Source organism: Molothrus ater, chromosome 9, assembly GCF_012460135.2.
Source record: "Molothrus ater isolate BHLD 08-10-18 breed brown headed cowbird chromosome 9, BPBGC_Mater_1.1, whole genome shotgun sequence".
Taxonomy (NCBI): domain Eukaryota; kingdom Metazoa; phylum Chordata; class Aves; order Passeriformes; family Icteridae; genus Molothrus; species Molothrus ater.
Window position 1 is genome coordinate 23,432,046 of NC_050486.2, and position 144,179 is coordinate 23,576,224.

The 144,179-nt window shown below is 43.9% G+C and overlaps 3 protein-coding genes across 3 annotated transcripts in view; 1 reads left to right on the forward strand and 2 right to left on the reverse strand.

Annotated features, from left to right (window-relative positions):
• Positions 1–14,912: 14,912 nt before the first annotated feature.
• On the forward strand, positions 14,913–36,579 carry SLC5A9 (solute carrier family 5 member 9). Its single transcript, XM_036387861.1, has 14 exons — positions 14,913–15,059; positions 15,740–15,811; positions 17,566–17,670; positions 19,970–20,134; positions 22,664–22,769; positions 23,346–23,426; positions 24,176–24,381; positions 25,203–25,338; positions 26,193–26,300; positions 26,471–26,621; positions 27,667–27,835; positions 28,356–28,571; positions 34,536–34,677; positions 36,371–36,579. The coding sequence occupies exons 1-14, from the start codon at positions 14,928–14,930 to the stop codon at positions 36,577–36,579; spliced, it is 1,998 nt and encodes a 665-aa protein (XP_036243754.1). The 5' UTR covers positions 14,913–14,927.
• Positions 36,580–40,574: 3,995 nt separating this feature from the next.
• SPATA6 (spermatogenesis associated 6) lies at positions 40,575–81,954 on the reverse strand. The gene is made up of 13 exons (XM_036388082.2): positions 81,868–81,954; positions 77,149–77,286; positions 75,762–75,810; positions 74,979–75,020; positions 73,509–73,633; positions 69,238–69,318; positions 67,173–67,451; positions 65,486–65,573; positions 64,253–64,293; positions 63,036–63,208; positions 53,836–53,935; positions 50,228–50,295; positions 40,575–46,478 (listed from the first exon to the last, which is right to left on the reverse strand). Exons 1-13 carry the CDS (start codon positions 81,913–81,915, stop codon positions 46,298–46,300), a joined length of 1,413 nt encoding a protein of 470 aa, XP_036243975.1. The 5' UTR covers positions 81,916–81,954; the 3' UTR covers positions 40,575–46,297.
• Positions 81,955–105,833: 23,879 nt separating this feature from the next.
• LOC118689748 (BEN domain-containing protein 5) overlaps positions 105,834–144,179 on the reverse strand; it is an 884,006-nt gene continuing 845,660 nt past the window's right edge. The window contains exons 12-13 of the mRNA XM_036388182.1: positions 117,409–117,505; positions 105,834–105,997 (exon numbers count right to left, since the gene is read on the reverse strand). Coding sequence (XP_036244075.1) covers positions 105,874–105,997; positions 117,409–117,505 — 221 coding nt within the window. The 3' untranslated portion in view covers positions 105,834–105,873. The remainder of the gene's footprint in view (positions 105,998–117,408; positions 117,506–144,179) is intronic.

Consider the following 144,179-nt stretch of genomic DNA (forward strand, 5'->3'; position numbering starts at 1 on the left):
TTCAGTGCCAGTGTGACATTTATTTTAACTTTGGCTGTTGACAAAGCACCCCGCATCCTGCATTTCCCTTCTGGCAATCACATGTCTATTCCAACTCACATGTTACTGCTCTGTCAGGGATTTTATTTTACTTGTCCTCTGCTTATTGCCATCCACTTCTCCAACCCTCCCTTTTCATCTGTCCATCACATTTGGCAGCAAGAAAAATGGATCTACTTTGCAATACCAATTTCAGTGCCACTTGCCAGTCCAAATAAGAGTTGTGTATCTAACACACCATACAGGGGCTCAGTTTCTGGATTTTGTCACAAGAGCTGTATTTTCTCAGCAGCTTATTAACAGCGTGTGTTTGGGGTGAAAATTAAGCAAATGGAAAAAGGATGTCACAGCAAGGAGCTGTGTTGCAACACTTAGGTTATTATATTGCATTAAGTTAAACAAAGACTGTTTAGCCATGTTATGACTATGATTCTCATTCATTCCAGTCCCTCAAGAAAATGTATTTGAAAAGAGGCAACTTTGCTCAGTCAATTTCCCCTTGGTCAAAATGCTCCCAGGTGCCACTCCTGTGAATTTGACAGGGAAAAAAAAATGTTAACAGAGTAGAGCTTGGGAAGGGGGGAAGGGGGAGATTGCCATAACTCTGCTGATGCCAAGAATAAGAAGAATAATGGGAACCGCTGCAGATCGGAAACTTTCTTTCGGTCATTTATCAAGCCCGTATTATTTTCTCATCTTTCACTGTCTTTGGAGCACATGTGTCAGGTGAACAAAAAAAGTTACAAGAAATCTTGAATTGCACTCTGCTTTCCCAGAAAAATGTGCTGACCATCCAGCGTGTGCCTGAGGTCAACCATGAAGCTTTTAAACAGCCTCTGGATCCATAAATAGCCCTTGGATAAGGCTAACAGCCAGCTGAGGAGGCTTTGAATTTCTCATTCGAGCAAGGAGCCACAAAGGATTGCTCAGCACCATCCCTTTGACTGTCTCTTTCCCACATCTGGCCAATGACTTTGTTGCCTAAATGGGAGTTGAGCAATTCTGGAAATTGGACTCTAAGTAGAAAACATTCCCACTTCTGCTTCATCACTCGTGTTCATAGGGAAATAAAGCACCGTGATGCTTTTACCATATGTGGATTTGAGAACAATTTCTAAATTCCCCATGCCTGAGCCATAGCTTGCTGAACAATTCCCAACAAGTACTATTCCTGATAAGGGTAGAAATGATGCAGGTGGCTTTGATAAGTTGAACTTCTTGAGTGACCTGATTTAAAGACAGCTATTCTACCTTGCCAAGCCCAGCCACTTGGTGAGCTTTAGCCTGAAAACTGTCTCTGCTCAGATGAAAGAGACAACTGTGTCTGCCAGGCTGGTCTCACTGACCTCCCTAGAGAAATCAGTCCCCTCATGTGTTGCAACAACAGGTGCTGTGTCCTTTCTCCCTGTAGGATGTCCCACTTTAAGTCCTGCTTCCAAGTCTTTGCATACAGATCACAGCCTGCAACTCTCTTTTCCTTCCCTGAACTGGACATAAAGCTGTTAGAACACAATTTCCACATTCCTGACAGGGGATGCTGCCTTCAATCTGACCATCTTCTATTGCTCTGACAAGCACATCTGGTTCCATGCTGCCCTTCATTCCCTACCCAGCCTGTGTCCATCTTCTCCTGTTCATTCTCAGACTCCCTTTGCCCATAAAGCAGACAGCATCATGCGACCTGTTAGCAACCAGGCAGGGGAGGAGCTGTGTCTTGGCTCCTAAAACACACCCTGCTCGTGACCTCCTGCTGAAAATTGCACATCTGATCACAAAGCTGCTGCTATTTCAGATTCCATCCACCCTTCCATCCGTCTCTCCTGTGTCAGCTGGATCCAGGGGCAGGTTTTGAGTGGCATCCAGCAGAGAACAATCACCCAGCTTCAGGGTATGAAAAAATGGGCAACACTAAACAATACGTGTTGTTGAGCTGTGAAACTACTTGCCACAGGAAACTGTGGGTACAAAGGGATTTAGAATTAGTTAGGTAAATTCCTGGAAGCAAAATTCACCAGGGGCTATTAAATACAAAGGCACTATGTCTGGCACAGGAAATCCCAGCACCACAAATCACTGGCCCTGAGCCACGATCTGCATGCCCTGATATTGTGCATGAAGAACCTACTGCAGCTGACTGCCATGCACAGGGTACTGGGATGGATGAGCCTCTGGCCCTGAGCAGCTCAGCCTGTGTTTCTCTACAAATAGATGAACTGGGACTGAATATCACATTTGGCACTAATGTTTCTGCATTCACCCAGCAGCATTTCTATCACCAGCACTCTCCAAGTGGCTTCTGCCACGACATCTGGACATCACATAGCACCTGAAGCACATTAAGCTTTTTCAGCAGGTAATAAACCCCTGGACAGTGTAGGGCAGGCGAGCCCTGGTCTCTAAATACCCATCACGGACATTGCTTTCTCCAGCAATTGCCAGAGCCTGCTTTAGATTAAACTGCTTCAGACCAGCAACTGCAGAAGGGCAAGGCTGGAAAAGGAAGTCTCTCTTGTTTTGTTTGGGCTCTTATTTTACTGCTGATTGGTTGTTTTGGGGTTGTTTGGTTTTTGACAAATAATTTAAAGGACAAATACAAGGCTAGACAGCTGAATGCATCAAAAAAGGTCAGCCAGTTTCTCAGGCTACTGTCTTTTTCCAGCTGTTCCATCTGAGAAAAAGAATCAGGCGGGGCTGGATCTCCCTGGTTGCTTTCCACAATGTAAAGCTGACTTCTTTGACAGAAAGCAAGGGGCTGGGGAGGTTAGAGGGTGCTGGGGTGGTGATGCCACACAAGACACCAGCAAGACCCCATTCCCAGCATCCCATAGCCAGGACCACTGTCCATCAGCTCTCCTGCCCTGGGTCTGGGAATGATACAAACCTGGAGCCTTCCTTCAAAACTTCACAAACTCCACATATTACAGAGATGTCTGGGGCACAGCAATGGGAAACTCCTCGTGAGACAGAGGCTGTGTCAGTCTGTCCCCTGCAGCCCTCTCTCTGGAGCTGCCATGCATGGCTTGCCCAGTGTCACCAGTGTGTCACCAGGTACAAAGGAACAAATGTGCCACTTCAGCTGGGACTCCCTGAGATTCCCCTGGGAATTCTTCCCCTTTTGTCTTGTCCTCTGGAAGTGGGGCAGCCTAGCCTGGAAAGGGCTGCATCAAGGAAATTGATATAGGAAAAAGAAGAGGAAGGAAGGAAGGAAGGAAGGAAGGAAGGAAGGAAGGAAGGAAGGAAGGAAGGAAGGAAGGAAGGAAGGAAGGAAGGAAGGAAGGAAGGAAGGAAGGAAGGAAGGAAGGAAGGAAGGAAGGAAGGAAGGAAGGAAGGAAGGAAGGAAGGAAGGAAGGAAGGAAGGAAGGAAGGAAGGAAGGAAGGAAGGAAGGAAGGAAGGAAGGAAGGAAGGAAGGAAGGAAGGAAGGAAGGAAGGAAGGAAGGAAGGAAGGAAGGAAGGAAGGAAGGAAGGAAGGAAGGAAGGAAGGAAGGAAGGAAGGAAGGAAGGAAGGAAGAAGGAAGAAGAAAGAAAGAAAGAAAGAAAGAAAGAAAGAAAGAAAGAAAGAAAGAAAGAAAGAAAGAAAGAAAGAAAGAAAGAAAGAAAGAAAGAAAGAAAGAAAGAAAGAAAGAAAGAAAGAAAAGGAAAGAAGAAAAGAAAAAAAAAGAAAAAGAAGGAGAAAAAAGCAAGCATGCATTTCTGATGACAGCTGCACAAACATGCCTTATTCTGGCAGATCTCTCAATTAAAATCGAGCCACCCTAATTTAAGGGGAAAATAAACACAGGCCTTATGTTATGTGCTTTGCTTTCAAAAGGAATCAGCCTGAGGAGAGGCAGCAGGGCCCTGGGCTGGGCATGGCTGGCTGTGAGGGGGAGGCAGGTCCTGCTGGCCCAGCTGCTGCCCCAGTTCAGGGCTCTGGGCAGGGGAGCCCCCACCCTGCAGAGGTTCTGGGGTGAGGGGACGGGGCTGTCCCAGGTGGGTCTGGGGCAGACACTTCAGTGCAGTGACCCCAGCTCCTTTTCAACTTAGTCCATATCAGCCAGAGGCCACAAGGGACAGACTGGACAGTCTGCCCTGACACTGTCCCTTAGGGTGAAGAATTAGGAAGTTCAAAGCACAACAATGTATTCTCATGTTTTTCTTCTCCCACACTTCTGAGTAAAAACGAGGCCACTTCCCTTGCACACAGCTATTCTAACACGACTGGAGAGCAGCATGAGGGGCTGCTTTGTGAGCAGGCAGGCTGAGTGCCCCTCACAGGGAATCCACACAGTCCCTGCCCTGCTCTGCTCTGCTGCAGTGCTCCTGCATTCTCCAGGACGGGAAAGATGAGCCCTCCCATAGCTGCATGATGCCTACATCCCTACCTGGGAATAGCAAAACTTGCTCAAAAACCTGTCTGTCCTTCTGAAGGACAGACAGGTTTTTGAGCAAGTTTTGCTATTTTTTTTCCTGCTGCCTTTTTTCCTCTTCTCACTGTATTCATGACGAAATAAAGAATCACCTTCCACCGTTGAATAAGAAATATCAATTTCTGGAATCAAATGAGTCAGCACACAGGGTTTCCACTGTGTCTCCCATGTTTTTTCTCCTAAATTTAATTATGGAATCCTGTCTGTGTGTGTAGACACTCTCTGTGCCACATAACAACCAGATAACACAGTAGAGGTAAAACTCTACAATGAATTCTGGGGCTCTTGTAGACCTCTCCCAGCCTGGTACAGCCTCAGCCTGCACAGGGGATCTGCTACTGGGTTGGGATGGAAGAAACAAAAAAAAACCCCACAGGGATGCAAATTTCCAAGGGTCTGGGGAATTGTTAAAGGGTCACTTGCCCAGGCTGGACATCAAAACTCCTCATTTGCTGCACAGAAAGAATTTGCCAGAATTTTCAGAGGAAAATTTTCAAAGAAAGAATTTAAAGAGTGTAACAACAGGAAAAAAACTGGAAACTCTTCAGCATAAGCTCTCATGGATTTGGGTCTGGATTACAGAAGTTCAAGAGATCAAAGCAGTAGCAACCAGAAGGGGCAAACCAGAGACAGCATGCAGATAAAAGAAGAGATGAAAGCCAAAGAAAGCTTGGACAGGAGGCTGACATTGGTAAATGAGGAACTGGAGCTGGATTAAATGGGTAGTGCTTGATGTCTTGTCTAGCCCCTTTTTTGGCTCCATTGGCTTCTGTAGAACTGAAGCAGTGGGGGCTGGGGGGTGCAGGGAATGGGAAAAAAATGCTATTTTCATTTTCTGTCCTTGCCAAGAAAAGCTTCTGTGTGTGAATAATCTCTGTGCTGCCTGTGGAAGGAATCTGTGCAAGGAGCTGGACAGCAAGGATCCTCCTGGGGGTGAAAGCTGCTCAGGGGCTCAGTGGACCCCAAATTGAGCATTGGCTGCCCAGAAGTCCCTGGTGGGACACACCTTTGTCCTACACATTTGACCAGGGAGGCAGAGGATGCACAGTGCTTCTTACACCTCAGGATCAGATATGGATCTGGCCCTTAGACAGCAAGGAACTTTTTTAAGCTGGGGGGGTTATCTTTAGCTTTTAAATGTATTTTAATACACAGCATTCCTGCTGTCTGGGCTGGAGGGGTGACCCAGCTGCATTAGCAGTGCCCATCTTGGCCTCTTCAGGAAGAAGCAATTATTCAATCAGAGCTTGAGGGACTGGGTGGATTCTCTCATGTTTGCAGCCCCTCAAAGCCAGCTCCTCTTGGTGAGAGGTGGGGATGATTCCTCTTTACAGGTGCTTTCTGTGACACAGCTCACCCGGGCTGTCAGCTGGAAGGAGAACAGAGAACATCTCAGAAGGTGTGGAGCTGGGGTTCTGCCATGGCACAGTGAGTGAATCCTGTTGCAGGACTGACTGCGGTGGAGGGAGGGACATTTATGAGTAGTGGGACTGAAAAGGAAAGAAGCAAGAACTGATAATAGGATAATGCTCATTTCTGGGGAGCTGCTGCAGTGATAGGCTGTGGGTGAGGCTTTGCTGTGGAGGGAGAACAGGGATTGCTCCTGTCCTCTGAGTTACTCTGCCTAAAATGCATTTGAGGGCTGGCTGGGACCTGCATGAGAGAGTTTGTGGTGGGATTGGGTTAGAAAATGACATCTAAATGATTCTGTGGCTTGAGAGGTTGAGCCTGGGGTGAAGGGAGGAGAGATGTGGCCTGTGAATTTGTAGATTTTTTTTTTTTTAATTCTGTTTCCAGGGTCTGGAAGGATCAGCACCGTGTCTTTTCCCACCCTCTCCTCCGTGTCCTTGCTGGGGCTCCTTGTGCATCCCCCAGCTCGGGGTGAAAAGCGGGGAGGGCCCATCCCTGCTGGGCGGTGAGTCCGTGTCTGTGCCAAGCTCACCCGGGACTTGTGGGCAGCGCTTGCAGGAGCAGAGAACTCCCGAATTTCCCTCCGTGATCTCCAGCTGCCATCTGCTGGTAACTGGAGCCCCCGCATCCCTGCCGGGCACATCCCGGGCTGCCCAGCGCCGGGAGCATCCCTGGGGAGCGGCTCAGGGGATGGCAGAGGGCTGGGCTGAAGCGATCCAGGGTATGCGGGAATCAATCCCCTCCTAGCGGAGCACTGAAGGACAAGCGGGGTTTAAGTGCTGCAGTAATTGATGATTTATTGGAGATGAATTTTTCTCTCTGGACGGATATTAAACCTGCCTTGGGGAGGCGGGGAAGAGGTGGGAAACAATCTGTTGAAATGTGTTTCTGCTGCTTTCTGCTCACTTAGGCACAGAAAAGCAGGTTAGCAAAAAGTGAAAGTGGGTACTGAGAGACTAGTGGGGTTTGGGAGGTGTTTTGGTGTGTTTGGTTCTAATTGAATTATGCAACTTCAGAACTGTTCTGCTGCATATTTCCGAATAAAAATACGAGTCAGGTTTCAGGTCTGTCACAAGAATACTGGCTGGGCACATGGCCCAGGCAGCACCAGGCCCTGTGACACCATTCCTGCCTTCCCTGCGTGTAGGAATCTTGTAGGTGAGAGAATAAAAGCCACAGACACTGCCAGGAGTGATCTCAGTAATTGGTTTCCCTGGATTAGGAAGGGGGATTTCCTGGGGTGATCACAGAGAGGAGGCTGCAGGGATCTATTGGTCCTTGTGAGCATCACAACCCAGTGGGTGCCTTGGTTAATGCTGACTACATCTGGTAGAGAACTGATAGTTTTAAATATATGAAGTCTTTACAAGGTTTATGAAAATAAATTATGGATCGAAAGAGAAAGATTCTATCCATCCCACCACAAAGGAAAAATTAAAGTGCGAGCTTAAGCCTCCTTAGCCAGGAGAAAATCCACAGCAGCAGTGCCCTCTGACCATCAGAGTGGGTCTGTGACACCAGAGCCTCCTACACTATGATGGACAGCCAAAAAAAAAGCTGTTTTCATTGGTTTAATTATTGGTTTAATTGCTCACTGAAGACCTTGTTTCTTGGGGCCCTCTTGGAAAGCCACCCTTGGAGCTGCAGCTTGGAATGCTGCACATCTCAGAGCAGAGGCTTTGCCAGGAGAGGGGGGGGGTGTAAGAGTGGAGAGGACCCTCAGCTGAGCACCAGCATTGGCAATTCCCCTGTGGAACTGGTGAGATTTATTGTTTTCCCTGAAGTCCCAGTTTGTGCAGTAAACTTCCCAAATTTCATGCATATATGAGACTTGCTGCTAGAGCTCATTATGGTGGAGAACAGTATAAAAATGCACCCTCTGGGAACAGAAAACAGAAAAACAAAAAACCTCTACTGCTGGGAAAAAAAAAAAAGTCCCCCTCATATCTAAGCCAATCATTCAATTTTGGCCCCCATCTCAAGAATTTTTAAGGCTTGGAGTTGGCAGTAACAAAACTTCACTGATGTTTTGGCCAAGAACAAGGGCATTATTTCCTGTGCCCTGGCCAATGTCCCAAACTGTATGATTCCTCTTCCACATACTCAAAATCCTCCCTGGAAACTGAGGTCTGCAGGGGGGAATCTTTATCACATTTTGTCCTCAGCTTCTCTAGGGCATCACGAAGCATCAGCATCCTCCCACGCTAAGTCTCATCACACTGTGCAAGTTGATGGCAGTAGTTTATCAAGTCTGATGTATTCCTCAGGATATGAGCTGCTCAACTGTGGTGTAGGAATAATGTAAGTCATTGTTGTTGTTATTATTATTATTATCATGGTGAAGATTAGCATTGGGGATGTTGCTGGAGAATGTCAGAGTCTTTCTGTCTCTTAACTATTATTTTCCTTTTGGTAGTGCAGCTAGGTTTGAAGCAGGACCAAAGAGGCCTTTTATTTTTATTTTAGTTTTGTTTTAAGAAATCTCAGCCCTGGAGGGAGCTGTCATTTTGGGATGCTGATTACTTGTGCAAGTTGACAGGGAGCAAGGCGGCTCTGTCTGTAGTGATCCCAAGTCCCTTCTCCTAATCAAGCCAGCACTGCAGGCTCTGTGTGGAGGATGTGTAACCCTATCTCACTGCCTGACAACTCCTTCAGCTCCAGAATTTGTTTCCTCAGTCCCCACAAACTGCAGCAAGCCATTAAGTTGGATTGTACTACTTTTTCCTTCCTCCTCCTTCTCCCCCCTTTCCTCCTCCTTCGTCGTCTCAGCAACCATTTTGTCTCAGCCTTCCTTTCTGGTTCTTTTCCTTAGGGATAGTAACTCTAAAGACTGTACTCACTTCCTAGATATCCTTGACCCTCAGAGCTTTTTGACTTCTATTTTATCAACTAGTCGAAGGAAATTCAGCATCAATTCAAAAATGCTCCTTTCTATTAAAAAAAAAAAAAAAGTATCTTATCCGGCCAGTTTTCTTTGAAATGTGATTCAGCCAGAAATGGATCAACAGACTTTGTAGAAAAGTTCAGCTCTTGCTGAAGCTTAAAAGGGGATCTTGCATCTATAGGGTTTGGCTCAAAGACATGGATTTCCTTCCCAGTTCTGTGAGTCCGTAACACAGTGACTGCAGGGAAATGGCAGTGAAATATGGTTGTCTTTTGTTGAGCTTGGATGTGAGAAGAAATTAGATGTGTTGATGGGCTCCTCACTGGGGCAAGAGGAGCTGCTGCCCCTGATGCTCAAGGCTGCCTCCAAGGGAGCATCAGCAGCTGGATGGTGCTGGCAGAAGGGCCCTCCCTGGGGCCCTGGTGCAGACACCAAGTGAGGGAGCTCTGTTTGAAGGAGGGAAAGAAGGAGCACAGAACATCATGGAGGAAACCTTGTAAATTTAATAAAAGCTCTGCAGAGCTCTGGGATGAGGCCCCAGCTGTGAAGAAACCATTCCTTCATTGCTTCTGTTGGACTTATTTCTAGACAAGAGGGTTTGTACCAGACTTCACCTCCCTGTGAGACCAATCCCCCAAATATTGACTACCCTGTCATAAGGGAGAATGCCTTTATCCTGCCTCCTAACATTAAATAGAAGAATCTGATTCTACTTTGCCATTTTTCTCCTAACATGGAGGAGAAGGATTTTTTAAATAGTCACCAAGCAGAGATGGATCAAGCTGCTGATACCTGTCTGAATTCACAGTTCCAAAACAGATATTCACATCTGTGGTTTTGCCATGGGGCATTTTCTTTTGAAAGAGGCCACAAAGTGAAAATTTAAATGCCTCAGATTGCTTTTTAGTTGTGTTTAGGGAGTGCTTTTTGGGAGAGCACAGATCAGAAATCATTTAGCAAGGACAGTTTTCTTCCCCGCTGTGTGATCTGTACAAGGATTGTGTGAGGTCATAGTGGGAAACAGAGAGAGCCATTCTACTCCCTGCTGCACAGGAGCTCACCAGGTGATCATGCACCACCTCCAGTTCTACAGCATGGTAAGTGGTAAAACTTGGACTAAGTTCCTTGTGATTCTCAGACAATGGATTTCAGGAGAACATCCAAGGAACCTGGTTGCGCCTGTAGTACCAAACGTGCTCCTGCAGGAGCTGTGAAAGGATTACCTTGCCTGCTTTGCTGTGGAGCATTACTGTCCCAGCCACCATGAGCTGCTCCCCCATGGCTGTTCTCATCTTCAGAGGGATCCAGAGAGGATCAAATGAAGTGAAGAAGCTTTTACTGCAGCTCCTCCATCCCTTCTGCCTGTTGATCCCTTATTACTGAGCCTGCATCTTGCTGGTGGTACCAATGGTCACAGCTCACACCTCCTTTGCCATGGAGCATCACCATGAATGTGCAAATTCACTGCATGGATTGTAGGGCTGATGTGGCTTTCACTTCCTTGGTGTTTCTCATCACTTCATTTGTACTCCAAACCTGAGACATCTTTCCAGGAAAGCAATACCCAGAGTCCTAATACAAACTACAAATACATCTCTTCATGTCTTAAATTTATTTTAAAATGCTCTCATAAAAAGATTTGTTTCCAGGGGTTTTACCCAGACTTCTGCACGGAGTTGGCAAAGACATTATGTAACAGCTAAATCTTCATTAGTTATATCTGTTTGCTTTGTGCCTTCATGACAATGATGAAAGCTGTAAATAAGTATATTGTCCCATCTTAACAAGGAGAGTGTATCCATCAATAAGGACACTTACTCTGCTGAGATCTTTGCAAGGCTGTAGAGGGGAGTAAATTAAAGGGAGAACAACATCCTTCATCTAAAGTGTCCTTGTTCTGTCACTTAATGTTTTACCCTTGCTAATATTTTTCAAAGTCTGGCTGTTAGTCAAAAAAGTCACTCAGTAAATGTGACATATTTTTTCCAGCCTAAGTCTGTTTGGTCCTAGAATGATTCTTCTAGGCAGCTGTGGCTGGAAGGGTGACCTGAAACTCCTTCTGTGTCTTCTCACCTTAATTTCCCCACAGTCACAGAAATTTCCCAGTGGGATGTGTGGGGATGGAAGGGGCAATCAGAGGACATTGTTCAGCTGAGCAGGGAGGTGCAAACCCTTGTTTGGGGCAGCAAATGAGTTGTCTGGCTAAAAACAGTCAGGATGAGACTCCACTCTTAGTAGTCCACCACATCCTGGACTGGCTGGTTGGTAACACCATGCTTAGCCCAAGGTGTCTCCTCTCACTAAATTCATTTAAGTGCAGCAAAAGCTGTGTGGTAACTTGAAACTGTGCTGTGTGTCACGGCTGTCCTTGGCCCACAGGCAGATGCCAGGGTTATGGGCCCACAGTGATCTCTGGGAGAGAGTGAGCAGGGGGTAGGAGGTGGTCAGTGCCACTTGCTGGGAGAGATCCACGCTCCCAGCTCCCTGCCAAGGGAGCCCAGACATGGGAAGCACATCCCATGTGAGCCCAGCTGCATTGCATGGCTGGAAGGGAGTGTGTGAACACACAGCCTGCACAGGGAGCTCTGCCATCCCCGGGAATGGAGAGGAGCAGTTTCCAGCACACTGAGCTGATGTGGCAGGGCTCAGAGCAGCCTGACAAGGAGCTGAGGCTCCCACTGAATCCTTCCCTGGCTCTTCTGCATGGCATTTTATCCCTGCCTCGGCACAGGGGTCCCTGACTCAGCCCGGTGAAACAAACAAACAAACAAAATTAGTGTATTCAAGGAGTCTTGAAGTGATGGACTGCCTCCAGGTTTATGGGACAGTCCCGGAGTGAAAATCAGAGTGCGGCCTGCAGAGGGAAGAAAAGAGCTGCGGTAGCACCGCTGCGCTTCCCGGGGGTCGGCTCTGCTTCCCGCTGCTCCTCCGGAGCAGGATCCGAGCTGAATAGCTGCCTTTAAACATTAAATGCATTCAAAGCCCATTCATATCACACCAAAATTAAACTGCTGGATTTCATTCAAGAGTCGTTCCCCCGAGAAAGAGCTGAGAAGAAAATAATGGTGAGCTGAATGCCTCACCCATTCAGCACACAGGAAAATCCCCCAGGAGGAAAGGTAAGGAGTGAGGCTGGGCTGTCACCTCACCTCGTTGCATCGGTATCTGTGTATAAACCAATTTCTCAATCCATTTAGAAATTCACTAATTGTCATTGGAACTATTTGCAGATGACTGTGAAGTGGCTTGGTAATGAAGAGGAAGTCCATTTATTCATTAACATTTGTGAAAATAATTGCCTGTCACTCCACCAACCATCCTTTGCCCCAGAAACACTTGATCTTCAGCACCTTTTTATTTTTTTCTGAGCTGCACTCTTTGAAACGCCACTTACAATTTCCAGTCCCTGAAGGGCTCATTCCCAGCCTCTGTGACAGGAGTGAGGGTGAACACCCCACAAGGGGACACTAAACATCCTGTCAGCTCTGCTGCAAGGAGAGGAGAGTGTATTAACTGTGCTGCAGGGTCTGCTGCTGCTGAAAGTGTGGGTTTTTCAGGGCTGCTGCAGCTCTGGAGCCTGCCCCACACCTCTGCTGGGCACCACAGCAGGGCTGGGAGAAGCCGTGGATGCTGGGCTTGGTGACAATGGGGCTGTCTCTGGCAAGGAGGGAGACAAGGTGGCCCCGTGTGAGCTTTAGGGATGTCTTCTGCCCCCTGTTTGATAGCCCTGCTCTCAGCCTTCACCAAGACAACAAAAACACTGCATAAAGCCAGGCTTGCACCAGGAGGTGAGTCCTGGAGAGGGGAGGAATGGTTTTTGGAAGGTACAGGAGTGATGTCTCAGAAAGGGAGGAATGGGGAAAGGATGAAAATCTGTATTCTTCAGCTCTCTGAGGAATTGCCCCATGAATGCAGCCAACACCTCTGCCAGGTGATCCTGCCATGGATGGCACACTGTGGGGAAGGCTTTGTCCCCTGTGCTCACTGGCTCGCCCCTCTCCGTCATGCCCAGCACTTCCACCAACGCGGTAACAGAAACCAACTCATTCCTTCACTTTGGGCAAGCAAAATTCAGCATTGCCTGTGTGGCCAGGAGGCTCTGAGCCCTCTGCCAGCTGGGGAGGGTGGGTTTGCTGCAGCAGGTGACCTGCACACTTGAGGTCCCTGGAGAGAAGTGGGAGACAGAGTTTGCCACCCTCAGAATCAGCAGAGATCTGCCAGATCACACATGCTGGGCTTTTGCTGCTGACACATCTTTCACTCCAAGGCCGCTTGTTTGTCAGCTGTGATGAATTTTTATTGTCTCCTGAGCATGTGAGCTCCCACATCTGTGCCCAGGGCAAGGAGCACTGCATCTCCTGGGCATGCAGGGCCCCCAGTGCTGACACAGCAGTGCATGGGGCAGGAGATAAGCACTGCCCTGCTGCTGGGACCCTGCACTGTGCACCTGCCTCTTGCCCAGGGCTGCTGCAGCAAAGGAGCCACACAACAGCAGGATGTGTCATTGCCTTGGCTGTGGGCAGGGACAGTGGTCACATCCCTAGTTAGGAGAACTCCTCTGCAGCTTGTCCTGGGAGTGGGGAGCAGAGCAGCTCCTGCCTGAACAGGATGGAGCAGCGAGGAAAGCATTGCCACAAATGCACTCAAGGTGTTGTCCATGCTTGAGGTGCAGCTGCTGCAATCCTGCCCAGCAACTGGGCTGGCCACTGCAGCTTGGGATGGTCCAGGCTGTGTAATAACACCTGGCAACATCCTGCTGCCATAAGCCTGTGTCATTCCAGTGTGTCCAATGGACTCATGGTAGCTCATGGCTGTTGGGAATGGCTTATTGGATGTATTTGCTGGCCTGGGGTGAAAACTTTCAAGTGTTTCCAAGTGTTGGTTGCTGCAGATACAGCAGTGTGGCAAGGTGGGGTGAAGGGCTAGGTCAGGCAGATACTTGGAGTTTGGGCTTCCCATGTGGAGGAGCATTCCTGGTTTGGGAAGACTGGAGGCACTGTTTGCTTCTTGGGCAGGTATTTAATGCATGCTAGGATTAGGCAAGTGTCTTTTGCTTTCAGGTGCTGAGGTGTTAAAGGGAGAAGTGTGTGGGTGAGTGTCAATCAGCTCTGTGCAGGGAGAGCTGCCTGTTTATACCAGGGGATTTAGGCTTCCAGATATTTAATTTCTGGTAACTGTACTTCAGCTTGTTGAAACATTTCAATTTGGAAAAGCCTCTTGTGGATAATGAGCCTACAGGGAGGCACTGCTCCCAGGGAGCCTCAGACTGGGGAGCGGGGGTGGATGTGGGCTTCATGTTAGCTGTGCAATTAATGAGCAAGTTGGTAGCCAGCATTTGCAAGAAAAATCTGGGAGAGAGGGGAATAAAACAAAGTGAGAGAGAGAGGTTTTGATGCCTCCCTTGAAACCATGATCAAGCACAGCTCACCTAAGTTTAAAATGTCCCATGTGATATGTCATGGGGTGAGGGACCACAGAGGGTGGGGGGATGTAGGAGATGGTTCTGCTTTGAAGTCTGGGGTCTGCCTGGAGAAGACTCTGGAAGGCTCTGCCAGCCCCAGGAGGAACCTTTAATGATCCTCCCAAAGCTGTCCCTGCAAAGGAGGGGAGGTTTGGTGTGACCCCCTCCCTGTGCCCACTGGAGGAGAGGTTTGGTGTGACCCCCTCCCCTGTTTCAGGGGGCTCGTGCTGGAGGGTGCCCACCTTGTCTGCAAACCAGGATGAGAAATGTCCCTGCTGGGGACCTGGGTGCACATTTTGATATGTCACAGGGTCCAGCCCTCTCCTCCTTCCTGCCCATGTCCTGGGACACAAGGGTCCTACTGGGGCTGGCAGAGCCATTCCAGAGCTGGCTGAGGGGCACAAGCCTTGTCCAGGCAGACCTCAAAGCAGAACCATTTCCTACATCCCAGTGGGTGTCACCAATGGGTAAATGGGCAGGAGAAAGGACCAGTGGTAAATGGACAGGAGGGGGAATGGGAGGAATCCTCACACCACAGAGCTGTGTGGTGGCCCTCTCTGATGATTCATGGAGACCAAGCTCCTGCTGAAAAATGTCACAGTCTGCCTGGCCTCTGCTCCCCACTCACACATTCTTGACCCTGTTAATTATTACAAGGGAAACGATGAAGGCCAACGTGCATTTCAGTCCATCGTGAGGGATCAAACCATCAGTTTGCTCAGAGCCATGAGCCAGCAGAGCACAGCCACCACAGAGCTGCCTGGGCTGCCAGGGGACAAGGCAGCAGCAGCCTTTGCAGTGGCAGACATCATCGTGGTGGTTCTGTACTTCGTCTTTATCCTTGCTGTGGGGATATGGGTGAGTCCCTGAGGGGCCTGGTTTGGGTCTGCCAGAGCCAGAGAGGCTTTGATGATCCCTGCACTCCTCCTGGGTACAAAGGGGTTAGCCTGCAAATGGCATCCTCTGCACAAATTATCCCAGTGCCTATGGAGCAAATTTGGGGGTGACAGGAATCCTTCTGTGAGCCTTCACTTCCACCCCAGCCGGGGACAACTGTGGGATCACTCCCTGGAGGTTGTTCTGGGAATGATGCTCGGCTCAGAGCAGTCTCACATCTGGGTGTGGACAGGCAGGAGGCAAAAGAAAAGCCAAGGTTATGCTGGAGAAGACTAAAATGGGACCTTAAAAACTTTGGAAAGATTGTTGCTAATGATTTGTTCGTGTTGTTTGGCAAAGGCCTCTGTCACAGACACCTACTGTGTTCTGCTTGGCTGAACTGTTTTTTCTCTCCCAGTTGATACATTCAGGGAGAAGTCGTTAAACAGGTTCAGGCAGCTTCTTTCCACAGCACGACTGTCAGAAGCCTGCACAAAAAGGGGCAGAAGCAGTGTGTGAAGCCTGGCATACCCAACAGATCCATAAAACTATTTTGGAGCTGGTGCTGAGGCCAGACACTGAGGATTCTCCAGGCTTGGTCTGACTCAAGGAGGGCGAATGGAGAAAAACATTTTTTCCTGTTCTTTTTCCTGTGCTTCCAGTCATCAGTACGAGCGAGCCGGGGCACTGTTGGAGGATATTTCCTGGCTGGAAGATCCATGTCTTGGTGGCCTGTGAGTGAAATGCTTCCCTCTGTTTCTCATGGTTTGAAAGCAATTCCAGGTGTGAGAGCAGGTCTGGTGAGGAGACCCAGCCTTTACATGTTCTGACTGTAGTGTTGAGATGAAGGGCACAGATGAAGGATCCATAAGGAATCATCCCACTCATCTTTGCCAGTGGGCTGCAGCATGGAGCTGCCAGGCCAAAAAGGTAGCTCAGCACCTTCAGGGTTTTCCAAATCTCAGTCTCTCTGCTTAAAGTCAGCAATAAAAATGTTCCCACTGATGAAAGTTGGGGAATGCTGGCTGCCTACCTGGGCTGGAAACTTCTTGGCTTGAACTCTCCACTGATGTTCCCAAGTCAAAAGAGCATTAGGTAATCTAGGAATGTGTTATCCAGTAAAGAGCATTTAAGCACTAAATCAAAAATAATCTCTAATCCCAGGACTTTGAGCCCTTGCTATTTAGAGCAGAGTTGAGTTTATTGACTAACAATGTACAGGATATAAACTTCAAACCACTGAAGTATAAATCTTCACTCTGAAGGAAAAAATAATCTATTGAAGGAGACTTTTCTTGGGAGTGAAAGGTACATATAAAGATAATTTAGAGTTGGAAAGAAATAAAAATGCCACAGGAATAAAGATTCTTCTCAGCCAATGCCAGACTCTAGAACCATATATCTCTTCAGTGAGTCGTGAGTAACGGAATGCACTTCTCAACCAAAACAGGTTTTTCTTTTTTTCCTTTGGCTGTGCATTGCCCATAAATTCACTAGGCTAGATTTTCAGCCTCTTCCACCAGAGACACATACACCTCTCTAAAATCTGTCATTTCATAAAAGTTCTTTAAACTTCTGCCTCAGCCAAGTGACATTTAATGCAAAAGCTTAGCTTGATGGTTTTCTCTAATTAGGAGGGGGAAAATTAAAAGATACTAAAGTTGAATATTTTTTCCTCAATCTTGTTCTTCTAAACAAGATATCTGGGTTTTTTTTTTTCTATTTAAAAAATCTCCCAAACAAATCCCAAAACATTGTCACTGCTTTTGGCTCCAACTACAGGTGGCTGAAGAGGGTGTTTGGTACATGTCTCTTCTGAACTCTTTTAGGTTCCTTTTAGGTTCAGCTACCTCTAATGCTGTTCACTTCTCAGATTTGTCTGTCAGAGCTGATTCCACCTCTGCAGCTCTTCTGCAGGCTCAGCTCCTCGTGGCCTTCACCTTGAGTACATGACTGGCTTATCTGTATTTTATTATTGTTTTTATCAGAGTGACAGGTTTCAGCTGTGCATTACAAGGCCTCAGCTAAGACCTGATATTGAATTGCAAGACATGTGGAGGCAGAGCGAGGGTCAGCAAGGTCAGAGATGGCACCTTGCTGGCTGCCAAACAAGGGAATGGAGAAATCCACCACATTTCATGGACACTGAGAAATCTGTGGTGTCACCAGGCTCCCCTCCCTCTGCTATGCCCCTGTAACAGGTGTTCTTCTCAGAACCACTGGCAAAGTGAGCCCTGAGTCTGAGATTAAGCTTTGCACTGGAGTGGGGGCAGTGGAAGGGAGCAGGGATGTGCTTTACCATATCAAAATGTAGGTGAGGAGAGGAGAGCTGAAGGAAAACCCAACTCTGCGTCAGCACCCATCTGCCTAACCACAAGGAGACGAGACCCTGGGGAAAGAGACTCTATGGGGGGAGGAAATGCTTGGGTTGATAGAGAAGTCCCTCCAGGTGGGTGTCTCAGTTCCATCCCTGTGCCCTGTGTTCCAGATTGGAGCCTCCCTGATGTCGACCGACGTGGGCAGCGGTTCCTTCATCGGCCTGGCGGGCACGGCGGCAGCCGGGGGCATCGCCGTCGGGGGCTTTGAGTGGAATGTGAGTGCCAGCTCTGCTGCCAACAGCGATGTCACTGTTTACACAGGGACTGGGGGTTTCCCTCCAAAATCAGGTGTTTAACGGTACCAGCAGCAACAAGTGCTCAACTCTCAGGAGAGAAGCCGGCAGACATTCCGACAGCCTCGGAAACGTGAGATCTTTATTTTAGTTTAAGTGGAATTCACTGGGATTATTAGCTCTTTGGCCTTCCCAGTGGTGCACAGCCTTATTTTTAAGCTTTATTCTGCACTTGTGAAGATTAAAATAAAAGGTAATGGATGCTGGAAAGGTACTTGGATAATCACAGGATTCTGGGTGCAAGGAGCTGGGAAAAAAAAAAAGCAAAAAGATGCAGCATGTGCTCCTGTATTCACTGTAAATCCATGAAAATCAGCAACACTCTCTTCACCTGGCAGCTGCCAAAAGGTGGCACCTCTGGGGTGAACATCTGGGTGTGAAGGCAGGACTCATTGTGCCCTGTTGAAGTGGCCTGGAAAATTGCCACTGACAGCACACACAAGAGCATGAAAACCAGGCCCTTGGTGTGTGGTGCTAATGAAATTTCTCAGCTGATGAGGAGTGAGATTAGTGCCAGCCTCACAAGAAGCATCACTCATCTAACTGAATGTCTTGCCTACCTCAGCAGAGAGTGTTAGTAGTGCCAAGCACAGGCAGGGCTCATCAAAAGCTCTCTCCTGCGGTATGTATTCACTGCAATGTTTTTTTCTAGACCTTTTAAGTCACCTTTAAATCCTTTGTGAAGAAAACAGAGACTGTTCAGCCTGGTGCACGTAGGACATAATATTGTTGTTCTCAAAGGAAATTTATTCAAGTCACTTTAGAAGCTCATGAAGACAAGATTGTGTTTCAGGGCAAATCTAACTTCATGAGTTCAGATTGATTTATTTCAGATTGGAAAGAGAACTTACATATGCCATTACTGTCTCCCTGTGCCATGGGACATCATTCAGCTGGAAGGATCATAGGAGCATCTTTCACCACAGCCAGTCTCTGACACTGCAGGAGCCATGGCTGCTCTCAATCAGTCACAATCTCTGCTCACAGGGATCAGGTTTTTTTCTGAAAATTAAATAACTGATCAAAATAAATGTAAGGATGAAAGATAATGGCTGGAGACCACCAGGAGGTGGGGTTTGATGATCCCATGGCTTTCATGTACCTTCAAGTTCTCCTGTTTGGGCTTTTGCTGGGAATTAGAGAAGAAATACATGAGGAATGCCTTTACACTTTCCAAAAGACTCTTCACCTGTGACAAAGCAACTAAAGTGCCTCTTTATCTACCAGTGACAGAAGCACATCTGCACCAGCCTGCAAGGAGAACATCCCAGCAGAATCTTGCTGTTGCTTATTTTTATGCTCCGCAGGGACAGTCTGCTGCCTCAGCCTCATCACTTGCTAATCGAGCAACAAACAGATGCTCCCATCCTGCTCTGAATCACTTAACTCTTCACTGCCACAGCATCAGTGGTTTTAAAGGCCACCAAATACACCATCATCTTTCAGAGAACCAGAGCAACAGAATACACCACCTTGCTAAAAAGACCAGGGGATGGAAGACGAAGGGGACACCCATGACAGAGAGAAATGCAGGCCTTAGGAGGAGATCTTCAAAAGCATTTGGCTGAATTGTAATAATTCCTCCAGCTGCTGGCTCATCTTCTGAGCAGGGAGAAAAACTCAGTCTGCTTCTCAAATGTGGTATTTTTGGGGTTCCCCACCATGGGGAGGAAAGATGAATCTGACTCCATGTTCTTAGAAGGCTAATTTATTATTTTTTAATATATTATTTTATAATTTAAATATATAAATTATAATAATTATTTTATAATTTATTATTTTATGATATTATATTATATTAAAGAATACTATACTAAAGAATAGAGAAAGGATACAGACAGAAGGCTAGAAGATAATAATGAAAAACTCGTGACTCTCTCCTCAGAGTCCAACACAGCTTGACAGTGATTGGTCATTAGGTTAAGACAATTCACATGAAACCAATGTGGTTGGTAAACAATGTCCAAACCACGTTCCAAAGCAGCAAATCATAGGAGAAACAATCAGATAATGATTGTTTTCATTTTTCTCTGAGGCTTCTCAGCTTTCCAGGAGAAGAAATCCTGGTGAAGGGATTTTTCAGAAAATATGACAGTGACACTCAAATACATCACATGGCACTGTACCTTTCTGCTTTCTTAGGATGGCTACTGCCAGAACAGGGGGAAGAGCTGTTCCCATGTGTTGAGTCCTGTGCCTTTATTCTCTGTCTCCTTAACAGGCCATCTGGCCACTGCTGGCTCTGGGCTGGATCTTCACGCCAGTTTACATCGCAGCAGGAGTTGTCACCCTGCCCGAGTACCTGAAGAAGAGGTTTGGAGGGCAGAGGCTGCAAATCTACACGTCTGTGGTGTCCCTGATTCTCTACATATTCACCAGGATATCGGTATGTGTCCATTGGAACACCCCCCTCTTGTCTAGGGCGGGGAGAGCACATCCGGGTGCAAGGCAGGGCTGCTCAAAGGACCAGCTCCACTCCCAGGAGCAGCTGCAGTGTGTTAGTGTGCTGCCCTTGCCTCTGTATTGATCATGGAGACCTTTCCTAAGAGAGAGACAGAGCCCTCATTAAACAGCAATGCACAGTGAGAACTTTACAGGGATGTGCAACTAATTGCTAAACAGTGTAAGTACCGTGGGCTGTCTGCCTGCTTTTCCTCTTCTATCACATCAAACCTTAGGCATCAGAGATAGAGGAAGGGCTGCATTACCCCGTGTGAAAATCTGGCTGGCTGCATCTTGTAGAGATGAAATTCTCTTAAACTATCATAAACCTGCTGTTGTTCTTGTAGTTGAGATTTCAGCATTAGGTATTTTATGGTTGTTCCTCTCTCTTTCTCACTTGTGTTGCACAAAAAGGGTAGAGTGAAAAGGGAGGTAGGTTCTGGCTTAAGACAAAATGCAGCATCTTTTCTGAATTGCTTGTAGCATTGTACCCTGCTGGTAACCAAATCCCAGTGTACTGGGTATATTGGGTATTTCCCCCTTTTAAATGCCATTCACAAAGAAACAGAAATTGTGCTCAGATATTTACTAAGAACTACCTGTGCCCTTGGAGGGAGAGGAGTGTATTTGAGAGTCCATTACAGGGACTGAAGATGTCAGTCCTTTGTCTCCAGCTGATTATCCCAAGGTCAGTACAAGCCAGCTTTCACTAGACCCTTCTGAAAAATTCAGATGTCAAATTGCCTTGGGAGACACTGACTGGAGATAAAACACTCATGTGGCTTCAAGGTCCTTCTCCCAGGCTCATTATGCCTCAGCTCCTGGGAGGGGCATTGAAAGGAGCTCCAGGCTGGGAGTGTGGGATAGATTTCCCCCTCTGATGGGCAGCTCTTGGTCATGTCACCCACTGCTGTCAGCACTGCCTCCAGCTTTGCTCTGTGGGACCAGAGCACAGCCCTGGGTGACAGAGTGAGTGAGGCCTTGCAAAAAGGCACTTAAAGCCTCTTTACCTGTGAGGGATAAATAGCAGCTCTCTCCTGCAGCAGCCCAGAGTGAGCACAGCCACGCAGACAAGGTATGAAACAGAGCTGTCTTTCAGAGTGACCTTCAGCAGAGCAGCATTTGCCAGTGCTTTTCAGAGCAGGACCCTGGCCCCCATCAGTGCTGTTTCATCCCACTGGTTTCTCCTCTGCGCAGCCAATTCACGCGTGGCTGATGGATGTGGCTGGGGCACTTTATGGCCGTGACAGGTGCTTTCTATTAAGCACAGCTATTGTTTGTGGAGAGCTCATTTAGCGGCTGGCTGGACAGCAGGCACTTGGTTACAAGAAGGATTTTTCTCCCTGTGCTTTCTGCCCAAACGTAGGTCAACAACCAGGGCACTGCAGAGTCTTCTTGGCTTGCAAAGAAAACAGAGATCTCAATAAACAGTATTGTCAGAGGGCTGATCCTGCACGGCTACAGAGGTGGTGGTGTTTCCTGTGGGAAGCCAAACCCCAGAAGGGGAAAGGATTCCTGTGGAGTGCTGGCTGTGCCTGTCACGTCTCAGGCCCACAGAGGTCAGGGCTCTTTGCTTTTAGGGTGCTCATTTCAGATACAGCAAATGGAATTCTTGCCCCATCCCTTCTGCCTCCCTTGGCAAGGGTCTTCACCTGTATCTCACCCCATACCAGACTCACAGGTGTCCTTCTACCTTACCTTCCCAACATAAACATCTCCCATATCACCTTCTGCAATTTGGAATGATGTTATCTGTGTAATTCCAGGTTTCACCCGGTTTCTGGTGTCACTCTGCCAGAAGGTCCAAACAAAACACAGTGGATGGGACTTTCTGTATTTCTAGTGAGGTCCTCAGCAGGTATAACCTGTTTTTCTGGAGTCACTCTAATGTGCTGAACTGCATGAACAGAAAAACCACCTGTTGACCTTCTCAGATAAACCAATCATGGTGCAAGACATCAGTGACTCTTTAGGAGTCTTTCAAGAGGGAGTGTCTCTGGACCGTGAGGCCACTCTAGAGGCAGCCCTGGGAAGAAAAGGTCTCCGCTATCTCCCCCTCCTTGCCTCCTGTGTCTGCCTGTGGACACACGGGCTCTGCTATCCAGGGATGTGTTCTCAGTCACCAAAAGAAGTGACAGCTTACACCAGTCCTTCTCAGTGCCAGCCAGGATTCTATGCCTCAAGATGATCTTTCTTTTGATTTCTTTTTAGTCCCTTGGCGTAGCACCTTCATTTTCACCCTGCTGCTCTCCCAAATCCTGAAAACTCTGACCTGGAGGAAAGTTTTTCCTTACAGCAAAACAAGGTTCAGAGCCAAGAGTCCCAACAGCTCTTCTCCTCCCCTTCCAGTTCACCTTGGTGGTGTCCTCCCCTGTCAGTGCTTCCAGCCGCAGAGGGCTGCAGGCTGCTTTATTAGATTTCCCTTGCACGAAGCACTGCTAACGCCAGACTGCCCTTGGTTTTTTTATTCCAGACAGACATTTTTGCTGGAGCATTGTTCATCCAAACTGCTTTGGGCTGGAACCTCTACTTGTCCACTGTGGTCCTGCTAGCAGTGACTGCTGTCTACACCATAGCTGGTAAATAGCTGGTTTTGAAGGACACATCATAAACTGGAACTTAGGATATAAGTTTCCCATTTCCTACAGAGGGGAAAGAGTGTTCAGGTTCTGGTCTGAGGAAGACATTGCCCCAGTTGCTGGTAGTACCTGCCTTGTTACTCTCAGCTGTTGGAGATCTTTGACTCTTCCCCTCTTGGTCCATGGGAAAGAGGTACAGGGGAAGCATCACTGTTTTTAGAGGATTTTCTAACACTGCACAAGGCTCTGGGCTCCCTCTGTGCAGGAAGTTACCACTGCCCATATTTGCTATTTTGTTCCCTTTCTGCAAAGTTAGCAACTTTAGCTGTTAAGATGCTGAGCTGCCTCTGAGTTCTCCCATGAACATGGAAAACCTTCCACACTGTTCCTCACGGGAGGGTTTGTGACAGCTGTGGGCTCCAGAGGAGCAGCTCAGCACCAGCTTCTCCCAGTGGGTCTGTCCTGAAATGCCAGGGCTGGGGCTAAAGAAAGCTTTTATTCCAGGTGAGGTGCCTGTTTCCCTGTGTCACCTGTGCATGGTGACACACTGACTGCTGTCTCTGCTTCTCCTGGCAGGGGGTTTGACTGCTGTGATTTACACAGACGTGCTGCAGACCCTGATCATGGTGCTGGGAGCTTTGGTCCTCATGTTCATAGGTAAGGGGAACCTGCAGTGGCACTTTAGTGCTCCCAAGGCCACTAGACCTTAGCAGGTGCCTTGCCCTTTCATGTGTGGTGCAGAAATGAGTTTGATCTGCTCATGGAAGTGGTGCCAGCACAAGTCTCATTCTCCAAGCCATCATACTGTCTTCATCCTTGCTAACTGTATGGAGGTGAGGCTCTGGATATCTTCACCTCACTGGAGTTGCCAAAGAACTTTGGAACATCACATTCTCAGAGCCAAATTTAGCTCTCATTAAGCCCATATTAATTCAGAGTAGCCCTGCTGATTTCCACTGTTGACTTTGGGAGTTCATATGGGTGCAACTGAGAGTTATAAAAAAAAAAAAACAGCAACAAGGAAATGACCACCATCAGTCTTTGTTTTAAGCCTTCTTGGCAAACAGAAAGATCTAAACTAGGTATATCTTTTTTTCATGTTATACTTTCCTGCTCTAGCTTTTGGAGGGTGTATAAGTAAAAACTAGATGCTGATGACATTGCAGGGATTAGGATCATGGAGGCTTTCCTGCATTGATCCTCTTCCAGAATGTATTGTTTAAACCACAAGGACTCTGGGCAAAATCCAGCTGACTTCTGTAGAAACTTTGAATGCAAAAAGCAAAGGTGGAATGAAAAGTAAAGGAGATAAGAGGAAGATAAAAGAAAAGTAATCACGAGACTCAGATTAGATAATAACTTTGCATGATGCAACAGCCCTTAAATCACTGGCATTTTCTTTACAGGATTTGAAAAAGTTGGCTGGTATGAAGGACTTAAGGAGAAATACAGCACAGCAATACCAAAGATCACAGTCCCAAACACAGACTGTCACCTCCCACGTGCAGATGCCTTTCATTTGTTCAGGGATCCCATCACAGGAGACCTTCCCTGGCCTGGCCTTGTATTTGGTCTCACAGTGGTGGCTCTTTGGTGCTGGTGCACTGACCAGGTAAATAAGACCTTTCCCTCAGCAGACAAACCACCACAGTGTTATTTTTAGTCCACTCCTCAGTCTGTGGATCTGTAAGCTGAAAAATCACTGTGCCTCAGTGTGCAGGAGCTGCTACTTTTTTTACTGGTCTAGACCAGAATGTCTCACTCCTTCCACCTTCTCAGCAAGCTGCTAATTTTATGCACTTCTTAGTGCAGTGAGAACAGGTTGTTTTCATCCATCTTTATCCCACTGTGGGCTGGTGAGTACTGGGAGTCTTCATGCAGTTATCATGACGAGGATATAAAAATGTGAATCTGGAGCTGGCTGTGCCGTGACCTTGAGTGGACCTCCAGACAATATTCCTTCATTCATATTCCCAGATGTCTCATGTCCCTTATTCCTTTTCAAGCTACAAACAAGGAAAGCTGAGTGTGTTTCTCGAGACACTGTGCTTCTGTACTTTCAGATGGGACAATTATGAAACCCCACCACTGAGCTTTTTACCAAAACACCCATAGTCTGCTTCATCCTGTGTCTCGTGCTGCCACACAGCTGCTGTCTCCAGCCCTCAAGGTGGCTTCATTTCAGTCAAGGGTGAAATTATTCCTGTAAAGGAAATTTCCACGCTGCCCTCTCCTGTAGCCTGTGGACTGAGCTCTGAGTGGTGGCAGCAGGCTGCAGTCAGTGAGGTGGGAAAGTTGTCCTTGGCATGCAAAACACCCTGGGATCCTGTGGGCTGAAAGTCATCCCTGAGAAGGAGAGACAGAGGGAATGGATCCTGCTCTCTCTGCTGTGCTGCTCTTTCATTCTCTGCTCCCTTTCTGCACTGTTTGCAGGTGATGGTCCAGAGGTCTCTCTCTGCCAAGAACCTCTCCCATGCCAAAGGTGGATCAGTGTTTGCAGGATATCTGAAACTCTTCCCTGTGTTTTTCCTTGTCATGCCAGGAATGATCAGCAGAGCTCTTTTCCCAGGTAAGCCTTCCCATCTTCCTTGACACGGGGCTCCATCCTGCTGTGACCACTAATCCCACACAGGTCTGCCAGCACTTGTGCAACTCAGAAATTGCTGTCCTGCAGGCATGTTCATAGAGGTTCCTGTTGCACCATGGTGTTCCCAAGCCCTCCCTCCATCTCCAGTTCTCCCACAGTGGCAGAAATCCCCAGGAGTAGACATAAGGGACATACTTTGCCATTGGGGGCATATAACTCCATGCTGTGGACACTGCATTCATCTATCTGGAGGGAGTCAGTGAAATTAAACTCATGGAGCACTGAGGTTGTCCTTCAGATCCTATGGATTACATCCATTCAGTATCTTGGAGAGTTTTAGCAACCTCCCACACAAACTCATTTAGGTCCTGGTGGATTAGGCTAAACGAGCCTCCCTTATATCCCAAGGAGCTCTCACTGCTGGTTTCTCCAGAGCCTTCCTCTTTCCAGGAAGAATAACTTGGTTAGAAGGACCACTCCCAGAGGAAAGAGCTTATTTCCCAGATTTCCTAAACAGCAGTAAGTGAGCCTCCAGCATCCCTGGGAATCCAGCTGACAGGTTCATGGAAACAGTCCAGTTCCCACAAGTGAAAAATCATCAAGGATTACAGTTATGCAACACCCAGGAGAGATTCAGCTGTATCCTGAACAGAATTTCAAAATGTCATCTCAAAGTTTCACCTCTATTATATGATATAAAGTATTTTCCAGCTCCACTCATTGTAGCTGTATTCCACCTCTGAATTTATATGAAACTGCACAAGGCATCAGGGTTTGTTCCCTTGATGTGCAGTGGGGTTTGCACTGACTCCCTGTTGTTTCCCTGTGTTCCCCAGATGAAGTGGCCTGTGTGGACCCAGAGGTCTGCAAAAGGATCTGTGGAGCTGCTGTGGGTTGTTCCAACATTGCCTACCCCAAACTGGTCATTGAACTCATGCCTGATGGTGAGGAACACCCTCGTGGGGCAGGGCTTGGGCCAGGCTCTGCACGGGGTGGGGGGATCAGGCTGTCCTTACCCATCTGAAGGATGTGGAAATCTTACCAGAGAGCAGGACGGAAAAAACAGTGCTTGGAGGCCCAGCCCTGATTCCCCTTCTGTGTTTGTCTCCTGCAGGGCTTCGGGGTTTGATGATTGCAGTGATGATGGCAGCCCTGATGAGCTCCCTCACCTCTGTTTTCAACAGCAGTAGCACCCTCTTCGTGCTGGACATCTGGCAGCGGGTCCGCAGGCAGGCCTCTGAGCAGGAGCTGATGATTGTGGGCAGGTCCTTGCATTTATTTATGTCTCGTTCCTCTCACCATCTCTTCTGATAGCAGCTTTTGCATCCTCCAGGCTGGGCTCACAGAGAAAAATCTGGTGCCTGCAATACAGAGCAGGAGGACAGCCTGGGAAAGAGTGTTGTGTTTTCCAGCTTCATCTTGGATAGGCCTGGTCAAGGAGAAACTCTGAGTGTTCCACTGAGCTAAGCAGATAATTGCCTCTCTTCTCTCTAAACTTATTATAAAAACTGCTTTAAACGTAACTTTTAGAAAAGCCAAAAGTGCTCTTGAGTCATTGTCACCAGAGGTCTATAAAAATGTTGTTTTGCATCAGACAGGAGTGATATGTTGCAATTCCTTTTTTTTTTTTTTCTTTTTTCTTCAGGGTAAAGTGCAGAGCTGAGTCTCCCAGCTTTCTGTCTCTGTGATAAGTTGTAGGGTCCTTTGCAGATGAGTTTTGGTGCTGTGTTCTATCAGGGGCATATAAAGTTCTCCTCCAGACAGGGGAATTTAGGCTGCATTCAGTGTGGAAGTTTTGCTCTCCAGTCATGAGCATTAAGGTCTAAACTTTGCTGAGCCATAGCTGAAGGCTGCAGGCAAACTCACACTTCACCATGGCAGAGTGGGCAGAGGATGAGTCCCCTCTTGCTCAGCACTATGGGCAAACCTCTGTGGCACACAGTGCAAAGGCAGAGGAAGGTTTCAATATTCACCCGAGACCCCAAACACAATTTTAATAAGTAGCAAACGAGTTGGAATTTGGCAAAGGCAAGAGACTAAGCACATTACCTGCTTGGAAAGCTGGCAGAAAGATTGCTTCCACAAGCTACCAGCTCCCTCTTCCTGTCATGTCCAAGAGCAAGGTCATTGAAGACCATGTCACACCAGGCTCACATTGGGAGAACAACTTTCTCTTTTCCTGTGTACACAAGGAAAGATTCTTGATAGAGATCTGTGGATTTTTTCTTAGAAAATTCCAAGAACAACTGGGAGCGTGTTTTGCTGCAAATCTACCTACAGAGTTAATACAATTTTATCCTTCTCTTTCAGAGTCTTCACCCTCATCCTTGTGGTTGTCAGCATTCTCTGGATCCCAATGGTTCAGTCGGCCAACAGTGGGAAGCTCTTTGACTACATTCAGTCCATAGGCAGCTATCTGAGCCCACCAATTGCAGCCCTCTTTATCCTGGCAATCTTCTGCAAGAGGGTTAATGAGCCTGTAAGTGAAGTGCCAACAACCAATTGATACATGTGTTTAATTTGATAAAATAAAGAGGTATCTCTTCCCTCAGTGCTTAGCCTGTGAGACTGGTTAAACTCAGTTAGTCCAGCTCAAGAGTGACAATCAGGCAGCCTTTCCTGGCATGCATTAGTGATCTTAGCCCAGGCTCCAGTGGGTGTGGGTTTGCTTCTAAGAAGTCACTGCAAGTGGGACTTTTTGGCAGTCCCATTTGAAAGCATGAAAGGGAAGTTGTTCTGCCATTTAGGGATGATGTGTCAAAGGCTCATTGGAGGAGTGTTGTTAGGAGGAGATTCTTGCATTGTTTGTGCTCTGTGTGCTCCATGCTCAAGGACAACGAGAGAAAATGAGGGTTTTTACCTGAAAAAATTCTCCTTTGATGCACCTCAGTGTGGATTTCCATCAGGCATAAAAAGTCTGGGGAAAGAGGGAGAGGGGAGGGAAATCCACAACCAGAGGAAACTTGCAGTGACCTTTTCTCTGCGTTGCCTTTTCTCAGGGTGCTTTCTGGGGCCTCATGGCCGGCTTTGTTGTTGGTGTGGTTCGGATGATCCTGGATTTTATTTACAGTGCCCCGTCCTGTGGGGAGGAGGACAGGAGGCCAGCTGTGCTGAAGGACGTGCACTACCTCTACTTTGCCCTCATCCTCTTTGTCCTCACTTCCATTGCCATCCTCCTGGTCAGCCTCTGCACCCCACCCATCCCTGAAGAAAAGGTGAGTGACTGCAGCCATGCCCTTTCCCCAGAGCCCCCGTTTGGATACCCAAATTCCCCGGGATCTGCCCTTCCCTGCTCCTGCATGGCCAGGAAATGGTGTGTAATGCATGTGCTGCCAAGAAGCCCTTGCTGCTCAGCTCTCCCTGTCCCCCAGATCACAGAGTGTTAATGCTGCTGAGCATGAGTGCTTCAAATTGAGTGTGAGTTCCCATGCTGTGCCCAGAGCTGGGCAGACACCGCAGCCCATCATAACTGCTAGAGGAAGAAAAGAAGAAGGGGAAGGAGATGAAATCACATTACAGAGCACTGCTGAGGAGGAATTAAATATATCTAATTGTAGCATCTAGCCTGCTTCAGCAGAGCCAGCATCAATCTTGCAGGCAAACAAGATTAATATCTTTTGCAACATGGGCATTTAGGAAAATAACATTTTGTCCCAATGTGATCTCAATTAAATTTAATAACTTTGAGGGAAGCACAACTTTCTTTTACTTAGCACATTAAAATGGTGCAGAGTTGGGAGGTTTTATATAATAAAACCTTCAAGCAACTCTTCCCAGTCCCAAGTTTTAAAGCAGCTGCCAATATAACAAAACTACCACCTACCTCTCAGCAAAGGTTACTGGATAGATTAAAAAGACCTATTTTTTCCTGCCTAACTGCATGAGAGAGAAAATGCTGTGATGGCATCAATCTGCTGCTTCCTCATAACTTGTAAAGCATTAACCAGCTCCATGGATGTTTGATGGAATGTTATAGGTGTCAAAGAGACCCTGCTCCTGAAGATTACATGAAAGCAGGTGCTCAGATAGGGGAGGGGAGGGGGGAGAGAGGCTGGCTTTGTGTCTGCTTGGAGATAAACTCTCAGCTTTTATTAGCTATCAGAGGATCCACATGGGAGAGAGAAATACTGGCAAGGAGGCACCATTAGTTCTGCTGCTTACGTTGTTCATGACTGCTCAGGGGTGGCCAGATGGTTGCCAGCAATTAATTACTGTGGTTTAATGAGTTCCCACTTATCATCTGACCTGTGATAGCTAAACATGTGCAGAGCTCCCTGCCCACAGCAACAGCAAGATAAGATGCATTAACACAGCACTGGTGAACAGTGAGCATCAAACCAGCAGTTCAGGAGATGGAGAAACTGGCCCCAGCACCTCCAGGCTTTTTAGTCCGACCTCAGAGGGAGGAAAACATTTCAAGCATCTTCCAGGAGGGGCTTTTCAGCATGGACCCCACTATAAAAGAATTAGAGAAAGAGAGGTTCCAATCTTAGATTCCCCAGGGGAGATTTTCAGTGGTATTTCTACTGAAACGTGTGAGTTTATAGGTGCTGGATGTAAGTGACCTTATTTAACACATCCTTCAAAGAGCCAGGGGTATGGTCAGGGAGGGCAGGATTCTGTCTGATGCAGCTGTGTGCAGTTATCCCAGAGGAACAAAGGGTGGGAGGTGGCCAGGGAGGGAGGAGAGCTTGCTGAAGGGCAGCACTGGCCAGGAGCTAACATCAGCTGGGCTTTTTGGGCTAAATGCTCTCAATAGAGTTGTTCAGGATAGCCTTTTGGTATGCCATGGACCCCCCATAGTGCTGAGCTCAGTGCTTGCCCCCTGTGTAAGAGATTCTGTTGTAGAAAATGAATGAGAATTAATGATACAGGCTGTGGCAGTGAAAGGCTGGACACAGAGACCCAGATCCATCATCTGGTATTTGTGATGGCCCCCCCACGTGCCCCCTGCCCCTCAGTATCTTCCCACCACCAGGAAAATGGGATGGACTGCCAGGAAATTTGTGCCACTAAGCAGTAGCTCATTCCCTCTTTCCACGGCTCAGTAGGAATGGGAGAGCCTGTCCCCATTTCTATTTGTCTGATTGCATTCAGTTTCTACTATTTACCCTCAGTTTCAACAGGAAAAGTCTGCCCTTGTTCCTCGGAGAACAGCCAAAGGAAGGCGTGGGGTTTAACTGAAGTAGGAGACCACACTGCTGGGTTTCTGCCTGTCTGGCAGGAATCTGGGTGGGTAGCACTGAGACCAAAATTTTTCATTTTCCTGGGTCAGATTCACCTCAGGTTTTGCCCTGGACATGAGCAGAGGTGTGGCTTTGGACCATCACTTCTGGTGACATGGTTTCTCATGGTTTTCCCCCTCATGTCCAGTGAGTGTGTGGCTGTGCTGGCTCAGGGACAGAAGTGTCTGGGGAAGGAAGGGCAGGAGGTGGAGATCAGGGTGGATGTGCCAGGCTCTGCCTGTCTGGGTAGAGAGCGGCACCCAGCCTTTGTGTTTGGCCATTATTGACTCGGCATGCAATGGGCAAACCTGTGGTGAGGGGCCTGAGTGTCCCCTGTGGCAGTGCTGGGAGGGGGATGCTGTGTTGGGTATCCTGCACAAGGCCCTGTGGAGCTCTGGAGCTTCCTGGTCCATCAATTCCCTTCCTGAGCCTCGGGTGTTTCTCCCCTAAGGCTCACATGGGGCTGGTTCTGCTCATCCTTTACTGCAGTGCTTGGGGATGGAATGATGAAAGGCATGGCACAAGAGCTAGGAATTGTGTCATTTGTTTTGTCAAGCAAAAAGAGTAGAAAAACAAGGCAGCAAAGACAAAGCTAGGAAATACAGTGATAGATCATACCTCAGCAGATGTAAATCACCACAGCTCCATTGCCTTCAAAGACCAGGAACAGCTGTTGAGCACAGTTATGTCACTTTGCACCAGCTGAGGATCTACACTGGACAACTTTAAATATTGAATCTCAATGCTTTTGAGATAGTAAATGGGCAAAAGGAGAAAAGAGATTTGTATCTGATGTTAGAGTGGTACAGCTAATGTTCCTGGCTTTAAATGAATTACAATCTGAGAACTGCAAGCTGTAGCATTTTCTCCTGCTGTTTTGGACACTCTCCCATCCCTGTGGTGATTGATGCTGTGCTGGAAAACAAGTATGCAAGGAATTTGTTTGGTATGCTCCAGAGTTCATATGTCTTCATTGTAGGTAGTCCATATTGTGTCACGCCGTCCTTGAAAGCCCTGCAAAAGAGCTTACAATTAAATTTGAGACTGTGAAGCTGAAACACAACTGTCAGGTGCCAGATGGCATTTTGGAACAGAAGGATTTATTCTAGTTTACAAACAACAAAAGGAAAACTTTGCTGAGTTCTTGCAAACTCCCTTGCCCAAGGAGACTGTGAGGGAGAAAAGGGAGGGGAGCAGCCCACAAAGCACTGAGTGCTGCACCAGCTCCCCAGGGCTCAGGGCTCAGCCAGGCAGGCTGATGGATTGGCAATTCCACCCGCTGTGCTCTGGGACTGGGATCTCTCCCTGTGTCCTGGGGCACGGCTCTATTGGCTCCTCTTGGTGCACAGCTTAGGAGGAGCACCAAGGAGGAGCACCAAGGAGGAGCACCAAGGAGGAGCACCAAGGAGGAGCACCAAGCCCCCCTGGGCTGCTCTGAGCCCACCCTGAGAGCCCTGAGGTGCTGCAGCTGGAGCTCCCCAGCATCCTTTGGTGGCTCTGAGAGCTCTGTGGGTGCTGCAGCTGGAGATCCCCAGCATCCTTTGGTGACACTGAGAGCCTGAGAGCTCTGTGGGTGCTGCAGCTGGAGCTCCCCAGCATCCCTTGGTGGCACTGAGAGCTCTGAGAGCCCTGAGGTGCTGCAGCTGGAGCTCCCCAGCATCCCTTGGTGGCTCTGAGCCATGCTCAGCTCTGTGGGTGCTGCAGCTGGAGCTCCCCAGCATCCCTTGGTGGCTCTGAGAGCTCTGTGGGTGCTGCAGCTGGAGCTCCCCAGCATCCCTTGGTGGCTCTGAGCCATGCTCAGCTCTGTGGGTGCTGGCAGGAGCAAACTAAGGGGGGACACAGGGCTCCCCCAGCAGTGCCCAGGGTGACTCTGCAGATGGGGGCAGAGCCACAGGGCTCCCCAGGACCCAGCACAAGGCTCCCTCCTGCTCCCCTGCCCTTGGACAGGGTGGCCTCAGGCAGCACTTCCAAGGTCCCAGTCAGTAAAGCTGACACAGCTCCCTGTGGGCAATTCAGAGTGAAGCATTGTCCTGCTTTCTCCAGGCACTGCCACCACCTGCCTCCCCTGCCCATCCCTTGGCAAGCCCAGCCAGCCCCACAGAGCTGCTGCTGTGCCCCACAGCAGTGGCAAAGAGCAGAGAGGGGATCTCAAGGGGTGCATTCAGCCCAAACCCACCGCAGCTCACAGCTGCAGGGTGCTGTGGTGTCACCAGGAGCTCTCTAGGGTGCTGGTTTGCTTTATTGGCCATGGCAGAGGCACCAGCTCTCCTGGGTGGGTCAGTGGGGTGATGCCATGAGGTTCCCTCATGTGTGGAGAGAAAAGGAAAAAAGTTTTGGAAATCCTTTAGAACCCTAAAACTTTACTATGTTCCAGTGACATTTCCTAAATGATTGAAAAAAAAAAAAAAAGCATGCCTGAGAAAGATGAGGATCACCAAATCAAAGCAATTTACCACTTCATGACAAGAAAGATTAGCCCTGCCCAATGCTCATCTTGGTTGAAAATGATTTAAATAAAGCTATAAATCTTCTGGAAATTATGCAACATTCTGTGTCAGCTGGAAGATTCTGCCTCGATTGGTGTGTGCAAAATTCAGAAATTGAACTTGTGTTACTTTGTGAGTGACCCATTGGGGAGGTTCATTTCCACACACAGGCAGAGCAGGGAGGCAGCTGCTCCTGGGGCCTGTGTGTGACTGTGCCTGCCTTTCCCTGTGCCCCTGTGCCCCCCTGCCAGGCTGGAGCTGCCTTTGGGAGGGAGGGATGAGCCAGGACAGGGGTCAGGAAGAGCCACTGAGATCGTGGGCATGCCAAGGTCAGCAGCAGGCCTGGCTTAACCCCAGATCTCTGAGCTCTGGGATGTGTGGCCCCCCTGAGCTGCCAAAGGGCCACTGAGGTTTGCAGGATCGATGGCTCCTGTGCACTCCCTGTGCTCCAGGGAGATTTTCAGGCTTGCTCTGGGATAAGAGTTTCAGAACTTGGGCATTTGTAAAGCAGACTGATCATCCTTTCTGGCTCTCTGCAGAGACAGGCAAGGTCTTGTATTGGCCCATCAGAGAATTCTGGAATTTAAAAAAAATCTTCTGAGGGCACAACAGCTGTCTGGGACTGACTGTATCCAGAGAGGGTGTCTTGGCTTCTTCTTTGATTTACTTTTATTTATTTGATTTTATTACCTTTCCCTGTTGGAGGGCTGCCATTCTGGAAGCAGACCATCATTGTTTGAGATCAATCACATGGGCCTTGCAAATAGGAACCTGCTTTTCCAATGTCTGCTAAAGGGTTAATCCTCAGAGACAGGGATGGAACAAGTTCATTTAAAAAATTGAAGGAGAGAAACAAGATTATTTCACATTTTTTCTCAGCTTTTCAACTCTGGCTGGATGGTGCCAGCCTTCTTACCCAGGGAAGGAAGGGAGGGAAATTGGGAGATCACCCCCAAGAGGCCTCAGCATCACCTTGTGTGACAGTGTTCACAGGGATGAGGCAAGAGACGAGAATGTTGACTCTATGTTCAGAAGGCTTGATTTATTATTTCATTTTATATATATATATATATATATATATTACATTATAGCTATACTAAAAAGAAATAGAAGAAAAGGTTTCTTCAGAAGCTAGTTAAGAATAGAATAGAAAAGAATGAATAACAAAGATCTGTAGCTCAGACAGAGAGAGAGCCAGCTCTGCTGTGACTAGTCAGTAAATCTAAACATCCACAGGAGACCAATCCCAGATCCACCTGTTGCATTCCACAGCAGCAGATAACCATTGTTTACATTCAGCTTCTGAGGCCTCTCAGCTTCTCAGAAGAGAAAAAAATCCTAAGAAAAGATTTTCACAAAAAGATGTCTGCGACAACCTTGGACCTGTGTCCCCCAAGGAGGGAGATGTCTGGGTGGCCACACTGGGACAGGCAGGCAGTGAGCACTTTCTCTCTGTTCCACTTTGCAGCTGGATGGCCTCATGTGGTGGACCAGGCACAAAAAAGCACCTGCCATAATCCTGGAAAACAGTGAAGCAGCACAGACTGGCCCGGAACAGAATGAGAAGGACCTGGTGGAAGCTGCAGCTTCAGATGACAAGGAGGAGGCAGGTAGGGCTCTGTCTGTGCACAAACACACTCAGGTGCCTGGGAGTGCACAGCCAGGACCCCATAAACATCCCCAAATTCATGAGGGGCCACCTGGTCCATTCTCTGGAGCTGGGGCTTGCATTTGCAGTTTTAAGGATGTGACAAATGCAAGTGTTGTTGTTCTTGGTCCTCCCAACACACCTCGATGTCACACCCCTCTGACTGGCTCAGAAGAGCTGAGATACCTGAAAAAAAGAGCTCCAAAATAGCAGCACAGTCTGAGAGGACCAGGAGACCTGGGAGCAGACGTGCACTTTGTGGATGCCCTAGAATGAACCCACAGGCCTCACTTTTCTCATTTCCATGATGCCAACAGGATCTTTGCATCTTCCCTTAGGATGCAAGCCATGGTTAAAACTCAGACCTTAAATAGCTCTGTGTCCTACCAGAGGTATTTAATAGGAAGGAAAGCAGAGCAAAGTGAAATTAAAGAGTTGTCAGGGGACAGAACAGTAGCAGGAGTTGCTGCATAGGCTAGTTATTTTCAGAGTGGACAGAGCTTTATTCTGCAAATCTATTAAAAATGCAACTTTCTGGTTTTGAGCTTAAATTTTGAAGGTTACAGAGCAGGAACCTCAGAATAAAGACACAAACAATATTTCTTCACTTCTGCCATTTGCTGGTCAGTCCAAAGGACATTGGAACCAATCACAGCCAAGCTAAATGGAAGTGAACATCTAAACAAATCCTTTGATTTTTTTCTTCCCCAATAGAGTAAATCTGGGTTTAAGTTGAATGCAGTTATTCAGCCTTACTACTTATTTCTTATCAATTCCTAGTTCACTTTACTAGCCCATGTTTTTATAAACAAATACCTTGGTATTTTGGTAATTAGCAGAAACGAGGAAGGAAATGTGAAACACAGCAGTTGACAGTTTAATGAGGGTTTTTTTTCTGAGTAACACCTTTTTTCAAGGCCCTATAACATCCTGTATTTCAAAAAAGGTTATATTTGGAAAGAACAGCGAGTGAAATACACACAGCAGAGGACTGAAAATTAAAACACACACTTCACCTGGCATGCCATGTGTAATAAACAAGCTGGGATATCTCTAAATGGACCATCATGCTGTCAGGAATTTTAAAAAGCGGAATCTGGGGTGGGGATGAGGGGGAAGAGGTTTGTTGATTAACTAATGAGTGAGTGGTGCAATCAACTCACTGCAATCAGGCTGTGCTGTACATGGTCTAGAGAGAACCTTTTCCTTTTCCTTTTCCTTTTCCTTTTCCTTTTCCTTTTCCTTTTCCTTTTCCTTTTCCTTTTCCTTTTCCTTTTCCTTTTCCTTTTCCTTTTCCTTTTCCTTTTCCTTTTCCTTTCCCTTTCCCTTTCCCTTTCCCTTTCCCTTTCCCTTTTCCCTTTCTTTCTTCTCCTTCTCCTTCTCCTTCTCCTTCTCCTTCTCCTTCTCCTTCTCCTTCTCCTTCTCCTTCTCCTTCTCCTCCTTCTCCTTCTCCTTCTCCTTCTCCTCCTCCTTTTCCCCTTTTCCTTTTTCATTTTCATTTTCCTTTTCCCTTCTTTCCATCGCCTTGCATCTCCCACACAAGGTCCCTCTCAAGCCCCACTCCAGACTGGCCAAGGCACCTCCAAAAAACTGGGAGAAGGGAAGGAAGAGTCCCAGCAGATTCCAACAGACAGGTTTTGGTCTCTTTCTTGCAGCAGCCAAACGTCCCTGGTGGAAAATGATGTACATGTGGTTCTGTGGTCTGCCCACCAACCCCACGCCCACCCTGTCCCCGGAGGAGAGAGCAGCCCTGGAGCACAGGCTCACCAGCATCGAGGAGAAGCCCCAGTGGAAGATTGTGTGTAACATTAGTGCCATTCTCCTGATGGCCACCAACATCTTCCTCTGGGCATATTTTGGCTGAGCTGGGTCAGGACTGGCGTGGCTTTGGTTGCTCTCACCTTCCTGTCTAAGCTGGGAGCATCAGGTGACAGAGCAGCACAGCCCTTCCCTGGAGGCACTGCTTGCTGGGAATGATTGTGGGGCTCAGCTTCTCCATGAGGGGGGACCAAAACTCAGCACTGGTCACAGCTGGGATGCAGGGGATGAATGGGATAGCATGTGGGACAAGTCAGGAGCACATTTCATGGGTAAGCTCTTCTGACTTCACTACTACTTTGAAGCACTGAAGTGAAACAAAAGGGAAAAGAATGATTGGGGAGGGGAAGTCTGAGAGGTTTGATTGAAATAAAGGAAAGTTGTCTCAAAACATCTTGACCTTTGCTTGTGTTTTCTAGGAAAACAATGTAATTAGCTAAAAAAAGAAATAAAACTAAAACCAAATCAATCAAAAAATGTAACTCCAGCTGAACAGGAGCTCTGTGCAGGCTGGTTGTGGCAGCAGGGGATGAGTTGTGGTGTCCTAACAAGAACACATTGCTCTCAGCCTGTAACCAATATCCAAGTGCATTGGCAGCAGATGTTATTAATGATGCCAATACATATTTTCTTATTAATCTTCCATACTAGGCTTGTGTCTGTCTGCAAATGATTATCATTCATTTTCCTGACAAATCTATCAAGATCATTTATTACTGTTCGGCAAAGGATCTTCTTTTAAACAAAGATTAATAACATTGCATTTTATCTGGCTGGCTGAGCCAAAGGAAATGAAATTAACAATGAGCCCTACAAACATGTCATCACTTTAATTTACCAGAAAATATTTTAAAATGTTATTTAAAAGAATATACGCTGTGGTGGGCACAGTTTATTACAAAGGAAAGGAATCAAACCACAGGCATTTCAGCAGGGTGGAGGGTAAGCAAACAGGGCACTGTGAATTCTCTGGTTCCTCACACTGGAGTTCTGGGACAAGGAGGGAGAGGCACCCACAGCACCTTTGGCATGCACAGATGGGCACCTGCCCAGGGGAATTGCAGCTGGAGGTCCCTGTTCCTCAGTTAAAGTGGTCCTAACCAGGATCCCAGCTCTCCTGGGATTCCTGCAGGGAGCACTGCCTTCCCTGTGTTCCTGCAGAAGGGAACTCCACCAGGGGAAAGCTGGAGAGGAGGGCACAGGTGGGCTGAGTGCCAGCACCCCTCTGTACTTTTGCTCCCCAGGAGGAAAAAAAACAAATTCACTAAATTTACATGGTTTAGTTTCCTTTCCTCTGCACTCTTGTCCAATTTTCCCCTCCCATCTTTTGATGGGAATAAAAAAATAAAATAAAAATATCAATAATAACAAATAAACAAATAACAAAATAAAAATAAAATACCAACAATATAAACATCAATAATAATAATAATAATAATAATAGTAATAATAATAATAAATATACCTATTAGAAGGAACCTATCAGAATTCCCTTCTTACTGTTACTGGTACAGGTTTAAAATCCTTCCAGGGGAGCAGGGAGCCCTACAGACATCCAGTGGCTGTGAAATTCCTGCCTTGGGGTCCTGTATCACAGCTGAAGCCACCTCCATGCCTTCCCTCCCTTGGTCTCACAGCAATCCCAGCAGCTGTGTGTGTCCCTGTCCAGCACAGCTCACAGGGGTGACTGAAGCTGTCCCATCTGCCACAGGCTGGCACCAGCTGCCAGTGCTGCCGCCCCAGCACAGCCCAAGATCTCACCAGCAGGAGCTGGAGTTCCAGGCAGTGCAGGATCACAGCCCTGCTGTCCAAGCAGGGCCAGATGGCACCACCATGCCAAGGACAACAAATAGTCACTATGTCCTCAGAGCCCGAAGCAAAGTCAGCCTCAGCTGCTGAGTTGGTGCCATTTCTGATTCCCAGGAACAAGCTGTCCCCAAAAAACCTGCAGAGGGCACTTGAGCCACAGGGTGTCCCCCAAGGAGTCCCTGTGCCACAGGAGCAGGGTGGAACAGTGCAAAACAGGAACATCTGCACAAACAACAGCCCGTTCCTGCTCTGGGCTTTCTCTGCTGGACTGTGGGGGGGCTGCTTGACAACACTGGGAACCAGGCATGGAGATCATTGGGAATGGCTCCTCTGCCCCTCTCTGGTTTAGACTAACCCAGCAACCTTTAATTCTTCATTTCTTTAATTCTTTATTTCTTTATTTCTGCAGGAAGGACCAGGGCAACCCAATAATTACTGCAGCATGTGTTCCAACCAGAAATTGTTGAAATTCTGTGACTTGCTCCTGTGGCTTCCACAAAAGCAGCATCCAGTTTAATATGTGAGACTCATAACCAGCTCACACAGTGCAATAGTTCACTTCAGTTTGAAGTAAAAAAATATTCTGCTGGAAGCACAGCAAGTAGCAGTGTCAATTTTTCATTAACCTACAGCCACTGTCTCTGTAGACTTACAGCTATGAGTAAGATTACTGTTATAATTTTTTCTGATCCCTAAGGGAAGAAGAAAAAAACTTTTCAAAACTTTTAAGGTCATTAAAAATCCACCTTTAAATTGGAGGTAGTTTCAGTTTACTCTCATATTTCAAAATCAAATCTGAGCTGCAGCCTCACATCAAAGCAGAAATGTCACTCGCTTTGTTTCTACTTCTGTGAAAGAACTTCCAGCTTATACACGAGTTGAATGCCAAGTAAATAGATTTTCCTGGGGAACAAAGGCAGCTTTCTTTTGTTTGTTTTAAACATATGTAAATAGAGTCCCAGGGGCTGAGCTGCCTGTCACTTCACCCAGGTTCACACTCATGTCACTCCAGCTGGTGATTTCTGACCGACCTCAGGTCAGGACTGCAGAAGTTCCCCCTCTCCTCCACAGCCACATCAAGCAGCTGCTCGTGCCCTTCCCCTCCAGCCTCACACCTCAGGAGAGGGGAGGCAGAGAAATATGGATTCCTTTTTTTGCCAGTTTCTTATTCTTTTGGGTTTGGTTTTGTTTTTAAGCTGTAGTTACAGAATCACAGAAATACCCTGGTCCTCTGTCAAAGCCACTGTGGTGGCCCTGAAATCTCTGGGCAGAGCAGAGCAGTGCCTGGAGCCCCTGGATATGGCTGGGATGTGCCTACACACCAGCCATGGATCAAAGGCTGATGGCTCCCACTGGTTCATGGTCAGATGATGGGGGACAGGGAAGAAACAGGAATGGATTGGTAAGAAAAGTGACCTTTTTTTGGGTTTGTGTGTGTTTGCTTGAGCAGGAGGGCACCATCACTCTTGAGCTTCCTCTTTTCAATACCAGGCACTTAAAGAGTGGAGTGTGATCCTCAGAGAGCCAGAAGACACCAAGGAGGAGCAGGACCCCTCCACCTGCTCCTGCTCCAGAGCTTGGTGCAAACAACACTGAGGGCAGGCTTTGATCTTTGTATGAGCCACACACTTCAGAGCTGGCCTCAATGGTTCTCGTGGGTCCCTTCCATCTCAGAATATTCTGTGAAATCTACTCACTTTTTTTTCTTTTTTTTTTTTTTTTAATTTAAACCAGCAGATCAATGCAAAATCGAGCACTTCACGCTTGTCATTTCCAAATGACTCTGGTTATATCTCAATCTTCAGTGAGGTTTTGGGTGTAAGACTGGGTAGCACTGAGGGATGCATCAATTTATAGGCTCTGCAAAAGCTGCAGTTAAGGAAAATCCTCAAATACATGAGAAACCTCAATTTTGATTGGCCACATTCCCATAACTTCTTGATAATTCAACTCACTCGAGTATTATTCAGTGTTTCCCTTCTCCCTGCTTTTTTTATCTCTTGACAAGTTTACAAAGAGAAGAATGGAGCCGAGCTGAGCTGCATTCCATCCAATCTGCTGCCTCCACAAACGGCAGAGAAGCTAAATGAAGCCCAGAACATATGGCACTGTGCTGACAGAGCTCCCAAACTGGTTCTGCATGAGCAACAAGGAACATCTTGAAACGCACAAGACATATGTGTTTTAGGAAGAAGATTGAAGTGTTTCATAATAAAACAGGACAAAGTGAAATACAAGTGCAGTATAAAATTTTAATTAAAAACTGGTTTTACCCCTCGACGTGAATATACAATATGTTTCCCAGATGGATTTCATATTTAAGTATTATCCAAACCAGAAACATAAATGAGACAAATAAAGCCTTCAAAAATGGCACAGAGGCTAAAATGTGTGTAAACACTAGATGACTGTGGTGAAAACAAGGCAGGCAGGGAAAGCAACCTCTTAGCAAGTGTTTACTACTGGAATCCTGAATGAAACAGTTCCTACAGCTACAGTCAGGGTGACAATACAAATACAAGCATTAGAATTCACCACCACTCAGTGATGTAAATGGTGCTTTTGTTACTCAGGAGCTGTCCAGGCTATTTCCTACACTGATAACTCATGGTATAGAAGTGCATAATTCATGGCATGCCACTCTCCTTGCCTGCCTTGCTCCCAGGCTCCTACCCTGCTCTGTGTGAAGCTCTCTTCATTCCATGCCATCAGCTCCACAGGGGTGTGCAAAGGCCTGGCCACAGAACAGAATCTTTGTGCTGTGTCCTCAGGATCAGTAAATCCTTATGAACCAACAGCAAACTCCCTTCCCCAAGGAGGTGAGAAGGTGGCTCAGATCCCACTGCTCAGGCTGCAGGAGTTCTCTGCTGGACCAGAGGCAATCACCCAGAATTGAAGGGAAATGCACACCAAGAAAAAGCACAATCTCCACATGGATCAAGTAAAGAGAAAGATTACAGTTCCTTTATGCTGCCATCCAGACAAATTATCACCACACTTCAGAGAATTTCTCACAAAGATAAAATGGGAACAAACCCCATGCCTTTGGCAAGCCAACACTGATAAAAGGAGCTACAGCCACATCTTTGAAGGGTTTTGGTTGATGATGTTTTGAATTCCATGGGGGAAAGCATCAGAAGCCAACAGTAATCAAGGAGGCTTCTGCTTAACAGCTCCTGTGCAATGGAAACAAGAATACTGGGGGCTTCAATCACTTCCCACAAGGCTGCTGCATTTGTTGGAACTGAAACGAACTGGGCAAAGAGCAATTCCCTGCTGCTCCCAGAGACATCACCCAAGGCAGACACCCCTTCTGTCAGGGAGGCAGCTCATCAGGATCAGCCCTAGAAGTGCTGTCCCCTCTCAGCTTCAAGTGTTCTCACTGGAACCAAGAGGCTCAATTTCATTGATTTGAGTTTCCTCAAATTCCTTGATTACCAAACAAATTCTCAGCATCCTGATAATGATCACTTCATGACCACTGAAGTAATTAACACCATGGCCTTTCCTGTGACCCAGAGATTCCACATTACCAGATTTATGCAGCAAGAGACCACTGCTAAAAGGCTGAGAATTTTGTTGCATAGTTCAGTGTTTCAGAAAACATTTCAAGCTTAAAAATCGGGAAGAGCAGAATTATGTACCAAATTATTCCTCATACATGGAGTGGGAAGGCAGAGATTCCTTCCAGCTTTCCCTGACAAACCCATGGCACATTGCACCCTTTGTTCCTGGGGAGAGGATGAGGATAAATGATGTGAGAGATGTTAACAGTGCTGGTTAGTACACAGAGCAAACAGCACTAAGGCATCAGGATGAAAAACATAATTTATATTTAAAAAAAGATAAAAAAGGTATCATAAGAGCAATCAGTGTGAGGATATGAACCTGGATCATGCAGGAGACAGAAGCTGAGCAAGATACCAACTGCAAAGATTAGCTCCTAAGAGCACATGTAGTAAAGCAGCTCATTATCTTTTCTAGCCCTCTCTGATCAAGATAGAAATCTATTAAATCTGATTAAGATTTGTTTAATAATTGTCTGATTAAAACATAATAAACCTGGGAAAATTAAAATAAAGCCTTTTTAGTAACCTGGAGATGAGATGGGACTTTTCAGCCAGGCTTCCATAAAATGATTTCTTTAACATTCACCTCAGGATCCCAAAGCACTTCACAGTCATTTAATTAAGCTTCAACAGAGCACAAACTCCCCATTTTACAGCTGAGGTAACAATGAGAAGGAGTTTGGAAAAGACTATTTAATACTGAGCAGAGCTAAATGTTCTGTTATTTTACCCCAAAAATAGATTCTGAACATCTCCAGGTAGATTTTTTCTCCCCTGATAATTTTGGCAGCCTCTGAAGTAATAGTAAAATTCAAACATGTGATGCACAGTCTAAAGAACAGCCCTCATCACTTCCCAAGCTGCTCAGCTTTGGAGCATAAACACAGCTCCCCATCCATCTTACAAAGCTGCTCCTACCTGTTCCCATTACTCCAGCCATCCCTAGGTTTCTTATCCTCAGTGGAGCAATTTAAGCTTCTCTTCCTCTAAGTCAAAAACTTAGATAAGGCAAATCATTAAAGAGTTTGACATTTTTGCCTTTAATTCACATCAGGTCAATGACTTAGTGATTTCCAAAGCAGCTACTGTCAGCCAAGGATGGATTTGCATTTCTCCTGAACACAGGCAGGCAGTTTGTCTAAAGCCAGCCCAAGATCCTAAACTGCACCAAGTTATTCATAGGAGACATGGAAGGGAGCAAGTAGGAAGCAGAGTCTGACTCACTAAACTGAAAGTGATTAAAATATTGCACTGATTGCATCCTGCAAGCATCACTGGATGCTGAACAGCTTTTGGTGAGAACACCCGTGGGTTATAATAACTTGGGGAGGGCAAGAGAGACACAGACTCCACAGAAAAGCACCAATTCACTCCTCATCTGGCCCATTATTGCCACATTTGAGTAGGCAGCTTTCCTTTAGGAGCTAAAACAACAGGGGTGGAATTATGCCATCCCACTGTCACTGGAACTTTGAGGATGGCAAAAGATAAGGAAGGAGCACAGCAAATGCTATTTAAAGCTCCACTCAGGCACCTAGAAATTTGCATTTGATAGAAGGGATTTAAATTGTATTAGAAGGCAAGGTGCAGTAAACAATTAGAGCTTATTGCTGTGTTGGTTCAGTGCCTGAACCTCCACTGCTCCCAGGCTGCAGGGGCAGAGCAGCAGCCATGCTCAGAGCTGGGAGGGCTGGCAGGGCCACCTGAGCAAACAGGGAAAGGGAAAATGCCTCTGAAAACAAAGTGCCTCGAAGATACTAGGGACAGATCAGAGTAATTTGGGCCCAAAGTCACATTCCAGAGGAAAGTTTTCCATTTGCCAAACTGGATTTCCAGCACAGTGCTTGGAAGAGAGCACTCTTTGCTGTATCACAGTGTGAGCTGTGGAATAACTGACCCAGGAGAGGAACATCTCCTGCAGCAGCTGATTCAGAGAGACACTGAACACACATCTCCCTCCCAGCTGGAGCAGGGCCAGAGGTACTCAGTCTGTCTGCTCCATTTGATGTTATGTTGCAGAAGAAGGCTACACTGAGAATATTCATACTGCTCAAAATTCAATAATGACATTTTTTTCTCCCATCCAGTTTTCACCTTTGCTGAAAAATTTTTAATCTTTGATGAGAACTGAAGGTTGCCATATTAACATATGATTCCTTTTTTTAGCTAGGGGAATCAAACAGATATCCTCCAACCATTCTTTGGACCCTTTGAAAGCACTACCTTGCTTTCTTATAGTGGCTCCCAACCTTTCTCATCCCCTTGTGTATTCAGTTCATGGCAAATTGTGTCCTTCATCAAACATACAGAAAACCCCACAACAATCCCTCAGCATTTAGGCCTTCTCACACAGTGAACAAACAGGGTCTGAAATCTGCTGGATTGCTGGGGAGGGAAAAATCAAAGAGGTTTTCTATGTCAGGGAGCCAGATGAGGCCAAAGGGGAGGAGCCAATCTTCAGAAGAGTAACTTTTACTCAGCTGTGACACTGGGGAGGGAATGCACAGAGAATATTGAATGAAAACTGCAGGATGCCCAGGGAACACTGCATCTTATGGCTCAAACACATAGAGGAAGCTGCAAAACCCTTCAGGATTCAACAGATTAATTTTACACCAAAAGCTTAGAAAGTATTTCTCAGAATCTGCCCCACCTACTTAGGATCTACTTCAATACAGCTACTCCTCTGAGCAGGAAGAAAACTATTCCTTTGTGGACAAACGTGGGGTCACTGGAGAGGGCAGTGAACACCACCACATCCTGGTAGCACAACCGTCCATGGCCTCCATGCCCCCAGGGACACAGCTTGTGCAAATTCTACTTTTCCCTTCTGCAACAAAAAGTGTCCTGGTACTTCACAGAGTGACTCAGCACATCTCCATGTCATGAGAGGGTGCCACTAATGCCCTCTGAAAGCACTAATGTGCTAAATGGCAGCAGGGACAGGAAGTTATCAGTGTTAATCCACTTCAACTTGTCCAACAGTTACAAGAAATAGAAATGTCTGTATGTGAGACACTTCCTCTGAGAGTGCCCTTGCCTGAAACAGCAGCACACAGCCCCTCCACGTGCTCTCCCACCAGCAGAACTGCTCACCAACTGCTTTCTCAAATCAATTATGTTGTCTCAGCATTAAAGGAGGGAAGGCAGAATAGACTGACTTTTTGTTTATGTAGGCATGCTGGCAGGTTCCAGTCATATGTTGTGCCATCTGTACTGCTAGCTTTATCCTCTCTCTCATCACAACAGGTAAAATGGCATCGGTGGAGCTGCCTGTGTTTGCTCAGAGAGGGAGGCAGCCAGAACAGGCATTTGTTTTTTCCTCATTCTGGGGGGAAGCAGGAGATGGACACTCTTGCCCTTTTAAAACATTCAGCTTTTCAATGGATGGGCAATTTGCCCTGGTCTGCTAATGTGGGATCTGCTCAGTGCAAGGCTGAAAAGGTTCCATCCCTGGGGAAAGCATCGAACTGCTGATGAACATTTGGTGGCCTTTAGCAAAAACGAAGTGATTGCTGCCAACAGGATCCCAGCAGACCGGGAAGGACAGGCTCCAAATTAGGTGGGATTGTGATGCAGGAATTTCAGAAGGCCTGTACAGAACACAAGGAGCTTGCTGACTAGCTCTGGTCTTTCCCCCTGCACAGTCCTTTCTTATTCATATTTTTAAAATGACAAGTGTATTGGCAAATGTCATGGCTGCATTTAGGAGAACGTGGAAGCTTTCAAATGCAAAGGCTGTGTGAAGATGACCTTTCATCTCACACAAAGGCTGCTGGGCTGGGTGGTTTTCATTTAGAATCTCATAGTATTAGAACACTTGTGACTAAAGGTGCTCAAAACTACTTCAAATACATGCCTGATGGGTCCTACAGTACCAAAGTTTGTGCCATTCTCCAAAATAATTCAATTGTCTAGAAAACAATTCTATTTGTCCTAGGTGGGTCACTTTTAAACCAACACTCACATTCAACTTCCCCTTTGGGTCTCCCCTCTGCCCACTAGGACATGTTGCTTCTTCAACCAATTCTCTTAAATTTAGATATTTAATAGATTTAGAGAACTGGCTGCAGCTGAAACCTGAGTTGATGTCACAAAGGGATGTCCAGCAGACCTATTAGTCTTCAAATGACTCTATGTTCAGAGTCTCAAAGGAGCAACACCATCTTGCTTAATTGTAGAGGGGATTTTTTGTTAGGGATTATTGTTTCTTTTTTTGGGAATGAAATGTTAATTATTTCCTTTTTTCAGCCCAGGCCAAATCCCCATTTCTCCAAAACCCTGCTTAACCATAAGACAGCTTAAAAAATAGAATACAAATATTGTTGTATAAAAATAGGTTTAGTTTCAAATACTATATACTGTGCATTTTCAGGTGAGGTGCTTTCAGGAATGTGTTTTGTGGTCTGAAACAGCACCAGCAGTTTTTTCATACATCTCTCTATATATTTTTGCAAGACTCTCCTCCAAGATTGCTCTGTGAGGCTTCTCTTTGTACACAGCTGCAGGACCAGGCCAATGTTCACCACTATCCAAGTGAACAGGAGTGCTCTGCTGCACTGGAGAACTGTCAGAGGAAAGAAGATAAGAAACAATGATCAAACCAAGATATGGAAGAGGAATCAGTGGCACAAAACCAGCAGAAACACCAATGTAGAGCTGCTTAGCACAGATTGCCTTCCACAAACCAAAATTAAAACTGCACTGCAGCTACTTTTAAGAAATGAGAACCACCCCCTCCATGTTATTCATTCACACAAATCCTCCCCCACTTATCTGAGTACACTTTGTAATGTGCCCAAATAGAATTAATTTTCAGAGAACCTGCAGTAATTTTGCTGTATTTTTGCAGGCTGTGTGACTAGGCAAGAGCAACACAGTAGGATTTTTGTGTCCTTTGAAGGTGAAATTGTAACCACAAGCAGCTATTTCAATATGAAGACAATCTATCAGGGGGACATTAAATTACTGTGGTTGCAGCTGTAAAGTGCTGTATTGGAAGCATCATGGATTAAGTTTTCTACCAACTACATTTTGATATAGTAGCAATCCAGGGTTCCTTCCCCACCCCATCTTCTGTGTCACTGTTTTAATACTAAACACAAATACAGGCTCATCTTTCAGTTGCTTTGAGAAATTATTCCTGAGATCTATGAAGTGAAATTTATACTCTGCAAATCATTACAAAACACTGACAAGTCTGAGTAGTTTGTATCTCAACATCATGACTATCTGCTTCCTCTTGACACTTTCAAAACAAAGGTTTGTGTCATATAATTAAATGAGCAATTTCCCTGTAATAAAGCATGAAACAAGAAGCTCAAAAATCATCAGAAAAAAATTACAACTGAGATGACATTTTTCACATCTGCTCAGATTTAGGCACTTAAGACACTTAAAATTAGGACTGAGTAATCTTCAGCTTTTGCAAATGTTCTCTGGGAAATGAAACTGGAAATGTGAAGTTTAAGGTGACCATCTTCACTTAGGAAATGGATTACATTTCACAGGGAAGCTTTACAGCTTCTTATATGCACGTCATTTATTAATGGTAGTGTCTTCTGCAATCAAACCAGTACTTAAAACTTCATCCTCAAGCTACTATCAGCCAACATATGACAAAATTGAAAGAAACCTTAGGCCACATCCATGAATACATGTATTCAGCTGCATCAAAACACAAGGTTTTCATCTGAAGAACAGAAAAGGGGAAAAAGAGGAAGATGTAGGATCGGTTTTCTAAATTCACATCTCTAAGCTTCTACTGTCCCATGGAAAAAAAACCAAAAAAACAACAGAAGGATCAGCTTTTGCTTTTAAACTTCTTACATTCAAATATTAGGGTGATGCCAACCTACACCAAATAAGTAAGACCTCTTGTATGGCTCTAACATTAAAAAGAGAGGAAGGCCACGTTCACACTTATTCAAAAAGGCTCCATCATTTAAAGTCAGTCAATGGCATGAAGCAAATTTAAACTTGTTTATCATCCTGAGATAATTGTGCCTCACAGTTTGGACACAAAGAAACCAACCTACCAACCAAAATCAATAGAGCAGCTATACAGGCCTGTGTCAAATGCAGACAAGTCAACACCCTGGGGACTCATCAACAACTGCAGTTTCACTTTCTCCTTCCTGCAGTTTGTGGTACCTCACTTCTGATGGAGAATTCTCAGGCCAACAAGCAGGCACAGCACTTGTAACTACACAACAAACAGCTCTGACACTCTTTTCCTTGGAATCCATTTCCAGCAGCATCTTTGTGCTTGCCCTTTCTTCTCCTAAAAGCTGAATTTACCTGGAGACACTCAAACCCCAGCACTTTAATTGCAGTAAAGACTCAAAAACCAACAGTAACTTCTACAAGTTCTTTATTCTGGTACTGAAAAAGTCTTGTAAAAAGGCCTAATTATCCCTTCTCTTTTTGGAGGAGGCATTTCCATTAGCCAGCCACTTGTGCATGAGACACCTGGACAAAGCTACAGCCAAGGTAGGGAAGATTCCCCCTCCTGTCTCAACTGGAAACCAGCTGACAACCTGAGCTAAGCAATCTGGGAATTACACTCACAAATCATATTAACAGCAGGATTTCTGCACGCAACTCCCTGCTCTGAAATACCTGTCATATGCTTTTGTTCCCTCATACATCTCCTTTAAGAGTCCCAGAAGTTCTTTTCTGAGTGAATCATATACTAAATATTTCACAAAACACAGACCTTTTCCTTACTCCCAGCGGTTTTCAATCATCCATCTACTTTACTGCCAGCATTTGGTCGACAGTACCCTGTCCTTCCATGAACTCTGTCTCTGTCCTTGTGTCCTGTTTATGAGCACTGTGGCAAGCACTCAGCAATGTGACTGTCCTCGAGGTCTTAATGTCTCACCCCCTGTGCTGCTGGCCTCTAAAGCAAGGAGCAGTCCTTTCCCAACCCGAGTGCCACACTTCATATCCCATCCCTTCAGGATTCTGGAGTATTAAGGTTTATTTTCCATTTTTTTTCATGGTCTGCTGTTTCAGCATAAATCTCCAAGTCCCAAAGCTGCCTCAAAACAAAAACTTGCACTTTCTCTCTCACAAACACATCCTAAACAATTTAATTGCCCCTGCTGTCAGGACAAAGGATAAGGGAGCAGAAAGGCTACACAGAATACAGGAGTGAGCACAGTACAGCAGACACAACTGCAGCAGCAACTTTACAACCATATGGAAGTTGGAGTAATCCCTTGCACAGAGGGGATTACAAACCACAGGGATTTTTAAAGAAGTCAGCAAATCAGAAATGAACTTTTTGGAGCTTATAAATTTCAAGAAGAAGTTTGTTATGGTACCCATATAGAAATACCCTCCTTTCAGGTGTATACAGTGGTGATTAGGGGTGCCATTGTTAGAAAACAGTGTGTGATACTTAACTATCAAAATAAAGCCTTTTCTAATGGCAACACCTCTCAAATGTAGCACCACAGTTCTAGGACTTCTACTTTAATATAAAGAAAACCAGAAAAGCCATAGGAGCCCAAAAAAGACTTCTAATACTTAGCATCCTTAGTATCTTTCCTCCAACAGGTACTCAAAACATTGTACAAAATACTGTGTGCATACACATAGAACATCAGTATTGGTAACTTCTACTACAGAAGTAATCAAAACCAATTTAATTGGTATCTTATAAGTAAATTATCAAATTAAACCCTGGTCATGTATGTGAGGAGCACACAGAGTAATTAATGTACATAAACCAGGTTTATAAGATCTCAGGTTTCCAAGAAAGCTTCTGAAATACAGCATGGTGAATCACTAAACTATACCATATAAATTTGCTGTATTTTTTGGAAAATGCTTTTCTTTTCCAAATATCTGTTTTGCCAAAAAAAAAAAAAACCAAAAAAAACCAAAGAAAGGACAATCCAAAAACTGAGCCTCAAACCATATTACTAAATGAACTTAAATTTATTTTTGCACTCCCATAGTTTTAAAGGAAAAATAACCAAGTGATTATTTTAAAAGTGACATTTGCCCTCTGGTTGACAAATTCCAAAAACGTCTGCCCAAGAATCATTTTTATAGCCAAGTCCAGTTCCAAACCCAGTGTTTTATGAAGACTATACTGACACAGTGCCAAAGGACATCAAAGGCACAATAATTTAACTGTATTTTGCTTTTAGGTGAGAAAGCTTAGTATGAGTAACACTTCCTGAAACCTTTTCCCTGTCCAATACAGGACAAAGCTCAAAATGGGAAGAGAAATTTGTAGCTAAATGTAAAGGGCAATATTGAGTATGATTGTTTTGTCTTGGTCAGAAAAAAACTCCATACCTGCTCCGCAGCTCACTCACAGTCAAGGGCTTGTTATCTGTAGGTTCTCTTGTCTGAGGCAAATCATCCTAAAAAAACCCAGAAATCAAATTCTCATTACCTCGGTTTCTGATTACAATGATCTCATTTCAAAAATACTTTCTTTCCATTTAGAGGACTATTAAAGTGCTTACATTTCTTGGGGGAGAAAGGGACAAAGTGTAATGAGCCAAATGCCATTTATGAACACTTTTAATTAAGTTCACTACAATTCAGCTAATAATTTTCAGGTAATAAACTGGAAAGAATTTCTAGACAGTGTAGATCTAGAGAACTATGCAGACAGCAAAAGCTTCAATAAACCCCAATAAACACATTGCCAAAATGCTATGGAACATACTACTTACTGCTTTTGTGTTCCTTGCAGGAAAGGGGGAAAAAACACCTAAAACTTATGTTATCTATTCCATGTGTTTTACAAGGCAGAAGCATTGCACACATCTCAATTCTTGAATTTCATATCCAAGGTTGAATACATGCTTACTGAACTTTAAAAAATATCTGATGCACTTAATGACCCTTCAGTCAGGTATTCTCAGTTGCTAGAATGCAGTTTTACCTTCCAAATGCTATCTAGACATTAATTAACCCAAATTTGCCCTCTTAAGTAAGAAAGAAAGAAAACACCCATGTGGAGGGAGCCAGCTGCTCACCTGAGATGGGATGGTAGAAATTCCAGCACACACAATCATGTTCACTCTACTCTGAAGAGCAAAGACCCTACTTAAGGGGTGATATTAAGTGATGCTTTCAGCACAAGTCAATTGCTGTAAGGATTACTAAACAAAGTCATCTTTCATGCTATAGGAGAAATAATTGGAAAAAAAGACTGCAGTAAAAATAATCACACTTGCTGGTAACACAGAACTGGGAGAAAAGACAAGAAATATAGTGGTAGGTGGCAGTAAGATGCAGAGCAAGCTGAACAGCAGCATATGGATGAGGGAAAACCTGAGAGAATTTATTGTGGTGAAATACAAGGTAATAAGTGTGTTTGTAAACAGGAGAGCTCTCTTCCTCCAGCAGTCACAGACTACAAAGCACTGAAGAGGAAATGGGGTACAGTGGTAAATAAAATTCTGCAGCATTTGCCAGAGGCAAATTATGTTCTGGAAAGCAAAAAAAAAGATGGAAACATTACAATACTGTCACAATGTCACAGCAGAAGGGTACAGTGGACACCCCAAGAATCTGCAGCAGAGCTCCAGTCACACTATTTTGCAGAGTATTATGAAAAAGAAATTTTGGAAGACACAGCTGTATGCTTCTGGGAATGGTTATTTAGTATTAGGCTCTTTGGAGTGAAACAGAATAAGAGGTACTTTTTAACCTTTCAAAGTTTGAAGAGGATCTAGATTGGAGCCAGAATGTGCTCACCACATTGCTTTACTACTCCCTCACCTGTTTTACTACTCCCTCACTTTCAAGATGACCAATTTACCTCAGCCGTCTGCTGAGCCATAGCACAGCCTCAATTTTGGGCCATGTGGGGAAGCACAACCTATCTTGGTGAATTTTAAAGCATTCACTGCAAGGATATTTTTTTTTCTTTTTTGATTAGGTCAGCTGCTGTTAGCACAGCTTTCATGAGCCAGCTCTACACAACTATCTGACACCACAAGACTTCTCTGTAGCAATCTTCCCTTCCTTTTGCTCAGTGGAAGGAAACAGAATGAGAAAAATGGTCCTTTGCCAGCACTGGCTTGATCAGGTGGGTAATTAAATACCCTAATAGCTGGATTTTTTAGGGCAGAAACACAAGGTTTTCCAACAGAAGAGGACACAGTGTCATCTCTGCTTATTAATCCCTGTGAGGATTCAGCAAGTGTTTGATTCTGGAAATCACAAGGTGAACCAAGAGAAAGCCAGCAGAAAATATCACAATTCAAGAATTCCAGCACAATGTTTACAGAGTCTTTTTGACTGTATGGAGAGACCATGTAACCAACCATCCAACCCTCCTTATCATAAAGTCATGGTCTACTGTTTGAGGAAAGCAGTCAAGAATCACTGCAGATGGTTCAGGCTGTGCAAGTGTTCATTACATGGACTATCAGGAAATCCAGTTTGTTATCTCAAGTTCATTGAAACATCAGGGGAGCATATGACATGATTTGTACCTATTCTGAGTGGCTGAAACACAGAAAAATGTCATGGGAATCTTCTATTTGAGAGGCAGCAGCTCACAAAATCATAACATTCATATAATAACTCAGGGAGGTGCAGCATGAACTAGATCAAACTGTCTTCGTATGGATGAGACAAGGTTTTTCTGAGTTAAAAACAAAACCCACAACAACTAAGCTAAACATGAACATTGAACAGAAATGAGAAAAGAATCAGATTAAGTGAGAATGAGGTGAGACACTGAGCTGCCCAACATGACTAAATCTGGGGACACGAATAAACAAACAAGCAAACAACTAAATAAATAAAAAAGGACTTCAGAGTGAAGACTGATGTTCTTCAATCCATCTTGCAGGACTGGATCAAGACAACAAAGATCACTTCTGCCATGGGCTTCCTGTAGCCAGTAGAGACCCCCATCCCAGGCAGCTGCACCTGCCCTTGCTGTGGGAAATGTGAGGGGGGGACATCAGGGCATCATCTCACACTTTCTATCCCACTTCCCACTGATACAGGGCACTACTGCTGAGGGGAAAGGTGGACAGCTGGGGACAGTAGCAACTTAAAATTGCACCAACATTCAAAAGCAGATTTCTGTCAACATTCTATTTTCTAAGAGAGAAACTGAAGCAAAAAAAGATGCCTTTCTCCACTTTGGGAGACTTATGTCTCTTCTACCCCATCAATAACATTTCTGAGTTAGAATGCCAGAGCTCCTTATCATCTTATATCATAATCATCATTATCATCATTGTATCATAATCATCTCTCATCCTTACAACCTTTTTATCCTACCTTTCTTTTGCCTCACCTCACACTCAAGATTCTAAATTCTCTGCAGATGAACAATCTTCTTATTCAGCTGGTACAATGCTCCAGCATTTTTTTGAGAAACTATGTTTCTCAAAATCACAATAGGAAAAAATTTGTCTGTCGAAAACCACACCTCAAAATTTCATCAAAGGTAAAATACTCTGTTCCTGAGTGTAATCTCATTAGATAAAGAGCTCTGTTCATTGAAAGCCAGGTAATTAAGGGAAAAAAATCACACATCTGAAGAATAATATTAGCTCTAGAAACAGCTGGATACATGCAGCTGCTGATGTGCAGCTGCACAACATGTTAAGCCTTGATGTTCTACACATCTGTAACATCTTTTGCTTAAATTGGGAGTGGAGAATCAAAATATAAAAAAACCCACACTCCAATATAGTTGTTCTCAGTAAGCCATGAGAGGGTTGCCTGTACTACTTCATCAAGGAGAAAGATAAGGAGGCTTCTGAAATCAGTGTGAAACAGTTGAGCTCACACACCAAACCCATATTTCTACAATCAAGGCTGTCCCAAAGGACAACATTATAATAAATCCAAGACTGTAGGCACAGTTCTCTTTTTCAGCCATTTTGGAGAAGAGAAAAGATTGAGTTTGCAGTCAAACTTACAAATATGAGGCGCTGTCTAGCTCTGTGTGTCCTTAAAATATTTTTCACTCTTTTATGGATCTCATCAGTATTTGCTGGTGAAGGCCAACCAGTGCCAAATCTGCAAGAGGAAGAGGAAAAACAAAGTGAAGAAATATTTTCTTGTTGAAAAACTCTATGATACAGATTTCTTTTTCCTTTTAATTATGAAGCATGCATTACCTTCTTCTATTTGGAACACACACAATGTTTCTATTTGATTCTTCTTCTCTGGAGTACAAGTAAAGAAAAGCAGTGCATAAACAGTGCATAAACATTAACAGCCACAACAGCAACAGAAGATGAAAAACATAGAAATGTTGATGATTTTGTAACTTGAGAAATATTTCTGTAATGTTTGTATGGTCCCTACAGAATAAAAAAGCTATACTATTCCCAGTGATCAGGTTTCATTTGCCTCTTTAAAGGAAGTATTGCACACATGAAGTTCTTTTCACTGGAATCAATCAAAAGGAAGGTAACCCCAATGCATGCAAATTGGAAAACACATGGAGTAAAAAACTTGCAATTGCAGTCTTTATTTCACAAGAGGAACTGCATTTTAAGTTTTTTTTTTTTTTGGTTTTTTTTTTTTTTTTTTTTTTTTTTTTTTTAATATTGAAAACTAGGTAGCTGCTTGGTATGGGTAATTTAAACCAAACAGCTACTTTTGGATTTTACCTTGTTATGTTTTGGATTATTTTTTTCCACTTTACTAAAAAAAGCCCTTCTCATCCTTCTCAGCAGCTCATCCTTCTGAGCAAGTTCAGAAGCTGACAGAAATTTCATATCAATAATTATTCTCAGTCTCTTAAGGGAGGCAACAAAGATTTTGAGAATATGATTGTTTACATGCCAACCATATTATTACATTAAAAATGTATTTTTTTTTAAAAAGAGACATCAACAGAAGGAAAGCATAATTGGAGGGAAGTTATGAAATGCTTACTTACACAAGCTCATCACACTGCAAAGAGACAGAGCACTAAATGAAGATTGTGCATCTTCATTTCAATGTTGCCCAAGCTCTGAGAGCTTGACTTGGCACCCAGAAAAGCCCAGCTCCTGATGTGGGATCATGCCCATGTGAGCACGGGTCACTGGTGAGCTGTGAGCTGGCAGAGCAGGCACTGCAATCTCAGCTGTGAACGGAGCTGCCATCCCCTGCCTGCAGCAGGAGCACCAGGAACACCGAAGGGCTTTGGTGGCTTCCCAAATTTGATGCAGTGAAGAAACAGCATGACTCTGGAGGCTGAGATTCCACAGTCTGCTCTGTGCAGGGACTGGGAGTGCCAGCTTTCCTGCCCTCCTCTCTCCCAGTTATCACATTCCCTGCATTATCCAGTCTATCACTCTCAAATCCCCAGTCTGATCGCGCCTGGCGCAGTTCACCTTCACCAAACCTCTAGAAATTTCAATACAGCCAAGGAACTGCTCAGCTCCTTTCAAAAAGAACAAACCAAGTACACAGAGAAAGCTTCAGTGCAAAACAAGCAGCCTGGCAATGTAAAAATTAATGGAAGCAGGATCCCAAAAGTGGGAAGTGACAGATTATCTTGAAGGTTGCAGGCAGGGCATAGAGTTCTTTGCAATCTTTTGGATCATTCCTTTTATTAACAGAGACAGAGACTGAAATATAACTAGAAAGTGACCAGTTTTCTGCTTTTGAGTAATCTTCTATGTTCTTTTGTCTAAGCAACTTATTTGGATTCACTTACTGTTGTTTGTAGGTCCAAAATATCTCTCTTGGTTCTAAACAGCACCAGTATTTTCAGCTTATTTATGAGTTTCTTTAAATCAATTAATCTACTTGAAAATGCTTCTATTTTTTTTTCAGGAAAGGGTGCCAAGAAATGACATAATATTGGAAGTATATAACATATAATCTATATGGGGATGCATTCCCATGTTTCTAATGATTTTATTGCTATTTATCCTTGGATCACTACAAGCAGCAATTTTCACCAAGCTGACTACAGAATTCAAATGACTGTCCTCAGAAATTTACAATTACTTCCAAACCCAAGAGCATGTATGGTAAATTCATGCTGTGCAATTGTTTTGCATACTAGAATCCAGCAATCTGTTGCACTAAAAGATTTCACCTAACTTCTTCTAAAAGAAAGTAAAATGGCTTGAGAATTTTGTTAGGGGAGAAAAGCATTGCCTTTAAAGAAACAGAAGTGTGAGTCCCTGAAGCAGAAAGGAATGTTCATTTCCCTAATGCAGTCAAACCCCATTTGATGTACTGCATTACAATGCATGCGCTCTACCACCTGTGTTTTGAAAAAAAAAACCCCACACTTTCTTTTTTTAAAAGAAGAGAGGTAAGGGAAAGGGTCTGCAGTGATACTATCATCTTATGGCTTCCCATTAGAATTTACAACATTTACTGATATTAAAGGACCGCTGAAATGCATGTTTAAAAATCTGCATCCTAGATGCAGTAAGAGTGAGTCATTTCCCACTTGACAAATAAAAGATAGAGCCATGAAGTCATGGCATTTTCCCTTATTTATACAGCAGCTGCTGTTCTTCCAGCACTCAGGTGGCTTGCTCTGAGAAGTTGGAATAGATTGCCTTTGGGAAATAAATTTTATGAAATTCGTATGTAAGACTTCAGGTCATTGTTATTAATCGTAAATTTACAAATATCCTTGGAGATAAATGTATTTACTTTTGGGAAAAAAAGAGAAAACCCAGCTTGCTATTGTATTCAGTTAGAAAATACATGGCTATGTCTGCAAGAAGAAGATTTAAGTACTTAATTCGGGAACTATTAAATTCTTTCTCTAGGTGATTTTATGGATCAGTCCACTAGTGTGCGCTGTGGTATAACAAATGTTGGCTCCTCACACAGACCCCCAAACTTCATTTAACAAAAAAAAAGGGGAAAAAAAAAAAAAGAAAAAATCAAAACCTTAAGTGTGATTAAAAATGGTACCAGCTTCTTTTTAATTAGCTTTTCTAGTATTTTTATTGTCTAATTTTAGCAACAACTATCGGGTCTAATCCACATTTGAAGAATAATGTTAATATTTGCCAACTGAAATGCAAACTAAAATAAAATCATGCCTGGAATGCAAACTAAAATAAAATCATGCCTGAAACACAACAACTATAATCTGAAGTGAAACCTTTTTATGATATTCTAACTCCCCTATTGGAAATACTTTATAAAACAGCCTTTATTGCACAGCTTCTTGGACTATAAATACAGGGATTCCATTTGCCCAAAATCACCAATAACAACTCTTTAAAATCACCAGCTACTTATTTATGTGATTAAGGTGTCACTATCATATTGCAGTGTTCAAAGGAAAGTGATTTCATTTCAATGACTGTTTGTCCTGATAAACGAAATAAACTCCTACAGCTGTATTCTTTGTCATACTTTCAATTTTCCCTAGGACTTGCAAACATTCTGCAGTTACATCAGTTTAAATTGTTTATTGATTCCAATAGATTGTATAAACACTTTGGAAATATAGCTCAGTGACCTAGAAAAAGCCAGATCAATCAGAGAACTTTTCAAGATTAATTTCAAAGATGTTGTGTTGAGTCCGATCAAGGAAACAGAACCATTTTCCCTTGTAATGTGACTAAAAGGCATTTATTTTCTTTTATGAGATAAGGATTTTTTTAAGGTCATACAGACAACATCTGCCTTGATGAAAAAAAAAAGAAGCAGCCAAAGAGAGAGTGTAGATTTTGTGCTAAAGATTATTTTCATGTATAATTTTCTCCGTTAGGATGAAATACTCCATTAGAAATGCAAACAGGATACATCCACCCATGTACTCTACTCAAACAGCAGCTTGCAAACTTGAGAGCTGTAATAAATAGGAATTTTTAAATGTCAGACAACCCAATCATCCACTTGCACATAGCAAAAACATTAATATCACATTTCAGCGGGAGATATTAATACATTTCCCAGCAGCAGAATTAATGCCAGAACCTTGTGCAGAGCATTTGCAGTGGCTCTCGTGACCCCTTCCCCCACCACAGCACTCCCCTGCCTTGGGAACATTTCTGTGCATGTGGCCTCCATGAGAATTCATCAGCTTCAAAGACACAGTCCTCATGCTGAGCAAAGCCACATACAAGGACAAACCATCACAGGACAGAAATCAATGAAGTCCTGTAATACCAGATTCACAACTGCAGAGAACACGACTGTAATTGGGGGAAAGAGGGAGTAAGAACACTTAAAGCTGAGTATAACCTGAAAAAAACCACAATCTGCAAGAACTTACACAGGGAAGAGGAGAGAGCCTCAACAAAACCAAAAATATTTAACTCTGAAATAAAACCCCCACCTCACGTATTTATATTATCTATGCAGATATTTACTCAGCATTCGTAGCAGGGAAGGACATTGCTTTACTCTCATTTTAGAGACATGAGGTGGTAATTGAGCAGGATGGACCTGGTGTGCAGTGCATACTGCTCTGTAAGGAGGCACAATAGAAAAGCTGGGCTACGCTTCTGGGTTTTCCTGGTCTATTTAGTCAAGGACACAATTTGGTTTGCTTTTTTTAAAAGTGAAAGGCTATGATGCAGCCCTGAAGTGTTTTAGAGGCTCTGTTTGTACACAGAAGCCTGAATTGTAATGAAGTTACACCAACACAAAACCCCTTCCATTCTCACAATGCTGGACGTGGAGGAGGGATGGCTGCTTTCACAGTGGCAGGATATTACTACAAAGCAAGAACAACCACACACAGACAGGGCCTTAAATCAAGAGCACAGATGCCTAAATATTTGGAAGCAGAAGCTGACAGCTTAGCTGTGCACCAATTTGCTCTCCCTCTTCAGCAGGACATGAAAAAACAGGTAAAATTTCTCATGCTTTCTACGTAGCTTCTCTTACTTTCAAAGCTCTGTTTATAGATGGGCCTTGAAGCACTTGAGACACATTCAGTGTTGAGTTCTTAAATTAGTAAATGCTTTTTCCCCCTCCTTTTCATATCCAGCCCTTAAAACTGTGGCAATATACATCATGTAAAAAGTGAAACTTAATGGCAGACAGCTTCCGAAATTTCAATGAAAGTCAATACTCCAGCTGAGCAGTTGCTCCCAAAAGGTTGAAGTCATTGTGCTACTAAATCATTAGTTTGTCACAAATTGGCTGCACCTCCTTATGCTCTTTGCAAGATTTTCCATTACCTTCTATCTTCTCTGAATTTATTAATTTATACACAAAATGGCTCTGACAGCAATCAATTTCAGATTTACTTACTGCTGCAGCAAAATCAACCAATGAAGATGACAAATAGTACAGATTTTGGTCAAAAATACGAAACAAGGCTTAGGTATTGCTCACTTTCATCAAATCTGGTATGATTTTCAAGTGCTGATTCCAGAAATTAATATTTAAAGGATGCAAAAGAAGTCAACTTTCCCAAGAGATGAGACTGATAAACCCCAAACCTTCCTACCAAAGAAAATTCCAAAAATCAGAAATAATGACTTTTAAATGGCTAGAAACAGACAGGAAACCAAGGTGCAGCCTCTCCTGAGAGCAAGCTTTTTCCTAAGAAGTCTGCAATATTTTTCAGTGTTCTACTTTTTAGCAGGAGTTCTCAAAACCTAAAACATATGCTCTCACAGAAGCAAACCCTGTCTCAGGATGCATGCCAGTCTCTAAAATATCAGGTGAACCACCTGTTTCTGGTTTTTGCTGTGCAATAAAATAACCCTCAAGATCCTGGGACGATTGTTTTCAAGATCACTGAAGCCAAAAATTCTGGTAACTGATGTTTTCAAGGACTTCACATAGGATTTAGTATTTCATTAATATCTATTAGTATCTGTTATTATATCTATCATTACCAGTATCTAACTTCATGCTGTTGTTTCCCTAGTACTAGGAAAATGAGAATATAAAAAGATGGTAGTAAAACAATACAGGAATATTACAGAAGGGCATCTGATCCAGACACTTAACCTCTGTCTCACTTCAAAGAGAACTTAGGTTTTTGTTAAATTTTATAGCAGGTAAGATCATATTTCAGCAGCATAACCAGGAAGACATGAAAAAAGCTATCGAACTGCACTTCAATCTGGAAACAAAAGTAGAAGCATGCTATTTCCAGAGCAGGAAAAAGACTCCTTTGATCCCAAATGCACAAGAAGTAGCTTTGCCTCTCACATAACAGAAATAGTCAAATACTCCCATGATTGTTGTAGTCTCTTGAGGAAAGGATTTTTCTTGTGCCAGCACACAGCTCTGTTCAAAGGACTTTTTGACCTTATGGAATCCATCTCACTATTTCTCCTTTTCTTTCTGACAGGTACTTTGCTGCAGGTTTCAGTGCTGCAAGGAAAGCTTAGCTTGTAAGTCCCCAAGAAAAACCCCATTTTCTAGGAGTGTGTGAGGATGTCTGTGCACCATGAAAGCAAGGACTGGACTCCAGCTTTGCTTTCCTGAAGCAGCACTGAAAGTACAGAGTGTGAATCTTTCCCAAAGCATCCAGGATGCCCAGGATGCTCCTCTCTGTACAACCAACCAAACAACTGCCTTGCCACACTGTGGGCAGAAACTCGAGGGTCTGTGAGTGCCACTGGTCTGCACAGGGGCTGCAATCAGACCCCACAGAATCATGGAATAGTGAGGGATGGAAGGGACCTCTGGAGGGTTCTATGGCCACATCACTGCTGACTGTCAGCTCCCAACATCAGCAAATGCTTTCCTTAGATGTACATAATGAAAAATGTAAAAAGAAAGTATGAAAAATCAATATTCAAAACTTGGCTGTCTTGTTCAATAGTAAATCTATTTACAGTTCTGCTTCTGACTGAAGTCTCAGAGGAAAGGGGAAGAGGATTGATTTGTGGTGTCTCTAGCAGGCTCAAAGAAAAGACTGGAAACTGCCAGGGAGGATACAAAAGGGCTCAGAGGACCTTGCACAAGACCCCAATTTCTGTCTCACTGAAAAGTATTGCAGTGGTTTTACAACCACACAGCAGGGCTCTGGGACTCACTCCCAAGAAGGCAGCCAGCCACTTGACAGTACTTTTAAAAAAAGAATGGGAAAAGAGGGAACTAAAGGTCAAGGTGGGGAGTCAAGTTTCATATTGACTGTGGGTTGACTAGCATTAAAAACAGTAGCCTGGATATGCTAAGCAATTTGTCTTTGTAATTCAAAATAAAATTGAGGAAATAAGCACCAAATACTGTGAGATAAGACTCCATATTCTTGCAATCACACTAACACTGCCTTCCTTTCAGTGCTCTGATTTCCTCTGTATTTCTATGATCTGAACAGCAGCGTTTGCATGCATTTCCAAACACTGACCTCTAAACCATGTTTGTCATTCCAAGTATAACTCTCAGTACACAATCAGCTAAAACCATTGTTATCTCGGAAGCATGAAACAGAGATCAATTTTTTTTTAGACTATGCCCTTTATTTCTCATTTTGATTTTTTTTTCTGATGACAGAAGTAAATGGTTACATATTTTACATAAAGAGATGTTACAGCTCTGAAGAGCTGAGAACATTTGCTTTAATAAGAAGAAAAAACATAATTTCACAAGATCAGAAATCTCTTCTGGAGAAAGGCTCATAAAGAGAAAAAGCAAGAACATTCAGACAAGTTCAAGATTAACTGGCAGACGACTAAATTACTATGCATGTAACAGCAGCTCACAACATACAAGACTTTCCTGCTATCAACAGAAGGCACCCCCTAAGCTCTAAATAAAATGTGTATATAATTTAGCCCAAACCCCCCCAGAAAGAGTCCAGCTGAAGAAAGGATAAAAAAGTTACCATGACAATATCTCTTCCCAGATATGGGCAACTAATGCACAAACACTGTCAGAGGAGAGTGGGGAGGCAGACAAGATGACAAAGAAACCTCCTTCAAACCCCAGATACATTCTAATCTCTGTGTAACACTTTCCAAGATGCACTATTACACACAACAACTAACAAACAAGTTTTCAAGCAGAGGAAGATGTTAAAACACCAACTTGATCTTTGTGAGTATTAAAAATTCAATCCCCACCTGCCATCTGTCATTTTTCTTTTTAAAGGAAAAACTGAGACAGTTTTTCTATTTTGGAAACAAGCATTAGGCTGTGTGTAGGCTGTAAAATGCAACCTGCAAGCATTGACTAACTTGGTACCAATGGTAACACAGTGTGAACTGGTCACCAAAGCACATCTTCAGCATTTAGGACGGGACATCAGTTTAATGCTTAGTTTCTCTCAATTATTTAATCTATTTGCTTACTCAGGCCTAGCTTTTCATACAGTTTTTCTGTTCCCAGAAAGCCAACCAGTAACTTGCTACCTGAATGTACAAGAGAAGCACCAAGAACATGTTCTACTTAGCAGGAAGCAGGGAATACTCTCCTTGAAGGACTGGAGGGCTTAAGCATGAAACCAGCTGTTGCTTTTCTGACATTTCTTCCATTCCACCCTCATAAGACACTGAAGCTGGCCCAAAATATTAACCCAGGGACTGAAATCCATTAAATTAAAGAGTATTTGAAACTGTTCCCAAACAAGTCCCACTGGGGTCAGTGGAGATAGATAAGAAAAATAATTGAAATATAGCAGTTAATCTACACACAATAGCTGCAGAGGTCCACACTTCCACTCAAAAAATCAAAAACAAGGTTTTAGGGTGTCAAAAAAGTGAAAATATTGGAAAATAACACACTGAGTAGATTAAAGCCAGCCCAAGCATGTTATGCACACCAGTCACACATCTGAGTAGAGCACAGCCACAAGGACGTGCTCAAAAACACCTGTGAAAAGTCAGATGGAGAAAAGGTTTCCAAGCACCTACTGTAAAGTTTACTTCCCATTTTTACATATCTGTATTTACATTCCTGAGATTCCAATCACCTCTGAAACAGTGATGATTCATTTAAGTGATGATTTATTAATTCTCTGTTCTAGACGGACATTGGCAGCCTGAAATTTGGGGTGTCACTGTTTCAGACATTTTCACTGCCATGTTACTAGGATTGTCATCACCAAGCAGAGAGATGGCAAACAGAGCAAAAGGAAAAGTCAAACAACAACACAGCTGTTGCAGGAAGATTTTTCAGTCTCTTCAGCCCTCACACCTCCAAACATGCAAATACAGTCATGCAGGCATTGCTATCACCAGCTCATGTTCCTGATTCCAGAATGTCATGAACAAAACCAGGGCATTACCTTTCCCTCAGAGAAGATCGACTCAGCACAGAACTCTGAGACTCCTGAACTGCTGCAGGTGCTGAACACTCCAAAGAAGCTGCAGAGTGGGACTCTCTGTTGGGTGGATCTGGGCTCACATCCTCCTTGCAAACAGCAGAACTGTCCAAGCCTTTTCCACTGGTGGATTTTGCCTGAAAAACACCCCACCAAACTAAAAATTATTACGAACATCAAGACGTACAATTTTCATCTTAACCTGAAAGGGTAAAGATTGTATATTCATTCAGATTGTACACTCTTAAAAAATCTATGGTCTAAAGGAAATCAAAAAGTCTCAGAGGAATCTGTTGGTAACTAACACACCATCTTATGTGAAACTCTTCTGCAACAGCCCTTTTATCAAGTTTTCTGAGTGCACAATTAAAGGCTTCCCAGGAATCCCACAGATTCAGAATAATGCCTGAGAGCCTAAACAACCCATGGAAGAATCCAGAGGCAGCACAATGTATTAGACTACACAGTACACAGAACAGCCCTTGGTAATAAAAGTTTAGAGTCTGACAAAAGTGTGCTTAACATATATATCAAGGTTTATCCTCATAATTCCTTTTCTTTCCTCATCCCTATTGTCATCAATTTTCCCAGTCATTAGGAAATCTAGGAGGGCACACATAACTGCATAAACCCACGATTTTTACAGTACTTCAGGAACACAGGCAAAAAGAAACTAAATGAGGATGTAAAGAATAAAACCTCCCAAACCCAAAACAATGCTGACATTAACCTTTAGATTCTTTTAATACAAAAAGAAGCCAAAATCTGAAAAAGAAAGGATGTGAAATAACACAACAGTGGCTTCCCAGTTGCACCAGTGCCACCTTCACATGCAGTTCCAGAATGAAGAATGCTCTCAGAGTAACTGGTCAGGCAAATGCAAACAGCCTTTAAAGGCTCCTCTATGGCCTTGCTGCAAGCCTTAATGCCAAGGAAAAGCAAATTCTGTATGTGCAGGCATCTTTATCTTTAAAGAGTGCTAAGTTTCCTTCTAATGTTTGTAAATAATCTGTCAGCAGGCCTTAACTGGGCTAGATCAGATTAAAAATGTCCTTTTTCTTGCTTGTGATACTACAGTAGATAACGTTTCAAATACCTATGCAAGATGATCCAAGAAAGACTGGGAAGCTCAGAGCTTCCCAAAAAACAGTGTGTAAGCAAAACCACTTGCAAGTACTCACTTCAGTTTTCTTGGGTCTGTAGCTGTTGAGAGGAGAAGGATCTGGAGAAGGAAAAAAGGTCCATGACAGAAGAAATCAAAATCCCATTTGCATTTCTTAAATTCTATGAAATCTTTTACAAAGCATCCTATCTGTCCTCACAAACATTAAATCTACTTCTTGGTCTGTTCTACCAGTTTGTACTGAACAACCCTCATACTGTGACCCAGGAAAAGAAAAAAGGGACTAAACTGTACTGTCTGCATTAAGATTTCTAATCCTAAGGATCTGTTCTTTTCAGAAGTTACAGTTAAGCCTCAAGACACAGACAGGTGACCAAAGACTCCTCTGGATATTAACAGAGGTAGATTTTGGTCTCTTAAACACTGGCCAGAAACCACCAGCTCATTTTTTAAGTGTGCAATGGTATCAGATGATCTGGTCTGTTCCATTATCCAGCCATCACAACTGACAAATCTGTTCCCAAAGGGGATGTGAAACCTTTAAAATCCAGCACCCAGTGCAATGACAAAGAACAAATGTAAAATAACATGTTCATAAGGATTTGCTGTGTAACAAATTATAATTAGTGAGGAAATGAAATAAAAATGAGGCAGAGCACACATAAACAAATACTGATGAGACTCATTAAAATCCTCATATTGTAAGACATGTGCAATAAAATCAAGTTTTAGGGTGCTTTCTTAAATTTCTGGTCCCACACTTTTTATTAAGCTCTCACTTACTGATACCAAAGGATGCTGAAGCAGATACTGGAGCACATCCTGGATGCTCATTAATAATGGTAAGTCACTGATCCACTACTCACAAATACTGCTGAAATAAACATTACCCATTTTTGAAGGAACAGAGCCCCTGAACTTCAAAATAATCAATACCCCAAGCTTGATCAACACACCCACAAACCGTGATGCAAATTTTCTCCACCATCCAACTCAACAAAAAAGGGAGTGAAACAGAGCATTCGTCTGAGCTTTGTAATTCTCTCCTATTTTCATATAATGTAGAACTATGCTCCAAGCTTCATGAGGCAAAGAACTTTTCAAGGACACCCTTTGAAGCAGTAATTTATTCAGCATTCTTCCTTTTCCTAGGAAGAACTAATAGCTTTTTCTCCATCACAGATTTTCATAATAAATAAAACCCCCCAAAATAATAATAAAAAACCCCAAATAAAACTGCTTCCTGCAGAAATCAAAAGCAGTTATGAGATATATAGCAGAAAATACTGACCATGGGGTGCCTTGGGCCAGGCTTCTGCTGTGCTTTCTCGCAGGGAACACAAGGAATGAAGTTTAGCACCAGGACTTGGTTGTCCAACCTGAAGCAAAAATACTGTTAAAATACTCAGTATCAGATGTATCAATCCCTGTTTTTTCTGGTTTTGTTCATAAGACCACAACTGGTATTTTCTGCAATATTTTACTTTATTTAAATACTATTTTAGACTATTTTCACAGCACTTGGCTCATGGGCATTATTAGTATTACTGTGCATAAACAGAAACAGTGCTAGAAAGGTCGAGAAAACTCTGAATATCCTATTGTTCAAAGAAAGGGAAAATACAGACAGCTCCTCCTTCATCTGTAATGTCTGCAGTCTTTTTAAACAATTCCTGGTATCTCATACTTATTCTAAACAGCTCAGATCTCACCAAGAGAGATCTGAATCTCTTCCTAATTAAAAAGTTACATTTAATATAATCCAATTTTGATCTTCATAACACAAAATCTCCAGGCCAAAAGAGTTCTCAGCAGTAAAGATGCCCTAAAAGGAGATTTCTCAATCTAGAAAGGCCATGACAGTGAGGACATGCTGAATTAAGAGACAAGCTTTCTCCTTTTTTGTACAAACATAACCAAGCATTGAAAATCAATAATCAGTGTTAATGATACTACAATTAAACTGTGAACTTCACCTATAGATCAAAACCAAGAAGAATTAAATAACAGGAGTTAAAATAAAAATATTTGAGAAAAACAGTAGATTGATTAATGATTAATGACTTATTCAGGCCATTTTGAATTTCTTAAAGGTAGCTATATGTAGAATAAAACTTCTAAACTTTGACAATATAGTATTAACTAATTATTACTGATACTAGGTAAAAATATAAGGTAGAAGCAAACTATTTAACCACTTGATTATCTAACTGGTTGTGGTAGGTGCCCAGAACTGTAGAGAAATCAGTTGAGAGAGAAATAATGCCACGGCACAGAATATGAACAATCCCATTTGTGCCGCTACAAATTCAAAGTGATTTTCTAAAAACAAAGAATTGTTGAAATAAGAAGAGTAATTAAGAGGGGAGAAAAAAATGAGTATATGATCCTCCAGGTGGCTGGGAAAGGTAGGCCCTTCATTTTAAAAGAGCTACACACAATTTCTTTAAGTACCTAATTTCAGGACAATTTTTCATGTATGGCAAAATGTCCTTATGTTATGAACTCTAAGTCAAAGCATTTCAGATGTAGCTCTGAGCAAAGGAAGTGTTCCAAATATCACAGGATGACAACATAAAAAAAAGTTGAAAGAGAGGAAGTGTAAGTGTTCATAATGTGACTAGACACACTTTCTTTAAAGTCTTATTCAGGAATTTTTAATACTAATATCAATTACTTCCAAGCCGAATTTATACACCTATTATCCTGTCTAGTGTGCTGGAAGAAAAGAAATGGGGCCTCAGAGAATTTAACCAAGATATTCATGAAAGAATTTGATCTTTGTCTGTTACTAAAGCAGATAAAAGAAATTTTAGTTTAGTTAATTTTACATTTAAATCATTCTGTGACAGACTGTTAAGGAGAAGAAAAAATTATTCATCTAAACTAAGAGCTGAATGAATTTTTGGAGCGCTATTTAGTGAAAGATCAACATTTGAACTGAGCTTAAGCTGGAAGCCCTGGGAGCCAACACAAACCCGTCTGATGACAAAGGGAGGTTTGTCAGTGTCTCTCCTGAACTCGTGAGGGCCCAGGTTCAGGTGGGCCAGTCTCTGCCTGGCCTCCTCCGAGAGCTCGCACATGCGGCGCTTGGTGTACGGGGATGGCGAGCGCGACTTGGAGGCGATGGTGGGCTGCTCGTAGCTCCTCAGCGCCGAGCTCTGCCCGCCCTGCTCTGCTGAAGGAGGGCTCTTCTTGGCCAGCTTTGAGGGCATTCTTCCATTTGGGGTTGGATGATGCACCCACTGCCTATCGGTCTGAAGTGAAAAAGAGAAATGATCTGATTTGACAGCGGGTAGGATAAAGATCCCTGAACATAACGCAAACAAGGAACTAATAATTTTACCAGAAGGAGATGCCATGGCAGCTGAAGTCCCCCTCACAAAACTATAATCAAACAGCAATTTAAAAAGCCTGTTTACCATTTTCTCTGAAACCAAAAGAAGGTTAAACACCTAGTACTGCATGTTAGATGTTAAGCGTCTGATACTCAATTAGCTTTCTCACACAGTTAATGGAGATTCTAAAAATTAAATTTAATTTTGTCTCAAGTTCCTTTAGTACAAAGTTTATCTGAATTAGCCATACACAGATTTGAAGCATGTTTTCATCTGTTTAAGCTTTTATTTTAAAATTTTTCCCCTTTTAAGTACAAGACAAATTAAAAAAGGAGCCTTTTTAATAGTTTAAATTATATGCATTTAGAGTTGCCTAAAGCTCCAGAAGAAGTGCAACTACATGCTCTAAAATTAATATTTTCCTGGATTATGGTGAATTTATTAGTTTTTTAAAGTGTAAAGTTTAGTGGAGAAAAAACAATACTCTTTCTGTTAGAAATTTTTTTTCAAGCTGGAGCTAGCTGACATTAGCCCTAAATCTGATGTTACATGGACTGCTCTGGTTCAGAGGGACCCAGAAATAAAATGTCCAGCTTGCCTTCAAGGCCTTCCCTTTACACCCAGCCAGTGAGGCTGAGGCTGTGTGTTTGTTTTGTATTGACAGAATCTGAACTCACTGGTGCAGCTGATGGTGAGACACAGCACAGACCCAGCCACACAAAGCCAGACCTAATTTTCTAAGACTAATCTCAGCTTCACCAGAAGCAGGTGATGCTGTTCCTGGCTTACACCAGTTGTAAAACTGCAACACAAGTGAATCTGAGCTGCCATTCATAGATACTTTAGGAACAGTTTAAATTTTAAATCAAATTGCCCTTATTCAAGTCACCTTCACAGAAGTCAATTTTCTGACAATGACAATTTTCACTGATTTTTAATTCTTTTTCTGTCTCGATACATTTCATTTGCTAAATTTGGAAGAAACTTCTCATTGAAGTCATTAGCAATGCTACCAACAGGTCAAAGTCACCTAAGTGTCTTTGCACACAAGCCTTCCTGACAACCATTCCCTTCCAATGATGCTGCACCATTTTTCAATATTACAGCAGAAGAAGGAGGATATAAGAGTAACTTTACATGACAGCTTGTTCCAGAAATCCAAACCAAAATTCCAATCTGTTAGACCAGAGAAGAGTGCTACTTCACCTTTAACTTTACTTGCTGCAAAAGCAGCATTTCCAGATTAATACAGGTGATAGCCTTTTCAACAAAAATCTGCATTTCCATTACTGTCAGTGATAGAGTTATGGAAAACAATTAAATTAACTGGTTTGGTTTAATAATGCACCTTCTCTAACCTCACCTAGTTTTTATTGTCCTTAATTTTAGGTGTCAGTAACAAATGGTGAGAAGGCATCTTCCCATGCACAAATGCACCAGGGACTGACACTTCAGCTGATCATAGAACACAGCAGCTGATAATTGTTTCAGATTCAAGGAACTCTCAGCATCTACTGTCATGCACCAAACCCACTCTTTACTCATACTTGATTAAAAATTTAATCAAGTTGTCAAGCACCCGTGATACCCGCTTTAACCACAGCAAAAGAATGAGGAAAGTTTGAAGTGAGCAGCACATGCAAAAGTTGGAAGCAAGGCTATCAATATTAAATCTAGAAATTGCAAACAATTAAATTGTGCTAACCTGTATGTGACTCCTTCCTAAGATTAACAGACTGTCTGAAATATGGCAGGTTGTAGAAAATCTCAATTTTGGTGCAATTCCCTAGAAGAGAGACAATAATTGCATATCAAGCTTCAACTCAAGATAAAGGGTATCAAAGAGGTAAATGTCACCTAATGTAACAAACCATTCCTAATTTTCAGCCATTTCCTTTGTTAATTTCAGCCTTTAATAAAGATAATTAGAAAAGACAGAACAGCAATGGTAAATGTCAAGATGCTAACATTTGCATTTCTGACAATTCAATTACAGATGATTACACTGCTTTTGTACAACAATTAAGGTCTGACTTTTATTTTAATACATTTTTTTGTCAAAAGCACTTTTAAAGATTTTTCATGCCATGCTATATGGCATCAATAAAAATTTCAGTCATGCTCTAGAAGTTTCATTAATACTAACTTTGTAAACTTGTTTGAGAACAGTCTCACTTGTGCCATCTCATTTGTAAAAACATTTTGTTTAATCAGTCAATCACACTGCAGATAACTATTCCTTTTTAACAGTATGACTAAGAATACCCTTCATTCTGTAATCTTTGGAGTAGTCTGATTTCTGTGGATGCCTCCCTTGTTCCACAACCATGTTCCACCCCCTCACAATCCCCTCCTGCCCATGGGGCAGCCCTAGTTTGTCCCATTTGGAATCACTGGGGTCCCACTGGGTCTCCTGGTGAAGCACAGCACACACAGCAATGGCCAGCATGTCCCTCCTTTTTTACATGATTAGCAGCTTCTGTTCCACTCACCTTTTACTGCAGCCATGGCTAGGAACACAACACCTCAGAAAAACCACTGCCTTTCTATTCACTGAGCATTGGCCAAGGCATTCAGAATTTACTGGGTGTAAAGGACAGGGATTACAACACACAAGGATTATTTCCCAAACAGCAGCATTAAAAAAAGGCATAAAAGAACTAAATGCCACATATGCTATAAACAAGTGGCAATCATCTATGTGCATCCTATGCAGCTCTGCAGAATCCAAGAGAAAATCAAGTGCCCCCAGAAATTCCTACCCCCTCTTTTTTCAACATGGACAGAATTTGGTGCCTAAGGCATCTCAGTGCACAGGCATTTGTGCACATGAACACACAAAATCACTAAGACATGAAAAAGAGCTGCTCTGTTTGTGACTTTATCCCACATCCATAAGAATTAGCAGGAACTTCATGAGTGAAGTCTATTGATTAACCAAACTATTCTCTACCACCTGCCTAAACACTGATTTCCCATTAGGGAACATGATCTGGCCCCAGGATAGATTATGGAAATCAAATGACAAAAATGCCAAGAAAGCTCAGTCGCAGTAATTAACAGAGTCCAGGATTCAATCAAGTCAAGTTATGGCACATAAAAGAGGTTTTAAGCCTGATCATCTTTAATCAACTCGTTTTTATTACTAATGAATTGTCAAGTGCTATCAACAATTTAAAAAGGGACACATCAGAATTAGTAAGTCTACTAAAAATGCAACAATAGAGCACCTACTGCTCTTACAGAGACTGGAAATGATTACAAAATTGTTAAGTGTTCATCCCTAAAAAATGACACAAACTATGGTTTCTTCAGAGAAGTAGTCTGTGGAGAGGGAATATGGGATGGCATTTGAATGCACAGGCATGGATATGTCAAAAGCAACTCAGATGCCAAAGCCAATTTGCTCTTTGTTTTCTGCAGTTCCCAAATCAGGGGTTGCTCCAGGATACTCAACACAGAATTATGTAAATACCATCATATAGCCCCAGACACATCTGTAAATGAAAATCCAGCTGGAAAGTTTTTGGGATCTCTTCTGCTTCTGGCTTAGTGGTGTCTGCAGCCCTGAGCATTTCTGCACCAATCATTAAACAGAAGGGACGTAATACCAAGTTGAGCACAGAAAAAGTATAAAGGTGGTTCACCTTTAGAAAAATACAAGTCTAATATGTGCTTTTGACTGTAAGGAACACAAGTACAACCCTAGCTTAAAAAAGTATACAGGAATGTAACAGAAGGCCTTGCACTGGACTGTTAATGGAAGATAGCATAGCTAAAAAGAAACTGTTTTAAGTAATGTGGCAAATACTGCATGAAGGTGGGGAATGGCGATAAGAACATCTGTAAGAAATCACTACCACAGTCCAGGCATAAACATATTCTGAAAGGTAAAGGTTGCAGAGAAATACAGAAGAGCCAGCAAGAGCCTCAGCTGGGCAACACTGGACCAGGAGAGATAACTCGAGGCATGTCTTGTATGCACACTGAGTTTGTAAACCTTGTAAGACATTTAGCCAGGGACATTATCAGCCAAGTGCCAGATTTCTGGAGGAGTTTTGATCCCCTCAACTTGGATTCCTTCCAACTGGCAGATTAGCAGTGTTAATCAGACACTGCTTGTCACTGCTATCTGAACTCCACAACCGTAACCTTACTGTTGCTACCTTTATTTTTTTAATAAAAGACAAATTTATTTGGAATCAAACTGTCACTGAAGCACAGCTGCCATTCAAAAATATTCAACATCTCAGCTGGCTATAAATAACTTTTCGTGTGGGAAGAACATGGCTTCAGTAGTATAGGAATAATGTGAGGGTTCTCATGACCTTGTTCAATACTTCCTTTTGCTTAGCATTCACATCCAGCACTTCATGCTGACAGCCTTAGCAAGAAACACTTGCCAGTAAAGCTCAGGGAACACTGGGAGAGGGAGGCACTTGAGACTGCATTTCTACTGGAGGTGAAAATCCTTTCATAGTTTTTCCATTTGGCAAACGAGGAGAGGAACAAGAAGTTCCTTTTGGGAGCCTCCTTCCAATGCAATCAAACCAGCTTCTGCATTATTCCTGAAAAGGGGGTCACTATGCCAAAATCCTCTCTTATACTGTACTTTCAAGTTATGGAGATGGAATGGAGCAACAAAAGCTTCTGCAGTCCCTGTTCCAGGCAGAGATGGATTTTGTTATTCTGCTCCCAAGGATATGAAGTACATCTGTGTCTTACAGCAGTCAACTTTTTAAAGCTACTACAGTGTCATCATTCATCACCTACACTTCCAAATTACTCTGACCACATCTTCTCACAGCTCACAAATTATGGCACCTTCTTTTTATTAGAAAATACATAATTTTTGTTTCAAATAACTCAGTTTGACAAAACCCATCAAACTTGTCTAGCAGCTCTGCTTCTATGAAGACTCACTATATTCTGTTCACAAAAAAATCTAAAAACATTTAGCTAATACCACTTCATTTGTTCCTACCTCACTGTTTTTTCTCAGCACCAGGAAGGCACCTATTCTATGAGCAGCATGAAGGCAAAACAGTCCCACCCCATCTCTTGAGCCACACCACCAGGCATGGGATGAGTCACATCAAAGAAACACTACAGCCAAAATAATGGTTGTTTTTGTTTTTAAGCTACTGCAGAATCAGACATTTTGTAGCACAAAATCACAACCTTAATTCATTCAAATGTAACACAGCATTAGACACCAAATTAGCACCTCTAATTGCAAGTCTGGGCAGTTTCCAGGTTGCCCTTTCTGGGGAAAGGCTACACCAGCTAAAAGATAACAATGAACTTTAATCAGCATTTCCCTCCTCCCAGGTGCTTTTAGCCCAACCACAATGGACAGGGTAATTGAGTTCTTATCCAAATGTCCTGCCAATCCACCGGTAAAACTCCACAAAAACCTCAAAACACATCATCACCATCCTTCTTAAGATGCCTTCCTGGGTTATTCTGCTGACAATTAAGATTCAACAGTCAAACTTCATGAAAGGGCATTGTGAAATGAATTCATTTTCATTTAACATGTACTTGAGCCCTTATCTCCAGAAAATTAGCATTAATTCACTGCACTCATTCTGCCAATTAGCTATTGTTCCAAAATGCTATGGAGAGGGACCAAGGAGGAGGGTTACATGGCTTCTGTTGAGAACCATGAAGTCAATATGACATCTCCTGCATCCCTTCAGCCACCAGCTGCATCACAGATTAAACTGAATGGAGACATGTCATGGTGCCTCACTGCAAACCAAGTGGAAACTAACTTTTCCACATTAAATAATTTCTTGAAGCATTTTGAAAAAAGATTATACTTTCCCCGAAGTTCAGCTGTGGATTTGTACATTCAACACCTTAAAATGGCAAAATCTGTCAGAAGTAATCGCTTTTCATTTGAAGAAGTTCAAGGGGTTTCTTCAGTGAAGCAGACTGTGTCATAAATACAATCCACAGACATTCACTCACTGTGAAAGACGGGGACCTCTTCATTAAAACCTCACGCTGCAAACCACGGAGCCCATGGGTAAGCTTAGGGTCAGGGAACAGGAAATCTCTTGTATTTTCTTCATATGTAGCTAGAACTTTTCCCACTAAAAAGAAAATACATACTTTAATTGGAAAATAGACAAAGCCACACAGCACAGACACCACACACAGAGCCATGTTGAAGCCAGGATAAATTTTGTTCCTTACAAATTAAGAGCATGGCTCTAAAACTCCTATAGCACTAGGAAATAACCTCATCAAGTTAAATCAGCAGCAAAAATGTGCAGAATCTACTATGAAACGATGTTTCAATGTTAGTGGAAAAAAAATTAAAGAAGATTGTGTTAACTCTTCTATAACAGGTACATGAAAGGTTTTCTTCAGGTAACTTTTCAGTACTTTTCTTCTTTCTTTCCCTTCCATGCCACAGAAAAAAAACCAGAATTTTTTAATGGCACCCAATTCCTTATGAAAAACTACCATTCCATACTACAGAACAGTAATAGTAGCAGTAAAAAAACCCACAAGCAACAGCAAAATAATTATTTTAAGATTTTTCTCAATACCCTGTCTTGCTACTTCCGAAAAAGCCAAGTTTTTCTTTAGACGTAAACCCTTGAATGCATATTGTGATAAAATGCATCTTGTGATATTGCAGCCATCTTGCTAGCTTATGCTGGGCTGTATCACACCTATGTCTGAGCCCTGAAAATAAATTCTTATGCAAGATCCTTTACTTCGCACAAAAAAAATCCCCATTCACTACATTTCTTCAAGTAAACAGTCTGGTGAGTCACCTGAGAGAAGCAGCAGTTTCCTTGAAAGTACTAAGGACAAGTGAGAGAGTGCTTTTAATACCACAGTTTCCAAATGAGTCCTCTTTAAAACTTGACTTTATTTCCAATAAAATGCAGATTTACATTATTCATGGGAACACTTGAATTTCATTAAAATAGATTTTTATAATCACAGAAACCAATAACAGAAGTATGACAAATCGCTATTTATTATCTTCACACATCCCAAGAGACCTGTAATACTTATAGTGAGGATAAGAGTTTTCCCAGTGGTCACCATTAAAATGGAAGGAAAAAAAGTGTCACTCTGAGAACAAGATTATGCACTCTGAAATTTCACAGACAGCCTCTCTAGAAGTGAATTGTGATGCAGTTAATAATTATGCACTGGATGATTACAGTTTATTTTCCATTTTTAAAATATTATCACTTTCCTAAGCCTCAGTATGATACATTTAAATATTCAGTTATTATTCTCTTTCAAGAATGAGATCCTCTTGATCTATTAACATTTTCTATTCAGAGGACTATTTGTTGAAGGGCTTTCTATGTTGTTTGTGTGTTGAAAAAAGTAATTGTGCTGTAATGGGCAATGTCCTCCTGGAAATTCACCTATTAAACTGCATAATTTATGAAAAGACTGATACAATACCTGGAGGAACGAGCTGTATTAGTTCAAGTACTGCTGTGTCAACTAGAAGGGAAAAAAGTTTTTCATGAGTTAAAAAAAAACCTAAAATGAAAATTTCCATAATCAAAACCCAAGAAAAATGAATCACTGATTTAAACTTCACAGCACTGTACATTGCTGCACTATTTCCACCACACCAATAATAAGATAAATTTAAGTATAGCTTGCATAAATATCATAGATGAACACAATGGCATTAGCAGGGTACAAATGACAAAACTAAATCTGACTTAGAACTTGTAAGTTCTATCTGCTGCCAAGTTTTTCCTCTTTTAAAGAAGATTATGCAAGCTTTGCCCCCTTTACAGATAACTCCCATGTGAGGGAGTTATCCTGCAGTTTGAGTTCAGGTCAGCGTTTTCTCACCACAATTCATTATACAAATGTAGCAAGACATAATCTTCTTAAAAATGAAAAGAGTAACTTTACAAAAATTACAGGTTTATCCTTTTAAAATTTGAAAATTAATCAAATAAATAACCATATAAAGGAACCTACTACCAGATAACCAGCTGGACTTTCAACTACTTATGACTTTTTACCCTTTTCCTGTTCCACAGCATGTAACATACATTTCTAGAGGCATTTTGTTAGGTAATACTGGTTACCTACTAGTTTTTCAGAGAACAGTCTCCTTCTGATAGAAAAACCATCACATACTTTAAACCTCCAAAACATCTTTAGAGCCCATATATGTATGGCATTAATGGATACAACACAGTACAAAAAAAACCCAGAACTTACACTCCAGTAACTTCACAAGGTCTCCAGGATCAACTATATTAGCAAATTCCTGAAAAAGAAATAATAATAATAATAATAATAGTAGCAGTAGTAATAATAATGATGACACAATCAAAGTAATCAGATGGACCTCTTGGGAATGTGAAGGGAAAAAAACCCAAAAATCAATGCTCTTCCTTGCTAGGATGGTTGTCAAGAGTCCTATCCCCACTGGAAAAAAGAAAGGATACTAAAATTATCATTTGGAACATGATCGAATTCATTGAAGGCCAGCAGTTCTTGTTATATACTTCCTATGCATACAGAGTTGCTTCTCTGTATGTAAATAACAAAAAATAATTTATTGTGAAGTGTTGAAGATGTAAAAGTAAGCACTGTCTAAGAAAATTTCAGAAACATAATTTGTTGCATGTACTACAATTCTGATAGGTCACTGTTCTCTAATTTATTAGTAATGTTTTAAGCTTCATTTTCACAGAGGTGACTTTTCAGTCTCCTGTTCAGGTTTTTTTTTAACCTGAATCCCACGTGAATAGATAGCAAGGAATAGGGTAGGATGTTGCACTGGATGGAAGTCCCTACATTACACTGAAAACAGCATTCAGTACATTCCCCTTAAGAAGTTTGTGTTATGTTTGCCTTTAAAGAATGATGGTCTTTCCTACTCTTCACAGGTAGTGAAATAATCACTGTTTGTTTCTCATCCCCTTCACCAGAGCATCACTCTGAGCAAGTTTACTCAGCCTGGTTTTCAAAGTGCTGGGGAATGCTTAAAGGAGAAGAACTGGAAAGGGCAAGGTATTGTTATTCATAGGTAGTGGAGAAGCCAGATCATATCTGTAAGATACTGTGTTTCATTATCCCTGTGGTACTAATAATGAAGCTAGTAGGGACTCAGAATATGTGATAAACAACTATAAATTACAGGGCCAGAGTACCAATCTGGGAATTCTGGTGACAAACCATGAAAAAAGTATCTCAAAGCGAGTAAGATGTCACCAAAAAGGCTTGAGCTGCTATTTTATCTTTCTACTAAATTAAGTTTCCTCTCCTATATTTTTGTACAGTCTCTGTTCTTCACCTTGCCATAATTTTTAGAACAAAAACATTCAAGCCAGGAAAACAGACACTGAGGAAGGACAGTTCACAAAAGAATCAACAAACACCTAAAAACTCTCATCATACATTAGAATCTTCAGAACACACAATTCTTGAGTCCCCATGTGGATAATACAGGCACACCCCTCCTCTGTGCTAAAGAGAAGCAAGAGATAAAATACTGCTCCATTCTCAGTGTGATTATTTGTGCTCATGGTTTTTGCAGACAATTTTTGTGGAATTTGTGATGGGGTTTATTTGGGTTGCATCAGCACTTGACATATCTTACCTTTTCAAATAGTAGTCTTTCTTGAAAGAAGAGTGGGAACACTGCAGGGACACATTCAGTTTTGTGGTACTGCCCAAGTACAAAGACACTGAGATAAAGTTCCTGTTTGTCTTTCAGCTGCACTCCAGGACAAGTTATCTGTAGAAGTAACACACTCATTAAACAAACTGAACTTTAGCTAGACAAGCAATGGCTGTTTCCAAGATAAAAATGAAACAGTCAGGACTGAAATGGTTGATTTGTGAAAGTCAGGATGCAACAGACTAGAGCAAAAAAAAATTCTTCTCTAAAGCAATTCCATTTGTACAGAATGGACAGGAAAAAAAGTCACCATTTTAAAACATTCAGGACCAAATTCTTGCATAAGTAAACACACTCCATTGTCATCAACCAAAACTGAAACTCAAGGCCAGGTTAGCACAATTAAAGGTATGCTCTGACTGTGTAAGGCATAATCATCTTCTATATGAAGACTCATGTAGAATGAAGTCTACATGAGGCCAAAACACAAAACCCCACCCAAAATTCAGCCTAACTACAGAATGAAACTAGTAAATTTATGTGCTTAGATATCCATACTCTGTCCAGCCACCAGAAAGGGCAAGTTTATTTGCAAATTGTCTGTAAATGAGAAAAAGTAACTGTTGTTCCAGTACTACCAGACACATTTCTTCCTTTCTCTGGGAAGTCTGGCCATCTTTGAACTCAAAGCAGGGAAGGCTTCTCACTAGGCTGCCACATACTGCCCCAAATCTCTCAACTTTCTCTACACAATTCTGAAATTCTTTGACTAAGAAGTCAGTCTGTTTTTAAAGCTCTGATTGCAAGAATGTACACAACTCACTCCAAAACTATTTGCTATTTTCTCCAAGCCACGTGGATTTATTTTATTTCCCTGAGAGAGAATTGACACCTTTCACTTAAGGTCTCATGCTCATTTTTTAAGTCAGTATTAGAAATACGAGGTTGTCTCTTCCAGCATAAGGCTTCTAGAGAAAGTGTTCAGACTTTCAATTGCCAGGAAGAAAGACAAAGGAGGAGAGTGATGGGAATTAAAATAAGTGATTTAGTTACAGTCTCCTACTCCCAAGTGAACATTTTACTTGAGAAATCCTAACTGGATTTAAAAGAAAACTGTATAAACAGCAGGAAAAAAGGTGGAAGAACTAGAAGAAAACAATGTGTGATAGATCACTACAGATAAAGTATAAGGTAAAAAAAAGGTTTCCTCTCCATATAAATGAGGGCTTCAAATCTACAAGAAAAGTGCCAGAATAATGGATAACCCAATTGAAACAGTCTGTCAAGCATTAAACAGCTTGTATGACACTCATGCAGTTGCAAGTGTGAACAGGAGTGAGAGAGACAGATTTCATTCATACAAGGAAAGATCCCCAAACTACATACTGCATGTCGTATCAGCTTTACTTCTCACTTTTGTCTTCGGTATTTTTGTAGAATTTACAACCATTTTAAGCTGGAGTTTTGTGCTTTTCACCCTAGAGAAGGGAACCAATGTTTGCCTATTTGTTAAGAGACCTGAAGATGCTGGAATGGGCAAACCTGCCAACAACAGATGCCATTTTTCTGGTTATCCTGTAAAAAGAAAACAAATTCTTACAAATGAGCATGTGGGTCAAGGTAGCACATGTGGAAACTTCTGATTCTACTACCCTGGAGATAAACTGCACAACTCATCACCTGGGCTGGAACACCAAATCCATGTGGCCACGTACCTTTAAAGCAGTTCCAAAAATGCTTTTGGAAAATGAATGACAAAAAATGAATGACACATGCATACCTGCAGCTCATGACACCTATTCTGTAACATGCAGAGCTCCACAACACTTGGGAGACAAACTGAAGCTCTTATCTGACTGCAGACTGCTCCAGCAGGATAAGGGACTATTTTAAAGATGGTAAGAGTGTTATCTATGGATCAGCTAAGGAAAAGGGAGATCAGTGCTGCAATTAACTGACCTCACATGCAACCCCAAGGACCATGAGAAATTTCTAGGACAGGTTTATGCTGGATATCTCTGCTGAAAGTTCCCAGGAGGATGGAAAATGTGTACCAGCCCCCAGTCCCTCCACTGCTGGGACATCACATATAGCCATAAAGAAATCGCTGAATTAAGCTCACAGAAAAGGACAGAATTCTACTGATCTTAACCCTCTAGAGCAGTTATTATACACAGTCCATGGCAGGATAAACCAAACAGAAAACCTGCTTAGTCTTTAAGTAAGGCCTTCCATCTGAGAGGAGAAATGAAGGAAACTACTAACAAGACAAACTAAAGAGCTGGTGGACTCAGATTGGAGAAGATCTTGGAATTTCATTAAGCCAAAGGAAGCAAAACCCATCTGTATCCTAAAGCAAGGGTAAAACAGAGGGCAGAACTTCTGACAAAACTAGACAGATTTCAAAGAGGGTGGAGAAATATGTAGAGCACTGTAAAAATGGCAGGAAAATAAATCAGAAATTTGGACAAGACTTTGGTCACAAATAAAGCAAACAAAGAGAGAATTAACGGACATGGCATAAATTAGCCAAGATGTGAAAGCTAACAAATCTATGTCGCAAACACAACTGAATATTTTGCCTTGGTTTTAATAAAATTTAACAAAGGAGAAAAAAGACAACTCGAAGAATTAAGTTATGGAAACAAAAGTCATCCAATATGCACTAGGCCTGGACCAAGGAGCCACAGGGAGTTTGAACCATCTTCAGCACATGTTGTGGAAGAATGTAGTTTTTCTTAAATGAAATGTAATGAAAACAGGGAAGGTAGAGTCTGTTCAAAAATCCATGTGAGACAGAGATCTGAAAACTGACAATCCCATTGATCGAAATATTTAAATATTCAAAAATAAAGAATAAAGACGTGGATTAAAAAATCACTAGGAAAAAACCCAGTAGGACACATTCCATAAAAACAGATCAACCAAAAAAAATTCTATATTTTCTTGAAAATCCATTTTCTGGATAAAGGATATCATATAGTATCATGAGGAATTATTATTTATGACAAAAAATTAAGACTAGTTAGTAGAGGAGTTAGTATCAAAGATGGCACAGAACTGGCCAAGGACAGCATCAATAATGTGCAAAAACCAGGATGTATCAAGCTGAGGTTACCATTAAAAACATTCCTCTCTACTAACTGAGATTCATGTCTTTTAACATTTTTAATGACCCTGACTCATATTAAGATACATAGGATGAAAGTTGGCCTTTTTTTTTCCCTACATCACCTAAGACAAAATTTAGGGTTTAAAATTAGGGTTCAAAATTAGGGTTCAATTTTGACTCTGATCAATGCATATTCAAAGTGGAAGAGTAGCTCCCATCCCTAAGATGGTAAGAAAGCTGGTGAGTCCATCACACAAAATACTACCAAAAATATCAGCTTGCTTTAGCTGATAAAGATCAACTGGGAAATGAAAGAACTGCTGCCCAAAAAACACATCAAGGGAGCAAACACCAAGGGGAAAAAAATCCTTAAATGAAAAGCCAGTGTTGATATTTCTGTAAGAGTAGTCTCCATTCTTACTTGTGGCCTTAAAAGCAGGGTAAATAACAAATACCCCACGCCTGCAAACCTGACCCTGGGGAAATGTGTTCCCTGTACTCAATCCTGGCACAGGAATAGCTCACAGCCAGTGGGAACAGAAAAGGCAAGCACATTGCTCTGCTCCAGGAACCAAGCAGGCCTTGGCATTGTGGAGACAAACACCAGCTGTTGAGACAGCACAGCAACAGCGCCAGGGTGACACCCTGGCCATCCATGTGTGCAAATCCACAGCTCTGCCTCGGAGCAGCCACTCAGGTTTGGGAAAAAGGGCAGCTAAGCAACCAGGAATACCTGGCCAATTTCCCAGTGTAGACTTCCTGGATTTGCACTCGAGTTTTGTGGCTGGCATCTCGTGTTTTCCCCTCAGCAGCAGGTATCCTTTTATGTATGGCAGCGCTTGTTCTGGATACAGGACCAGGGCATATGAAGCCACCGACTCCAGGGTAACTGGGCCCTGTCTAACACAGCTACTTCTGCAAAGTGTTCCGGAGCATCATACAGCTCCTTGCTGTGCTCCCAGCTTGGATATGAGCAGAAAACTTTGCAAAGTGCAGAGTACAATCCTAACATAATTAATGTCAAAACTTTCCACTTTCACACTTTCTGACCTCACTCCCCGCCATGTAACGCCCAGATATTCGGAGCTGCCCAGAGCCATGAACAAGCCGCTCTTTCCTGGGACTTGTTTTGGTTTTAGCTTTTTCTTTTCTCCCCCCCTGAGAGTGCTTTTCCCTACACCCTACAGCTCCCCAAGAATCAGTATGTTTCAAAAAAAACCCTTTTCCACAGGAAAATGCGAACTCTGAAGCGGCACGGCCGTTGCTAACACGAGAGGAAGGGCGGGGGCACGGGGACAAACATCCCCCACAACTTTGCCACAGGAAAAGGGAGCTGCGGAGGGGCACGGCTGCTGCCAACACCCCCGCGGGGGCTGCACACAGGGGCTGCAATGCCAGACGGAGCTCGGCCCCGCTCGGCAGCAGGGCCCGGAGCAGCCCCCCAGAAGCTCCGCCGGGCCGGGAGCGCGGGCGGCGGCCGGCCGAGGAAAGCGGGGCGGGAGGCGCTGCCGGAAGAGCCAAGCGCGGCTTCTCCTGCCGGCCGCGGCCCGGCTGAGGCGGGCGGGGAGCGCGGCCCGGGCACTCACCGAGCAGAGCTCCAGCTGCAGGACGCAGCGCAGCGCTTTCCGCGGCATGGGCGGGCGGGCAGCGGGGCCCGCCGGGTCCGGGCCGCTCGGGCTCGGCCGACGCCGTTGTCACGGTAACCGGGGCGCGTCCGGCCCGCGGCGGCCGCTCCGCCCTCCTCGGGGGCGGCTTCCCCTCCCTCCTTCCTTGTCTCCGTGCCCGCCCCGCCCTGCCCTCACCGCCGTCGCGCTGGAAAGATGAGATCCTGTGCTCGCCCTGCCTACGCGCGTCCCCCGAGCGCCCTTGTCCCCTTCCCCTCAGCCCCTCGCTGCTCTCCGGGTCCTCCTGCCCTCACAGAATCAGTCAGGTTGGAAAAGATCTCTGAGATCGCCGTGTCCGACCTATGGCCGAACACCACTCTCAGCTAGATCATGGCGCACGTCCCGTCTTTCCTCAAACGCCTCTTCAGGGCCTGTGGTTCCACCACTGCCGTGGGCTGCCCGTTCCAGTCTATAATGATCGTTTCCATGAAGAAATTCTTCCAAATTTCAAACCTAAACCCCTGGCACACTTTCAGAGTACGTCCTCTTGTCCTGTCGCTAATCCTGTCCCTCATCCCTGCTCATCCCACAACCTTCTCTGGTTCTCCCACCTTCCCATCCTGACCTCAAGCTGGCTCATCCTGGCACTCCCCACAGGGCTTTCTGGAGCTGCTGGAGTGTACCAGAAGTACCATGCATAGTAGATAAAAAAGTACCATAAATAGTAGATAAAATACAATTTCCATCCTCTGCCTCCTGAGGGTGGGACAGTGCCAGTGGTGGGTGATGGAGCATTGGTGAGAAAGCGCAGGTGTCCAGTGTGGGACAGGGAATCAGACAGGTCACGGGGCTGCTTTGGGACATCCAGGACGAACGTGAAGCTCAGGATGTGTCAGATTCCTCCAGCTTCTTGATCTGCCAGATTCCTCTAGCTTCTTGGTCCTACTGCAGAAAGGTGCAGAGAGAGGCAGCAAGCCTTCTCTGCAGCAGAGGGGTCTCAACCAAGTTTTATACATCTCCAGGCTTAAGTAGCTAAAAAGCACTGGATTTCCATGTTTGTTTTTTTTTTTTTTTCTTTTTTGATGCAATTTACCTACATCATGTTGTAGACATCTGGGCCCTTTTGACTCAAGTATCCCATTTTAATGTCCTCTGTGGGTGAGACACAGTGCACAGGGTATATTCCATCTTTGAAGACTTGTCTGCATGCTCATATCTGAAACTGTTTATTCCTATCCTCCCACAAACTCAGATTTGTGTCCTTGATCTTCACCATTTTGGTCATATCAAGGATATTCCCCAATGTCTCTGCTGCTTAGTTGTTTTCAGAGTATTTGCAATCCCATCCAACACCAAAATAGTCTGATTTCTGTCTTAGCAAGTGTAGGTTATTTCAGCCTCACACCTTGAGGGGATTTTGGGCTTTAAATATTCTTTCCAAGTCCTCAAGTACAGCTGTAGAGAGGACAGAAAATTTTAATTGCTTCCAAAAGAAAGCAGTGGCTCAAATGTATCCCTTGGCTTTTTTTATTTTAATTTTGCAATTTCAAAGAAAAATCATGTTAAGTGATCTGGAAAGAAACAGCATTCTGAAAATGCTTTGATTTCTGTCTTTGTTTTTTGGTTTTGCTTATTTTTTTTAAAGGAAACAGCAAAGAACACAATAGGCCAGTGCAGACCAAAGGTGAAATCGATAGATGGATTAAGTGTTGCTACTAATACTTGATACTAATATTTTAAAACAAATAAAGGATTGGAAAGGCAGGGCTTGTTTCCATTAATGTGACTTCTGTAGCAGCTCTATTTGTTTCTGTTTAGGTGTTTTTGGGTCTTTTTTAGGGTGTGGTTTGGGTTGTTTTGGTTTAGGGTTGTTTTTTGTTTGTTTATTTGGTTTTTGTTTTTGGGTTTTTTTTTGTTTTAGCAAAGGATTCTGTGTTTAGGGCCTGAAGAATTCTCTGTAGACTTCTACTACATATATTAAGGAGGGGCTTATTGTTGGATAAAATAATTTTCTAAGTTTTATCAGTCTCAAGGTTATGAATAGCATTCCAGAGTTAATGAGAAGAAAATTCTCACAGATCCATAGCTTCAGATGGTACCAGTATTAAAATGGTTTATTGCTTATTTTCAGCCAGCTTTCATATATATGCTTTTTAGAGGGTTAAATAATGTGTTAAAGATTGTGAAGTATGAGATATTATGGTAAGTGTGGCCTTATAAGAACAGAAGATAGATAAATGCTGAAATCAAAAATGGTATCATGTTTGTGATGAGAATTTAATATCCATGTGCAGTGCCCTGGAACAGAAGTACTTTATAGCCCTTGAAAAAGGAGCACAAGGCAGGACAGAAAGCTTCTCCAAAGTGATAAGGCAGTGATGAATTTCAGTGCCTTTCCCTGGCAAACCCTTCTGGTCTGCAGAGTTTCTGCCCCTTCTCCCTGCTGGGCCTTGGGAAGGAAGGCTGCTGCTGCTGCTGCAGTGCTTTCCTCTCCAGCCCTTTCTGCAGCAATGTGAGACCCAGCTGGACCTTCTCATTTTTGTTAAATGCCTGATTTACACTTGCATTTGCACTGCAGGAACAGTAATGCAGGAATCTGGGTGACAATGAGGGAAACCCAGACTTTTACTAAAAATGCATTTCTAATAAGAAAAAACTGTTAACCAAAACGACAAAAAAAGTGCTTGCTCCTGGTATAGATCTCAGATTTTAACTGCTGTAAAATTTCCCCGCGGTGAAAGCACATGAATTCCTTTGCATTTACAGCAGTAAATCTTCTTGTAATACGACTTAGTTCTATGTATTAAAGGACTCTGAATTACTTCTCTGCATTGTATTATTTTTTTCTTTTACAATCTACTCTAGTTATGGGCTTCAGCTTTTCCTGTCCTCTGGCCCTCTAAAATGGCTGCTACAGAAGAGCTGTGATGTCATCAAAATACTCAATTTTGTTCTTATTTCTACCACTGCAAACTAGAAGTAACTGTCAAAAGATTGAAGTCACACTGGTTTAAGATAATTAACCACAAGATTTATATCATATTGTTGCAGTTCTCATGATGGTCAGGCATCAGGAGATTCAGTGCATTGAAATATGCTGCAAAATAGGTAAAGTGGGAAAAATAGGAAGGGTGAGGTTTGCAAACAGTGGTTATTGTACAGTTCAGAATCTAAAAAATACTAGGGATTAGACAGAATTAGATCAGATCAGGCAGGAGATCAGAGAGCAAGCCTAACATCACTGAGTTTGTCAGAGGCTCACTTTCAGCTAAGAAGCCAGGAATGGTTTTCTCCATTTCTTAGGAAGCAGAACGCCGGGTGCAAAGTGATATTTCACAGTCATCCTGGCAATCAGAGTGAAGGGAATAAAGGAGCTTTCCACATTTGGCACCCTGTGCTATAGTTCTTAGGAATATTGTCAGAGGTTCATTTCTACCTATTTTGAGCCCCTGATGTTGCCCAGGCAGCCAGAGGAGACATCTCTGTTCCTGCACATCGAGCCTGTTATTTAGATATTATCACTGAGCATGACTGACCATTAATAACTGAAGAGAATTCCAGGAAGGCATCTGCTCAAACAACAGCAATAAATTACAGGATATGGTAAGATTTCCACATTAGAAAGGCAAACAAACAAAACATTAAGACTGTGTTACTTTAGAGGGGAGAAAAATAAGATGTAATTCAAAGGAGGTACATAAGGGACTGAATAATATGTAGAAATAAGTTCTTCTGTTTGCCCATGCCTATTTATCCTTTCAAAGGACACGTGCAGTGAAATTAAAAGACGACAAAATCAAAACTGATAGAAGAAAGTACTTTAGATGGTGGAACTTGTTATCACAAGATGTATTCAACAATGTTCCAAACAGAATTAGGGTGCTCTGGGGACCCCACTGGACAATACCCCCTTGCATTAATTTTGATCTTCTGACTCACTGTGAGGTTAAATGTGCAATCCACAAAAGTCAGTCCCTGTGCAAAGAATTGTAGTAGAAGAAAACAGGCAGCAGAAGTTAAGACTAAATAATCCCAGAACACTATAGAGCAGAGCTGGAAGAATTTTGTGAGAGATTCTAATAGGATCTAAGGGGACCGAAGTGAATTGGATTACTGCAGACAGTAATGTAAGAGGGAAAGGTAGAGTGCTAGATTATTGATGAGGACAGAGGATGGAGATTACCTGAGGGTGTCAGCACACTCCTCACAAAATACATTTTCATCTAATCTTTCTACTTTAAAGCAGGGAAAAAAAGTTGCCCAGAAGTTCCCATTCATTAATATCTATTGCTTTCGAAAAAGGCCACAATGATTTTGTTGATCCTGTCTTATTGAGCATCTTGCTCTTTCCTGATGTGCAAAGACACGACTGGGCAGAGCTCTTGGCTTTCTTGATGAATGTACGAGTTTGCTACAGGCAAAAGGCCACCTGCTCATGTTTTTATGTAGGTGAAGCAGTGACCTTTCTTTGCCATGCCCTCCCAGTCTCACCAGTGCCTTTCGCAGAGCATTTTTACTGCACATCTGGAGAAACTCAGTGCCTCTTTAACATTTCACTGTGGCTCAGCCATGACAGAGCAATTCCTCCATTTTGCTGCTAAGTCAATACTCACTTTGGTGCATGTGAGCATTAGCTTCACTTATTCTTGATGTGTATCCTGCCTGCAACAAAAAAGAAATAATAGGCAAGCTATCTAAAGACACTGAAGTTTTCTTAACATGTAAGCTGTTTTCCAGGTCCACTAAATTCTTTTTCGACTGGCTGCAGCTGAAGAAATCAAACCTGATTTGATTACAGCCACTAGAGGAATATTCCAGATCTTGAATTCAGCTGTAGTAATTGGAAACTTGTGTTGTAAAGGAATCATCTAAATTCATCTAAGAGATAACTTCTTTGAATATAGTCTTAGGAATTCACAGATGACACAAATTCAATCAGCGAAGACAGCATTAGCTTTGTACCCCAGAAAGTTCCTAGTCTCTCCCTTACTCAGTTCAGAAGAGGTAACATTTTTCTTTGTGCTTTACATTTAAAATAAATTGTCTTAGGTGGAGACATTGCCCCAGCAAAGTTTTTGCCAGAAACAAAATTCTTCTAACCAAGTTATAAACCCCTGAAAATAGGGCTTTATAATGGGACTGCTGATAGACCCTTAACAATAGCACTGTGAATGGTGCTGCTATAATTAATGATACTTCAGAAAGATTTATGGTCCTTAGAAAGAGATAAAACAGAAATATCATTGCTTCTTTTCCGCCCATCATTTTATCCTCTATGAAATTTTATGTGAAATAAGTCAAATGAAAAATGTAAGCTCTTAATCTTTTCCCAGAGTCCCGTCTCTCACTTGATGAACACTTTCACAGAATAAATTAGAGCTTTTTACTTCTTATGTATGTACAGCTTTGTATTTAAAAGGCAAAGAAAAGAACATTGTTGGCTTGGCAAAGCAGCTCAAGACAACGGTCATGGAGGAAGCAAACATGACTCACTATTCTTGTCTGTTCTGCTACACCAGAGACAATGACTCTTGTCCTGCAGTAGTTCTGAGCAGCTGGGTAGTGTCCAAAAGTGCTCTGTAGGGAAGATTCTCTGCTGATGGAAAGTCAGCCACAATGACTCTGGCTGCAACAGCAAGAGCCCAGTGGCCTGAGCAGAAAGCCAAAAGCTGTGGCTTGAGTACAGCAGATAGTACCTTTGTGAAAACACAGAATACTATATGGATATTTAATTTAACTAGGAAAGGCATAGCAAGAATCAGTTGCTGGAGGCTGAAGCTAGAAAAAAATTGAATTAGATATTTGGCATTATATTGTAACAGAGAAAGGGAGTAACCACTGGAACCGGCTATCAAAGAGAAAGTGAATTCTCCATTTCCTGACAATACTAAAGGAGAATGAGAAGCTCACAAAAGAAATGCTTTTGTTGAAACAAAACATATTTTAGCCAAACAAAAAGAAGATTGACAGCCGTATTTAATGGCCTCTGATGTACAGGAGGCTGCCCTGACTGTATGTTCTGTGTCTGAATGTTGTGACTGTACAGCATTTTAACAAATAATGGTAAAGCACTGCTCACTGAGCAGCGATCAGTGGAGAGGGCTCTGAAGGATCTGCCTTGGAGCCCATTCCCTGCAGCACCTGGCACTGCCCAGGGAGCCTGCTGGGGGGTGGCAGGGAATGCCAGCTTCTGAGGCTTCTGAGCCTGCAGGGGGACAAGCTTCACCTCTGGGCAGCCAGGCTGAGGCAGCAGCTGAATAGGGGCTGAGAAGTCACAGATTTGGCACAGGCCACCTGGAACGGCAGCTAAAGCTCAAAATCCATCACATCCAGATCAAGGCTCTGGCTTGTGCCAGCCTCGCCCAGCTCAGATGGCATCAGGCGCTTGTTTTCCAAAAGCCTCTGCAGTGTGTCAGGAGTTTTGTCCCACTCACTGCCCATTAAAGTAGCAGCGTTTGAGCATCTTCCCTGTTATTTTGATTGACAACAGCGAAGTCACTAGAGAACCTCAAGGACTTTCTTGCTGGCTTGTTTTCCTGTTATAAATCATAGCTTTTTATATTAGAGGAAAAAAACCTGAAATGCTGTTTAAAAATAATGACTGAAGTTAGTTTCTAATAGGAAGCTCTGAGGGCTATGCTCAAATTCCCCATAAATTATAACATTGCTGCTTTAAAATGTCTCCAATTCATCAGAAAAAGAGAGCGATATTACATACATATATATATATACTTTAAAAAATATTTTTTTTTTAATGACAAGAACTTTTGGTTTTCAATGGAATTCACTTTGGAGGGCAGAACATTTTCTTTTTCATTGTAAGAAGATTTGTAAAGGCATCCCAAGGGGAGCACAAAAGTGCCACAACATGGCTGCCTCCACAGCTTTTTCCTTGGGAACATCCCTAACCCTAGGCTGATTACCTGTAGCAAAAGAAAGAGTAGAGTGGATTAGTGTTAATCAGGGACATGGGAAAGTCGGGAAGGTTTTAAATGAGCTTTTGGGCTAGCAGCTCAAATGAGAATTCCAGATCCATCAGATGTAGGGGCAAAAATAAAATTCAGAATAGCAGAAGATACGTCTGAATCCTGGGTAATTAACTTTTGAATGTAATAAGATATTTTTTGGAAGTAGAAGCCTCTCTCTCTCTTTCTCTCTAGCATTGTTATCCTAGTAAAAGTGTGCCCTTAGTATTATAAGAAAGTGACTCCTACCTGCTTTCTTTTTCAGTGTCTTAATGGTGTATACACACAGCACCTTGTTAAAGGAAAGTTAAGTAATAATGAACTAGAACTTCCCAGTCTCTGGCAATAAATTTTCCCAAACACAGAGTGCAGATGAATTGCCTCCAAAGTTGGGTGAGTTACACCAGGTAACCAGGTAAGGAGCTGGCACAGTATGGGACAGTCATAAGTGGTCTGAAGATCTTGGGGTTCAAGATGAGTTCCAAAATCCCCTAGAGACATTGCTGACTTCAGTAAACATTAGAGCAGGATGGCTGGAGTGTAAGGGTAGGGAGTCTCCTTACAGCTCTGAGATATGAAATATCCCTTAATGTTTCTGTGCTGCCAGTTTAACTCCCTGTAAAATGAGGACACTAACACCTAGTCACTAAAAAAGGGGGGAAAAAAAAAAAGAAGAGAAAAATAAAAAAAGAGAAAAAAGAACCCCCACCGATTATCTGTTCTTGGAGGCTGTACAATGCTATAATTAACAATCCTATTTCTAGCTGTCTGTGTTTCTTTTACACATGAATCATCATTAAAGGTTAATGAGAAAACTAACACTATATGAAAAGGTTGTTTTCTCATTATTTAAACATTTTCATTTTAAAAGCTCTGTGTATTCCTAGAATATTATTAATTTATGATTTGCTAAACAATATCTTAACTAGTCCCTTTTTATTTCCTCACATGGCATAATTTTAAGCAACTGCAATCAGTGCCCTTAGTTCCACTCATCAGTTCTGAGTCTCTGCACTGCTGAGTCTCCAGCAGAACAAACTTCATCCAAACAAAGCACAGACATGTCCATCAAATCAGCCAGAGCTTCTGACACGCACCTGGTGCCAGCTTGGTGCTCTAGTGTTGGCTTTACACTGACTGCCAGAGGAACAGAGGATTCTGGATCCAGTGTCATGTTAGCTTAGCACAGAGAGGTGATGCCTAACGTAGCATAAACCTCATCAGCACTACACCAAACCCTCCATGTTATTTTTTAACAAATTTAAGCCATCAGGGTGAGCATGTATGAGTTCAGTGCTTTACATCAGTAGATCCAACACTGAGAGCCATAAAGTTACAGGTTGGTCACATCCAAGCCTGCAGTAAATTTTACGCTGTGATAAAACACGATTGAATTCAAAAAACCCTATAAATCATTTGTCCATTTTCAGTGCATTGGAATATATTATGGTGTTGAAAGCAACTCTTCTGGCATGGTGGAAGATGAACCCAACATTACAACATCAAACCAAGCCACCTGTACTCGTGGCCATGAGGGGAAAAGATGAGCAGAAACCCAAAAGTTTGCTCAAGTTCTTGCTCCACACCAGGAGTGTACGTGCCAGGTTTTCCAGTTGGACGTGACTCTCTCTTAATGACCTAAGTTAACAAAACAACCCCTCTGAAAACAGGACTTCATGACAGAAACGCCTACACAGCTGTAAGAGCCACTTCTCAAATGTTCCTCTGCTTATGAACCACAAGACTAATATGGCAAAATTTGCCGACTTTTGCAGTTTTCCCCTCTTTTGTCGAAACTAATGAGTCACGATTAGAGTAATGCTTTTCTGTGACTCTGAAACCATTTTGCCTAATGAGGTACTAAGTCTTTATAATTAGGCCCAGAAGGGAGCTGGGACGTGGCCCCTTAAGAGCAATAATTATTTAGGTTATTTATGGTAATAAAAAATTGAAAATAGGAATTCTTCCTCAGAATGCAACTATTTATTCTTTTACATATTGCCTAATAGGCAATTACCCTATTAAGGCAACGTTTTGTTGCTAAAGACATTAATTGAAATGTAAATTAAATGTAAATCAGCTAATTAAATTGATATGTAATGAACTTGTCATGCAGGCCTTTGAGATCAGATGCATTCTGCTAATAAACAAGTGTTTTACTGGTGCCATTGCTCACTGGAGTTAAGGTTGTTTAACGTGTTGTGTCGATAACATTCTCCCATCCCAAACTGAAAGGTTTGGACTGTGTTACTAGAGCCCAGAATGAAGCTGGTACTGGGACCTTCAGGATTTACTCCATCCTATTATTTCCTGATGAATTTCATTGCAAGGCAAGGTGTTTCCCTAATGGGAAGTGCTGCACATCCCATTGGGTTGTGATCTGTCTTTTCCTTCTGCTCCCAGAAATGACAAAACACTTTGTAAAAGCCCTCTCCAAGATCAGTTCTGCTGTTTTAGGTGGCTTCTGGAGGGGTTAATGTTATTTCTTTCTCCACTAGCTATGGCCAGTTCAGCAGAGGTAATGAACCCTCCCAGCAGTGGGAGGAAAACTCTACACGTTCCTGAAATAGAAATAAAATGAGAAATGAAGCAATCAGAATTTGCTTGGTGATTATGTTGACAACGTACAAGGTAAACATCAAAGTCAATGCAGCAACAGGAGAATGAGCTAGAATAACCTTCTGTGCTGGCCATAACACACATGTAACCTTCAGCATCAAAGTGTGGGCTTGTGTCAAGCTGTAAATTAAAGGGAAAGAATAGGAAACTATCAGTTCTCCTCTGAAACAATCCATTTTCCTGCAGCTGCTATTTGAGCCAGACGTACTAAAATTTCTGGCAAAAATTCAGGCCCTGTATTGAAGGTATCTTGGAGGACAAAAGTTCTCCCCTGCGAGATACATGGACAAAACTCACTGCCTCCAATTAAGTAACAGTAAGGCAAATACCACACATTTGGCTTTCAAGAAATCTCAGGTCAGCACCTTATAGAACTCACCGCCCACTTCTGTTCACATCATGCAGACATTCCATGTGCTCAGTCACAAAGCTTAAGCAAATGTAGCAAAAAGGGCTGTGGAAGCAAGAGAGTGGAAAAACAGTTCGGAGTTGTGGAAATCCAGAAAGTTTACCTGGATCCATTGTGCTGTAGCTGCACCTGAGCATTAATGCTTAATTATTCTGTCTGGAATAAATCAGATGCTGCGTTTATAACTTCTTCTATCCAGAGAACCTTCAACTCTGCAATCCTTCAGGGCCTGGGGATATTTAATAAACATGTCAACTACCACTCTTCTTTAGCTTGAATGCAGCATCTTGTTTTGTCCTACTGAAGAACACTCCAGTTTGAAGTTTACAGAGCAATTAAAGACCCTCATGGGGCCCCTGATATTGTCAGCATATGTAGATTAGTAATTGTCAAGTTTCTCCCTAAGGCTGAAGAGCTCTTAGTCAAATTCCAGAGATCATCAAATATTCAGATTTCAGTGGGCTTTCTGTCATACACAACAAAGTGGCATAATTAAACTAAAATGTTTCTTTTCTAATAAACTTTTGGATCTGTATATGTTTCTATTATTATTTTAATTAGCAATGATCACAAAATAAAAAAGAACATCAATCTAAATCTGAAATTTTTATGCTTCCAAAAAAATAACCCTGGTAGTACCTTTATCTTAAAAAAGTTGGGATTTAGGGACCACATTTATGCTGCCATGATGCAAGGCATGATTGCAAAGGTCTGATGGAGCACAAACCTCATCAGACTGGAGGTACAGTTCCTTCTCTGCCTTCTTTCCAGTCAACACCTGGGCGCAGGCCATGATGCTGCCTTCTTGAACTGTATCTTCATTGATCTGGTGGCTTGGACTAGCTCAGTTTTTAGTCTATTCTTAACTAGTTTTGATGTCTGTGAACATTGATGTAGATAGAAACAGCACTAAAAAAAAAAAAGAAGAAAAAAATACTTTAGAGGTCAAGAAGGAATTAGAATAGGGATCCTCCTAACACAGAGTCTTGCTGTAGTGAGTGACTCCAACCTTCCCTATTGTTTGAGCCCTCTGCCTGCCACACTGGGCAACCAAATACTCACCTGAATTTAATATTCATTTACCTGAGTGTTGGACAGGAAGTTTGCTGGCTTGCTTTGAATCTTGCATGGTCCAGCAGCTCTTGGAGATCAAATAACTGCTATAATACGGTAAAATGGAGTAAGAAGAGCAACTGGATGAAGCTTCCCTGCATTAAGACTGGCCTGTGCATGTTCCTCCAGCTAGTTCCCCCTGCTGTGGGTTCTCATATCCACTGGATTGTGGTCCCAGGGCTTGGAAGGGTCAAAGTGTTGGTCATTGGTCTGCATCCATCATTGGAGTCACATTTCATTGAGCTGTGTCTGTGGACAAAGCCTGTGGCAAGGAGGAAGTTGTTGCAAACCTCTCTGATGTTTTTGACCTACAAACTCAGATTTTAAAGCTGCATTTGGGATCTGAAAGTTTAATTCCTGGCAAAATGAAAAAGAATTGCACTTGGAAATTGCGAAGGTAGCTTTTATAATCTTCATTACAGCATGTTACATAAAAGGGCTAAGTTACTGCTCATGAGTAGATCCTAATCTCCATGCTGTTCACATTTTCTAGGTGTAGCAGAGGACAAACTGGCAGTGCTTGGGGACTGACAGAAACCTTTAGTTAACCCCAGACTGCCCATGCACACACAGGTGTGTTCTCACTTAGACAAATGTGTCCAAATGAGCAACATTTCTCAGGCTGGTCAAGTGAGTAGGAAATCCTGTTTGTGTGTCCAGGAGGAAAGCCTTTATTACCTCCATTACTGCACTTCAACAGCACTTCTCCCTCTGTAAATCCCATCCTATTTGTCACAACTTACCTGCAGCACTGAATACGGGCAGCTCTGAAGGCTGAGATCTTTCACTAGCCCCAGAACAGACAGCTGAAGTATCTCCTTCTTAACACAAGGATAACCTGAAGCCAGCAGGTAATTTCAGAGTGGTTTTCTGCAGTCTCAAGCTGACTTTAAAACAAAGCTCTATTATTTTGCCTCCAAGTCTTTCAAGCCTCCATGTCCCCAAGCCCCTTTGTGGACTGAATTGTCATTTCTTGAAAATCACTTAAATTCTTCCCACTGCTGAGTAACACCCACTGTTGATGTGGCTCTTCTCCACTTGGTGCACTGCATATGGCAGAATATAGTGCTGCTTTCTTTTCAGAGGCCTCTTTCTGTGCTAGGCTATGGAAACTGGATCCCAGCAGCACAAAAAATGTTGGGTCTTAAATAGTAGCCCAGGAGGAGATCTCAAGAGTCCCAATAAAAGAAGATCAAAAACTTTCCTCACATTCTTCCTATGATGATATGTCTCAAAATCATTAATTTTTCTTGTCCTGTATCATATCTTAGTCCAAGCTGTTTTTCCCAAGTGAATTGCAACGTGGCCTTTGGTTCAGTGAGTTTAACTGAAGCGTGGCTATCTGGGAAAAGGACTGTTATCTGTAATAAAGTAACTCCTTCAAATTTATTTTCTTGATCTTGTACTTTGGCTGGGCTGCCAGAGTCTTAATGCCTGGAAAAGTATCTCTCACCTAGGGCCCTAATTTTAAAGGACATTAGATTTTCAGGGGCTGGATGGCATCATCTGCTTGCATGGATTTTGTCAGTGTATTCCTGCGAGTGAGCCAGCCTGAGCTGTGTGCTAATTTCCCATCTCCTCTTTTGGTTGATGACAGTCCCTGGCTCAGTGAGATTTCACTTTTGCTCAATGGACTCTTCTTTCCCTGCCCTCCCTGAGATATATTTTCTAAGCACCAATTTCACTCCAAAATTAAAGATGAAATTTAAAGATTAGGGACTGCAGGGTGTTTTTTTTTGTTTTGGTTTTTCTTTTCCTTCCAAAGGCATTTCAATGTCTCACACTCATTGATTGAGTTAGGTATCTAAATCATCCAGAGCAATCTGGCCCCCATTCCAAATTAGGTGATGTAAAAGGCCAATTTGCCTTTTAAAAGCTCTCCAGTTTAATCTCCTGCTGTGCGATTAGTGCCACGTGTAATAAACACATTGTGAGCGCCGCGCCGAGGGCAGGTGTGGCTGAGGTAATGGATCCCACCGACTGCCTGCACTACAAATGCCAGGAATATCAAACACTGCCGGCACCAGTCTGCGTCCCAGTCAATTCTAATTACTTGAGTGGACTGACTCCAAATTCAGGTGTGCTGTGGTGCGACTGAGGTCAGGGTCCAGTACATGATTCTTATCTTAATAGCACTGTAGTGCTGGAAAGGTCAAACTGAGCATCGTGCAAGGAGAAGAGGTTCTGGCTCTGTTAAAATTATTCTTCTCTCCACTCCTTGAACTAAGGGGTGAAGATCGTGTCTCTGCTGAAGAGTGTTCTGACATACTGCATATTTAAAATAAAAAACAAGGAGAATGGAGGAATCATTTGTGCAACAATTCCTCACTGAGCCTTCCTGAGCTTTGCCTGAAACCTGGGAGCACTTGGTCTGCCAATCCTTTGAACTACAACTACACCAGAGTCAGAGGCCAGGGAGGGCAGCATTGCCCCTCCAGGCAGGGGTAGTTTCCAGTCCTGACCATTAAGAAAATCCAGCTTTACCTACCAAATAACCTGTTCGGAAAACATTAAAACCCTGTGTTCATTTGTAGGCATTCCTGCTGTTGGAGGAATTGCTGATGAGTGGGGCACAAGGCTGAACTTCCCTTTTCCACTTGCTTACCACTATCCCTGTATACAGTGTATATCAGCTGTAAAGCACCTCCAAATAGGAATGTTCCCTGTGTGCCAGTTGAAGCATTTTGTTCTGTTTTGCATTGGTTTTCATAACTTTATTGGGGAGTGAGTGAATATCTGGGATCAGAAGCGGTTTTAGTTGGGCTCAGCTCACTGTTAGGAGGTGTTATGATCTGTACCCGTTTCTAGTGTAACTTCCCAGGAGCCCACACACTGGATCCCAATCCACAGCCATTCTGCTCATTTAACTTCAGCTATCTCTAAAGTGTTAACTGCTGAAAGCAGAAACATGAAACCCTGCAACAGAGAGAGCTGATTAGAATTCAGCCCACTGTATCACCCCTAAATAGGAAATAAAGAATACATGGCTGTGATTAATCATCCATAAATGGCCACTGCCTGCTTCCTCTGCTCCATACAAACACAGTCCACGTATTTATTCAGCTCACCAAAGGAGTAACAAGATCATTCCTATTTGTTAGGACCTGGGATTTAAGCAAGTACTTAAAGGGGAGCTCAGTTCTTGTGTGTCTGTAGACATGCACACACATCTGCTCTTCTGTCTGGTTTTCACTATCCATGAGATAAATCAGAATTTTTTTTTTTTAAGGTGTACTTGCCTATAGATCAAAATACATTGAGATGTAAAATCAGAGCAATGTCAGTTTTAGTAAAATGATTTTTATGCTATTACAAACATCAGTCTCTAAGGATTGGCAATAATTGTACTATTAAGAAAAAATGTTTTGGTTTTTATGTGTTGCAGCTTGGCCAAATCTGACACCAGGACACTGGGAAAAACATAATAAAAAAAAAAAATCATGTGATGCACAGAAACCTGACCTGTAGCTTGAAGCACTGGTGGGTAAAGCCTGTTTTTACCAGTTGTGGATACATTTCCATTGGAGCACCAGCTTGCCTGCTTGTGGTTCAGCTGAGCTCAGTGGAGCAGGGCTGCCTGCACCAACCACTGCTCTCTGGCAAAACACAGAAACGTCTTTCCTTTGCTGGGATTTGCAGTCCAAGGGCTGCATCTGTGAACAGAGTGCTGCCACCTGAACCTTCATCCTCTGCTGTCACTGGGTGCTTAGAAATTTCCCTGGAAATACCACTTGCACAGGCCTTGCAGTGGCAGCACTGGTCTGGGAGATTGGTCCCTTTCTCTGGGAGATCTCTTTGGAGATTGGTCCCTTTGCACTCAATTTTCCTGAACATCTTTAAGCAAATCCCTTGGTTTGTGGGTGCCTCAGCTGATCAATGGGGATTGTGAACTACAACCCTCATTAAAAGCACTGGAGCTCAAGGAGGGAAAAATGGTGCACGAGAGCCAAATATTTATATTATTACCCTGCAAAATGGTGTAATTGCTGAGAAATGGCCAGAAAAATTGTCAAAATCATGTATAAGAAACAGGAAACAGAATCACAGAATGGATGATGTTGGAAAGGGTCTTGAGATCACTGTGTCCATCTCCTCTGCCCAGGCTGAGTTACTACATGGAGTTGTCCAGGGCTGTATCTGGCTGGGTTTTGAATATCTGCAGTGGTAGAGACTCCATAGCCTGCTCTAGCATTTGACCACCCTCATAGTTAAAGAGAATTTTCTTGCATTAAGATGGAATTTCATCTATTTGTTTTAATTTGTGCCCTTTGCCTCTTGTGCAGCACGTGGTCCCCACTGCCCCCTGGGGAACCAGTGAGGCCCAGACAGGGGCTGCATGTGACCAGATGTGATCTGATTTTGCCTAGTCACCTTTGAAATCCCAGTGTTCATTCTTTTTTCCCCTCTTGATTTTCCTCAACAGGCTACTTTTGCTTGGAGGCCAGTACCAGCTTGTTGAACCAGTGGGTTTAACAGCCTCCCATCACCTGGAGATGCTCTAGCACCATCCAAGGGCTCCACACCCCCAGGAAGCCAGCAGAGATTGCCCAGCAATGGGAGCCTTTCCCAGGTGAGACTGTTGTAAAATAGTGATTACCACCACCACAAGATTTCTCTTCTAGGAGAGGAAAAAACCTCTCTTGCCTAAAGATGTTATCATGCATAATTCAGGGAAGAAATCCATACTGCATTTAAAAGATTACATCTTATCATCCAGGGTACTTATTAGCTTGATGATTTAAGAGTAGACGGGGATAGAGCCTTTCCTGCTATTCTGCAGTAGCATCAGTGCTGTGTGCTGATGAGTGATGGCCTCGTGGCTTGGTTTGTGGCTGAACTGCTTTTCTGATGCCACAAGTGGTCCAGATGGGATGGAGAAATTCCCAGTTCATAGCAAGCAGCCCTGGCTCTGTCTGTGTGGGGGTTTCACCAGACCACCATCCCTCTTCTTCCTGCTGGGTTTGGTTAAGTTTGTGGCAGGCAGTCACAAGGGGTTCGTGGTGTTTAGCTCCTCTGGTTAATGCCCTGTCCAGGAGCACACAGCACTCCCATCTCCCCAGGGGCAGGGGAAGATGCTTTGGGACAGCCAAGGGCAGGTGTCTGGACGCTGAAGTGGTGAGGAGGTTGGAACAAAATTCAGGCAGATTTACCCTAGACAGAGCTAGTTGTTCTCATGGCCCTTGGTGATTTCCAAATACATGTTCCCCTTCCCAGAACATGCCCTCCTTTTGACCTGGCATGTCCCATGCTGCATGGAACCTTGCTCAGAACAGGGCTGGGTTTCCACCTCTGCCCTCAGTCTGTGCAGATTGTCACTATTTTTCTAAATCAAGAAAAAATATCTCTTTTTTTCTTTTTTTTTTCTAAAACCAACCCACATATGGGCTGGTTTAAATCAAATACACATTTAAAAAGTATAGTGTAAGTTGTTTAAAAAAGGCATTGCACCAGCAAATAATTTCTTTCAAATACCAGTTGTACCAGATTGAACTTGGAGAGGGAGAACTTGGTTATGACCATGATTTTTACACCATCATTCTGTCCCTCTTATGCCTTGTGCCTCCCCTGCATCACAAGGCAGGACATAGCAAAACTGGCCATTCATGGCAAAACTACTCCAGGTAACCATCTTAGGACCAATCTGCAATACCTGAATAAAGGAGATTTTTTTTTTTTTTTAGATTTTGGGCCTTATTCTGCGCTACATACATGTATTAAGAGTGAAAATATGTTCAAGTTGCGTGAGGATGCTTAGGAAATCTTATTTTTTTTTTTAATCAAATATATCTTGGGCAAGAAAAATTAACTCCAAAAGGTGGCACCTGCACTGATTGAAGGAAGTGGTATGGGGGTTTCTAGGGTATTTCTCTATGTGGCTTTCCACACAAACTCTCATCTCAGAGATTTCCTGATTATATCAGGGACTTAGAACTAAATGATAACCTGGGGACTCTGATTATTACAGCCATTTCAGGCAGAAATCCTCAGATGAATGGCTTGGGAAGTCTCAGGATGGCTGAATGACAGCTTGGTTCAGGAACAGGGTGTACTGAACATGAAGCGTGAGAGTGAGTAAAAAGGAAGTATTCTGCAAAAACCCTTCTCCTGTTTCAAGGTTGAGAGGTATGAAATGTCTGCATTTAACAGTTATTATTAATTACTGCTTACTCTCTGCCAACACTGCCTTGGGAGCATCTGTGATGATTTAGCCAGGCATCCATGGCCATCACTCAACAGGCTGCTGTGACTCAGCCATGGAGCCTCGTTCACTTCCCTCACTGGCTCTGTGACCCACTTCTGCCCTGCTTCAGCTCACTTCATCTGCCTGAGTCTTGGGCCACCATGTGAGAAATGGGTGTTTCCTCACATGGAAAAAATGATATATAAGGCAACATTAGTATGAGGTAAAAAATCATGGGGGTTCGGATGGCAGACATGAATCACAGAGATAAATATTCCTCACCTTATCCTAAATCTTGCAATATCTGATCCATAGAAGAGCTAAAAGTTGCAGTCAAGATTTCCAGGTTAAAATCCTGGCTTTATTAAAAGTAGCAAAATGCTTCTTCACCTAAAAAGACCAAAGGTTCATCCCGTAGAGGCTGAATCACAAGCTCTGTGAGACCCATGTTCCTGTGCCAAAAAAGGGAGAAGAAGGGAGGACTCAAGACTCCCATGCTCAAGAGCACCTTTATGCTCTAACCAGTTTTCTCAGCTAAAGTTAAACTGTGCTTCTCCCCCTTTTTTCTACCCTCTTCTTCCTACTTCTTAGTCAAGCCTCCTCAGACATACTTTGTGTTTTCCACTTGGTGACTCAGCATCAGCTGCTCAAACTCTTTGGGAGCGTGACAGGGCTGTGACCGACTGAGAGGAAAAAGAAATCTGCCTTAGGGGACACAGAAATGATTAAGTGCTAAGTACAACATGAATTTGCCAGAAAACAACATCCCCACCAAGAGCCTGCTGTCTCCCTGCAGGGCTGTGCTCAGCCTTCAGACTTGTGAACACCAGCCAGCCGATTTAGTGCCTCGTGGCAGCTCTGGAAGGGGCATCACACAACAAGGATAATGCTCAGGGCCTAAAATAATCACACCTCTGGAGATTTATTAACCCAGCCTTAAAATGGGCCCTAAATGCTGTAGAACAAGCCTCATCAATCTTAGCAATACATGCATGGGGCAACCCCCAAAAACTCCCTGCCTTCACCTGGCACCAAAGGGGAAAAAGTACAAATCCTCAGCATTTGTTCAGGCTGCTTTGGTTGAAAGTATCAGGGGTAACAACCCTAAAAGTGAAAAATGAACAGGGGGCTCTTTATACCCAGGGTAATTTTGTGTACATAACAGGGAATCACAGTAGGATATTGACTCCCTTATGGCTGTGAGAAAGACTTCATCCCCAATGGCATAACTTGCTCTAGTACTCTTTTCTTCCAAACCCTAGCTGGTAATAAAACCTTCCTTCAGATACACAGGCTATTGGTAGTGCAGTTTGAATTGTCTGGTTTCTGTTCCCATTGCTTCCAGACAGTAAATTTCAAGCTTTACTGAAAAAGCAGCATTTTTATACTTCACAAATTTGGATTCTTTAAAACATTTTTGAAAAGAAACAACTTTTTTGATGAAAGACTTAATGAAAAAGAAAAATATCTGTTACATCCATGCCCATCAGTCCTGATGCTCCCAGTCTCCCCTGTGTTCCTTCCACAGGAGGATTCAGAGCCCTCCAGATGCACTCCAAAGCATTTCATCCTTCCACGTGTGCTGCTCTGCTATGGAGGGGTGCATGGGATGTGAGATAAATCACACCTCCCCATACTGAGCAGCACTCCAAAGCATTTCATCCTTCCACGTGTGCTGCTCTGCCATGGAGGGGTGCATGAGATGTGAGATAAATCACACCTCCCCATACTGGGCAGCTGTGACAGCCCCTGACAGCCACATCAGCTGCCCTTGGATCTCTGCTCAGAGCCACCAGATGGGGAGGAACATGAGTCATGAGAGGAGCTCCTCCATGCCAGGCAGAGGCACAGGAGGGGTGTTGGCCTGTCCTGAAATCCCCTCTCACGCCACGAACGCCCAGTGCCCAGAGCACTCACCTGCAGAGAAGGGACAAGGCCATGGTGGTCACTCTGCTGCTGAGAGTCACTCTGCTGCTCTGGCTGTGCTGTCCGTGCCTGGAGGTGATGTGGCTGCACTCACAGGGTGATGTGGAGGCAGTGGCCAGGCTGTGCCCATCCTCCCCCTGTGGGGCTGTGAGCTGCCCCAGCCACAGCAGTCCATCCTTGGAGCCCTGGTTTTGCAGGGAGCCAGGGAACTTGCTCTTTGCTGTTAAAATGTGGTTATAGATCACTGAATACTGATACTAAAACGCAAAGAAGACCTCCATCAACTCTGGCAAAGTGCTTTGAAATCTTTTTTCTGCACAAGGACAGAGAGATTTTAGGGGATGGAAACCAGCTCCTTTGCCAGCCATGCCAATTGTTTTCTGCAACCTCCAGTGGGAAAAGAAACATAGTGAGCTCTGCTTATGTATCATTCCCATCCAGCACCATTCCCCTGGCTGCTGAGGAACCTGGTTTAACTCATTTTTATGTGCAAAGAAAGAGGTGGGTAGACACGAACACACACACACAAATATATAGAGCACACACACATAGACACACGCAATCTAGGAGCCAAAGAGAGAATCTGTACCTGCATTTGCGATATCTTCCTGCACCAGGTAAGGAAAGCATCTTTTTCCTTTTAACTGGGTGCTGTACCTACATTGTTTCCTTGCAGTCTATCTTTAGGTTATAGCAGCTCACAGGTTTTTTCAGCAGATGTGTTATTCAATTACTTCAGGGCTTTTCCATTTGTAATATTGCGAAGCAATGATAGCCAGCGGACTTCACCTGTCTTTTAGAGATAGCCAGCCTGGTAATTTTAACTCTGCCCATTTTATCCACACCAGTAAATTTCATAACCTGGTTATAGAGAGATTCCAATTTTTGTAGAACCTTCTCCTGGGAATTCCTGTATACAGTATTGCCATAGTCTGTAATGGACATAACCTGTGATTGGATTAATGTTTCCCTAGTGAAGAAGTCAAAGCATTTCATGTTCCTATAACTGGTTTGCAGCTCTGCAGTAAAGGTCTTTGGTGTGGCAGAGAGAATAATTGCAAACTCAGTCCCAATCAGAATATATAATCCCCTCACAGTGAGGGTCTACCTCAGTGCAGTTAGACTGCCCATGCAGGGGTTTGTAGTGGGATTTTCTTGTCAGGAGAGCAGAATGCATGGAAAACAAGTTAATTTCAGCATTTTAATATTCATCATCCAGTCCTGTACGAAGGGAGGCAAATACATTGCTACTGCTCCAGGGGAGAGCCCTGCAGCTCCCCAGAGCAGGGAATGTGAAGAGGCAGGCAGGGCTTTGCAATGGGCCACTGGTCCTCTCACAAGAAAAGCCCTCCACTTGTGTTCAGATAAACATGTGCCTTTGTTCTTAAGAGTAAATACCATTCTGTCCAAATAAAAGCCTAGCTTTGGACCCATATTGGCTTCTGAACCTGTCAGCATCCCTGGTGTCACCTTACCTTGGTCCTGACACAAGTGACTAATCAGGAATTACTGTTGGGAGTTCAGCATGCATTACTTACATCTGAGACACGGATCATCTCCAGGAAGAAGAGGCTAATGGCAAGCCAGAAGTAGGCTCTGAAGCAGGATCTGCCTGCTCAGGTGGAGGAAGAGAACTTCAGCACTCACATGGGAGGAAAGGGACCTAGAGGCTGGGAACAAAAGGTCTCCTATTTTAACCTCCCATGCTAGTCTCCCCAAAAAATGGGATATGTAAACCCTCAGGCAAACTAGCAGAGACCCCTCTGTGAAAGAAAGGCTCAGGCTCCCATCCCCAGATGGTCAGGGAGAGCTTTCAAGAAGCACAGTTTATTGGAGATCCCTGAAAGCAGCCGTGGGTCTCTGAGGAAAGCACCATAAAGTCAGCTCTGCCTATGGGGTTCAGGGGAGATATGACTGGGATCTCAGCATGGAAAAATTGGGTACTGGCAACTGTGGCTCGGCCAGAAAGTGCCAGAGACGAACTGAAAGAGGAATGAAAAGGGAGGCAAGAGCAAAGAGCTTGAACAAGACATTCTGGAACGAGGATGGGTTCCAGGACGGGCGTGCTGCCTGGCTGAAGAGCAAGGCAGATGCTCTTGGCAGATAACCTTCTGTTTGGATGTTACAGCATTGCTGGGCAGGTGGAGAGGATGGGAAGGTTAGCACCATGGGACTTGACAAATGGGATGTCATCATTCCCCATATGGGTAGCTGTCTCCAATCTGTGCTTCCTGTGCCACTGAAAGGTTGGAATATCTCAGCAGAAAGGCAGCATCTCTGGCAGAGATGAGCAAACTACTTTAGGTCTGTCCTAAGACCTACAGATTTCAGGCTGTGGGGCAGATACCTGTGCACAAGACAAGTAAGAAGTGGAAACAGTGATTTTCAGGAAAATCCAGTTATTAAACTTAAAATATTGACTTCTGCAAGTCTGACAGAGGGAGCCTTTGACAGCTGATAGCAGGGCAGCACAAGGGCTTCCCAGAATCCAGCTGTCTTGGTTTTGAAGTGAGGAGGAAGAAATGGAAATGAAACAACACACTCATTCCACAGCTGCTTTTATCACTTTATTCATATTTCTAGAGTAGTCTTTTTAGCAGCTAAGCAAATATTGAAACTCTCTCATTATATATATATGTATGTATGTATGTATGTATATATAGTAACATCCAAAAATAAATAGTGAGGAATTCTCCAAGTGCTTTTGCAATGAACATGCGAAAGAACATTTTAACTCCAGTAAACCAACTTTGAAAGTCTTCCACTAAAACCCTATAAAACCCAATGATAGTCATAAATTAGCACTAGATTAATTCAAAGGAGAACTTATTGCCCCCCTGCGTACCTTCTAATCCATATCTCCAAGAGGTCATTTTAATTATCACACTGTCACTGCTATTCATTACTCTGCTTTTGGAGACAGAGAGCCAGCACTGTGCCTTTTGGATGCATTGGAATTCATCATATGAAGGCATTTTATTCTCCCCAAAAATGTACACAGTTTAACCCCCTCACCTTGAAATACTGATGGCAGCAGGTTTGCTTGGTGTTTTAAATAATTTTCCTTACAGTGGGATACCTCCTTCTTGCTTTCGAGTGAGTTCCTCTTGTCAGACAGCAACTAAGGAAAGTCCAGCTAATGGATGGCTTATACACAGATGCATTCAGCTCAAGTTTTGGCAGATCCTGAGTAGCTTGTCCTTCTTCAGAGGCATGCAGAACCAAGCTTTTGTCACTGCTCACTCGTTCTGGCTGCAGTAATGCAAACTGGATGGAAACCATTCGCCAGTGGCTCCCAGGAGGTCCACTGGGATGTGGGAGCCAGCTCAGCCTGACTCTGTTCCTGGATCATGGCACTCCTGTCCTGGGAAAGAGGAGAGGGACAACCTACACATTTCTTTTACTAGAGAACAGTGTCTGGGGTTAGTACTTCTTCAGGGCCACCCCACACCAAGAGGAGCTCATTCAGTCATGTTTCACTCATCTTTTTTCACCCTCAGTCTCATTCATCCTTTCCCTCTCTTTCCTGCTGGGTCTTGGCACCTTCTCTGCCTCCAGCCACCATTCCAGCCCAGCTCCTGGCAGAAGGCTGTAGAGAAGCTTCTTCCCAAGGCTCCTGATGGGTTGAGAAGAAGCACTTCTAAGTGCATTCTCCCCTTCTATCCCCTGGGAGACATTCAGACTCCACTCTGGGTCATCCTCTTTTTGTCTCCAGTCTGAGAATCAAGGCCAGATATTTCAGAGGGTCACACATTGCAGGAGACAAGACTGCCTGGTGACAGTGGCTTTTGAGCAGACATTTTGCATGCTGTCCATCTAACGGGGAGGTGCTGAGGTTTTGCTTGGGGTTTCTTACACAACACTGTTTGTTCACCCCTTTCAGCACTACTCCTGACTCACTCTGGCTCAGTCATACATCTGTTGGCAAGTCTGGTCTTTCTAGACCCCAAACAGTTTTTGATGGAGGACCACTGTCTGTGCCTGTTGGACAGGTCTCACAGCAAGTTTCATACCTGCAGCCTGACAGTCCCATTTCTCACATGACCCCTCTCCTCAAATGATCTGATAGAAGAGAAAAAAACCCAGCCATGCAGTGGATGATAAACTGCACACTGAGGAGCACCTGCCTGGCTCCCAGAAGCTATTTATCAGGCTCTCTTAATGCAAGCTAACAGGACTAGCACATGCAGTGGGCATAAGGGCTTCTGAGCCCAACACTAAAAGGGGAGACATCAGATGGTACAGTAGAGAAGCCAGGACTCCCTCATTAGCTCATCGTATGGATTACCCCTTTAAAGAGAGAGAAGGGGACTGATGGAGGAAGGAGAGGCTTTTTCATTTTAATAAATAGCTTTTCAGACACCACAAATGATTTCTGCAAATCTATCAGTTCACTCTTTTTTTTCCCCTCACAGATAGGGAAAAAAAAAAAGCCCTGAAATTGATTCACCATCTATAAATAAAAAAGAATCAATAGTAAAATTTTTAGCTAATTTCCCTCTCCCTCTTTGCTCCTTGGACTATTTGTTATCTTAGAAATATTTGTCTGAGGGAAAAAAAAAGAGAAACATCATCGATTCCTGACTGCAATGTGTTCCTCCACCTTGCCCTACAGCTCTCCTCTCCTCTCCTCTCCTCTCCTCTCCTCTCCTCTCCTCTCCTCTCCTCTCCTCTCCTCTCCTCTCCTCTCCTCTCCTCTCCTCTCCTCTCCTCTCCTCTCCTCTCCTCTCCTCTCCTCTCCTCTCCTCTCCTCTCCTCTCCTCTCCTCTCCTCTCTCAGCGTGTGGACACAGACGAATCCTTCAGATGTGCCTGGCTCCTCCTCTCAGGTTTTCCTCCAGCGTGGCTGTTCCCTGGGCCCCGCTGGGCAGTGCATTTATAGGGTGGCACCTTGTCCTTCCTGCCAAAGAAGAGAGAGAGGACAGGGGCTGTCAGCCACTGCAGTGCTCCATCAGCAGGTCAGCGTGAGTGGGGTGAGCTCTGAGAAGCTGTGTGTGAAGTCTCACAGTGAAATGCATCTGTGAGGAAGGCTTTAGCAGCTCGAGACAAATTAAAGGTGTTAAAGACCAGCTGGTGCCATCCCTCTCTGGCCAGAGCAGGGTTAGTCCTTCCAGGAGGTTTCAAGGGCTTTGTGCTAGCTCTGAGCTCTCCAAGAGAAGGATCCCATCACTTCTCTTTGGGTGAAGCCCTTCCCACTGTTTTCTCTTACTGAGGTTCCTTCATTTCTGCTCATGAACAGCCCTCCTCTCACTGTGAATATTTCCTTCTGGGGCATGTACCATTCCCAGGGATGGCTGGGTTCACACATCTGCTCACAGCTGGATTGCCCCCACTGCCAGGGGTGTTCACAGCTGGGTCAGAGTCTTTGGGGACAGACTGATTGTGTGACCAGGGAACACCCAGCTCATGATGCCAGCTCTTCCAGCATCCAGATCAGTGCCTTCAAAGGGCCCACAAGGATGTGATACTGCTACTGCGCCCATAACTCCAATTTTCTAACTCCAATTATCTAACTCCAATTATCTAACCAAATTTCATGCCAAATTTCAGTTGTCAGTATAGTTTGGAGTTTCCAGTGCCCCTTTCAGGCTGCAGCCGCAGCAGAGCTGTGGGAGTTCTATAACTGGCCTCCAAAGGAACAGGGTTGTGATAAATACAAAGTGCTTTTTGCAGTGATGCCCCAGGAGTTCACAGGGTAAGAACTGAGCTTTTCACAGCCCAGCACCACAGAACCAGCTCCCCAGCTTCCCACAGCTTATCTGGTGGAAAGACTTGCTTTGTAACACTTCAGTTCCTGATAAGGAACTAAGTCTCATTACTCATTTCCCAGGCAAACACTCCTCTGTGTATGTGTTTACAGTGTGCATGATGAATTTTTGCTACTTTAAGGAAAAATAAATCTCTGTTAACAGTTAATTCTGCAACATTTCTGTTCTGTTTACTTATAGAGCCATTTTGCTTAGAGGTTGTAATTAAAATCCTCCATCTTACAGCCTGCCACTCTCACTGCCCCTCTTCCCTCCGGGTCCTGGCACACTGCTCACAGCAAGATGGGCACAAGTGACCAGACAGCCTCAGCCCTGGTCCGTCTGTCTGTCTGTCTGGGCAGAGCCAGGCCTGGGAAAAAGGGGTCATAACTCACACCATTGTGTCCAGAGGCCTTGCTTGATGAGAGGCTGAATTGCAGAGGGTGTGGGTCCTGCAGCACCATCCTCATTCAGGGAGGCTCAGCCAGCACTGGGGTGTCCCAGAGCAGGGACCTTCCCTTCACAGCCCCTGCCAGCACTGGTGGCTCTCAGTGGGACTGAAAAGCTGTCTCTGAGTCAAACACTGCCACCAGGAGCCAGAGGAGCCATCTTTGGCAGGCCCTATAAGCCTGCCTGTGGGATTCCATTGGAGAGTGGGGTCCCTCCACACCCACCCTAGAGCAACACCACCTCTGAGCAGTCATCACCAACCCCTGCAGACAGACCTTCAGACAGCTTCTCCTTTGTACAAGCAGCAAAACCCAACTATCCATTCCCATCCCAAGGAAGATAATCAAGCTGTGCTGTCAGTGTTGCTCACACCAGCCAAGGGGCTCCAGTCACCCTTCAGGGTGCTCCCTCAGGAAGCTCTTGGGCCCCTCAGCCATGCTTTGCCAGCTTTGCTTATTTTCCCCCACTGTTGTGGCAAGACACAGACGAGAAGATTCTCTACTTGTGCCTGGTATGCTCTTTGAGCTCTCAGTCTGCTCCCTCTGAGGTCAGTGTTTGTATTCCCCAGGGCAGCTGCTGAGCCTGGCCAGGCTGGTGCTGGTGCTGGTGCTGGTGCTGTACCAAACCCTGCTGAGCCTCAGACACCGGGAGGGAGAGGAGCTGTGTCACACATCCGTGTCACACATCCGTGTCACGTGTCACAAGTGAAGTGACCTGCCAAAGGCCACGCTGCAGACCTGGGAAGAGCTAAAAAGAGCTAATGGAACCCCACTTTTCTTGATCCCTGCACCCTGACTCACCCCAAGGAATTGGGCTCCTCTGTAGTGACACAGAGAAACCTGCCTTCCTCGCCACACAAGTGTGTGGTTTTCAATACTTCTGCTTTTATTTGCACAAGGATGTTTTAATATACATTTTAAAAAATTGTAATAATGAAGTTGCTGATGGGGCCCAGGGCTTAGAGGGCTTTACCTCCACCAGCCCTTCCCTCCCCACTGTCACAGCTGCCACCAGTTCAGCATTTACTGCATCTCTACAGTTCAATCACCAACCTAAGGCATAGTGGTATTTTGAAGAGATAAACATTGAGACAAAAATAAATAAATTAGGACCCTGGGAGGGAGACCTGAAAGGCAGAGTGAAGTGAGAACAAGCATTTTCCCTGGTTCTGTGTCTAATTACATTGACATGTTCCTAGACAACACTGGAGACCCAAACACAGCAGCAGCTGTGATCTAAATGGAGACTCATGAAAAACATCAGAAAGCCAGCCTGGCAGCCCATCCCTTGCCCTGGGGCTGCATCAGCACTGCCCATGTCACTGCTGACAGCCTTCCTGCCCTCTCCCAGGGCACAGCCAGCACTGGGTGGGCAGGCAGGGCTCAGCTCCTGGTCCCCTTTTCTCTGCACCCACTCCAGTCACCCAGCAGCACTGCTGAGTGTCATTCCCACACTGCTCTATGCAAGTGAAGGAAAAAATATAATGCAAAATATGAAAAGAGGATAAAAATGGGTCCTAAACTTCCTTTTTCCTGATTTGGTTAACACAGGAAAAGGAAATCCTGTCATGCCAACAGCACTTAGAGGTGAGATTTTTAGACACTGGCCTTTTTCAGCCATCCACTGAACTGAAGCATCATGAGAATCAACCACTCGGTTCACATCAGGTACTTGTGGCAAAGTGGTTTTTTTTGGACATACAGCCAATTGACAGTCACAATCAAAGCACAGCTCTGCTGCATGTTCATTGCACTGACAACAGTTAATCGTGCAGCCGTGCAAACTGGTTTGCAAATTGAAATCTCAGAGGCATAGCAATTACAATACCAAATTTATACCACATCTCTCACTCAACTAATTGTACATCCAAAAAATCACCACTTGAATAATCTGAATACATTCACCTTTACAGCTAAAAAAGCCTTTGCTACATGCTTGATCTCAACACAATTTTGAGTTACAGAACCCCATGGGAAAAAAAATGCCAACCTCTGATTTCAACAGGAAAATTGCTTCTATCTAAATACAGCAGATGCATAATTCACACTGAGGTCTAACAGCCTGGTGTTCCCAGCAAAGCTTGTTTTTACTCTGCAAAACTGGGGACGTTGCTATTGCTGCCTGCAGCTCTCCCAGCCCGTCAACAGGACAAGCCCTGCTCTGAATGTAGTGTTCACATCCAAAATAACAGCACCTGGATTTCTAATTATTAGCAAATCTTAAAGGCCTTGAAATGAATTAGCAGACCTACAAATTGGGCTGATGTTTTGGATGTGTTGAGGTTTGCAGAGCCACCAGTGGGGGCACATTTGTGCTGCTGTGGCATTTTGAGCTCTTTCACACGCACATTTCTTGACTTTTGTTTCCATCTCGTGAAGCAAGGCAAGGTGGGGACATTTGAACTAGTGACTTTGCAGTTGGTGTATTAAAGAAAGTCAAAATAGAAGAGAATTGGTGTTTAAATTGCAAACAGAGGTAAAAATAAAGTTATCTAAGCCATGTGAGTGGGATCAAAAATGAGTCATCAAGGCTGGAAAATGGGTAACCTCTGATCCCTGAGACTAAGAAATCTGGCTGCTGTTGTGTTGCTGCTGATCTAATTTTTGCACTTTCCCCTCCAAACAGAGGAGACACGTTTCCATTGTGTCCATCTCAGCTAAACAATCAATGCCTGATCAGTCCCAATGCTTCACTCTCAGGGATGCACAATTAACCAGCTCCATGTTTGACACTGCAAGGGGAGCACAGTATTTTCTGGGAATGCCTGACAAGTTTCAATCATAAAGAACACAAACCAAATGACCCAGCAGATAATGACAGCCTGTGCCCTGACAGTTAGATAATGTGCATGCTCCAAAGCAAGGCCAATTAGAAGCAATAAAAACAAATTTGAAATGTTAGAGCAAAGGTCAGAAATGCTCAGCCATTACCACAGGCTTGATTTTTCTTTTTCTCAAGCGGTCACCAGCACCTATTTCCAGTAAGTGAGCATGTGGTCATGTTTGCCAGGTGCCCACCCATCCATTACAGCACATTGTGACCTCTGGGCCATACAAACCCCACTAAAGCAGCATGCAGAGAATCCCAGCACTACCTGGAAATCCCATCAGGTCCCTATCCTATGGCTCTGCCCTCCTGAGTGCAGCGGCTGGTAGTGCAGTGCTGCTCACAGAGAAGGCAGAGGTTAGAGGGTGTGCACGTCTCTCCCTCCACCACAGAAGGGATCCTGCTGCTTGCCATCCATCCCTGGCCTCCCTCCCCAGCTCAGTGCAGCAAGACACACCTGCTTTGTCCAGGAGACAGTGCCTAGAGGCAGGAATAATTAGTTCATAGCTGGAGCCACACTATCACATAAGAGAAGGAGCCACAATTACAAGCAACTCACGTGGCTCCCACGCAGCCCCCCTTGTGTATCTCTGCTGACCCTGGAGCTGGAGCTGAAGAGAGCACAGGAATGGGTTTTGTCTTGGCTCCTGTCCTCCCATTTCCTAAGGAGCAGCAGGACAATAATGGATTGCACTCACCTGAGGAGATGTAGCAGAAAATGGCAGTTTCTTGAGCTCGTTCAAGTTACCAGCAGGATATTGAGATTAACATCCTGTGTACATCAGACATTATCCACATCAACTCACTCCTCACACAGGCCCCTGTCTCTGCTTTCAAAATCCCAGGCCAGGGTGAAACACAAACACTGTAAATCTGCTTATTGAGCCCTGGCTTCCTCAGAGCAGCAAGACCAGGGAAGGAGAAGGAAAGCAGGTGGGTACTTGCAGGCATAGCTATGTGAGGATGCCTGTGAGAGCTAATCTAAATACATTTAGGGTTTAAATGCAAAGCTGATCAGTGAAACCACAGCAAGCTCTCATGTGATATGCTCCTTCGGAGTTAAAGTAGCCATAATTCAATTTATTCATTTAGCTCATTTCCAAAAAGTAAATTAAAACTGTAGTAAATTAAATTAAAACAGCCGACAGCACCTTCACTTTGAAAAGGATTGTTAACATGGACCCTGACTACTTCATACAGTAATGCAGATTATTTTTGCCTGCTAGGCCCCCCGTCAGGCACATCAGCTCCCCATCCTGAAGTATTTTTACACTCTGGTCAGGGAGTCTCCAAGAGCAGGACCAAGCTGGACATGTATTTGGGTGTTTGCATGTGCTTTAGTGTGCACATGCTCAAATCCAGGGTAAAATCCCTGCAGCTGGCAGCCTCGTTCCCAAGTGTTTGAGAAGCTAATTGTTGTAATGAGGAATTTTGGTGAAGCCTCTGCTGGGAGCTGGCCAAGCACTGCACATCTCTAAACTCTGTAAATGAATCCTTTTCACTGAACCCACGCAAATGTCACCGTTCAAAACCTGGAAGGTGTTCTTTAATGACAGCTACAAGTATCAAGAGTTGCATAAAATGTGCAGACATGTGTGGGAGCAAGCTGGCAGATTATAATTACCAATAAAGAAGGGGGGAAAACCCCCAAAAAATTATTTTTTTAGGCAAAACATATAATTTGCCTTTAAACCTTAGTATTGCTCCCATTACTAATACAATTTACAGACCTGGAAATCAAACTGAAGTTGTTCTGTTTTGCTGTCCTCATTCCATTTCCTCCCTCCTCTGCAAATTGTAAGAGGTTTTGCTGACCTTTCATTTGTTTGGTCTAGAACATTTTTCCTGTTTATTACACTCTGCTCTCCTCTTAGCCACTGAAAATGGTGGGAGAAAAGACAACAAGACAATAATTTAAGTTTGGGACAAGTGAGCTGGGGATGGAAACAGAGCCTCTCAGGAATGAAGCAGGGAGGTGGCTTCACTCCCAGCTCTCACGTCAGTCATGGCCAGGTCAAAGAAAGCACAATCAGATGTAGGTGAAACCTCAAAAATCCTGAGCCTGAAAGTGTAGAGAGGAGTTTTTCTGGAACACAGGTAGAGGTGAACTCAGGAGAACATTCCAGACGCAGTGGGGTAGAAGGACCTGCACTCAGCGCATGCCACAGAGCAGCACAGCCCTGGGATGGTGTCAGAGCCTGTCAGCCCACACAACCTCTGGGCACAGCTGCTTAGTGTTGAGATGGGGCTCAAAATGAGCTGTCCAGGCAGAAGGACCTACCTTTGGCCAGACTGTGCCCACACACAAAGCCTTTCCCCATCCCCAGCTCTCCAAGGGTGGGTTAAGTGGGCACAGAGCACTAAGACAGCTCTTGGTGGTGCAGCAGACAGTGCCCATGGCCTGAGGATGGTGGGACAGTCCCGTGGGCACATCCAGCCTGTTGGAGACACAGCTGTGCTCTCATACATCATCATTAGAGCTGCAAAGTCAAGCAGCAAAAGGAGGACTTGCCAGAATAAAGGCTGTCAGAGCAATTTTAATTCAACCTCCTGGCAGATATGCCTTCTGATGGGGTCTTTAATTACCTCATCACAGCCTACTTTTTCTTCAACAAGGCTGATGCTTTATTCAGGGCACGATGGACAGACAGCAATTAATGAAGGGCCAGTCAATATTTTGTTCTGTCCTTTTTTCATTCAGTGTGTGGCCCCAGGCACTATTTGCCACATGCCATCAAATCCCTGCTCTTAGAATTATTCATCTTCTTCTGAGCTTTTCTCTCATGTGTATCAGTGTAGCAATTGTGAGGTTCCTACATAGGAAAGAATTTCTTTTCCAGCATTTCTGTGAGCAGAACACCTGGGTTTTACCTACAGGAAAATATGGGGCAAACATGAGCTGCAGAATGCTCCACCAGCAAGGCCCAGGTGGGATTTCTCAGGATACCCACACTGTCTCTGTTCAAAGCCCATCTTCCCTAACCTCTGCCAGAGCTGTTTAAACACTCAGGACATCTAGAATTTGAAATTCAGTGTGCCCAGAATATGAGTAACACGGGCCTAGTGGATCTCAGAGAGAAAATGTCAGTGGTCTAAAGAGGGAAGGTCTCCTCTGCTGATGCTGTGCTGGAGCAGGGCTCTGTCACAGCCAGGGAGCCAGAGTGAAAGAACAGAGAAATGCTGATATGGGCAAAGGGATGAGCTTCAGGCAGTGCAAGCTGACTGGCATTTGTGAATTTTTCACCAAAAGTTCTGCTTTTCCACCTTAGTCATTCTCTGTAACAGCTGTACTCTGCTGTCTCTTAATCTCTTACAAATTTTTCACCTTTTACCAACCTCCTTTCAGAGGAGGACATTTCACACTTTCAACCCAAGAAATCTTAACCTTTCCTCTAGCACAAGTAGAAAGAGGTGAGAGCAGGACAGAGACTCTGTAAGAGCAAGAGCTCCCTGTGCCACTGGCAGCATCAAAAGGAGCCCCACTCAAATGGTTTCCAGTGAGCGCACTGGGAGTGGAACTCTCTGGTCACTGAACAGCTTAGAAAAGGAACAAGAGGAGAGGAAGGGCATGAACCTTCATTGCTGTCCAACAGCCCCTTTCTGCACTGCTCTCTCCTGCTCTGTGCCCACTTAACCCACCCTTAGAGAGCTGTCTTGGTGTCCAGGACATGCTCTCTGAGCCTCTCTCAAGCACAGCTAAGTGGCAGTGCTCTCTTCTCCAGCAGCTTCTGCAGGCAGCTCAGAGCTCTCTGGTGCCCTGCTAGAAATTCATGGGCCTGCTGGCTTGTCACTCCAAAGAGCATCCAGCATTTTCAGCAAGGATTTTAATTCATTAGCTCACAGAGGAAAATATTCTAACCTTCTTGACCTCCTCAGCTGAGTCAGTGATGCTTTCCTACCTCGCTGCAGACACATCACCTTCAGGAAAATAATTACTTAGCATGCAGTTAACAGCAGACATTATCTTTGTGATCTGGGTGTTTGTTTGGGATCACAGGGTCTCCCTGCCACGAGGACTGCAGGACACACTGGGGTTACTGCTTCAAACCTGACCTTCCTTTACAGGCTGTGGGAAAATCTGTGGTCACTCCAAGGGGAACTGGGGGATGCTGGAGGGAGCTCAGTAGGAGGAAAGGGCTGAAGGGTTCTAGGAGGAGCTGGATGAGCTGTGCTGGGCTCCATCACTGGAAGAGGTTGCCCAGAAAAGCTGTGGACTTCACATCCCTGGAAGTGTTCAAGGCCAGGTTGGATGGGGCTTCAAGCAACCTGGTCTAGTGGAAGGTCCACCATCTAGGGGATGGAACTGGATGATTAAAGTCCCTTCCAACCCAGACCAATCTGTGATTCTGTGATATGTTGATTTACAGGTGGCATTTGGGCTCCTGTAGGCAAGGACAAGTGGAATTTAACCCCAGGTCCAGCCAACCAGTTGGACTCACTTACAGGCACATAATGACATTATACACAGAATACAGATACAGTTATTTCTTGTGACCTTGAAATAAGTTGCATTTTTGGTAGTGGAGCGTGCCCCACCTCCAGCCTCAGTCTTGTTCTGTAACCAGAGCTGTTGCATCAGTTGTTGCCTCCTACTCCAGATGATCCTGATCCCATTCTCACGGAACTGCCTGCATTGCCTGTGCTGTAGGATGGCTGCTCTCTGACAGCCTGACTGCAAGGACAAAGCTCTTGTAAAGGTGCCTGAATTTGGGTACCAGCCCTATTTCTGACCCTCAGCTCCACCTCTCCCTTTATGTGCCTCAATTTCCTTCTCCAAAACATGGTGATTCCAACACAAACATTTCCTTCCTTGTGGTCAGACGTGCTCTGGAAGTGTTGCAGGTTGTTGCTATTTCCAGGCCTGTCATTCTAACACATTTTGGCTGCACTAATTCCCTCAAACAGAAATTGTTCTGCCTGTCCTAGTCTGGGACAAAGCAGGCAATTAGCTGTCCCTTACACGTTTATTAACTCTGCAGCTTTCTTTCAATGACTATGTGAAATCCAGTAATGTTTAAATATATTTTCATAAACTGTGGGCACAACATGTCCTGTTTCCACTAATAACCGTGCCATATAATTAGTCCTGATTACACAGATATTTAGTATCATTTTACATATTCCAGTCCTTTGCTAGTGCCACTGCCTAGCCAAGGCATATTTAAAGCTACAGCCATCTCCCTTCTGTTTCCCAGCAGTTTGCAGCAATTCCTTTTGGAGAGGATTGCAGTTAACACAGCAGCTTCAAAGAACAATTTCATTTCACTGGTGTACAATTTAGGTGCATCTATTAAAGGCATATATATATATATATATATATATATATATATATATATATGTAGGCTCTGATCAAATGTCAGGTGACAAAGCCCAGGATACAAATAGAAGGCATTTATCTACTTACAGGGAAAAGCTGGTATTTGAAATCCATCAGAAAATTAACAACATGAATCTTTAAAAATCCATTCCTTAAACATCTGTTGGCTTAGGGCTGAACATTGACCGTATTTAGGATTTTACTGTGAGGAAGCACCTCCCAAACAAAAGATCCCTCACTGCATTAGGCTCTGGTGGGGGGGACAAGAAGAATTTGCTCTGTGCAACCTGATTAGAGATGTGTATCTTTCCCTGCTGGCGTGGCTGTCTCTATAGAGATGGACATGGATATTTGATGAGATTAAAATGCTTCAGTTACCACTGTCAGTGGTTCTTTAATTTAAAATGAAGAAAGCAAACAACCATTCCTTTTGATGAGGTAACTGGATGATGCTATGGAAAAGCACTTTGCTGTCAGGTGGTAATTAGGTTCAGTAATAGTTGTGGGTTTTTAGCCTTGGAGGCTGTGGCCCCTGGGAGTCTGAGAGAAATGATACATTCAATTTCCGGAGGAGAGGAAGATGCTGGATGCTGTTCTCTGCTAACCCTGCAGGTCTCTGCAGATAAGAGCATTCAGAACTGCAGTGCTGACAATCCTCCTTGAGCCAGCCTAAACTGTGGTGTCAAGATCACAAACAGGAAAGGGAGATGGGCTCAAAGCAGGCCTAACACAGGCAGCCTGGCTCTGACCACATATATAAGGAACTGCCAGAATGGCTGCAATGAGAGGATTTTTGAAGGCTGCAGAAGGAACTCCAGCAATTGCTCTCTGGTCTGGGCTGATATTTGTAGCATCCATCTTACACATCACTAGAAAATCTTCAGTAGGAAAGTGTTACTGTGCAAACAAGGAATATTCCCACAGCTACTCTTTTAAGGGAGGAAAAAAGAAGGAAAATCTCAAGGCTCAGCTGCCTCCCTTGCCGATTTGGAATTGCCTTTTCCATTGCAAAATATAAACTATATATATTGGTTGTGCTGTTAAGAGCTGAAACCCAAATGAAACACTCCAATTGGTCCAAATGCATTTAATTGAAATTTTTCAGTTTGGAGGCATTATTGCTGTTTTCTCAGAACAGAGGCAAATAGTGAATATGAAACAGTTCCCATGAAACAGTTGCACAGGTTCCTGCTCTGCTCCCCTCTGGATGTTGTTACACAGCTTTTCCAGCTCAAGGAATGCTGGTTCTCCATAAGCAGCTCAGTGGTATCTCCCCTGCTCCTCACACAAGCTAAGGGACGCTGAAAGGATGCAGCTGGCCAGCACCAGAGAAGGACCAGCAGCGCTGCAGGGAGCCGAGCCTGGGCATTTCCTGCCTTTGTGCCTTGCTCACCAGTGCCTGACTTCACACCCCACTTCCTTTTGGACTAGCACCCCCTGAGCTGGGTGTGGAGCTGGAGTAGGGGCTCAGAGAGAGAGGGGATCCCTGGGCAGAGTGTCCAGCTGGGCTGGCAGCAGGAACCTGCCTCTGGCTGCCAGCACTGCAGCAGCAGCTCCGAGGGCAGGGGGAGAGCTCTGCCTCAGCACAGGCTTGCCAGTAGCTTCCTGAAGCACTGAAAAAGTTTTCACTTCCAGAATTAAAACTTTGCGAAATAAAAGCGGTTCTGATTCGCTCTCAGGAGATAAATGAAGGGTAAGTCCATTAAAGATACTGGTGTGAGATTGGTGCACAGCAGACAGAATTCAGGAAAGATATCGATATCTCCAAAATCCTCTGAATATTTTTTCAGACATAAACCAGGTATCTTTCCTGATCACAAATGCTTTATTTCCAAATGGAATTTCAATAAAATAAGCACAGTTAGACTAGCACATGTTATAAAGCTGTAATGCAGTAGCACTGAAGTTTAGTCAGGAAAGGTATTAAAAGAGCAGCCCAGCTAAAGCAAGAGAAATTGCTTTCTGACCTACCGAGTTTTAGGAGTAGGTGCTAGTGGTCCCTCCACCAAGGAGTTCAGCCTGTAGTAATCCAAGAATGTCCTGGCCACATTTCTTCCAAGCTTCATATCTGTGTGTTTTTAATTAAGGAGCATTTTCTTAATCATTAAGTGTAATAGTAATAATAATAATTAAAAAAAAAAAGAGCAGACTCTAAAGGTAAGTTATTGCTATTTAATTCAAGAACAAGATTTACATTAACTATCCCACAGAGTTCAGTCTCCAGGCAAAAATTACTTACACTGGCAGATAAGGTGGGGGTCATCTCGTTTGCTTCTTGTTTTCACAGGCAGATGCTGCATAAAAACACAGACAGGAGGAAACAATCTCCCTTTCCCCCCACGCCTGGCTGCAGACCCCTGTGGTTCTCATGAAATAATACACTAAACAAAAGGGGCCCTCCAATTTCCACATTCAGGGAGAATAATTACCTTAAAATGCTTGGATACAGGCAGTATTTCTGTATCCAGGATACAAGGTCAGCTACACCACGGTGTGAACCTGCCATGGACCAGTGTACTGAAGGTTGGGATTAATGCTGAAGCCCTCCACACCTTTAGCTCTGACACCCAGGGTGTCGTGGGAGCATTCACTGTTCTTTCCCTGGGTTGTATTCAGGACCTGGAAGGACAGTAGGTTACCTTAACAAGTTCAGCAGTAACTCTGGTGTTTCTTCTAACTAGCCACGACTTCTCCTTCAGCTGACCCCTAAACCCAACATTAGCCAGGCACTGCACATCAAAGCTGCCATGGAGACCTCAGGGGCACAGGAACCAGACCTTCCCGAAGACTCAGCTGCTTACAAAGAGGTTGAATAACCTGTGGATTGCATTGAAAAACAATATCCCAGACAACACGTCCATGGGGTGAACCTGCTGCTCATGTGAGAAGGCAGCATTAAGCCTGCCTGTTACAGAGCAGCGTCTCCTTATCGTCCACGGGGTGATGTCCAGCTGGGACATATCCAGACATTATCCACAGCTGTGTTGTGGGGGCTGGAGGCTCCTTTATTTGCCTGTTTTGAGCTGATGCCTACCCAGGCTGCAGTAACCTCAGGGTGCTCCAGGGCACTGCCCCAGAGGGTGGTGGTGAGGAGCATTTCAGCAGGGCTGCTGCAGCAGCTGAGGTGTGAACAGCACCTGGGGAGTCTGAAGGGGTCTCTGCATCCAACACCCAGCAGTGCAGGAGGATAAACCATTGCTGGGGTGTTTTGTGTGTGTGTATGATGCTCTGCTTTATCAGCAGTTATCTGCTGATGTTGCCATTAGAGGAAAATTCCAGAAATGCAGCATCCCAGGGGCTTCCAGCAGCACCACTGAAGACACTGGCTCCTAAATGAAGTTTTTATTACCCGCCCACTTACATTAGACACATCCAAACATGTGGGCCTGAGACATCAGGTTCACACAGCACTGTGAGCTCTCTTTATCGTTTATTTCTTTATTTATAAGGAAGGTCAAGCCAACGTGACAGTCTTTACTTCTGCAAAAATCCAGACACCAGCTCTGCTAGTGCTGCAGTCAGGTCTCGTGGCTGAGGATGACTCCTTACGTTGCTTTTCTCTCCAATGATCTTATCCTGCTTTTCCAGCTCCCACTGCTGTGCTGGGGATGGTTCCATGGATCTGTCCCTCCTGAGGGTCTGTCCTGACACACTCCTGATCCTAATACCACAAGTGCTGTGGGCACCTCTGTTCTCCTGGCCAGCAGCAGGGCAGAGCTGGAGCAGCTGGTGCTCCCAGATGTTGCTTGCATGGACAGGGAGAGGCAGCTCTGTGGACCAGCACAGGCTGTGTGGATCAGCACCAGCTGTTCCCCAGCTGTTCCCCAGCTGTGGCAGTGCCCAGCCAGCTCCCCTCGCAGCCTACCAGGACTGCTGGGCAAGCCTTGCATGCAGGGAGGCTCAGAAAGTTGGAGACAGCCTGAACTTTAGCAATTCAAGGGAGGGCAGTGTTGCTCTGAAAGTGTTTGGTGATTGTTTCTGGAATTTGGGGATGGCTGGGGCAGCCTGGTTGCTGTGGATGTGGACTCAAAGCGGTGGTGAAGGTCAAGAGTTCAGAGTAGTCTGAGGAAGAGAGGAAGAAGGGGAGAAGGCTGTCAGACACTTAAGGGATTGAGAAGACTAACATGGCTTGATCTTGTAGTTTCTTTCATTTACTCGTCACTTTAAAGACATAAAGTGGTAATTGGACTCAGTAAAGTCTCAAGGACATTTTGTCAGTGGCAATCTCAGAAAGCTCCTCTGCCAGAAGTGGCCCTGCTGCCCTTTTCTCTGTCTCTCTGCACTGCTTTTGTTTGCACGGTGGTTTGCACCTGCTGTCCTGGGGGAGGAAGCCCTTGGATGGCAGTGGGTGCAGCCCTGGAGGTGGCTCCAGCAGCTCCTGCCTTACCACCCTGCCTTAACCTGCAGGAATCCAATTCCACTGCTGAGCTCAGATCTTAGGAACAGCTTTCTGAGGTTAAGGACAGCTAACCACTGGAATAACCTGCCTTAGCATGTCAGGAAATCTCCAGACCAGAGCTCTTCAAGAACAGGCTGAACCCAGAGCAGACATGAATGGTTTAGGTGTAACTGGTGCTGCATGAAATTTGGGTAAGGAAACATAAAAGGGCCTCTCAGGCCACTTCACCCCATTTTCCTACAGTTCTGAACGTATTTTGCACCCCACATAGAGACCTGTTTGCTAAGATTGCCAAGAAAGGTAAGGGCATTTTGCAGAGCATGGACACAGCTGGAGAGCGTGAAGAAACTGGAAATGCAGTGCCACATGCATTCACTGAAAAGTCACAAAATGAGAATAACTTGCAGTCAGCAATGATGAAAAGAGACTCAAACCAGCATGGGATAAAAAATGTGCATGTTCTAATATTAGTCTCTCCAGCCATCCTGCCCCCTCTGCTCTGCCTGTCACTTCTGCAAGGGATGAGCGGTTTCTGTCATGGAAATCAGGCACCTGATACATAAAACCAGGGGCAGAGCATTGGTCTCTCCCTGTGACTGTCCAGTCTGGGCAAGAGCTGGCATGACTCCCTCAGCGAGTGCCAGCAGCAAGTGTGTGCAGAACTGGTAGAGGAAAACAAATTAAAGCAATAACATTTGCATTTATCTGTGGTGCACGGAAGGCTCAAGCTCCACTTTGGCTTATAGAGTATCCTGAGCACGTAAATAACAGATACTGCAACCCAAGCCCACTTCTACTGGGTGCTTTGGTCGGTTGGTTGGTTTTTAACCAGCTTCCTTTCTGCAGTCACACGTGCTGTGTGCCCACAGGAGCTCCCTTCCTAGCCTGAGCTGCACTTGACAGAAGGCCATTTCCCAGCTATTCCCATCATGGGAGCTCAGCTCATACAAGACAATCAAAATGTATTTGTGAGAGTCATGTTGGAAACAGCTGGGTGTGTCCTTACCTTCACTAGCATCTGCAGCTCCCTCTGGTCTCTCTTCTTCCTCCACAGACTCACTCCTCATACTCTATATTTCTACTTGGAAGTGGAAACCACTGTCCCTCCTGCAAACGCCCTTCTCACAGCATTCACTCTGTGAATGGCATCAGCAGATTTGGGGAGATTTCAGGACAGTCTGTTTATGCCCAACTCTGCCAAATTTCACAGATGTTCGGCGGTTCAAGAATCGTGCTGGGCTCTCTGCAAAACCCCGCACGTTTATGATCCCTACCATGCCCCACAGCCCAAAGCTTCCAGCCCTGGTGAGAAAGGAGCACAGAGGAGTGGGGACTCTCACAAGCCATTACTAGTTTTCAGCTGACACGATTCATTGAGCCTATTGTGAACAGTCTGCTTAAGCTCCAGCCTCTGGAAGCGCAGACAGAGCCTTGTTCTGTCTGTGCATGGAGGCAATAAAAATCTCAATTTGGAAACCAGTTAGCAGTACAAGTCATTAGGGGAGGTACTAAATGTTGCTGCTTTAATAGCTCACTGATCCTTTAATAATGTCACTGCTGCAGAGCATGGTGGCACCATTCGCTCGCTTTTGTTTTGCTTTTTGAAATTCAGGGTCATTCCACTTTCAAGTGAGTGGATTATCTCTCTTTCCTCCTTCTGCCAGACACAGCAAACTGCTTTAAATAATTAGAAAAAAGGATGGCTCCTTCAAATTCACCATCTCATTTTCATAAGGTCCAGTGTCATTGCTTTGGAACAGGAAGAGAAACCGTGATGGTGGTAAGGATTTGACAAGGGCAAAACAGTTAGCAGCCCCCACTCATCTTTGATAAGTCCTGTGGGGTCTCTGCCAAGCAGATTGGATCTCTGGTTTTATGTCTCATCTAGAGGACGGCACCTCCATCAATTTGAAACACTGCACTGGGTTATTAACTTATGGAATTCATCCAAGTTTAATCCTAAGTAGGATTTGAAATGTGACCATTCAGTCCAGAGGCACCACTGGCCAGACCCACGCAAGTCTTTTGTTTCAGACTAACAGCTTTAAGTTATCCTAAAGACAGACAGAGAGGAAGAAAAAAAAAAAAAGGAAAGGGAGAAAGAGGGTAAGGAAAATGAGAACAAAGAGAAAAATGAATCTTTTTAATAGCTCAAATTAAAAACCAGAAGAAGCTCTTTGTTTGACACAACTGAATTTTACAGCAAATCTCAGTCCACCACAACAACGATCCTGTTATTTATGAAAAGAGGGTTATTTTGTTTGGGAGAGTCCCAGATGACTGTGGTCAGTGAGCATACTGTCAGCTTCACACAATCTCAAGAGAAATATGGATGAGGTTTTCTCATCTGCTTATAACAGCTTCCATCAATGGATCAAACCCCTTCCTGACTCGAACAAGAGCTCTAATGGAAAATGGCATTACAGGGCTTTAAACCACCATGTTATATCATGCCAAGCCTGATCAGAGCTAGTCCTCTATTTTAGGAGAGCTGTTTTCACCAGTTACTTGCCTATTTTGTTTCACAGTACTGACACTGCTCTCTAATAAACAGATGCTGCCCCAGTCTCATCTCATGGGGGGCCCACCCCAAGCAAAGTGTGACTGGGGCAAAATAGAGACTCTGTGGTGAAGGAGGGTGGGAAGAGGGGCTATTCCAAGGCTTTTCACCAGCATTTAATATGGTGCAAGTCTGGGTGCTGATGATGCATCCTTTCCTGGGAGTCACTCCAAGGAAAAAATGTCCCCAATTCCTAGCACAGCTGTTACATATTTCAAAATCTTTATCAAAGAAGGAGGAAGCTTCTAAAATGGGAGTTTGGGGAGGAGATTGGGCTTTCCATAGCTCCAGTGTAAGAACCAGGCTCAGAGTGGGAATTACTGGGGATACCCTCTCCTGGTACTCAGCGGGTCAAACTCGAGAAACTCAGCCAGACCATGCAGCCTTAAACTCCATAAAAGCCCTGAACTGCCAACCTGGAAATAGCAAAGGGACTTTCCCCAAGGAGAGCATTTTCATTCCCAACAGCCCCAGCTCCTGATCCCAGATGGGACAGACGCTTTTGGAAGCCAAAGGTAACAGCAATGACAAGCCTTCATTTTTATTCCTCTTGTGTGTTATCAGGGAAGGAACCAGGCGGAAAGATCCCTGACCGACTATTTCAGGCTTTCAGGCCCTTTTCCTGAAATGCTTGATTGTGGTGGAAGAAATTACCAAGATGGGAGCTGTATGCTCTTCTCCCTGAGTAATCAGAGGCGTGTAATTTTCTCTCCTGCTCTGAAAGAGGAGATTGGAGAACAGGTACCTTGGAGAGCACTGTTTTATCTGTGCTGGAGGGGCTGTGCTCGAGGACCACGCCGTGTGTCCCATGAACTCATTTCAACATCAGCCATTTCTTTTGTCCTCCTGAGCTGACCTGAAACAGGCAGATCCCACCTAATATCTGGACACTGAGAACAGAGAAGGTGGTGGTGCTGCACAGGAGCCTGTGTGTTGGGAAGGATGAAAGTTTGACAAGAAAGTCTCACAGATATGTATGCTTAGCAGAAAGATTTTTAAATGTTGTATCTGATGAAGGAATAGAAATGGATGCAAGTTTTGATATCGAAGAAAAGAATTGCTGAGCCAGTCTTACTGGCTAACCAAGGAGGCAAAGAGTGTGTTAATTAGAAGGGGTTTTTATGGCTTAGAGCAAAGGATAAACCCACCTCAAACAAGAAGATGTTTTTACCAAGCAGAAAGATGGCACAGGCAAACAAGTCAGCAAAGCTGCAAGTAGAAAAAAGGTCTCAGAATTTTCCACTGCAAGAAAACCGAAAAACAACTTCTAACTTAAACTGTAATGTACTAACTTTTAGTGATTGGAGAACAGTAACATGAATATGGTAGTTATAGTAGTTATGATAGGCTGTAGATAATAGTTAAGGTATAGATTGGTTCTACTGTATTAAGATGCTCAGCAAAGTCTATAATGCAATGTAACCAAACCCAAAGGGTCTCCAGGCCTGCCTGCAGCTGGAGCTGACAGGTGAAGGCACAGGCTCTGTCACCCACCACCCTGGACTGCTGTAACCTCTTGGATGAATAAACTGCATTGTGGAGAGCTGCCTGGAGTCCTGCATCCCTCATTTTGGCTCTTACACCTGTGGCTGGACAAGCCAAGGGCTCCTGGCCCTGCTGGGGAGCTGCATTGAGGGGCAGCCAAGGCAGGAGGGGAGCAGAGTGTGGGGGAGCTGCAGTGTGCCCCAACTCTGCAGCCTGTGAGTCTGGGCACGGTGAAGGAGGTGCCCAGCTGAACCCATTCTGGTGCTGATGGAACCTGCCCGTGACACTGAGCTGCAGAGTGGCTGCCACACGTGTGGCCATGAGAAGGGAGCACCTGGCTCAACAAAGATTCGAGACACACAGACAGATACAGGAAATTCAGGGTGCCCGAACAGGCACAGAACAGTGAGGGCTGAGATCTCTCACTGGGAACACCACAGGGCCACAGCCCATTTTACCTCTGCATCCACGTGCCTTCCCCAGAGCTGTGAGCATGATTTAACAGGGACACCTCTGACTGCTGCTCCATTGTCCTCATACCATCTTCACATTGCTCCATGCAAGTGACATTTTGCCCATCTTACGGTCTCTCTACACCAGTGGGAGATGGAAATGGGCCCTCCGGTAAATGGTAATCTGGCCTAAACTATAAAATGACCAAAGAAAATTGTTTATTAAATATCTTGGCATTGCTGACTCCTGATGAGGTTTTCTGAGGGACAGAGGTCAGAGCCAAGATCATAGCTGAAAAAGGAAAAACCCTGAAAGAATGAATTTCAGCATCATTACATTTTATTTCATTAAAATATTGCAGCAGCATCACTTCGTAAATTGGTATACTGTAAAATTATGCATTTAAAACCTGATTGTAACAGCTTCTATCAAACTGTCCCAAAATTAATTTGGGCCTGAATTTACTGGTCTCATATTAATGTCTGATGGATCTTTAATAAGAGTAGCAGGAAAACATAGGATGAGTCTCTTTTGTGATTTTAACATTTCTGATCTTTGCTATTGTTTAATTCTGGTTACTTGCCAGCTCTGGGAAGGAGCCCTTGTGGATTAGCTGACCTCAGCTCTTTACACAGTCAATGAAAATTACAGAGCTGATTCTCTCTGATGTACTGAGAAGGGATGAGGACAGGGGAAGAAATTTCCAAGTGAAAATCCAGTATTCACAACCTTCTATCACAGATGAATATTCTCAAATGCACGGGGGAAAAAACAGCATGAAAAACAAAGCCTTAACAGTTGTTTTCAGCTTGGTTGGAAATGCAGGAACAGTGCAGTACTCTCCAATTGTAATTCAACCCTCCCCAAAAATACACTGGAAAATCATAAGCTGAACTCTTTGGGGATCCTCTCAGTCCCTCACGTCTCAGCTCACAAACATGACAATCCCTGTTGCTCCAGGTCTGGAAGTTCCCATTAGACATTCCACCCACTGCTTTGGGCATAACATTTACTACCACCCAAACAAAATCAGTTTCAAGATAAATGGTAGAAAGAGTGTTTCGACACACCAAAGCGTGGATAAACCATTTCTCATCTCTAAATTGCTGGAAGCTCATGAGTTGTATAAATCACAAGCAGGCATCAGTAATCTGTTGTGTGCTGCATTTTCCCTCTTCAGCTGCAGCTTCCACTGTCAGACAGGGCATAGTCAATAGCTTTGACAAGAGCAATCCTACAAAGAAGAAATTAAGAAATGGGATTGACTAAGAAATATGAGGAACTGAGAAACATGCGGAACTAAGAAACAGAAGCCTGTGTGTAGCTGGGTTTCAAGTTTTTGAGTAAAGAGAACTGAAGAGTGCTGGCAGTGATTGCAGGATTCACTGGGATTTTAGGGAACCTTCCTTCCCTGTCTGGGATAGCACAGGTTCTGCAGTTGCATCTGCTCTCCAGTGTCTGAGCAGATGTAGATGACCTCCTGAAACCTACCTGAGGTCACCCAGCTGAAAAAGGACTCAGTTCAGTGGTTATTGGATCGTCTAAGTCAAGATGCCTCTTAATCACTTGATCAGAGAAACATTGGATTTATTCTGCTTTTAGTCAGCCTTTGTTAAGTCAAAACAAGGCACCATCTGCATTTGTAGTGGGCCAAATGCAGGGAATGGACCACTTTTCCTCTGGAATTAGCTTAGCTCCTCTCTCAATCTATCCTGCAAGGAAAAAGGACCATGGCCTCAGAGGCTGTGCCTTTAAAAACACTTTCAGTCTCCAAGTAATAGTCATGCTTCAGTGTGTTCAGCATTTCAGCTGAGCTCAGTACAAAGTGCAGTGATTTAAAGCTGGGAGATCAGGCGGGATTCAGCAAATTCAGAATTATTTATTTCTTTAGAGCAGAAAGTCTGGCTACAGATTATTTACTGCAAATGGGTCTGTTTGGGGGAGGGGAGCAAGGCAAGAGGGTAGAGAAGGGGTGAATTGATTGATTGAAATTTTTTTTCAATTAAAACAAGCAGTTTTTAAAAAAGATTTAATGTTTTATTGAAAACTGTGAAATAATTCAAGAGTCTGGAGCTGTACTAAGGGCAGATCATAGAGATGAAGATGGGGGGAGAAAAAACAAAAATTTTATTCTGTGGAAGAAGGGAAGAAAGAAGAAAAAAAAAAGCGGGGGGGACTTTGCAATGGGAACTACCCCTGGCCAAAGCAGAGACAGGGCTCCTGCCCCTCTGTATGGACCAGGCTGGGCTGGGGGGCAGAGAGGCTCCAGAGCAAGGGATGGAAGTGCTCAAAGGCTCCTTGGGGGTGGCACTGAAGGCTGAGAGGACAACCAGAGCCAAATGAATTAATGCTGGAAGGAAGGGGCCTCAGGCCATGAATGCCAAGACCTCATTTCTGCCCTCACTGCTCCCTGAGACTGAAGGACCCATCCCACTCTTGGGTTGTCTGCACTAGGGGGGGCTTCCTCCCCCAATCAGGGACACACATGAGCTGGGCCAGAGCTCTCCCCACATCAGCTGGACACGCCTCACCATGGGTGGCCACTCCAGAGAGGTGGTGCTGGAAGGTAGGAGGAGGATTAGGGCTATTACTGGTAGGTAGAGGAACTAATGATATTTTTGTCGTTTTAGGGAAGTAAAATATTACTATAATCTCCACCACTCCAAAGTTAATTGCCTCTTTGCTAATATAATTCCCATTCCCAGATAAATTTAGCTTTTTCTAAACCCTTTGATTTTTCCTTTGTGTTCTACATTCAAGCTGGAATGCAGTGATAAGGCACTATGCATATATATATATATATATATATATATATATATATATATATATTTAATCTACACACACACACAAATATAGTTATATATAGTCCCTGCCACAAATAACACTCCTCTGACTGCTGTCACAAAGCCCTTGCTAAAACAGCTTCTCACTCAGGCTGGGCTGTTTGCCTCCATCATGTCCCTGGGGAAAGGCTGCTGGCTGTGTCCACAGAAGGATCTGGAACTGGAAAGATCTGCAGCTCTCCCCTTATCCCCTGCCTGTCTCTTCCCTGTGTTTCTCTGATGGGAATGAGCCATTGCCAAACTTCAGACCCACCATCTCCTGTCATTGTCACAACCACCAGCTTTCCTGGAACAGCTGGCAGTGTCCTGCTGTATGGTCAGTGAAGGAGTGGCCCTTGAATTTTAAAAGGGGCATCTCAGAGGAAGTTCTTGTGAGGGAATTGAGCATTGAGTGGTGGGGCAGCTTTATAGCCACTGCCATCCTTGGTGAAATGGGGTTCACAGCAGCGTGTTTTGTGACTGTAATTTAATCAGCAGCCTCTGGTTAAATTATTTTATGTGACTCTTCAATTAAACCTATCCTATTTTGCTATTGGCACAGTCTCACTCTCTGCTTATGTTGCCTATCTCTATTTCCATATTACTAACAAGGAATAATTCCAGGAGCACTGTTTGCCTCTATTCCCAAGTTCCAGTGTCATCCTGGAGGAGTCTCAGTGGTGCTCAGCTCGGGTGACACAGCAGCTCCTCCTTCTCAGAGCCGCACCTGGCTCTGGTGTTCACATGGAATCACTGGGGAATATCCACCCACGGGTGCCAAGGATGTTTGCTGCAGCTGTGGCCCTGGTGCAGAGGGCTGGGACTGTGTTTTCAGTGAGCAGCACCTCTGGTCCCTGCAAAGCTGCATGGGGAGCTCCCAGCTGCATCCCAGGCTCCTGTTGGAAGCAGTGTTTGCCTGCTGTAGGGACACAAAGCTCCTGAAGTTGGTGTAATTTCAGCTTCATTGTCTGGATGCTTCAAGGACATAAAAAAAGGCTGATCAGGAGGACAGAAAGTCCAAGGAAGAAAAGCTGAAAAGATTTCTGGACTTTGGGCCATGGAATAGTGATAGAAAATGTACAAATAAGTTAAGGCTGCTGTTGAACAGGATAAACTTTTCAGCATCTGCTGGTGATGGGACAAGAAGCAATGGTCTTAATTTAAAATAAAACATATAAAGATTAGACTTAGGGGGAAGCTTTCCAGTGAGAAGACTAGTGGGGCACAAGAAAAATATCTCCTGGAGAGGGAGTGACATCTGCATCTTCAGACAGAACTAGGGAAAATAGCTATGAGGCCAGAGGAAAGGAGAGTTGAACCTTTTTGAGGATGGAGGGGTCAGCAAAAGGTTGCCCTATAACTCAGTTCCTTGGGATCAGATCTTGCTGTATAGGAGCACACTCCACCAGGTTTTTCTCAGACCTTAGTAAGGCAATTATGACAAGCCTCTGCTCCTTTTGCATGTCCAGGAAGAAGAATAAGGGGCACAAAACCACCACTTGGTAGCCCACAAGTCCCAAAAGATCACTCTAACCAGCTCATCATTCACCACCTGCCCTGAGACTGAAAATTCAGCTCCTCTTCAAGGACACCACTGTCTTCAGCTGGATGGAATCCCAAGTCCCCTGTCCCACATTCATCTGCTCTTTACTTCTGAATTCAAACACTGCTCTTCTTTAAAAGCCTCTCTGCCTTTTGCTGATAATTAAAACATTGGTTGCACTCTGGGCTCGCTTTTCCAAGAGGTCTGGACAGCATTGCAGGCAGTTCAGACAAACAAACAACCAGACAAACAGAATCCATTAGGAGCTGCCACTGCTGACTGTCGCCCTTTCGCATACATCACAGTGAAAAGGTTAATGCTTCCCAAAAGGGGTGGGAGGGATGGGTGGAGGGAAGGGCAGGAGGGATCCAATCCTGCGAGGACCAGATGTCAGAGATGCTCAATACCTCACAGAATGGGCTCCCCCGCCAGCAAGGCGATTGCCCATCTCTTGGCAAAGCTTCCCTTTGAGGGATCTATAATTTATTAGGGAAGGTGGAGTGCTGAATAAATTGTGCATAGAGATGAAGCAGAGATGATCACTAACTCAAATCCCTGGGAGCTTGGCATTTCCAATCTTTAGCTCCCATTTGTGTCCCCCTCCCGGTCCCTCCGAAGTGAGCGAGCCAAAGAGCTGAATATCGACAAAACATAATGAGCTCATTGAGATCTAAGCGCTGCAATTAGCAGGGTGGAATGGAGCAGAGGGGCTGGGAGGCAGACTGTAATTATTTATAATGTTGATAATCACTTATGTGTAGTTAAAAATATAAATACATCCCAATGCTTGATGGCATTAACCACCCTTCAATTAGCTCCGTGCCCGCTAAGTAAGAAATAGCCAGGTACCCTCAGGAGAGAGGCTGAAGGTCTCTGTCTGGTGGCTGTGCTCACACACACTGGTGGTGGGTGGGTGGAAGAAAAGCATTTAAAGAAGGTACCTCTGTGATAGCTCACACCACCACCTACTGCTAATGGAGTTGTGAAGGAGACACCCCAGACAAGTGGCTCCTGTTCTCATGGTGGTGGATCACCCTCTGCCACCTTCTTTCCTAAATTTCATCTCCACAGGTTCTCATCCAGATGACCAGAATTTGGTCAAAGCAAGGGATGCCAGTGCAGAGAGCCCCCACTGGGGGTGAGGAGCCCTTTGCTGTGTGACCTGTGCTGCAGTCACAGAAGTACCCGTGGTGTGTTACAGGGACACTTGAACTATCATGAGAAGCACTCAAACTCCAGCCTCACGTGCCCCTGCACAGCTCACTTCATGCTGTTTCTCCTGTGCCTAAACCAGCTTCTTTAAAAATAGCTTGAGTCCCTCTGTGCTGCAGATACTTCCCTGCTCCTGAAGACTTTTACTAAAAGTCATTTTTTCAACAGAGTCATCCAGTCTGGATGATTCCACAGATGGACAATCAAAACCCTTCCTTTCTAGCAATATTCCATCTCCTTGTGGATAGCAAATCCAAATGTCTCCCTTACAAAAATATAAGGGATTTTATGAAAGAGTTGGTCCAAATACAGTCATGTTTTACCAGCAAGAGGGAAGGAAGAACAAGCAATAGAAAGCAGCAAGTCTGAATTGTAGGCATGGTCTCAGGGAAGATTCCATACCTGACAGTAAGCAGAAATGACCCTTATCATCCCCATAGTGCACTCCATTGGCATAAAAGTTTTACTGGAAAACCAGTTAAGAGTAAAACCACAAGAAAGTGGGAGACTGCTGTACATCAAAATAAAAAATATATTTTTGTGTGGGAGAGTAGGTAAAACCCCAATCTGCCTGTACCATTGATTTCCTTCCAGGTGAAAGGAGCATTTAACACACTGAGGACTGAAACTTGGACCCTTTTCAGTGCAAATTTACAGAGAGGACAGCAGTGAAGGAATGGTCACCAGAGTTTAGTGAGGGAGCTTAATGAAAACATGGAAAATGTGGAAAGAAAAAAAAAAGAAAGAAAGAAAGAAAGCAACAAGAACACAAACAGACTGTGTTGCAGTTGAAAATGCTCTGAGAAAATACAGGCAGTGTTCAGTGAAACTGAAAGGGAAAAGAGCAAAACCAGAGTAAATGGAAATTGTTCAAAGATAATTGAATGTATGTCCAAGTGCTGGCGTGTGCCAGCCAGCAATAAATGCACTGCCTGTGAAAACAAGCTGGTAGGGCACAGGGAGAAACTCCTTAAAGCAAACAGGGGGAGCAAGGAGCATCTGCAAGTGGGGTGCAGGGCCAGGAATAGGGGACAAGGAATAGGGGGCAAGGAATAGGGGACAAGGGATGACAGGCTGGGAAGGAGCTAGTGAGGCTGGAAATGAGGCAGAGCTACATGTCTTGAACTGCATGCAAACAGGACCCCCCAGATCTACCTTGAGCATGGTGGAAATGTGAAGGAAAGGCAGCTGGATCACACTGCAAGGGCAGCCTGGCAGTGGCTGGGGGAGTTGGTATTTTTGGGATTGTGTTCTGGTTGAATAACCAACCATTCATTTAGTAAGATGGTGGAGGTAATCAGTCCTTGCTCTGTACATGGCTTTGCAGGGACTGAAGCAGCTAAAAGAGAAATATACCTCAGCTATTCTAGCAGACAAAGAGCAAAGAAAGCACAAAAAGGACAGTGAGTTTCTGGGCTGTCTAGAAAAAAATCCACAGAGAGAGCAGGAATAAAAGATTCTTTCCCAAGAAATACCAAGCCGGTTCAGACCAAGCCTGACCTACTCCAACAGCCTGTCTTTGTCACCAGCCAGTGTCCAGAGGAAAAATTATAAGATTTACACCAAGGGATGAGCCCTTTCTCCCTGTGTGAGGAGCAGTCTTGCTCCTGCAGCAAGGAGCTGTCCCTGAGCTGAGCAGATAAGTTAAACTGCCCCCAGTTCCTTGGTCACTGACCAGGACAAACATGGCTCAGCCCTTTTCAGAACCAATTTCCCTTCCCTGTTGCCTGGAAAGCCTACCAAGACCTCATGGAACACCACACAGGCACAATTTCAAGTCCTGAGCCAGGAATCCATCAGGTAGCACATCCTTTAAAGTGCTGTTCCCAAAGCAAAAATTAATCTAGAACTTAAGGGGCATAGAAAGCTGGTCACCACAACAAATAAAACAATACCTGCCAATAGCAGAAACCTTTCAAAGGCTGCTGGGCTCCTCCATCTGACATAGATTAAAACCAAAGTGCAAAAGGGGATGTGATGTTTGCAACCATGAAGGAAAATGCAGCAGCACAAACAGAAAAAGGAGCCCTATCCTCACTTGGTCCATGAGAACGTGCCTGTCCTTGGTCAAACTGATGCTTGCACCAGGGGAGACAGTGCAGACACATTGTCTGGAGAGAAGACCAGGGACTAGCATCAAAAACATTTCCACAAAGATTTTCTAGGAGAAAAATCCCTTTGGCCCATCTCCATTTGTACTTGCTGTGCACTGCCTTCCTCAGAGTTCTCAGGAAATCAGTGCAGTGCTGGCTCAGCTCTCACAGCCATGGGGTGATGCCTCACTCAGGTTCAGCAGTTGCACAAGGAAACAAACCAAGGGAGAGGAGAGGAGATCCCACTGGAAGCAGATCCCCCGTCAAAGCATGGCTCTCGTGAAGAACAGCCAGCAACTGAGCAGCCACCCAAGAACTGCTTGGCAAAGTAATTTTGAGCTGATGTAGCTGAGGAAATGTGGGTCTATTTGCAGATCATTTGTCAGAGTATGCCAGACTGCTCAGAAGAAACACTTGAGCTGACTGTAATTCTGGGGTTTTTTTTGTTTATTTTATTTTTAATATCAAAATGACTGTGTTTTTTGTTTTCCAAAAAACGTGTTTCCAAAAAAGAGCATATGTTAGTATCAACTACTATTTAAAATATGGAGAGAAAATAAAAAGTAGGACCTTTCCAGTGGAAACAACCTCAGCATTTAAATTATTTCAATGCTACAATATTGTCTCTTTGAGGCAACCAGATAAACTCTAATTAGTTCTGACTGAAGCATCTGCTTTAGCAACACCTAGATCTACAAGCCAAGGAATCCAACAGAAAGACTTCTACTTATTTCAGTGTGCTTTGTAGAAGCTTCACGTTGGATTAACCAGTAAATTCAGTCAAAAACCCAGAGAACAAGGGTGAAATTAATTCAGGCTCCCCAAAAAGGAATGAAGAGATTCTGGCAAGCAAATTCTGAAAGAGCAAAAGTGTCTAGATCCACCACCCTTTTATTTCTCTTTATCTCTTGCAGTAACCTGATGAACATGAGATGAATTTATGATGGAAGGAGCCAACTCAGCCAAGCCTACAGTGGCTCCAGAGCCTGCTATTCCTGTCCCAAGAGCCCGATTCCTTTATTGCAGTGTTTTTCATGGATGCTAAAATCCCCTTTATTCTCCTCTGAGCTGCTGTTGCCTTTGATTGTACAGAAGGGATTTCTAAATGCTTATTTACTACCATCCTCCTATAACTCCTGCATCTGGGAAGAAAGGGAGACCAGTTCATTTTGAAACAAGATGTTCATCTTTTCGACAGCTAGCATAGACTGGGGCATCAATAAATTAAGGGTTCTAGGGATTAATTGATTGGAGCAAGGTTGGTTAACTAAATGGGAACTAATCTGCTAGCAGGCAAACTGGAGCTGGGCTACATTTGTCCTCCATGAGTTTGGGCTGTGAAAATGAAAATTTGCTGATGATAGCAGAAAGGGAAAAAGGAGGTTTTTCTCCCTAAAGGAAATGTACACGGGCTCTGCTAGATCTGAAATGATATCTCGCTCAACCTCTTTTCTTTGTGAAAATCACTACTTCTGAAACAGAAATTCTAGTGAAGGGAAGATCCTATTATCAGCAGCAGTCACATTTCACAGCAATGTGATTAACTGCCGGTCACATGCTCCCCTCACTCACCACTTGTAGACAGCTCAATAATTTTAACGAGGAAAGAAGACTGTCTTTCCTTTCTTCCTGTCTTTCCCTTTTTTCCTGTCTTTCTTCCTTCCTTTCTTCCTTCCTCCCTTCCCCTCCCCTTTCCCTCTTTTCTTTCTTCCCTCCCCTCCCTTCTCCCCTTTTAGACTTCCCTTACAAGGCAGGCAGTTGAAGCTGACCCTTCAGGAAAACCCCACCGGGACCTGGATATCACTTATCAAGTCTAAATATGCTGTCCTGGTCTAGGTTGATGTGAAGAGCGGCAGCCACGTCTCAGAAATCTCCCCCTTTCAGAACAAAACCAGTCACCTTGGTTAGGAAATACACCACTTCCATCACAGTCACACTTCAATCACCAGCCTTTCCCTTGTCTCAGCTCCTGTCCTTGGTTCGGAGTATTTACAGCCCATCTGTCTGTCTCAAACACACTTCTCACTCAAGAGGGAAATTAATCTCTCCTTCTCTCCCCTCTCTGCTTTCTCTCTCCTTCTCCCTCCTCCCCTTCCCCCAACACTTGCAATTTGCCATGAACAGCTTCCCTTTTCTCATCTAAAATTCTCGATGACTTTGAAAATTGACTGCACCCACACACCTGGGCACGGTGAGAGATAATTGATTGCATTTTTATTTCGTCTCTTCCCTAAACTGTTTTCCTTGCTAATGGCCAGTTCTCTGCAATTTTTTTTTTTAAACTGACACTCAGTGTGAGGGACTGAGGCAAAGGAAGAAATAACCAGCTGCTGAATATTGTCTCTCCTGCCTCTCCAAGGAATTAAAAGCTCGATGAGTGATGAGGATCTTGTGTGGAGACAGATCAGCTCTCACAGGGTCCAGGTGATAGAAAGCTTTGCAGGAGACCCTCTGGGGCTTTGCAAAGGGACATGTCCTGTAGCACTGCTAAAAGCAAAGGTCACACAGGCTTCCCAACCACTAACTAGGGGTACCCCCACGTTTTTCTGTTCCGCTTTTAAGGCTTAGGTTACTCACTGCTCCTGAACCTTCTTTCCAAACAGAGGAGGCTCCCTCTTTTACAAACAGGGAAACTGAGGCATGGTGGAAAAGGGTGATTTCCATGAAATCTCCTGAGATTGGAGGCATTGCGGCTGCCAAAGCACAGAACTAGGAGAGAGAACATCCTTTTATGTCCAGCTTGGAATCAAGTGAGGACAGAGGAACCAAATTATTTAGATATGGGCACTGACCTTGGCTCCTAAAGGCTGTTAGAAAGTCAGAAGTGTTTTCCAGGTAAAATATTGGCTGTGATGTCTCTGACTCGGTTTCCCCATGGTAATAGTGATAGGCCAGTTTGATTGTGAATCTGCCTCTCATCATCAGGAACTGCTGGCAGCTCTGTTATGTCTCTCAGGCTGAAAGGATATTACCAGAACATTTGCTCCCAGGAAAAAAATCTGCTTCTCTTCCCATCCTCTAACTCATCTGGGAATCTTACCCCAAAGGGTGTAGTGGAGATTATGGAGACTGAAATTAGGATGAAGGGATAAAGGATGGATTTCATAGGAGGAATGAAATGGAATTGGTAAAAGCAAGTCAATCAGCTGAACCTAGAAGGCTGGTTAGGTGAATTCTTCCTGCTTGTGACAACCTCCTTAAGGTCTGTTTCTTGGTTAGTAAACCTGTTCTTTGTGCTGAGAGGTGGCTTTCAGCACAGGAATGTGCTGAGGGAAAAGCACAAGTTTCTGAGGTGTGTTGGGTCAATCCATCTGCAGCTGGAGGCCCAGCAAGACCAATCTGGAGACAGATGGCAACACAGGAGAAACCACCTCTGAAATGGCACACAGCATTTGACCCTCAAATCCTGACAGACAGATTCTGTGTATCCAAGTTGCCTGGAGAAACTGAACACACCCCTGGGCAAAATCACATTTATGTCTTACAAAAGAAGTAATAAATGGGAAAAGAAAAGGGCACAGTCCACAGTTTGAGGAAGATTATGAGCATTTCTTTTTGACAGTCTGGTTCAGCTGTGCAAGGAAAAGAGATGGGGCTCCTGAGGAGAAGGAAGGAAAAGGTCTGGATTCAGTCTGCAGGAGGCACAAGCCTCTGATTTCCATTGTATCCATGGCCAACAAGATCCTAGCACTAAAATCAGCCTTCAGCTTAATTCTGTACCTGGGTGCTATGGATTGAGAAAAAACCAGACAGAATATGCAGCCATATATGATTTCTGCAGTGCAAGATAACAGAAATCCTGTAAAGTATCTTGATTTTGCCAGATTACTTGCCAAAACCTAAAGATATTTTGTCACTATTCAGTTTAAAATATACCCTGTGCTTTAGTTCAAGTCTATAGAGCAAAACTTGATCCAAAAGAAACTTCTCCATCCACAGCTGCAGCTCTCCAACAAACTGGAGTTTGCACTTAGCTGGGCTAAGCCAATTTACCTCAAGTCTCATAAAGCCAAAGCTACTCTAACATTTTGCTAATCTGTAAGAGACAGGAACATCCTTCACTTCTAACCTTTCCAGCAAGATCAGCTGATTAGATACATCAAATACTGGTGTCAGAGATGAGCCAGAGCAGCAGCAGTGGGAAATAAGATTTAGCCCCCACCTTCATTTAATTTTTATGATCAAAATGTTTCAAAACCCAGTTATGTCCAAGGGTATCCTCAGGTTGGATGAAGGTGTCAGGCAGATACTGGACCCTTCTTTTCTCTTAGTCCATTGCAAAAGACAGAAAGAACAGCCTGGTGCTTCCAGGAGTGCAGGGCAGGTTTCCAGGGAGAGATTCCTGGGGGTACATTTCTGAAGGATTTCAAGGCAAAGCTTATCCAACAATAGCATTTAGAAGAGAGTGGATGATATTGTTAGGCAGAATATAGGTTTGTCTGAATATTCAGCCTCTTCACACAAAACTGTTTCCCCTTTTATCTATTTCAGTGAGCACTCTCTACTTCTATACTCTGAGATGTTTACATAACCTTCACTCAAGGACCACAGATTTAAGCACAAACATGTTTTATCCTTTCCTTTCACCTCATCCATGGATTTCTGTAAATGCAGGAATGGAGAAGTGCTCCCCAAGGCAGGCCGCCCTCTCATCAGTGTACAGTGACCTCAGGGCTCAACCTTTGGCTTTGCCAAATGTGAGCAAACACAAAATTCGTACAGGGCTGCCATCCAATTCTGCTTTAACATTCCCTTTAGAAGTCAAACCTCCTTGTTATTTACTGTCAGTCTTCAGACCAAAGCAGCAATACCCATTCCTGGTGTGCTGACCTGTCATGACCTGGCCAGCCTTCTTGGCTATCCCCAGCATTACCAAAACCCATTTCCAGGGCTGCTGGATGTCAACAAGAGTTAACTTTTGCTGCCCCTACACAGCTCTATCCTCACAGGTGCCTGAAGGCCAACAATTGGCAGTTTCTCTATTTGCCGCCTGGAAATCAGCCTCCTTTTTTCCTGAGTGCTCCATTAACAGAAACCCAGAAGCAGAAGGATGAGGGAATCCAAGTCCCAGCCCAGTGGGAAGCTTTCCTCTGTGTCCAGCAGGCCCTGGATCACCTTCTGCCCAGGCAGGAATTACTTGAAAAGAAAGAGCTGTTGTAATCTTTGGGGCTAGCACAGGGCAGAGGATCATCCACAAGTGTTAATCCTGCTCTGGTCTGCCAGCATCTCTGCTCCTTCCCTGCCTTACAGCATCATTTTTGGGGTCAGCATCTCCAACTCAGGTACTGGGTAAGACTGGGTATGCACTCCTGTGGGCATGAAAAATCTTAAATTTGAAAGCCAGAAGATGAAACTTCCAATGGGCCACATGGCTCTGACTCTCTAAGCAAGGCTTTGCATCTTTTTGGCCAGGCTGGGCCTTCTCTCCTTTTTTTTTTTCCACAAATACATTCCAAACAACAGGGGAAATGTAACAAACCAACCATTTAATTAACAGGTACTGCAGAAAGCAGGAAAAGAGCAATGCTGTTCAGAGTGACTGTGTTTCCTCTCGATTTATTCCACACATATGGAAGTGTTAGTGACAGCAAAAGAACTAATACTAATTCCTGAAAGAATAATTAAAAAAAACCAAACCAAACCAAACCAAGACGATCCAAAGCCAACCTAACAGTACTGTTTATGGGCAGTCTGCAAAATGAGCAGCAGAAGGCTCAGCTGCATGCAGAGACAAACTCAAACCTGTCTCTCTATAACACCCAGGGCAGCAGGTGAAGATGGTCTGTCTCCAAATGGAGATGAACAAGAAGCTGATAAATATGTCTGGAGTGGGCCTGGGCTCTAGAGGGGACAAGAAGGTCAGGTGGGCACTACAAAATTCTGGAAAAAGTCAGCTTGGAGCAGATATTGTCGGGAAAAACAAATCCACCACGTGCAGCATGCAGCTGAAGGGAATGTGGTGGTCTTAGGTCCATTTGCCAGTGGAAATGTGTCCACAAGACAAATCCTGCTGAAGGGGTTGGCAGCCTTGTTGCATATTTTCACAGAATAAAAAGGCACTCAGTAGGCTATTGAGATGTCTTTACTTTTCACCTCTAAATCTGGTTCCACCAGATGAGGGCTGAGGCACAGTGGCATGGGTAAGCTCTCCCATGGATACAGTTTTTTGGGGCTGTTAATTCAGCACTAAATTCACACACATGGGAAGCATTCTCATCAGAAGATATAAAAGCAATTCCTTGTATATGTCACACCATTCACAGTATCTCTCTGGAGCTTTCAAATACAGCACAGTCAGACCTGCTGAGACTTGGAGACACTGGGTCACCTCTGAATGCACAGTTAGAGCCTTTCCCTGCACCCTGGTGACCTGGCTGGTAATGGATGTTTCAGTGAAGAGCCCAGAAACCCAGAAGCTGTCTCACACCGATTACATTTGAGAGTATTGTGCTCTCAAAAACACAGCCTGCACTCAGCAGCTCTGCAGAGCAAAACAAGCTGGAGGCAGCTGAAAGCACCTGCTCCTTCAGGGAAACCTAAACCTTCAGGAATCCTCAGGAAACAGCCAGCTGCAGCAGGGTAAACAGCAATCTCTCTCTCTCTCTCTCTTGCTGTGCTGCAAACCCTGTTTTCCAGATCTCCAGTTCTCATTCAGCTTGGGCAAACACTTCTGCCATGGCTGGAGGATGCTGTTGATGATGCAAGTTTCCCAAGCTCAGAATTTAGGCACTTGTAGCTGTGTTGATCTACTCCTGCCTCTTAACCTCAGTCAAAATCCACTCATGGGCCTCACTGAAACACATTGTTGTTCTCTGTAAATAATGTAAGCACCTCCAAGTGACCACAGGGGGATTCCTTCTGTCAGTGGCACTGGGGCAAACGAGACCATGAAGTGAGGTCTGAACTCAGGACATCAGTGCTGGCATGAAGAGCGACACCAGCAGGGAATCTGAGGGGTGCACACTGGCATAAGGGCATTTCAGTGAGCAGCAGGGCTGTTCTGCATCTCCACCAGCCCTTTCATCCATGGGCTCCCCCTGCCTGTGCCCTCCCCTGGCTCGGCTGAGCTGCTCACCAAGATGAGCAGGATGGAATTTGCCCACCTGGGCTCGTGCTTGCTTATCTTGCTCCATGCCCACTTGTGGAACAAAGCACCTGTCAGTTTAGAAACAATCAGTGCTTAACCTTTACAAAGCCCCAAGAGGGATGGAAAAGGAGGAGGAACGATGAAATTAAAAAGAAATGAATTATATGGTTTTTTTAACAGTTAATTGTGAAAGCTAACGCCCACTTTTTAATTCAGAATGGCATGGCAAGGTCAGGCTGGATGGGACTCTGAGCAACCTGCTCTAGGCTAAAGGGGGTTGGCACAAGGTGGTCTTCAGGGTCCCTTCCAACCCAAATAATTCTGATTCTATGCAAAAAGTCTGGTTGTCTGTCTCATTTGCTAAAGCACCTCTTCCCCAGCACGGTGATGACTCTACTCTTCGGTAATTCAGTTTAATTGAAATTCTATGCCTGTTAAATTCTGAGCCCTGTATCGATCAACATATGTCAACTGTGGAAAATTGTACTAAATTGTGTTGTTTTACTGTGCAGCAGTCAACTATCTGTTGGTGTCTGAAGTTAGTTTATTTCACCTACTCAAAATTGGGCCTGGACTGATATTACATCTAGAATTGGATTTTCTGTTCTTGATTTTTAATAACTAGGATTTGCACCACACTCAGAGAGATAAACACAGCCAGCAATTGGGGCTGTGGATCTATCAGCTCTTAGGCATGAGGCAGAGCCTTGCCTAGTTTGGAGCTGCATGGGAAACCTCAGGACCAGTGAGCTCTTGTGCAAGGTGCAGCTGGGATTTCAACAAGCAGCTCTCTCCCCTCTCTGCTGGTCCTGAGCCTATCCCATGACCCAGGACACTTGGCACTTAATCATGCTCTCCCCCTCTGTCTGATTTGTCCCCATGCTAAATGACCCTGAGTTCTACTGACCTTTCCTCTCAAATCCTGTGTTCCAGATCTCCAATTGTCTCTGCAGTTTTTCTCCTCCTGACCCACATTTTTGGGGGTGGCGATAAAAAAAAATAAAATCCACACTCCAAACTAACCTCTGTGCCCTGGCTGTGACCTCACAAATGCTGAGGAAAGCAGAGGGCTCATTCCAGCACCTATTTCCATGAGAAAATGCTGGTTTCCCCCCACAACAGAATTTATTTCATGCTGGTGATAGTTCCCAAATCCTTTTCATCACTAGTTTGCCTCCTGCCTCAATCCATAGAGCCAATTCCTCCTGCTTGTGTATAAATTCCTGCTTTGCTTTCACTGAATTGCATCCTTCCTCTCTTTCATTTTTTTTCTGAACATTTCTCCAATTTGTTTGATCTTCTCAAGTGGAAGCGCTTGCACTGAGCAGCCTCTACAAATACATGGTGCAGTTTAAATTCCCCAGTGTTAAAAATATCTGCTTGACTGTAAAACACTCTACTTTTTATATGGAAATAGCAGCTCACTGGGACACAAGTGGCACTGTGCTGTATGGCATGCTGAAGCAATCTGGGAAAAAGGAAAACTAATACATACCAAAAGTAAAAATACAAAGTAAATACATAAATAAATAAATAAAGTAAGCAAATGGGATTGAATTTACAAATATATCAAAAACGTCCTATGTGGAGACATTTACTTTCCATGCAAAAGTAGTTTCTTATCTGCTTTTATCTCCGTGCTGTGTGCACACTGTGCAGCTCAGGGGACTGACTGCTTGATGTGTTATTGATTTCAGGGGGAGGGGGACACACAGAACTGACAGAAACTTCTTTAGCAAGTAGCACAACTATTCACTCAACATCCATTGGCCTCTGAAACCAATTCTGTCCTCTTTTCCATGTTTTCTCATTTTGTTTTCAATCACCACTGACAGATACCTTCAGCTTTCCTCTCTTTCACACTGCAGAGGGGAAGCAGCTACAATTAATTCTAATCGCAGAGAAGAAAAGCACAACTGCAGAGAATGTCCATGGGAAAAATATGGTCAGGAACTCCCCACTCATGCTCCTGCCTGTCTGCTGCTATCATGCACAAAGAGCTGTGAATCCAAAAGGGAGAGGAAAGGCACCTCTTGCTCAGGGTTTTGTGCTTGATCAGGGGTGAATGAGAGACAAAGTAAAGCTCTGTTTAAATTTCTGTGCAATGTGTGGATGAATGTCTCAGAGTGAGTGCATGAATTAGGATGATCAGCAGAGCCCTCAGGACACATCCCTGCCAGATTGGGACAGACTGGGAGAACCCTTCAAGACAATTCCCACTTTCTGATCACTGTTCTGTGATACTGCATCCAGAATTTTACTGGCTAAATAAAAACTATTCTGAGTGGGAGGCCACCAGTGAGCAGACCTGAGCTGCTCCTCTTGGTGTTTAACCCCTTAGGGAGAAGGTCAAAACATTATTTCTTTTGAAGAAGAGAGACAGAAGTGCCACTTGGCAAGAAAAGTTTGGAGGGAAAGAGACAGTAAATTCTTTTAAGAAATGCCAATGGATTTTAGAAAAATAGCTATATTTTGGCCCAAAACCAAAAATAAACAAGGAAAAAACCCCAAACAATATTTTGTCTGATAGGTTTCTCTAATTTTTACGTTTCTTCATTTAGATGCCTCTATCTTTGGGCTTAAACAAGTCTGTCAATAGCCTAACAACAGAGTGTTAAGGATTTGGTACAGGGATTTAGACATGTTTTCCTTTGAGGCAGGTGATGCCTCTAAATTTCATAGCGTTTTTTGAAATGCCACACCTTATATTTTACACCCTTTCTCCTCCAAGAAAAACATATGAACTGACTTAATCTTACAAAAGGCACTAATACTTCTTTCCTCAAGTGATCCAAAATGTTTTACTCGTGACTAATAAGGGGCTACCTCTGCATAAAAACATGAGCAATTACTTAGCAGCATACATTAACACAAAGCAAAACCCCTTTAAGACAAGAATGACAAGCAATAAGTCTGCATGAGAAGTTCAGAGAGGAAAAAGATCATCACATCTGCATCACAGTTTGGCTAAGACAGGTGTCTGCCAGAACACCAAACACTAATGTCAGCTTTTGGTATGACACATGATGTAATCGAAGGGTGTATGAATTAAAAAAACAAACAAACAAAAAAACCCCACCAAAAATCCAAAAAAACACCAGTGAATTATTTCAATGCAAGCATAAACTTAATTCTATGTGGTCAGAACAGCTTAGTGGAGGGATCTGGGGAAGAGAAAGGATGGTCTTCTCTCAATGTTTTGGATTCATGGAAACTCCCAAAAAGGCAACTGCTGCAATGTCCCACTTCTCTAGGGGCAGAGGTGGGGTTTTCTTTGATATTTATGGTCATTCTTACTTCTGGTTTCTACCAGAATACGAAATAAAGAGAGCGAAAAGAAGATGTTTTGCAGATATTTTGAACCCAAGAAAACATTTGGTTTACCCTGGGGGAAATACAAAGCCAATGGCCCTTGGAGCAATTTTAACTGGCATTTATTTCTCCTGCTCGGTGTAGGCACTCAGGGGAACATTTCTTGTGCTATTTCAGTGGCTTTATACTGCATGGAAGCTAAAAATCTCTGTGTCCTCATCTCTCTAACATATCACTGTGCTGACAGGGACAGGAAAAGCACCCAGCAAATGCGGTCTGTTGACTCGCTCCTGACATGCATAAAAGGAAGCAAGGAAGATGTAATTTCAGTATTTTATTATACTCCAATTTTCACTCAATCTGATTGTAACCAGCCATTTTCAGAGCCAATACTTTCATTCAGAGAGGCCTCAGAAGCGGGGACATTTTTTTATCAGTGTGAGAGTAGCTTATTGCAGTGTTGATTTATACCAAGGAGCAGGTGGGATAACTTGGGCCAGCTTGAAGCTTTACCATTTAATAAGCAATGGGCAAATGCAACTCATCACTGTGTGGTCCGCTGGGAAAATACTACTTGCTATTTTGATTTCCACAAAAGAGCTGATGCTTTTGTAAAGAATGTGTTGTGCTTCTGGAGGTGACAGGAACTCAGGTGATATGAAAGACATTGATTAATCAGGTAGGCTTCCCCCAAAAATACATCTTTAATCTAAACATGCATAATTATACATGGATACTGTCTGAGGGACCTCTTACAGATGCATTTGTTCTCATGTCAGGCCTTTTACCTCCTTCTGAAAACCTCAAAAAAGAAAAGGCAGCTGCAGGGACAGAGGTGAAGAAATCTTTTAAAATAACAGAAGGGTTCAGGCCCTCCATGAGTTATGGGCAGTAGATGGTCCTAGAACTACCAAAGGAGTTATTATTTTTTAGTTATTCCATCAGTAATTTAGTTACCAGGTAGAGTTAACTGAAATACTAACAAATCTGAATTGTTATGTTCTCAAATGAAAGTTTCAGGTTATTTTTGCTAGCTTACTAGGAGTTTTTCTTTATTTATTTATTTTGTTATTATTATAATATATAGGGACAGTGCATTCCTCATGATGCAGCTGAGATTTCAAATTCCAGACAGTGGCTGGTAGGAAATGGCACTGACTTGGCAGGCATGAAACATAGTTCTGTTTTAGCTGTGCAATTTATTTCCTATCTCACTTTGCACCTGCCTCTTCCTTCTCCCATAATACATTTGTCCACCCAAATTGAACAGCCTTCCCAGCAAGGATGGTCTTTCTCTTACTGTTTGTATCTGGCATCACTCAATAGGGCTCCTGTTTCCTCTGGAGTCCTGAGCAGTATTGTAATTCAGGCAATTAAGATGAGCAAAAAGCCTGATTATTCTGCCTAAAATAAGTCTGTAATGGAACTAAGACTGTGCAGATGGGAGAACAGATACCTCATATGACTATTTTGCTCCATTACACAACAAAGAGTCAACTGTGAGCAGCTCTCTAACAAGCTGGATGTTGGTAATTTTTTGTCCGGAGCACTCAGCAAACGCTGATAAACAACAAGTGAGCGTGCATTTACGAGTGATTTGCTAACAAAACCTGGGAGCCAGCGCTGCTGCACAAACTCTGCTGAGAAGAAATGGGCACACTTAGTTTGCTGTCAGCAGCAGAGGCATCTTCAGTGGTGCTAATGGAGGCTGGGGCTGCGGGCTCTGCAGGGCACGGGTTTGGCTCGGCGTTCATACAACAGTTAGCACAGTCGGGA

Excerpts from the sequence above, each read along its gene's own strand:
- SLC5A9 (XM_036387861.1), top strand. The coding sequence starts at position 14,928 with ATGAGCCAGCAGAGCACAGCCACCACAGAGCTGCCTGGGCTGCCAGGG. Across the intron at positions 22,770-23,345 it reads TGCTGTCTACACCATAGCTG|GGGGTTTGACTGCTGTGATT; the intron begins GTAAATAGCTGG and ends TTCTCCTGGCAG. Across the intron at positions 27,836-28,355 it reads GCAAGAGGGTTAATGAGCCT|GGTGCTTTCTGGGGCCTCAT; the intron begins GTAAGTGAAGTG and ends GCCTTTTCTCAG.
- SPATA6 (XM_036388082.2), bottom strand. The coding sequence starts at position 81,915 with ATGCCGCGGAAAGCGCTGCGCTGCGTCCTGCAGCTGGAGCTCTGCTCG. Across the intron at positions 75,811-77,148 it reads AAAGACTACTATTTGAAAAG|GAATTTGCTAATATAGTTGA; the intron begins GTAAGATATGTC and ends TTTCTTTTTCAG. Across the intron at positions 65,574-67,172 it reads CTCCCTTTGTCATCAGACGG|GTTGGACAACCAAGTCCTGG; the intron begins GTTTGTGTTGGC and ends TTTTTGCTTCAG.